The sequence below is a fragment of the Gadus morhua genome, chromosome 1, assembly GCF_902167405.1.
Source record: "Gadus morhua chromosome 1, gadMor3.0, whole genome shotgun sequence".
In the NCBI taxonomy this organism is placed as follows: Eukaryota; Metazoa; Chordata; class Actinopteri; order Gadiformes; family Gadidae; genus Gadus; species Gadus morhua.
The window spans coordinates 30,509,907-30,627,406 of NC_044048.1; the positions used below are offsets into that span (position 1 = coordinate 30,509,907).

Sequence of the window (117,500 nt, forward strand, 5' to 3'; positions counted from 1 at the left end):
GTAGAGGGTGTGTAGAGGGTGTGTGTAGAGGGTGTGTAGAGGGTGTGTAGAGGGTGTGTAGAGGGTGTGTAGAGGGTGTGTGTAGAGGGGGTGTAGAGGGTGTGTGTAGAGGGTGTGTAGAGGGTGTGTAGAGGGTGTGTGTAGAGGGTGTGTAGAGGGTGTGTGTAGAGGGTGTGTAGAGGGTGTGTAGAGGGTGTGTGTAGAGGGTGTGTAGAGGGTGTGTAGAGGGTGTGTGTAGAGGGTGTGTGTAGAGGGTGTGTAGAGGGTGTGTGTAGAGGGTGTGTAGAGGGTGTGTGTAGAGGGTGTGTAGAGGGTGTGTGTAGAGGGTGTGTAGAGGGTGTGTAGAGGGTGTGTGTAGAGGGTGTGTATAGGGTGTGTAGAGGTTGTGTGTGGAGGGTGTGTGTAGAGGGTGTGTAGAGGGTGTGTAGAGGGTGTGTAGAGGGTGTGTGTAGAGGGTGTGTAGAGGGTGTGTGTAGAGGGTGTGTGTAGAGGGTGTGTAGAGGGTATGTAGAGGGTGTGTGTAGAGGGTGTGTAGAGGGTGTGTAGAGGGTGTGTGTAGAGGGTGTGTGTGTAGGGTGTGTGAGCAGAACGGAGGAGGAGGGAGGAGGGGGGGCTACCTGTCCAGCCGGGCTTGCAGGTGGGCTTCACGTTGATCTTGACCAGCACGTCCTCAGAGGCCCGGTTCTTCCCGCAGTCGTAGGCGGTGACGGTCAGCTTGTACATGCGCTCTTTGCCGTAGTTCAGTTTCTCCGTGTTCTTGATGTAGCCTGGGGGGGAGGGGGGGGGCACACAGACAGGCGGTGTGAGCGACGGCAGGGGGGGGACGTCTAGGCAGCCGTCCGCCCCACGCAGGTACGGTATTTATAACGATGCCTGCAGAACACTCTCTGCTATTATGTGACGAGAATGATATGACGGACGCCTCGGATTCTGACTGACGTTTAGACGCTCTGTCCTCGGCTGACTAGAAGAGCTCCTCAACGCCAGAGGGGTTTCTCCTCCTCTCGCCTCCCTGTCCGTCAACGCCCTAAAAGGCCGACTCTGCAGAGCCTGCAGACTCTACCGGCTTTGCAGGCTCTATTGGCTCTATAGGCGCTATGGACTATAGACTCTAGTCTATATAGCCTATAGAGCTATAGGATTGGCTCTATAGACTATATAGACTCTATAGGCTCTATACGTCTAGATGCTCTATAGGCTCTATAGACTCTATTGGCTCTATTGACTCTATAGGCTCTATTGGCTCTATACTCTATAGAGCCAATAGAGTCTATAGAGCCTATAGAGCCTGTATAGAGCATCTAGACGTATAGAGCCTATAGAGCCTGTAGAGCCTATAAAGCCATAGGATTGGCTCTATAGGCTCTGCAGGCTCTATACTCCATAGACTCTACAGGCTCTATATAGTCTCTATAGGCTCTATACTCTATAGGCTCTATAGGCTCTATACTCTATAGGCTCTATAGACTCTATAGGCTCTATAGGCTCTATACTCTATAGACTCTACAGGCTCTATAGGCTCTATACTCTATAGGCTCTATAGGCTCTATACTCTATAGGCTCTATACTCTATAGGCTCTATACTCTATAGGCTCTATACTCTATAGGCTCTATAGGCTCTATACTATATAGGCTCTATAGACTCTATAGGCTCTATAGGCTCTATACTCTATAGACTCTATAGGCTCTATAGGCTCTATACTCTATAGACTCTACAGGCTCTATAGGCTCTATACTCTATAGGCTCTATAGGCTCTATACTCTATAGGCTCTATACTCTATAGGCTCTATAGGCTCTATACTATATAGGCTCTATACTCTATAGGCTCTATTCTCTATAGGCTCTATACTCTATAGGCTCTATACTCTATAGGCTCTATACTCTATAGGCTCTATACTCTATAGGCTCTATACTCTATAGGCTCTATAGGCTCTATAGGCTCTGCAGGCTCTTTGGTTCTTCCGACAGCCCTCTGGTTTAATATTTAACGGACGGGGGGGGGGGGGGGGGGGGGGTTCAGAGGATCTGCATGCAGCACGGCTCTCAAGGTGACCCCCCCCCCCCTCCTTCCCGCCTCAGACGCCTCTCTGAATCCTGATCAGGGCTCCTGCTGCCCCCCCTGATTACAGCGATCAATACCCGCCGAAACCCGAGACCAGCGCTAAATATACAACGAGGACCCGGGGGGGGGGGGGGGGGGGGGACCCACCGTCCTTGTCGACGGTGAAGGGCACCTCGGGGGTCACGATGTCGTAGCTGCAGATCTGACTGAACTGGAAGGAGCAGTCGGCGTCCACCGCCTCCACCCGCAGGATGCTGTCGTACTGCTTGCCCTCCATCACCGTGGCCTTGTAGGACTTCTCCTTGAACACGGGCGCGTACTCGTTGATGTCGTTCACCTGGATGTGGACAGTGGCCCTGAGGGGGGGGGGGGGGGGGGCAGATGTGTTATCGGGGTCATGTGACGTGGGTGCGTGGCTGTTAGCTTTGTAGCCACGACGGGAGGAGGTATTCTGGGAGGCTAAAAGGAATCTGCAGGATTATTATTATCATCAACTCCATAAATGTCTCAGTCACCGTACGTATATCATACGAGGTTGTATGCAAAAATAGATTTGAATTACACAAATGGAAATTTGAGGATTGACTTGATCCACTCCTTTTGCCTGCGCTGCAGATAAAACATCTCTCCCTCTTAACTCACTCCATCTAATTACCTAAACCGCAAATACCATTAATCCAACAACTTTGAGTTGGCAGGATTTTATCTCCAAACCCCTTGAAGGCTGCGCCGGCAGACTGTGTCTGATCAGTGTAATGGACCGCAGAGCCCAGCTATAACTAGAAGGTTCCCTAGACTGCTTTTGTCTGCCAAAATACAAAGCAAGTCAGGGTTTGGTACTTTATTACTGAATATAAAGTATAAATAAGGACTCCTTTTTATACTTTACTTTCTATCTTTGGGGGGCGATGACATTGTGGGGTAGAATACATAATGCCATTACATGAGTTCACCGGCCTAGAATTGGATCATTTAGAACTTAACTTTTAACTTTATAATTTAATTATTATTCTTTGAATAATCATTTGTGTATATTGCATCATTATTATAAGTTTATATTACTTGCATTGACACACAACTATCTTCACAGAAATATGTGAAGATAGTGTGTTTGTTTATGTGCTTGTATGTCTTAGGCTGTAGTGTTGTGTGTGATGCGCGCATGTTTGTGTGTACATGAGTGCATGCAGGTGTGCGTGTGCGTGCGTGTGTGCGTGCGTGTGCGTGTGATTTATCCTGTATCTCCACGGGGTTAGGGCGGGGACTCACTTGTGGGACTTCTTCATGTTGGCTCCGTCAGGGCCCTCTCCACAGTCGTAGGCCTGCAGGGTGAAGGTGTGCTCCTTCTGCAGCTCGCAGTCCAGCGGGCCCTTGGCGCGGATCACCCCCTCGCCCGTGGACTTGTCCAGCACCACCGCCTCGAAGGGCACGTTCTGCCCGTGGATCCTGAAGCCGCAGATCTCGCCTGAACAAGGTCAAGAGGTCAAAGGAGTATTGGCTGAGAAAAGTTTCGCAAAACCGACCGACCCCCTTACGGTTGAACCGCTATTACATCCAAAAGTAACAAGGAAACGGAAAAGAAAAAAGGATCTTATCAGCAAACGGCAACTTCACGCAGACAAAATAAAGATCAGCCAAAGAGCTTTGGCAGCCAGGGGTGGTGCACATTGGGGGGGCGGGTGGAGTCTGTGGAGGAAGCCAAAAGCACCGTACGGGGATCGGGGGGGGGGGGGACAATTAGTTACATAGATGGCTTAGTGTCTTTCCAGGCCACTTGGCATCCAGTCATGCAGGTAAAAAACACCCCAAAAGATAACATGGACAGGCATTAGACAGGAGAACTGGTAAGATAAACCCTGAAGCACACCCAGAAACTGGGCGTGATACTAACACTGCTAAATTAAAGGGTACAAAGACGTACTACTAATTGCAGATGCAAACTATCTCCAAAAAAAAAAAATATTTTAATAAAACATTACAAAAATAGTGGACTGGGTTTTATTACGGTGATCAGACTCCATTTCAGACAAAGTCTCTTAAGACTAATAAAAAGAAAAGTCTAGAAGATAAAAGATTAACAAAAGTTTCACTTCAACATCATGTTCAGGTAAGTTGCAAATTTAGCTTCTCACTTCCCAAGTGTCTAAGCAATGAGAAGAAATTCTAATTGTCAAAAGAATCAAATCAGTACAACAGCAGTGGTCAAAACAAGGAACATATACCCACTGGATGAGAACTGGGGTTAGAAATATCACCTGGCTTGACATCCACAGAAAGTGACGACTGCAGCCATGCTATGGTGTAGATTAGTGTTGGCGCATTAGCTAAAGACTTCCACTACGGCAAAGATGCATGAGGCAAAAATAAAAACACTTTGCAGCAGAGAGAGTTTGCATTAGTTAACAATCTCAGCAGCTATTAATTCAAGGTAAAGACCAGGAGGGGAGCTTATGACAGTTATCTCTTTTGCACAGCAGCATTAGCTTAGGGAAAGAGAAAAACACCCCCGAAAGAGCGATATGCTTCATCGTCTTTGATGCTATTTTTTTTATGCCAATTCAAGTTCCAATTGCTTCTGTTGTAGTTTGGTTTGGGCATCCATTTTAGATCCGGATCAGAAACTGCGGTCAATAAGCAGCTTTTGGGTTCACTGTTTGAACAGCTGAAAAACTGTTAGGGTCTGCAAACTGCAATGGATGTCTCATGCACAGATATTTCTCATCCCCCAACCCCCAAAACAACACACTTTTCATCCAGTGATGGAAACTTTTCAAATGGTGAGAAAACAAAAACTTAACGCAAAGAGATTTATAAAAAGTAACCAAATGGGAGAAGGGGAATCAAAAGAGCATGACAGGAGAAGTAGTAGTTGTTGAAGTCGTGTGAAGTGAGGGTGCTCTTTATTTAACGTTAGTGGGTTAATAATCAAGAAAAGGAAACTGAGCACAAGCCAGAAGAAAGAACCTATCATCACCTTCTTTGGTGAGGGTCACCTCAAAACTCTCTACAAGGACAGAGAGAAGATAGAGCGGGATCAGGCAGAGGGAAGGAAGAGGTTCAGAGGTTATACACAGAGGATCAGAGGACAGATACATACAGAGGTAATGCACAGGACATTGACACATCATCATCATCATCATCATCATCGGGAGAAGGGAGAAGGGTAGAGAAGAACATTATAAGCACATGAAGCCATACAAACTACCAGAAGAGGCTGAGGAAGGGTTCAAAACATCACACGAAATGCCAATCATGTTGCGGCTAGTTTGGATTTAAAGAACTTATACAAGATGGGCCCTCACTTCTGAATCCTACAAGGGCCGTCTGCTAATGCTTTACACCAAGGAATGGTTATCTTGGATTGGATAACAAAGATATATTATCAATGCGAGGCACCTTGAATAATGAATACGTTATCGGGGACAAAACAATACACAACCGGACTCCATTTTCCCGTGCGCCCGTTCTGCCCGGCTGATCGGCCTCGTGGGGCTGGAGCCCTGGGTTTGGTTTTCACCGAGACAATTACAAATGGATTCCCCCATTAGTGTCGGGACCAGTCATGCAGCGGAAACTTTGGGCCCCCTCTCCCATCACTCCCATCCCTCCCCCGCCCCTCCCCTCCCCTCTCCTCCCCCCTCTCCTCTTTCTCCCCCCTCTCTCCCCCTCTCTCCCCCTCTCTCCCCTGACCGTCCATGGCCCTCCCAGCGCTAATGACCAGCTCTCACAAGCGTTTGGGGAGTTCAGACGTGTTTTAATGGGTCTGTCGCCCGGTTCTCCCACACTAACCCCACTGCCCGTCCTCCATCTCCAGCCCCCCCCCCCACATCACACAGGACCACGGCTGTCGTCGGGCAGGGTTCAGCGGCACAATGTTTGGTGAACGATTACAGTGCATGGTGAAATAGCAGGTAGCAGTTTAAACATCGTGAGCAGTAGCCAATCCCCTGCTCAGGATTTTCAACAATCAAATAGCGCTGGGTCGGAACTGGCTTATACCAGCCACCAGAGTATTATGGGATTCGTGTGCCAGATCACGAGAAAGTGTGAATCTAATTTAAAACGGTCCAGTCGCCCCATCATGTTCAGTGGACCGGCTCCGTCAGACCGGCTCCGTCAGACAAACTAAAAGCGTCGCTGCACTAAAGCTAAACCGGCTCCTGGTCCAGCGGCCTGAGCCTGCTCAGAGCGCCAGTCAGCTCGCAGCCCGCTCAGCTCTGAGTGAGGACCGTGTTTGTTGGCACGGCGATAATGGCCGCCGGTCGGGGGTTGGCAGGAGGCAGCCTGCTCCGCTACGGCCGTCTGAAGCCAGATCGCCCGGTGCTCCTTTGAAGGGCCCGGGGTGGCAGGGGACACCATGTCCACTCGCAAAGCCCCCCGCCCATCAAAGGGAGCGAGCCCCCCCCCACCGCCACACGGCTGAAAGGAGAAGGGGCACTGAGCCGCTTTTAACTCTAATTTACTGTGAAAGGAAACCAAAATCATGCACTGAAAGGACACAGTGTTTGATGGAGCCTCTGTTTCTCCACTGCGTGTCGTCCGTGTAAGTGCTGCTCCTCATATTATCGTTGGCGTGTTTAGCTCGCCTCGCCATCGATCCAGACACGTTGTTGTTGTTTTTTATATATAACTTTTCATAACCTTTTTACAATAGTCCCATCAAAGCCGGTAAAATGAATTTGGGGCGTTCAATATATCTCTTGACATCTTGGCTTTAGCTTTATTTCTAAGATATTACCATTACCAGATATTACCACCCTGTATTTATGAAGACTGTCTGGGGTAATGTGTGGTCATCTCCTCACTGTAGGCCGTACCATGGGGGGTGGGCAGGAAAGGGCAGACTAGGGAAAGATCACAGAACCGGGAGATGGGGTGAAGGGGAAATAATCCCCTGTGGCCGCGGTTCTCTGAAACTTGGCCAAAGTCAATGCCCGTGTGATTAACAACTTCAGGGTCCAACTCGGCTCTGGCACAAAGACTCATCTAATGAGGCTCTGAGAAGGAGGAATAAGATTAAAGGGAGCTGGGATTGATCTGCATATCAAAAGGGGCGGCCTGCGCGCCAGCTGTACACAGCGCTGTGTTCAACATCCAGGCTGATGTACAAGAAGCCTTTTAATGGGAAACCCAGAAGTGGAGGAAATAAACGAGTGTTTGAATTTTCCTATAACTTATTGAAGTTAAGTTTAATATCAATGTTTAATATACTCAGATGACTCACCCTCTCCGATGAGTCTAACATCAATACGAAGTAAACAAATACAAAACTGGCCAAGCAAAGTATTTCTGTGTTCTTGACACAGAAAAAAACGCATACTAATAAGTGATAACTATAAATAATGTATTCCCAGCGAGGGGAACTGGGCCGTGCTGGTGAGTTGGGGCCTTTATGTTTCCCAACTGGCTGAGGATGAAGGGTGAGAGAGCTGGCTGAGGCTGTGGGCCGGAGGCCGGGATGAGGCCGAGATGAGGCCTGATGAGGCCTGAGGTCGTGATGAGGCCTGAGGCCCTGATGAGGCCTGAGGCCTTGATGAGGCCCTGATGAGGCCTGAGGCCCTGATGAGGCCTGAGGCCGTGATGAGGCCTGAGGCTGGGATGAGGCCTGAGGCCTTGATGAGGCCCTGATGAGGCCTGAGGCCCTGATGAGGCCTGAGGCCCTGATGAGGCCCGAGGCCGTGATGAGGCCAGAGGCTGGGATGAGGCCTGAGGCCTTGATGAGGCCCTGATGAGGCCTGAGGCCGTGATGAGGCCTGAGGCCGTGATGGGGCCCGAGGCCCTGATGAGGCCTGAGGCTGTGATAAGGCCTGAGGCTGTGATGAGGCCCTGATGAGGCCTGAGGCCCTGATGTGGCCTGAGGCCCTGATGAGGCCTGAGGACGTGATGAGGCCTGAGGACGTGGCGCCGGCGGCTCCCTCACCTGCGTAGCGCAGCGGTGCGTCCTTGTCCAGGGCGATGAGGGGCGGGTCTAGCAGCACTTTGTCGTCGTTCTCCGTCACGATGCCGTGGTACGTCGTCTCGATCCATGGCTTGTGCTTGTTCACTGCAGGGGGAGAGAAGGGCGCTCATTAGCGTTGAGTAGACGGTACCTCGTCGGGGAAGGCCTGTGACGGATGGACGGGTCCGACTGACCTCGGTTGTGAAAGACATTTTGGACATCACTCCCTGTAGTAACATTCAAAAGGAACAGTCTGTTGGGCGCAACATAACCGGCCATCGATCAGCGGCCGTTGCCCTGTCAATGCCGTACCACCTCCTGACAATAGCTGGTTAAAACCCAAGGGCGTTCAGATGTCAATGCCGTACCACCTCCTGATAATAGCTGGTTAAAACCCAAGGGCGTTCAGATGTCCCCTTTCCTGCGACAAACTGCTACACACAGGCTTCAGATGAGACAGCAGCCGGAGGAACGGTGTTCGCAGCTGGACAGAAACGACGACAGCATGCGGTCTGTGGTATTGGAGAACACGACCTGAACACTAAAAAGACACGGTTCCTATTCTGCATCACTGCACAGCTGTAAACGCTGCCATGCCTGTGTGTAGATTCATGCGAGACCCAAAGTCATACAGCCGTACACCCTGAAAGAACCTGCAAAGCTGCAACTCCTGCTTCCTCAACAGATACAGAAGCCCGCCTCCATCAGAGATGGATTATTACCATGGCGACGGTGCCAGCTGTGCCAGGTACTGTAATGTTCCCGGATACGAGAACAGCTGAGCCCACGCGTTACACAACCGGCTCTGACAGCGCCCTCGTCGGCATGACGACGAATTTGGCTCATCATGGCCGCTTTGACTTCGGACCCCTGAACGAGACGGAGCGGCACCCCATCACCCTGCGGCACCCCCCCCCCCCCCCCCCCCCCCCCCCCCCCCCGTCACCGCGGGAGCCTCCTCCATCGCCATGTCAACGGGCAGCCCGGCCCGTCGCCCTAACGATGATGCTGTGTGAGGCGGACAGGCTGCTGAGCGGGCTGCTGAGCAGGTTGCTGAGCGCAGGTGGCTGAGCCAATCAGGTGCATGTCCTCAGCTGTGGAGTGATGGACAGCGTGGAAGAACAACAACGCTCTGCGTTAATATCACAGGGGCTGCACCTTGGACTGACCTACCGACCTCCTGATACGTTATAAACGTATTATTAGAATTACAAAGTTAGCATAGTAAATGGACTCTCATCAGGCTACCAGCCTGATGAGAGTCCTTATTTGCTTAAGAGTCATTATTTGTATTCATAATAATATTATTAATCATGTGTATTATCTGTGTATTATCATAAAGAGTTTTAATATTAGCATATGAAACAGTCAGAACATCTACGCATCTGAGCAGGACAAAGCATTGTTGCCTTGGATTGCTTCATTGGGGAAGATCTGTAAAACATTGAATGAAATGTAATTATAAACCTTAAACTAGCATTTCTGAACATTGACATTAAGCACCAATGCAGTGCTATTACAGTTCTCTAATGCGATAGCAGTAAATACATAATGACAAGAGGTTCTCTTTATTAAAAGAGTAAAAATGCTGTCAGCCAAATCCAATTTCTGCAAAACATATTAGTGCTTTGATAGGCGCTGCATAATTCAGAGAATGATTGAGTTAAACAATTATTGAGCCCTTTGCAATGAACCACATTAACTGAATAAAACGATAATTTGTTCCGTCGCCAGCCAGAGTCCAGACCGTCAAAGCTGCTCTTGATTTTGAAACTACAACATGAGGCTTGAGGAATCGTTAATGATTTGCATAAGGATTTGTGCACAGATTTCAATCATCTCCAGTTGCAATTACACAGTCTGGCACCTCTGAAGAACCTGTCTACCGCCTATCTCACATGGCTATGAACACACGATGAGAACGTGATACCATCTCAACACCATTAAAGTGCTCTAGATTACAAGGCGCAGCAGCCGATGGCTACAGGTAAAACGACAGGCTACGGTGCCTTAGAACTTCAGAACGTCAATCTTCTTTCTATGAAAATCGAGTTAAACGGTTCCCGCAGTACCAATGGGAAGGATTCATTCGATTTGCCCGTGAAATCTGAGTGTTCCGGTTGTTTCTAGAGAGGTCCAGACGACTACACTAATCTGCCTCAGCCTCTATAGGTCAGCCGGGCCACACGCTCCGGACAGCCCCATTGGTTCTGGGTGTTGTGACAACCTATTGAACCCACACCACCGTGGGCGCTGCCTAGCATAGCCCCGTCTCGCTGGCAGGATGGCAGGTCCTGTTAGAACCATAGTGGAACATTTGTAAATGTCACCAGCGTGATTCGTAGTAAAGGTCAGATATGACTCATTTGCGGTATTGTTGAGGCAGATGTGCCAGTCAGGGCTTTGTTGGGGGTCACCATAGTGACAGGCATTGCGGGGGAATGGGGAACTAGACTAATGTACATCCACAGGAACACTCTGAGGTATGTTCCCATTACCGGACTGTCTCGCGGATAAATGGGACGCGGTTCAGCGGAGAGCTAAGAGCTACACACACCCAGACAGAACAGAACAGATGAACTGAGGAGTGGATGACTGCGGAGGATTCTCTTTAACAGACCCAGGCCAGTCTGCCTCACAGACTCCTACTGTGAAATGTCAAGCAAGCACAATGGAGTCCAATGCGTGAAAAACGCACATCAATTGTGTGAAATTACCAACAAGGGCCTTGACAGACGGCTTCATCCTCCCTCCACGGGGAGGGCAACTTCTGTTCTGGTGAAGTGATGCTGAGAAGCCATGGAAACAAAGATAGGCTACACAAAATGCTATTTTAGCTATAACATGATGGTATAACTTAAGAGAGAATCTGAATACGAGGATAGCAGAGGCTATTGCACAAATAACTCTGTTATAGCTCCATTATAGTCCAACTGGTTAGTCCTCAAAGGTGCAATAAGCTTGGGTGTGAAGGTGGGTTGGTGATTAGGCGAGGAGGGGAGCTTTGAAGTAGCTGATCAATTCCAGAAGAGCGCTGCCCTGCCCTGGTTATTAAACGGGTTGGCACAATGCCAGCTCCTTCCTTCTACTTTAGATGAAACATGTAATCACCCATGCAGCCAAAATACCAGCGTTATTAGAAGCAAGAGAGACCCGGCCTTCCACTCCTTTGAAGCCTCCAGCAGAGGGGGCCGGACAGAGAACAGACCAATCTACTGGGCGTCGTTCTCAGGTAAAGGAACACCTGGATGTCAACAGTATGCTGGATTAAAGACCACAGCATCAGCATTTACTGATTTGTCTCCCTACACACAGAATCTGTGAGACTGAAGTTGAAAACAACCGTTTTAATTTGATGTGTGGATGGGCAAGAAGCCTATTCCTTCAAACGCTTTCTCACTTATCTTGACAGACAGAAAACTTTGGATACAGAAACAACATTTCTACATGCATCCAGTGGTGTGTGTTCATGGACTGACTCTCTTCTAGGTCTGCCTAGTGTTCAGCCTCAGAAGTGTAAAGTACAGTGATTTTTGTTTATGAATTCAGTAATAACAGCCAACAGTGAGTGGGATTATCTCTGTTTGCCCCCAGGCGGCTACCAAACCAGTTTGACTCCAACACGTCGTTGTTTTGTACTGTGGGGCTTAATGAGGGTTACGGACACTATTTAACTGAAACCCTCTAAACAAAGAGCAGCTTTGGTGGACCCCCAGAAACACAGTCTGACAGCAGGATTTGGACCCCCAGAAACACAGTCTGACAGCAGGAGTTGGACCCCCAGAAACACAGTCTGACAGCAGGAGTTGGACCCCCAGAAACACAGTCTGACAGCAGGAGTTGGACCCCCAGAAACAAAGTCTGACAGCAGGAGTTGTGGCATACTGATGAGAAACAGGCCGTCAGTCCGCCTTACGTTAAGGCCTTCCAGATTACCCCCCAAAAAAAAGATACAAAGTCCAACTTTTTATCAGAGCTTTTCGTTTCAATATTGAAAATCCTCAAGACCGAACATGTGGCCTTCAGATAGAGGAAGGGAGGCAGCCAATCAGGATGGCGCGTGCGGCAGCAGATGGCAGGCCCTTGAGCTAGCAGCAGCACAGTATACAGGAACGCAGCGCAATCCTGTTACACAGTACGTTAAACTACTGACACCTAATCCCTTAACGGGATGCTCCCTTTTTACTGACTCGCCAGGTCGCAGGACACGAGAAATGGAAGCGGTGTGAACTAATCCTGGGAGTCGGGGCGCTGCTGTCTTTGATCGTGGTTCACGGGGTCCATTAGGGGTGCAAATAACAAGCACAGATTGGATCATCGTCCTCCTCAGCCCATCCAGTTAGGATTCATGAACTCTTGTAAATCCATGAAGATATCCCAGATTATACAAATAGGATACAGCCAACCCACAGCCCCCAGGGAGGCAGCGGCGGGCCCCAGCGACCCACAGTCTAGCAGTGGAACGATGCTCGGATCAGGAGATCAGCTCGTCCTGGCCTTAGGAGGAGCTCCAGCGCTCCGCTAGCTCAGCTAGCTCAGCTAGCCAGAGCGTCGCCCTGCCGGGGAGCTGGCCCTCTGCCGTCCTGCCCACGCCTGTTCTGGCTCGCCGCCTCGGAGACAGGGCGCTTTACGATCTGATGTGCACCTAAACAATTTCGGTCTCTGTGCAATAAAATGATTATGACAAGGCGAGGGTAATTCAGATTGTGTAATTGAGTGTAATTGATACGTAGAAATGATTAGAACACAAGATAGAACAAAAACAGCAGTCTTGTTTTTGTGAAAAGGTTAAGGCAGCATAGGTTTAAATAAATAAATCCAATATGAAACATGATTTTCAGACGTTATAGGAGGGATCGTTGTAAGATACTCATATCACGATGCATGGACATTTTCAGAAAGTATCGGATTGTCATTACTGCTATTGAGCAGTAATGACCGTTTACCGTTATGATTACACTAAAATATGCAATCAAACAGTGGATTGGATAAATGGCTAACTGAGAAGGCAAGGCAAGGCAAGGCAAGTCAAGGCAAGGCAACTTTATTTATATAGCACTTTTCATAGGGGCTCCCTGTCGCACCAAACCCTTAACCTGTGAAACTCAAAGGCAGTGAAGCTCTGGAAGGACCCACTATAAGGCCCTTTGGACCTTCTTGTCCTGCTGATAAAGTTCCTGGGAAAATAACAAGGCAATAAGTAGGCCCTGCAAGCCTGGAACATGATGTTCTGAGAGACAAGACTAAAGAATTTCATTGCCAGCGACTGCTCTGTAATTGTTGTGCATATGACAATAAAACCATCTTGAATCTTGAGGTTCCCTGCAACTATCACCATAACAGTCCTATATACTGATCAACTATCAGTATATAGGACTTCTACCTCGCAGTGCATCATGGGAGTTTTAGTGGCCGATACTCAGCATCAAAACGACTCCAGTGAGTTGTAATACTGTAAACCCTACTGTAGATCTACAAATTAATGTAAACATACCATAGCCTATGCGGTTGACACAACAATGTCTCCCCATAATGAACACTTCTCTTGATTAGTGTACAATTACCAAATCCAGTTACTACTTTCATTATTACTAGCATGCTTCCAGAAGGCAGGCCAGGCCTCAGTATCAACGAGGACGACGTGTAAACCTGCAGCCAGCAGCACGGTTTTAATCATTTATTTTTTTACATGGTGCCATTCATTACATATATGGACGCCTTCGTCCACAGCGAGTTACAATAATTGCACTCCGCCGCCAAGATGCAACAGAACATTCATCAAATAAGCAAACTGCTTATTTGAGCTACAATATTTGTAACAAGAAAAATAGAAGAAATGCATGGGCCAGAATGAGATCTGACGGGTTGAGACGTATGGGGGCTCTGCTCTCCTGACACCAGTGGGGTGCTGGTTCCCCCCCATGAGTCAGGACGCCAGGGGCCCCCTGGTGGGGAGGGAGCCGCCAGACGTTTGACCGGGAGGGGGGTTTGGTTTGACCACGCCCGCGAAATGGGACGGGCCGGAGCCGGTCCGACCCCGACCCCGACTGGGCTGGGACTGGGCTGGGACTAGAGCCGGTGCAGGGTGCTAGAGCCGGTGCAGGGTGCTAGAGAGGGTGCAGGGTGCTAGAGAGGGTGCTAGAGAGGGTGCAGGGTGCTAGAGAGGGTGCAGGGTGCTAGAGAGGGTGCAGGGTGCTAGAGAGGGTGCAGGGTGCTAGAGCCGGTGCAGGGTGCTAGAGAGGGTGCAGGGTGCTAGAGCCGGTGCAGGGTGCTAGAGAGGGTGCAGGGTGCTAGAGAGGGTGCTAGAGAGGGTGCAGGGTGCTAGAGAGGGTGCAGGGTGCTAGAGAGGGTGCAGGGTGCTAGAGCCGGTGCAGGGTGCTAGAGAGGGTGCAGGGTGCTAGAGCCGGTGCAGGGTGCTAGAGAGGGTGCAGGGTGCTAGAGAGGGTGCTAGAGAGGGTGCAGGGTGCTAGAGAGGGTGCAGGGTGCTAGAGAGGGTGCAGGGTGCGAGCGCTGGGCGGGTGGGGCAGCAGGGGGCTGCCCCACCCTGAAGCAGGAGGGCTTTGAGGTGCCATGAGGTCAAAGGAGATACCATGAGAAGATGCAGGAAAATCAGACCACTCCTTGTTTCTGAATTCTCTCGAGTAAAAGACCATCATAGGCCACACTATTGTCAACAACAGTTGGCTTCTATTAACTTGTCAATCGTGTCTAATGGAAATAGTTTAAATTATAGTTATCAAAGAAAATGTAATCATCCATTATCTAAAGCTATTAATGGATCAAGATTCTCCAAAGAACGACTCTATTACATCTTTGCTCTGATTGAAATCAGTCCCTCTCCCATCTCGGCCTTCGTGATCATTTGTCTAATGGGAGCATTAACTCAAACGGAGTGTGCGTGTAGTGTGACACCCAACCTCTATGTTAACACTAGGGGATTTAGGAGGTTTCATCGCCCGCTTGGGGGCTTAATGTTTGCCGTCTTAGACCATCTGGACGTGGGCATGTGGAGACCGAGACTGTGAATTTGATAGAGGAGTAGGAATAACTAATTACCTTTACTGTTATGATATGGGGTTGCGTGAGCGTGACTCTAGTCTAGGGCCCTATGAAATCCGCGATAACGAAAATGCGGACGGAATCACGGAATTGGACAATAAAAACGGAATCAACTGATATTTTTTTTTTATTTTTATTATTTTTATTTTATTTTATTAAGCAGGAAAGTATTAAAAGTAACAGAGTTACAATTTAAAACGGGCCTGTCTTAGTAAAATAACTGATTTCCAGCAGGTTCCTGTTCTTTAGCACATATAACATGCAACAGGGACAAGGCACATCAGACGTAACATTTACAATATGCAGCGGAATGCAGCGGAATTCGCCATTATTTTGGTGAAATTCAGTTTCGAGGGAAAAGGGAAACAACACAGGTGACATTAACGTCACTGAATGTTTAGCAGTCACTCGCACAACAATGTTAAAAAAAAATCCCCGGTCCACCCCGCAAACAATAGGTCCCGCTCCTAACAAGAAGCCGAAGAAGAAGTTGAAGCGCCCGTAATTCGGTCACATATTGTTTTGGATAACAATATCCAAAACACTTCTATCCCTCAGGTGTTTTGTAGAATATGTCAACATACTATCGATTTGGAAACGCAAAGATACGTGAGATGACCACTTGAAGTCCAAAATCCATATGAAAAACAATGAACGCCGTAGCCAGGGCACGCCCCTTCAAACAACAATTTGAGTTTATAAAAAAAGAGTTTATAAGCACTTTAATATTTATGTCATGTTTTTATTTAAAGCACTAAAAACAGTGCAATGTTGTGATGTTTTAATAAATGTAGTCTTCTATCTGATTAAATTGTATTCGTTCGCACTTATTTGACACTCGTTCTGATGATTTTAAGTGTAAAAACGGAATTAATGAAAATTAAAACGGAAAAAACGGAATTTGGAAAAAAATAAAACGGAATTTGGAAAAAAATAAAACAGATTTCATATGGCCCTACTAGTCTCACCGCGACCTATTTGGGACATGGAGAGGGCTGGAGCTTCACTATTTATGAAAGGACTGGCACAAAGAATCGCTGAAAAGAGTTTCCACTGAAAAGACGGTGAGGTTCTGCTGCACAGAGAAATACATAATGGCTGCCATCATCACATTCACCTACACTTGGCTGCCCTTCCAATGCAAAGACATAAATAAAAATAGGCCATTCTGTGGACGCATTTATCCCACGTGTCTCCGAGTGTCTCCGTACTATGACTGATAAGATTCTTAGCATGGGTGGCCCCGGCGGGAGTTGCACCCCTAACCATGGCGGGGTTAGAGTCCATGCTCTACCATCGAGCTGGCCTGAACCAAAGGACTACGCTGAATTTAACTCATCCTCAGTTTTCTGTAACTCGATTAAAATACATTTTGTTGAAAAGGAATTGCATTCTTATAACACATCACCATAACCACATCGTAATGAACCTTCCTAAACCCTACTGTGTTGTTCCTGCTACAGGGGTAAACAAAAGAGAACAGCATATGGTCTCTCTCTCTCTCTCTCTCTCTCTCTCTCTCTCTCTCTCTCTCTCTCTCTCTCTCTCTCTCTCTCTCTCTCTCTCTCTCTCTCTCTCTCTCTCTCTCTCTCTCTCTCTCTCTCTCTCTCTCTCTCTCTCTCTCTCTCTCTCTCTCTCTCTCTCTCTCTCCCTCTCTCTCTCTCTCTCTCTCCCTCTCTCTCTCTCTCTCTCATATTGTTATACTGTTGTTATCTGCTGTGTGTATCCTTTAATAGGTTTTTATTTAATGTCCACTGTCCTTTAAATAAATAAATGAAAGAAAATGAAACCTTCACTCCCGGCATGACTCAACCCCAAAAAGATATGGCCCTACATCCCCATGCTGCAGGTTCACCCAGAGCCCCGCCCAGAGCCGGCGCGGTCGGCCTCTGGGCGCCAGGTTATTTCATGCATCCGGATCATATGGGGTGCTGTTGTGCAATATGAAAGGCCGTGCCAGGAGACTACGCCCACGGCACAGCGTCTGGTCCCATTTGCATATCATAGAATGACGCCTGCGATGGATCAATGAGAGCACATTAAACACAGAGGCTGAGGTTATCCTGCCGATCGAACTCGCTTACGCAACAGCAGTCTGGTGCATGTTTAACATGAGCCCCTGAAGATAACCATTATCAACATTCACACTTACATGGGACTGCTGTCCAAAGCAACTAACAATCATTTATCAAAAATAAGATCTTCAAATTCAGTTAAAAACCCCTTCACATGCGTACAGTTAAAAATAAACCAGGCCAGACACAGGGCAAGTTATTTGATGTATACAAATATAGATTTGAGGAGTGGCAGCCATTGTGCAAATTAGTTTTTCTCCAGTTCCCTGCAGGAAGTCGCAGGGCTCGGTCCGGCGGTGGACGGCCCGGACACACTTCTGTGCTTGCGTGCTGACTGCTGACGTCCCTGACTGTTTGGGCAGGCCGTCTGCAACCAGCGTGTCAACTGGGAAGCAATCGAGACCCTTAAGGATACATCGGCCCCAGGGGCCCTTACACACACACACACACACACACACACACACACACACACAGTCTCCAAGTCACCCTGCCAGGCAACAACCGTTTGTTTGTACTTCTTGCAATCAGGACCAACCGCGACTCGGCCCTTCAGCTCACCCAGGTCCACCCCACACAGGGCTGGGCGTCTCCCCCTGGAGAGGGGGGGAGAGGGCCCTGAATGCGTGCGACTCAATCCCCTCTCTGTGTGAACGGCACAAAGGGCCAGTGAAGGTGAGGGAGAGAGCCAGGGCACCCATACGACCAGCGAGCCTGACCCGGGGGCTCACACTGCAGGTAGTGTATGGCTCGGCGTTCCCGTCTAAAGACCGACTTTATGTTTAACCTGTGGAACATAGAAGGTTTCTGTGGCCCTAGCGTTCCAACAGGTGATAAAAAGGGCGTTTATTTGGTAAAGGGCAACTAGTCAACAGAGGAAACACGGCTGGTCTGAACAGTGGGACTTTGAGTTCTTTGGGTATTTGTTGATTGTATAATGATGTGACTAATGAGGACAGATGTCAAGATTTAATGTCCCTAGACTTTCGTTATTAAAAGGCCAAGATTAAGAGGCCAACCTAAAGTGTAATTTATTAGGCTAGGATGTGTCTGTTCATTTGGTTACAAACGGAAGGTGTCCTGTGACCCACTCCATCCTCTCCACGGAGCCACTATTTCAAGGGATTCCTCACTTCATTCTACACTCAGGAACAGTTCAGGAACCCCAACAGTACCCTCAGATGTCTGGAAGGATCATGGGCTGAGAGTGAGCCATCCAAGGGAGAGAGGAGCACGCCTCGAGATTCCAACGAGGACCCATTCTGGACAGTTCAACGCCTCCATTCAGCTCCTCCAGGGACCAATGAGGAGGTAGTCACCCCAGCCACCACCCCCACAACCACCACCACCACCACCTCCACCACCACCACCTCCACCACCACCGCCCCAAACACAGACCCCTCGTCAGAGAGCCCATCCCTGACAGTTCTGCCATGTGAAACATCATGATGCCAAACATGCCCCCAGCAGCGACGGAGCCATATCTGGTGGGATTATCTCATGCACACATTCTTGAGGGCTTGGAGCCGTGACGTCTCCAACAGTGACCACATTGTGACCTGCTCCACGGCTGAGATGGGGGTGTGGGAGCCCCTTTGTTCCAGAGGGAGTTCTGTGAATAAATAAGAGTTAACTTTGAGAGCGTCTGCCCGTGGCGACTCAAACATCCCATTGATGGCCTTCAGAAAATAACTATTTACAAACCACACCGCGATACTCCAGTGACCCCTGACTCGTCATTAACAAGAACAATGTTTTGCTACCAAACGCCCTTTCTTCATTATTCATAAACCAAGGCTGTCCAGAGTGATTGATGACGTCTCTGCCATAAATCTCGAATTGTGACAAGAGGCATTTGAATGCCAGATTCGAATCGGGAAATGTCATCAGGACATGCCATGCTACACAACGACCTGGACAGGGACACTTATCTCGTTATCTAGTTCCCCGTCAGTCACTCCCCAGGAAGGGACAGGCTAGAAATAAATGGTCTGTACTGCATTACAATGAAATGAAGAGCATGCGGGTCCTTGCCAGGGTTATATTCTGACTGCATGGCTATCAGGCTTCTGGTATTTCCCATGTATGTTGTTAGAGAGGTGGGGAAAAAAGCCTGTAAGCCGACTCTGGCCTCTGAGCTGAATGAGCGAACGTAACCGTGTTCCGGTGGCAGAGACAATGCGGCCATTGTGAGCCTAAGAGTGTCTACAGAGGTCTGGTTTACCATAACAGTGCCGCACACAGGCCTCAGGGGGGTTGCGTATGGCCACGCCGCGAGGCTTCAAGGAGCCCCCCGTCCTCCTCAGGGGCTCCTTGTGAGGCGGCAGTGGTCTGTCGCCCGTCCCAGCAGACCGGGAGCGAGGTCCCAGTGAATCACTGCAGCCTTAAACCCAAGACGGCGCTGTATTCCAGCGCTGAGGTCTGGTAACTTACTGCTTTGACGTCAGCAAGCCGAGTCAAATTCCCTGTAGGTGCTTGAATGGCTCGTTAACTGATATAGATGATGGAAAAAACAGTTCCAATTCGACAAACGCTGAAACACGACATCTACCCAGAGGCTGTCTGCTCCGTCAACACTTGGAGTAGTTTTAAGACAGTGCCTATTTTAGCATTCATTATTATAGCATTCGTATTGATGGCATCAATACGCTGAATACTTCCTCTACCAATGACAGGACCAGGAGGGTGAACCCCGGTGCGGACGTGTTGCCCATGATGGATGGTAGGCCTGCATAGCTCGGCCCTTTGAGGGCAGCGGCGCATAAGTTAACTCTGTCAGCACAAAGACAGCAGCTTAATTTGTTCAACCAGAATGTGTGTTGATTCGATGATGAATGAAGCGAGCAAATTTCCAGGAGACCACACTTCTTTGTCTGGGTTTTAGGTGGACAAAGCAGAGGGAAGGCCGATGCATCAGGAGCACGAGAACGGACTAAACACAGGAAAATGGCCGCCTTCAGCAGCTGCTAGATAAACAGAGATGGGAAAGTGACAAAGTGAAGAAATGACAAACCCTTTATCACCTCTTCAATAGATGCTTGGAAATAAAGACACATTATATATATATATATATATATATATATATATATATATATATATATATATATATATATACACAACACACAGTAAGCTATTGGAATATCTAGTAAGTAAGCATTTATTAAGGATAATATAATGATGCTATGAAGGGATTGTGTGCTCAATGTTCAGTGCTGGACAGTACTACAATATTCTGATTCAGTACCATTCCAGTGGTACCATAGTAACGGCAGAGCCCCATAGCAGTGATCAACAGTTATCCATCAACCCTTGAATATGAGACAGCTCTACAGTAGATTGTGATTCATTTGTAAAATGTTATATGGACTTTAACCGTGAATCTTGGTCGTGGCCTGGTTCATTACCCCAAGTAAACCATGACAGACGGTACGTGCAGGCGGATAACCCTTGCAGCGATATGGTGTTTCAAGAATCGCAGTTTCCATGACAATGTGCTGAGATTCTTCAGAATGTGCTAAAACCCGACCAATGTCTGTTCCTCGGGGGATAACGTTCCACCACTGATAGAATCGCCACAGCCGTCCTTATCGCCTTGTCACTCACAACTATAGAAAAGTCTAGAAAGTGTTTGAAGGAAGAACAATCAAATGTGGTTGAGGAAAAAAGTGAAGGGAGGAGGGAGACAATCTGATTAAACTCAGAGTACAGCATCAGAGAGCCCACAGAGAGACCTTTAGCCACCGACGATAAGGGCACTGGCTGCCTTCCTGGGCTCCTGGGCTGATAAGAGCATAGGGGCGAGCAGAGCAGCAGGTGTGCTGAACAAACGACTGGCAGAACAAGGGTGCCACACACACACACACACACACACACACACACACACACACACACACACACACACACACACACACACACACACACACACACACACACACACACACACACACACACACACACACACACACCTGAACTTGACACAGCACTTTCAGCCTGACCCCCACAAGGCTCCATCGACACTTACGGACGAAGCAGCTTGTGCCAGCATTATGTTTCTGCGTTATTTCACCACTGAGTTCCTCGCACGAAATGGGTGTGCCATAAAAAGCAAAGTACACATCACAGCCCGGAGGGTCGGGGGGGCAATACACACCTAGTGACCGATTACTCAGACGTTACAAGTACACGCTAGTAAACACTGAGAGGGCGTAAAGGCAAAGTCGATAAGAGAGGGATAAGGACGCGGTGCAGCTGTGAATATTGAGCAGAGGGCGGGAGGTGTGTCGGCCTGCACCAAGATCCACGCACAGGCAGGTACCAGCTAGAGGCTGTGATTCATCCGAAGGCCCGTTAAAGTAGACACAGAAGAGCAGAGGACGTTTGCCCCCTCTAACATTAGTAGGTCTGCTAAGGGCTTTCGCTAAGCCTGTGATCAAAACACATTAATTTTTAAATCTACCGACAAATCGCTGCATGTGAGGAGGATCTGCAATGCGTAGCCAGCCTCGGTCGCGGTGGTTCACTCACCGCGCTGCCAGACGGGACGCGAGGCCTATGGGGGAATAAGCCACTGTGGTGCGGTGGGGAACAGATAGTCAAACGTTAACTTACACAATCACTCAAACCTAAACTAAGAAATTAAGTCGTAGGAGGCTATACAAATGACATGTGGATGTGGTTATAAAAGACTAGGATTACCGGTACCCTAAAATAGATTTTGAAGCGGATAAAGGCATCGTTTATAATATGATTTGCAACTCTAACACGACACATATGGGTAAGTGTATGAATATAGGGTGTTACAAGGTGATATAACAACCATAAACGGAGTGGGTTTTTTTTGCGCCGTCGCTTCTGGTGGTTACACTGCAGACATGACCGCGCAGCAGCGCACTTGCTGCCCGGGGAGACGAGCTCCATCCCCCCGCCGCGGCTCCAGCTGACCCCTCCCCGGAGCAGGTTCCTCTCCGGAGCAGGTTCCGCCCCGACCGACTCTCTCCCAAGGGTACCCAGTACATCACTGTAACGTTATATAACATGGGCAACATCTCCCGGGTCGAAGGTATTCGGCCGGTCCGTTTCCCCTCGTTATGCCAGAACGAGAATAACCGCGTGATAGAGAATAAGGACCGAGGCGAGAGAACAAGTGCATCAAAATCAACCCGACGGGGCTTTACCTTTGGCCGCCTCCACCGCGCATAATAGTCCGAGGACCAGTCCGACCGCGGATGCGAATCGTGTATTCCTTCCGAACTGCATCCCGAATGTAAGCGTTGAAACACGGGGGTGGCGAACACGACCTTACTTCTATGCTACGTGAGTCGGCTCGAATATTTCTTTGTCAGGAAAAAATGTTAATCCAGAAGAGACGCGTTCAGTCACCGCGGTAGCTCTAAGATGGCCGTCAACGCCGCCGCTCTTCGCTTCTCTTCGATCGCCGCTCGCTCTCCTGCAGTCTGCAGCTGTATCCACGAGACCGACGGCCAGTGACGTCAAGACTGTTATTGTGGGAGACTTGAGCGCATGCAGCTAGTTTAGCACGGGCGGCTAAACTAAGATTGGGCCGGTGGTGGAGGGGAGGGGGGTGTTCTTGGTTGGGTTGGGAGGGAGTTGCCAAGCAGTAGCCTATACCATTTACTCCCCTAGATTTACACAATTCAAATAGAAATAACAGGCTCTCTCTCTCGCTCTCTCTCTCTCTCTCTCTCTCTCTCTCTCTCTCTCTCTCTGTCTCTCTCTCTCTCTCTCTCTCTCTCTCTCTCTCTCTCTCTCTCTCTCTCTCTCTCTCTCTCTCTCTCTCTCTCTCTCTCTCTCTCTCTCTCTCTCTCTCTCTCTCTCTCTCTCTCTCTCTCTCTCTCTCTCTCTCTCTCTCTCTCTCCCCCCCCCCCCCCCACACACACACACCCACACACATTGAGCACAGTAACAGAAGGAGAGAAACAGAAGGTGGTACTTTGAGCAATATAAACTTAATAATTTAAAACAACACACAACAACACTTAGCCCCAATATCATCCTCCCCTTGCTGAACCGCCCGGCTCTTACAGCGTCGGATGTGTGAAAACAGAGCATCCTCATTGCAGCTATATGGGGGGTGCAGTCCAATCAACACCCTGGCTGCCGCTCACACATCCTGGGGGAGAGAAACGCGTGCACCACTCATGAAATCAGACGCAGAAAGATTGTTTCACACCGTATATCATTTTGGAAAATCAGGAGAAAAGCCATTACATGTGGGTCCATTATATATGATGTGGTTGAAGGCTGATGATTGGTTGCCGTTCCATTACCTCTGACTGGGCTGTAGGCTGTGGATGGAGGATCGTGGTATTTCCTTTATGGATACTGTTTCTCTAACACATTGCATAATACATCTTCAGGTTCAACTGTGAATATTGTTTCATGAGTTTTGTAATTGATGGAGCTATCCATTCATGAAAAAGTTCAAACTCAAAGAGATTAGGTCAGACAAGATACACTTTACTGGCTATAGGGCAGTGAAATATAAAATATATTCTAATGAAAAGGACAACAAAAAATAATTAACTACAAAACTACAACAAATGTACAAGAACTTCCAGTGTGCGCTCATGAGGCACATGCCATCGAGCTCATGTCTCCAGGACCCTGCTTCATTAAAGAGGATCCCTCTCTACGTGTGTTGTGTAAGAGGGGTCACACGGAAATAACACTAGACTCTAAAAGGACCTGGGCATTATCTTAGCATGAGCCCTGTGTGTGTGTGTGTGTGTGTGTGTGTGTGTGTGTGTGTGTGTGTGTGTGTGTGTGTGTGTGTGTGTGTGTGTGTGTGTGTGTGTGCGAGCGTGAGAATGAGAGAGAGAGGCCACACTATCTGACGGTCTATAAACAGGCCCGGTCTTCAGCCAATGAGTCGATGGCGGTGGATCCGCAGCACAATGGCTGTTTGTTCTCCTCATTGGATCGGCATGAACTGGCCGGGAGAGGATGGTTCTCAAGCCACAGATGTCCATCAATGGGGGGGGGTTGAAGAGGCATAAAATGACCATTGTTACGTCTTTAGAGAGCCACCCATCCAGGCCACGGCGGTGATCGGCGGATCAGTGTGAGACAGCGATGGGCTGCTACTGAGGTGTTACTTCCTCCTGACATCCTCCTGCTGCTGTGACTGACTACAAATTATTTCCATGGTCGTTGAAAACAGTCTCGTCTGTACGGCCGGGACCGTTTCTGGAAGCTCCTTGATTGATTAGCCACGGTTTCCTTTGTCATTGGTGTCGGCGTATTCTCCAGTGACGGAATAGTTTCCTTTTTTATAGCTACTTTTTAATAGCTCTGTTGTTAGAAAAGCTTTCAATGCACCTATTCAATGGCCTGACATTCAATTATAGATAATGAGTGGTTCGGTTATTCTACTTTGAAACCAGACATTTGCAAATCAGCTTAAATTAGATCAGTTTACAGGAAATCGTTGTTATTATATCCCCAGGAACCGTTTTCACATTTGTATTCTTGTTTATTGACATTCAAGAGTATACTTTATGTGTTTTAATGCTATGATATAGACAAAGCTTACTTATTAAAAAAATGACTATTTTTAAAAATGACTATACTAAATCTGTCACAAATTGTCACAATAACCCAGACTTTAAGCTGTAAAGATGAATATGAGGAACTGTGATCAGTTGCTATATAAGCTATCTAACCAAACACTTGAGATCAGAACTTCCTCGATGCACAGGTGACATGTTGATTACACGTCACCTGAGGTTATCATAGGTCGGCCAAGGCCTCAGGTCCTTTCTAATTACTGAGCAATATCTTCATTTACATTATTTATACTCCAACAATTAGCGAGTTTTATCACGGTCAGGGCATACGGAAGGCATTATGATTTCCCCAAGAAGTCTATATTATTAACTGATGATTACAGATAAAACAGCCATGCATAATAAGAGTAATTATGGAACACAATTTAGTGCGGCAGGGTTTTAATGTATTCTCCTTCCAGCCCGAACGGATCCTTATCAAACGGTCGTTACCACCGTTTTTTAAGTGTGCTTCGCGACAGACCTTCCGGTGTGCTACAGTGGTGGGCTTTTAGCGGACCAGAATCAAAGTAGAGAAGTGGCCTCCCACTGTGGTGGTTTCCTGTGTCTGGACCAGAGCTGTCCCCTCCTGACATGAACCACTGGAGCCGACACTGGCAACCCAAATCAGGGGGAGACCGTCCCCCTCTCCCCGGGGTCGACATGGCGGTAGCCGGTAGACATGGGAGATAATTGACTGTAAGGCTCTTATCTGGGTTATCCGGAGTGATTTCCTTCTACAACGGCCTCTGATGTGTGATTGAATATTAATGGTGTGCTGTGATGAGAGACGTGATTATCGTGGGATTGTGCTGAGGGGGTCACACCTCACAGAAAGGAAGAAATATCTCCCGGGACTATTGTTAAAAATATTCTTGGTCATCAATGACGTATATTTTATAAAATACTAATATATTTTGATTGTGTGCTTAAGGATTTTCATCATTTCATCAAGCCGACACTTAATCTAATTCAGCTTCACTTGAGATTTATCTTATCTTTACTCGTTAAAATTGCTATCAATCGAATGGACTTTATTCTGTGTCCTGGTACACCACTCTTAAGTCCAACACTACATCCAAAAAACACATTTCTTATTCTAGACAACCTTTCAAGAATGTTTCTTTTTTTCCCCAGGTGTATAATACCACATCAAAGGTATTTAAAACCCGATTCATTCACTCGCATTTGATCCTCGGCAGAATTGTGTCGATCTATTTTGGTTCACATAAAGAGAATAGCAGGTCTGTGCATATTGAAGCACCGATAGCATCAGTGTGATGAACCGAGACATACTTCATCATTCTGCGCTGTTAACCCTAATACACGTCAACTGACCCAATCCCCTGACCACAAAACAAGCACTTGCACTCGAACCAATGCAACTTTGACCCTGTCCGTCTGCTGTACATCAGAGCAACCTGTATAGTCTCCTTAGCCTTCAGAGCTTCCTCTGTCCTGTTTAACAGTCACCACGGTCAACGTGAGGTGACGGTTCAGCAGTTCCCATTGTGGAGTGAGGACCACCAGATCACCGGGCTGAGTGGGAATCTGACAGATGGGCTCCAGGGCTCAGGCCCCCCCCCCCCCCCCCCCCCCCCCTCCTCAAGTCTCCCATATGACTCCCTCTCTCTCCCCACACATGTTCAAGGACTCTGGGGAGCAGCCAATCTCGGAGCCCCGTCGGGCACACAAACAAAACGTGAGTCATGACTCGATTGAAAGCTGAGAGTAATGAGGAACCTGTCGAAGATGGACCTACCTCGTGGGTTCCTCCAGATGGACCGACCTCGTGGGTTCCTCCAGATGGACCTACCTCGTGGGTTCCTCCAGATGGACCTACCTCGTGGGTTCCTCCAGATGGACCGACCTCGTGGGTTCCTCCAGATGGACCTACCTCGTGGGTTCCTCCAGATGGACCTACCTCGTGGGTTCCTCCAGATGGACCGACCTCGTGGGTTCCTCCAGATGGACCTACCTCGTGGGTTCCTCCAGATGGACCTACCTCGTGGGTTCCTCCAGATGGACCTACCTCGTGGGTTCCTCCAGATGGACCTACCTCGTGGGTTCTGTGGGACGGCCTATTCCCCCAGATGGCGGCCATGTTGCTTTGCGGCGGTTGTCAGGCGGGCTGCAGTGGCGTGTCTTTGATGCTCTTGTTTATTGTTAAACCTTGACCTTTGACCCTCACAGAAGGTCACCTCTGACATGCATAGGGAGAGTTAATGAGTGGGAGGGGGGGTCATGGGGGGTTCAACCTGTGCCTTTATCGCCGTTGCGAGGTGGGAGATGGTTGTCAGTTCACGTCTCATCAGTCTGCTGGGATGGACGGCGTGGGTTCTTCTAAACGTCTGCGGCCAACATGGAGAGCAGCGGACCCCCCAGAGCCTTCAGCAGGGGACCCCCAGAGCCTTCAGCAGGGGACCCCCAGAGCCTTCAGCAGGGGACCCCCAGAGCCTTCAGCAGCGGACCCCCAGAGCCTTCAGCAGGGGACCCCCCCCAGAGCCTTCAGCAGACCCCCCAGAGCCTTCAGCAGGGGACCCCCAGAGCCTTCAGCAGGGGACCCCCCCCAGAGCCTTCAGCAGGGGACCCCCAGAGCCTTCAGCAGGGGACCCCCCCCAGAGCCTCAGCAGGGGACCCCCAGAGCCTTCAGCAGGGGACCCCCAGAGCCTCAGCAGCGGACCCCCAGAGCCTTCAGCAGCGGACCCCCAGGGCCTCAGCAGGGGACCCCCAGAGCCTCAGCAGGGGACCCCCAGAGCCTTCAGCAGGGGACCCCCAGAGCCTCAGCAGGGGACCCCCAGAGCCTTCAGCAGGGGACCCCCCCCAGAGCCTTCAGCAGCAGACCCCCAGAGCCTTCAGCAGCGGACGCCCGCGCGGCTCTGATCGACTGTCTGGGAAAACACTTTGAAACATCAACCTTTACCATATGGCGCTTTTCACTGTTTCACTCTGGAAGGGATGGCACGCACACACACACACACACATAAAGACACACTCACAAACACACACACACACACACACACTCACACATATAAGCGCACACACAAATACACCCACACAAAAACACACTTAAGTTAACACATAAACCCACCCACACTCTATTCTCACACTCACACACACACACACACACACACACACACACACACACACACACACACACACACACACACACACACACACACACAGTGTGCTGAAGCATTCATCCACCCCCGTACCGGATAGAGTTAATGAGAGCCCAGACTCTGCAGGCTGCGCGCTGCCCACCCGTAGCGGCGGGTCCCATGTTGACACGATGTGTGATTAAAACCTGAGCCCCCTGAGTTCGGTGACCAGACCCAGACAGCGGAAGGGAGCAATCGGCCCCCTCTCCCCCCGGTTCCCCTCCACGGAGAGCGGGTAATACGGGAGTAAGGAGGAGGTGGGGGGGCTTCATGACTGCCCTCCACATCTCTCTCTCTCTCTCTCTCTCTGGTGAGAGAGAGAGAGAGAGAGAGAGAGAGAGAGACAGAGACAGAGACAGAGACGGAGACGGAGACGGAGAGGGAGAGAGAGAGAGAGAGACAGAGACAGAGAGAGCGAGAGAGAGAGACAGAGAGAGAGAGAGAGAGAGAGAGACAGAGAGACAGAGAGAGAGACTGGTTCTGTCCCTGCTTGTGGAAACAGCATTAAATGTTGAATAAAGATGTAAAGTGAATATATTGATAAATATTGGAGGAATGTTTCTTGTGTATTTATACATACGAGACTACTATCCATCAGTTTGGGGCCGTGTGGATGAACCATGCCTTGTCAAAAGCATTTCAGTGATATGAATTACACAGCGTTTTATGGCGCAATTTGCTCATAAAACGCTTTGACTTTGCTCCTGACTTTCCTGCTGTACCGTGCACACGGCTAATAGAATTCAACGGCAGGGGCGCAGATAAAACCAGGGATAAAACGCTGGGGCAGAAGTGGGAGATGTTCCCCCCCACTACAGAGCGAGAGGCCCCAGACCAGCAGCACATCATTAGCGCTAATCGCCGCTGTTGAGTCCGTCCCCCCGTCCCCCCCCTGTAGTTTCCAGAGCGATGAACATCGTCCGCATTGAAGCACAAAACCTCATATTGTTGAATTCACATAAAACAAATGTTATTTGTCTACATGCAGAACATTTATACCTAAATCTTTTTTCTCGCAGTTGTAAATAAGGACTAAGCACACATTACACATCCAAAAATGTATTTTCAGCCCCATTAAAAAGGGAGACAGTGGTTCTGTTGCGACATTGCGTCGGTCCAATACGGGCGTCCTTCCTTTGAGTGTGGTGGTTATTATATTGTGGGGTAATGTTGCCGTTGTAAAACAGCAGCCCTGCTCTGGTTCCGTTTACCCTCGTGCCGTCGACAGACGTGAATGAGTCGGCACCTCCTGGTCCCGTCGGCGGGCGCTGTGGGGTCAAACCGCTGGAGCTGGCTCAGAGCACGACGCTATGGAACGCTAGCAGGTTAGCTCGACGGCGCCGCCACAGGGAGCTGCTGGAGGAAGCAGAGCTCCGAGTGGTTTAACGAGCAGATAGCAGCTGCCTGTCATCTCCCACCTCGTTCGCTTCCTCACATGAGCGGCGGTCTGTCACCTCCGGCAAGATGTGAAAAAAGAACCAGGAGATTCTATCTGGCTCCTGTTCATGGAAGATTAAGATACCAGTCAGTCTCTCTCTCTCTCTCTCTCTCTGCACTCTGCATGACCACCACCATCTCTGTTTGCCTTCATTTCTCTCACCATTTCTCTCTCTCTATCACCCTCATTCTCTCCATCACCCTCCCTCTCTCTCTCCACACGTGGCCCCGTTAATAATTGATTCAACCACATCTCATCTCAGCCCATCCTTCTCTCTCTCACGCTCTCTCTCTCTCTCTGCGTCATTTTCAATGTCTCATCAATGCCGCTCGACCCCGACGCTGCCGGCATATTAAATCTGTGCCCCTACCGCGCCAGCCGCAGCGTCAGCCGAGTAGCAGCGGGGGGAAGGCGCTTCATAAGCGGCTTGTCACACCGGGCGGAGGTGGGCGTCGCGTCCCGTTCCCTGGGAGACAGGTACCAACGAGCTGACGTCAATAATCCCGCGCCAAGCTCTTTTTCCCGCTTAGTCATTTCCCGCGCCCTCATTCAACACAATGACAAGCCGTCGAAATCGTCCCTTTTGCTCCGCCCTATTTGTACTCCGGCTGATATGCAGATAGAGATGAACGAGGACCTCTCGAGGTGCTCCAAGTGAATGAATAATTGTGTTTAGAAAAGCATCGAATCATTCAATTTACGGTCCAATTTTTTTTCCCCCTGCTCAATGAGAGAAATCGCAAAGCCCCCCTGACACTCTCCGAAAACTCTGGAGGTGCGGAGAGTAAATCGTGACGTGTTCTTCCATCAAGCTCTCGCACAGGCCCGGAGACAGCGGTGGAAACAGGGTGCTTGTTTAGGGTCTCCATAACTCTGGGCCTGTCAGGAAGCCCCGGAGTGAATGATATTCACACACACACACACACACACACACACACACACACACACACACACACACACACACACACACACACACACACACACACACACACACACACACACACACACACACACATAAATGCAAGCATGCATGCATGCACTTTACATAGAACTATTATATAAAAGGCGCGTCATTTATGCATGTCATCTGGGGTCCTGCATGGAGATATCTACCAAAACATGCCACACACACACACACAGACACACACACGACACCGGCCATTGCTTCACTCCTGCAGTTGAAAATAGCCATTTGCTTCCTCTACCCCCCCCCCCCCCCCCCCCCAACATCCCAGAATATGCTCCCTGCAGTCCCATTCCTCCTCTCTGAGTTGCCCCCTAAAGATAATTTCGGCCCGGGTATTTTAGGAATCTGTCTAAGGAAAAGATAATCCTGGAACAGCTGCTCTCTCATATAAGAGAAGTCTCAGAGGATTCGGGTGTCATTCGGGACAAACCCACAACATGTGTAGGGAAAGGGATCATCCCAGTCCTATCAGGGCCCTGCCTCAGGGGTCAGGGCAGGGGTCGGGAATAGATCCCGGGGAAGGGTCCGAACACACCGGTCGCTATGGCAACAAGGTCGGCAACCGCAGACGGACGGAAGGTGTGTGACTACTCTCAGTCGTAGCAATACACTGTGCGTGCCTGCGTGCGTGTGTGCGCACGCACACTCATGTGTGATGGCGTACTTGAATAATGCAATCAATCCTAGGAAGGTATAATCTATTGAGTTCAACGTATAAACAATGATCCAAATGGATGGGTTAAAGACAGTTTGATCTGGATGGGTAACCAGTAAACAGTCAGAGGCATCGCCTAGCAACAGGTGCAGCGGCGGCGACGACCTTTGAGTCCCCCTAACCGCTCACTAGGGCCGCTCACTATCAGTACTGATTAACCTATTAGGGAATTAACAAAAAATTAAAGTATGGTGAAATCTCGAGGTCGGGGCTGTGCTGTCACTCATCCTTCACGACAGGGTTGCTGGTCAAAAAAGCGTCTGGAGTCAGAGCCCCCACCGCGCTGCGGGGTACTTACTGTGTTTGTTGTGGTCGAAGCCCGTCCTCCACCAACGCAGTGTTTACGTCCCGTCCCCCCCACACACATACACACACGCACGCACTGTGCCAGAGGCATTGTTTTATAGCTAACTTCTCTGTTGTAGGTCTCTGTTGTAGAAGAGACGATCACCATGTTTTTCATAATTACAAACCCGCTCACGTGGCCAAATGAATGTGCTCGGTACCCACGTGATCTGAGCCCGTGTGCTGACGGTATGCTCAGAGCGCGGTGGTACCTTCAGGGGGTTAAGGTTGGCGCTGGCCGGTTGCAACACTAGATTGGGCTGTAATTCACTTTGCAGTCAGTTGCCTCAGCCACATTCACGAATTTCATTAGGGACACTTCCAATACGTTAATCACTTTTTTAGCCCCAGACGCTCCTGAGTGGGTTTTGATCTCCAGCCAACCTATCGGCCGGTGATATTTCTTCTTCGGTCAGCACCCCCACTCGCTGCCAGGACAGTAGACTGGACGCCCCCGGCAACGAGGGAAGGTCGCGCGCGCGCACGCGCGCGCGAGAGAGAGAGAGAGAGAGAGAGAGAGAGAGAGAGAGAGAGAAATGGTGATTGGGATGGTGATGATGTTGGTTGCAGAAGTAGTGGTGATGGTGGTATTTCGGGTGGTGGTGGTGGTGGTGGTGGTGTAATGGTAGTGGTGGTGGTGGTTCGGGTGGTGGTGGGGGGCGGAGGTCGTGATGGGATGGATGTCTCCTCTGCCAGCTCCTGCTGAGATAACTGCTGAGTCATTCTCTGCATTCCGGGCATTCCGTGGCTCCTGAGCTAGCATAGCCGCTACCGGGTTCGTCTCGGCCTCCGAGTACACATTTAGTGATGGGCTTTGTCTGCCTGACATGGATTACATTCTAGATATCTTTCTGTCTCTTCTATCTTTCTAAACGCTGTCTGTCTGTCTGTCTGTCCATCGCTCTCTCTCTCTCTCTCTCTCTCTCTCTCTCTCTCTCTCTCTCTCTCTCTCTCTCTCTCTCTCTCTCTCTCTCTCTCTCACCCTTCACCAAATCCCCACCACCACCACCACTGAAGTTTGCGCTGCACGAGATTAGAAGAAGAATTCAACTTTGGATAAAAGTCAAAGACGAATAAAGTGATTTTAAACAAATAAAGAGATTTTTTCAGGGGGAGAGGGGATGAAAGTTTATCAAAAGGAGAGATCTAGAATGACCTTGGTGAAGGCCATGCTAGCAATGGGGCTTAACAAGATGGCAGCAATATGCTGCAACACTTTTGTTATTGTTGTATTCTGATCCACTCCTTAATGACTCGCTTGTCACTCAAACACATTCCCCGGCCGCCAGATCCACAATGCCGGCCGGATCAAACTGTGAGGAATATATTTCTCTATTGACTGTGTGGTGCAAGACGTATGAGAAAGGCATCACAGAGTCTAAATCATTAAAAGAATAACGTTCATATCAGAGGGACTGTGCTCTCATTATGTCTGCGTCCCGACAGACTAGAACCAAGCATGAATCCCTCCATGATTAAACCCTCTGATGGAGAGTCAAGACGACATGCTACGGCCGCCTCCATTCTGAAGAAGAGGAGCATTAGAATGTTAATTATGTGAGTGCTGCTGGTTCTAGGTCATCGCGAGCCCTCATGAGATGATTTGTCATTACGGGAGGCGAGGTTGTGGTTGAGATTCTGTTTCTCATCTGAGCCCTGGAAAAACAACGTTTTCATTAGCCCAGGAAATGGTTTATTAACGTGATTGAGGACGTACAGTAGTACACACCGCCAACAGAAAAATCCCATGATGCATAATTATGCTACCTCCATTTAGTTTTTCTTATGCATCCATACAAGACGTTAACGGTAACGCAATGCAGTCTGTAAGAACAAACACCAAGTACCTTTCAAGATGCAGCAGTAAGAACCATGAGGAGGAAACCAAAGCAATAGAGTTACACATCATACACCCACAAACATTTGTCAGAACACTGGTCGTTTGTCAGATTCCCTCTCAGTGGTGTTCAGCCTTGTTGAAACAACAACCACGGAAACGGCGCATGAATGTGGATACCAGAGATCTCTTCCCCAGACGTCTCTCCCACCCACACCTGCTGCAGGCGGCGGAGGTGGACCCGTAAATCAGAGGGACGGAACTGTGTGGAAACCCCCCCACTCCGGGAAGGAGGGGGAGACCGGTCCGGAGAACCTGTCGAGGAACACTGTCGGATAGATAGGGGGGGGGGGGGGGGGGGAGAGAGACAGGGAGAGAGAGACAGGGAGACAGGGAGAGAGAGACAGGGAGAGAGAGACAGGGAGAGAGAGACAGGGAGAGAGAGACAGGGAGAACAGGGAGAAAGAGACAGGGAGACAGAGCCAATCGAGGGGGAGAAACAGAAAGCGAGAGACAAACTGAGAAGGAGATAAAAAGAGAGGAGAGAGTGGGAAAGAAAGAAGGAGAGATAGAGAGGAAAGGGGAGGTAGAAAGAAGTTGAGCAAGTTGTTGCGCAAACAGAGAGAAAAGCTAAACCTTGGATCAGGCAGAAGGCCTGTGCTGTAATACTCAGGTAGGAGGTGACTTTGACAAAGAGTCTTTTCTATTTGTTCTTGAGCAACGACTTGGTGACTAAGGGCTGGGGAGTGAACGGGATTAAGTCTGTGCAGCGGGAAATGTTGGTGGTTTTCTGTTCACTTTAACGCAGGAGGTCCATGAGACCTGAGAACCAACAGACACGAGCCCCCCGGGCAGGTGAAGCCCCCCGGGCAGGTGGAGCCCCCCCGGGCAGGTGAAGCCCCCCCGGGCAGGTGAAGCCCCCCCGGGGTAGGTGAAGCCCCCCCGGGGTAGGTGAAGCCCCCCCGGGCAGGTGAAGCCCCCCGGGGCAGGTGAAGCCCCCGGGGTAGGTGAGGCCCCCCGGGGCAGGTGAAGCCCCCCGGGGCAGGTGAAGCCCCCCCGGGCAGGTGAAGCCCCCCGGGGCAGGCACCAAGGGGGCAGGTGCTCCAGCAGGAGGACTCTGGAAGACACCATCTTGAGAAGGAGGAAATATCTGTCATACCTTTTTCTACGTTTTCGTACGGCCGTAGCAGCAGCTTCTGGAGATGCGAGGTTAAATACAACATGCTGCCCTAACTAGTAGAGGGTGGGGGTTTGAATGGCGGGCAGTATGGGGTTGAGGTTAGCTGTTACGCTGAACTACGGTCCACAGCGGGGAGCTCAGGGTACTCACACGAGGTCGCTCTCCGTGGAACTGCTTTTGTCTAGGGGCGGTTTCAGGGCTGGCAAGTCGTTTGAAGAACCGTGGGTCGAGATAGTCGCGGTAAGTGTTGCATTGTGCAAGCTTTCTGCAAGCTCGTCTGAGTCCTCTGTAGGGCCAAGTGATGACCGATCGAAGGACACCCCAATAAATATATATACAGGGAAAGAAAGCCCTTCTCAGGCCGTCTGAAACCCAACCGGAAAAATAATATTCAACCAAAAACTTAAACTTGACTTAAACTAAATTCAACCTCAAAATAAAAACAGGCATCACATGGGAGGGAGGAGTGATAAAAGTCACGTCTGAGAGATCTGCAGATGAGAGGAGCTGGGGTTGAGAGGAGAGACGGAGGTCTACCGCATGAAAGGAACTGAAATCCCTCAGCGGGAGGGGGGAGGGGGGGGGAGGGAGGGGGGGGAGGGAGGGGGGAGGGAGGGGGGGAGGGAGGGGGGAGTCAGCCAGCAGAGCTCCATCTCATTCATTAGTCATGAGCTCTAGGGTGGGCCAGGGTGTTGTACAGTGCATGTATCTGGGAAGACACGCACACACAGACACACTACACCGCTCTACCACACACACACAGACACACAGACACACACACACACACACACACACAGCACCACCACACACACACACACACACACACACACACACACACACACACACACACACACACACACACACACACACACACACAAACACACACACGTATACCGCACGTCCACCACATTATCACACACACACACACACACACACACACACACACACACACACACACACACACACAAACACACATACACACACACACACACACACACACACACACACACACACACACACACACACACACACACACACACGCACCCACACACACACACACACACACACACACACACACATACACACACACACACAGACAAACACACACACACACACATGCACAGTATGTGTGAGTGTGAGTTATTGTTCCTTGCTGCATCATTCCCACAGCAAGCGATCGCACCTCCCTCTCCTCTTCCGTCTGCCTCTTCCTCCCTCTGCCTCGTCCTCCCTCTGCCTCTTCCTCTCTCTCCTCCTCCCTCTGCCTCTTCCTCTCTCTCCTCCTCCCTCTGCCTCTTCCTCTCTCTCCTCCTCCCTCTCGCCCTCCCTCCTCCCTCCTCACTGGCATCGTCCTCCCAGCCCGGTTTGGTAAAGCTGACTCATTGGATAGGGGGGGGCGGGGGGGAGGCGAGGCTTATCTCTCTCACTGTCTCACCCTCGCTCTCTGTACCTCCTGCACTCTTACATCCTCTCACAGCCTTCTCCCTCTCTCTCCCTGTGTCACCCCCTCTCTCTCTCTCTCCCTGTGTGTGTCTCTCTCTCTCTCTCCCTCTCCCTCTCCCCCTCTCTCTCTCTCTCTCTCTCTCTCTCTCTCTCTCTCCCCCCCCCTCTCTCTCTCTCTCTGTCACTCTCTCTCTCTCTCTCTCTCTCTCTCTCTCTCTCTCTCTCTCTCTCTCTCTCTCTCTCTCTCCCCCCCCCCTCTCTCTCTCTCTCTCTGTCACTCTCTCTCTCTCTCTCTCTCTCTCTCCACCCTTAGTCACCCTTCACTCATACTCTGCCTCGAGTTCATGATTCTTCTTCCGTCAGAATCGACGGAGTGCACAGCTTGTCAGAGTGTGTCAGTGGAGAGTTCCGCCTCAATAGCGGCACCATGGGGGGTGTCTGCCCCCCGGGGGTGGAGGGACGGAGACGAGGGGGTTCAGGGGACGACCGAGACAGACCGGGAGCTTCTCCCGTCAGCGAAGAGGACACAAGTTCTCTGAAGACCTTAACGGTCTCAGGGCAGTAAATATGGACCAAGCATTCGCAGCCCGGCGCTGGGACTGATTCCAGATCGGACTGATTCCACCGGAGGCGCCGACGGGATTCTGGTTGCTTTTGGAACACGCAATCTTTTTCCCGGAAGCCATTTTGTCTTTCAAATGTAATGTCGTCCTTGCTGTCGATTCATGCACTATTTCCGCCAATTATTGTTTCTTACACGGAGGTCGAACAGAAATAAGAAAGGTCACAGGAGAGAGGGAGACTCACTGTTACATAAACAAGGGCTTTAGTAAATAACGTCATAGGAAGATGATGGACACCCACAGATGCTGTTACTGTTCACTTGATGTTGGGATGCATGACGCATGGAACCGGACGGAGTGAGGAGACATCTTGATAAGGGCTGCAAGTAGACGGCAGCGTGGGGCCTGAACCCAGACCCACCCAGTACGGACCAAGCCATGAGGAGACAACGTGACGCGCTAGCACTGCTCGTCTGTCCTGCGTCACAGCAGAGAAACACGACAGACTGATAGCGTACTGGGCTCCCTCACTGTTGCTACGGCCATTTGTATTGGGGATGGAAACAAGATGGCTTCCACCTCTGTCGTTGTAAACCACTGAGGTTGTTTTTGATTCAATGGAGCGTGTGGACAGAACACAAGACACACAAGCTGCATGAATACGACCTATATTCTATTATAATATACACCTTATATTAACCTGTGCCCCCCAACGTGCCTCACATTCCTGCAGAGAACTGAACTGGGATTTGAACAAAACCCAGTGGACAGCGTTCCGGGGATCCACAGGCGGTCCAGTGCCAGCAGTACAATCAGGAACATTTAAAACCCGCCAACAGCTGGTGTGTTATTCCCTGGGCCAGGTCCCCTCTACAGCGCCTGTACTAGAGGAGGAAGACTGCCTGGGAACCCAGAGCAGATGGTCGTCATTAGCAGCAAGAAAAACCCTGCACCCCGTTCCAGACGCGATGGCTCCATCATCGCAGCCAGAACATCTGTCTCAGCCCAGCGCCGATCGCCGGAGGACCTCGGGAACGGCGGCAGTTTAAAGTTCTCTGTTCATTTTTAGTGCCGCATGTGATGTAGGCCACGAAGGAGGACTCAGGGTCTGAGAGCTTGGCTCTCTGGACCGGTCTGTAGTGAGGGTCTAAGCTGGGTTCAAGGCCTTGTGTCTGTAGAGAGGGTCTAAGCTGGGTTCAAGGCCTTGTGTCTGTAGTGGGGGTCTAAGCTGGGTTCAAGGCCTTGTGTCTGTAGTGAGGGTCTAAGCCGGGTTCAAGGCCTTGTGTCTGTAGAGGGTCTAAGCTGGGTTCAAGGCCTTGTGTCTGTAGTGGGGGTCTAAGCTGGGTTCAAGGCCTTGTGTCTGTAGTGAGGGTCTAAGCTGGGTTCAAGGCCTTGTGTCTGTAGTGAGGGTCTAAGCCGGGTTCAAGGCCTTGTGTCTGTAGTGAGGGTCTAAGCCGGGTTCAAGGCCTTGTGTCTGTAGTGAGGGTCTAAGCCGGGTTCAAGGCTTTGCGTCTGTAGTGAGGGTCTAAGCCGGGTTCAAGGCCTTGTGTCTGTAGTGAGGGTCTAAGCCGGGTTCAAGGCCTTGTGTCTGTAGTGAGGGTCTAAGCCGGGTTCAAGGCCTTGTGTCTGTAGTGAGGGTCTAAGCCGGGTTCAAGGCCTTGTGTCTGTAGTGAGGGTCTAAGCCGGGTTCAAGGCCTTGTGTCTGTAGTGAGGGTCTAAGCCGGGTTCAAGGCCTTGTGTCTGTAGTGAGGGTCTAAGCCGGGTTCAAGGCCTTGTGTCTGTAGTGAGGGTCTAAGCCGGGTTCAAGGCCTTGTGTCTGTAGTGAGGGTCTAAGCCGGGTTCAAGGCCTTGTGTCTGTAGTGAGGGTCTAAGCTGGGTTCAAGGCCTTGGGTCTGTATTGATTATGTGAACCGTGTTTTTTTCTTACAGGATTTTTCCACCTACTTTTGGTTTGGTTTAGGTTCTGGCTCTAGTGATGGAGACGTGTGTGTGTGTGTGTCCCTGATTCTAACCAATTGTGAATTGAGAAGCACGATGAGGATTATGCTTCGTATGTCCCATGAATTTGTATGACGCCTTGCCATTGCTATGACAACAATGAAACTCAACCTGAACACACAATAAAAGTAGGGCAGGCACTAATTACTGATAGCAGCTTTACCTCTCCTCAGTGAGCCTTCTTTGTGGGGTTTGTTTCTCGCGGTATTCATGGGTTTCTACCTACTTGCTTTATGATGCGACAGAGCTGCTATTCTAAAAGTTTATACGGATAAACATACACATATATATATATATATATAGATCTTTTGTCAATATTTTGGCATTTCCACAGAAACTTCCAGAATCGGTGGTAAAGAGACAAACAACCCATCTCACTGTTTAAATGTTTTAATGGTTCAGGTGGTATAGGATTTGGAAGCATTAACTCAAGACAACATCAGCAGCCTTACAGAACCAACAAATGAATGGCAACAGAGAATAAAGAAAGCCCAGAGGCAATATTGAAGAATGCATGGAAACATCTAGGCATTTCAAGCCATCACAGTAAAAAGATACACGATTCTAGTAAAACCAGCATGCTGAAAACCTAGGATATAAGCACGCACACAGCCACCCACACCCACACACACCCACACACACACCCACACACACACACACACACACACACAATCGCACTCGCACACATACGAAGAGAGACTGGGGACAGCCCTGATAGAACAGTAAGACACATTTAACTTGAAAAATAACAAAAAAAAGTAATATGCATAGGCAAATAAAAAAAATACTAAAACAGAGGTAAACATAAAAAGACAAATTTCTTTGTCGCGAGCGGGCAGCCTGACCGGAGGATTGGTCACGCGGGACATCGCAATGATTTAGAGGACATTCAAATATTAAAAGTTGGAGTTGAAGTTATTGCCAAGGGTTAAAAATGGATACCGCATATCCATACAAAATGATCGTTTGTTACGTAAAAGTTTTAGAAAGAGCTAACAGCGACCGCTAACGTTGAGAAGGTACAAGCGATGGTCGTTGTGGCGCGTGTTTACGATCCGCTTCGTAAAAGACTTCGGTCGTAAAACCAGACGGCGGACATGCTTGGCTTCAAAACATTAAGTTACAATTATTTAAGTTATACATGTTAACAAAGTATACTTAAAAAACACATTTAAATATCGAGCATGACAGTAGGAGAAACAAATCATTCATAAATCCAAAGCAAACCACTGAAACCAGACGATCGATTATTACAAAGCAAACATGTTTTTGATTTGAGCGAGGACATTAGCATGGAGCACGTCATAAAAATACTGTATCTTTCCCTTACAAAGTTGTTGCAGTGAAACAAAACGCCAGAACAGCTCTGCGTCACCTCGAATACACTGGTCAGATATACTGGTCATTATACTGGTTCCACAGCGGACGCAGACCACAGCCAGAGACGCTAGAGGCTCCTCTTAGGTTAGCTAGCGGCTCTAGTCAGCTAAGCCAACTGTTTCCCGATTCATGTTGGTGTAACTCCAGGAGCCACCCACGAGTAGAGAGACACACACTAGAACCACACCACTTTGGGGACAGCACCACACCGGGTATTAAAGAACCTGCTGCCGATGTAGGACGATGTCCCTGGTAGGTCATGTGAAGGACGTCGATGTGAGCATATACCAGGAAGCACTAACCGTTTTAAACCGAAGTGATGCTGACCTCAGGGTGGAGGTTTTAGTGTGGGGGTACTGTTGTAAAGGGGACTAAATTCAACTCTAAACTCAGACTAGTCTGCTTGTGTTTCGTCCGTGCTGCTGTCCAGGAATGGGGGAGTGATTACATAAGTAATAAATTAGAAATACAGCCAGACACTCAGGCTGCTGTAACCTTATCTTACAGAGTACTAACAGAACACCATAAAGTACACTTGGCACAATCAATGCTTACTGTATTTTCCCTAAAGTCTGTACAATAAAAACAAAAAACAAAAACTTTTCACAAGAACTCCAACAATGTGTTTGCTCAGGTGGATGTGTACACCTGTGTGTAAACCTTTAGGTGGAGTAAGGAGGATAGTGTTATCTTTTTAAATCAATACTTATGATGTAGATGCTTTCCTTTGAGATAAAGCCCGGGAGGCACCAACGGGCGGATGGAAACCAAAAGTAAAACTGAAACAGCAGAAGGAGCGCCGGTCTGATGGGTACAGAGAGAGCAGTCATACGACCAGTCCACACTCAAAGGGGACAGAACCTCAATAAACAACGTCCTGTACGGTCGTCAATGGTGACAGAGGTAAACGATGAATGGCCGACTCCTCCGATGACCAGAGCACAGGTCACAGAATTAAAAATATGATCAGCACGACCAAAAAATGCAATATATATATTAATGAAATAAAAAGGCAAAAAAAGCAACAACTTCTAAAACGTTTTCATATTCATTCGCTCCAATGACATGTTTGGATCCACCACCACGCCCCCTATAAACCCAGCTAGCGGAGCGGGCTAGCACGCTAACGCAGGCTAGCACGCTAACAAGCTAACGCACCCCGCGGGCTAGCACGCTAACAGGCTAACGCAGACTAGCACGCTAACAGGCTAACGCACCCCGCTGGCTAGCACGCTAACAGGCTAACGAACACCGCGGGCTAGCATGCTAACGCACCCCGCGAGCTAGCATGCTAACAGGCTAACACACTCCGCGGGCTAGCATGCTAACAGGCTAACGCACTCCGCGGGCTAGCACGCTAACAGGCTAACACACCCCGCGGCCCATGTAAAGAGGAGGAGCAGGGTGAAGGAAGAGGCTTTGGGGAAGAGGAGCAACCACCTAATGGGGGAGGGGGAGGGGGAGTCGTCGTCTCCCACCATGCCTCTTCCCTCTCCTGAGTCTGAGCAGGGTGGTGGTGGTGGAGGAGGTGGTGGTGGAGGAGGTGGTGGAGTCGAGGGGTTGGAGCCCAGGGTCACTGCCGCCGGTCTTCCGCCTCCGAGCGGGAGAACGCCATCACCACGTCCTCTGCACCTGGGGGAGGTGGGGCAGGGAGAGGTTAGACACAGGCCACCCATGGGTGCTGTCTCCCCCACAACGCATCAACGCCGGAGGCGGCCACTCAGTTAAAGCAGGACCAGAGGTACGAGCGCGGAGACGCAGAGCTCCTCTCCACCGGGGCTCCGGGGACCAGAGGAGGGGGAGCCGGTTCAGAAAGAGGAGGGAAAAGTTATTATTGAGTTAGTGTCCTCGCCGAGGAGTGGGCGATGGTGTGAGGGGGGGGTACACGTATGAGTCACCGCCCCCATCAGCGCGGCCGAGCGGTGGTGTGGGGTCCCAGTGGGGATGGAGCACCACCCGGGGTGTGTGGGCGGAGGTCTGGTGCTGGCAGCCAGCTGGTCTACTCTCAGAGGGGTGGTGCGGTCGGTCTCTCCTGGCAGACCAGACAACTCTTGAATCCTGCGCTGTTGAAAGTTTGCCCAGAGCCTGCTCCGTTATTAACGCTAATTAAGAACCCCTTAATGGATCCAAACTACTTTGCTCTATGAAGAACAGGAGATGTTTCATCGGTGACCACTGCTCTGGGGCGGGGTCCCCCACATCCGTGTGTTCTCTGTCTGGACGGGGACACACACACACACACACACACACACACACACACACACACACACACACACACACACACACACACACACACACACACACACTTTCCGGAGGGTACACCTCAGTGACACCTTAAGCCCACATTACTCAGACATTACTCATGAATGGCGGGTGAGGTGGCTGAGAGGTTCCAGAGGTTCTACCCTGGAATGACGACGCTGAGTCATGGCAGCAGAGGTCAGAGGTCAGCTACCTGGGCTACCTGCCCTGTTCCGATAATGCGTCAGAGCGCAGCCTCGTAGCGTTTGATCAGCAGCCGGCCAAGAGGACCTCATTCAAAACTGGATTATATATCGGACAATCTCATTTAGGGTTTGGGGGAGGGGAGGTTGCCGATGATAAGGTGAATTATTGGCTCCACAGAGTACCGTTGCTTCGGCTCCCGTAGCTCCGATACATCTAAAGCGTGGCCGCTCTCTGCATCTAGAATGTTAATGAGGTCAAAGCGGTGATTCTTGATCCCTCAGCGCTGGAGTCAAACGGACCGGAGGCGATGCGCTCTGATCGCCGGCTCCGCTTCTACGTGGATCTTGCTCGGTTTGGTCGCTGACAACTTTGATTCATCCCACAGCAGGGAGAAGCACTCTGCGCTCTCCCAATTAGGAAGCAGTAAAACAGAGCTCTGTTGCCCCCCCCCCCCCCTCTCCCACTGACCCCCTCAACCCTTCTAGGAGTCTCCTGCTCTTGGCTGGACAGAAACGCAATCCAAGCACATTGTGTTCTGTAACTGTCTACACTGTAACCGGCTCGATGGAGACGGCTTGGTATCATCAGGCCAGGCAGTCCGAGAACTCCCTAGTGCCCTCATCCGATGCGGGGTTGGGACAATTATGGAAGGACAACACTTGAAAGCTGCCAGGAAATGTATTCCCGTGTCCCTTTGTAACGTGGGTCACGGTGGTGGAGCAGCAGGATAACAAAGGCCCGTGTTCAGAGCGGGCAGAGCGTGTGAAGATGCCTTCCTTGTTCCTGGGCTATAAAAAGCCTCTGCTCTCCAGTCAGCCCCAGACTGCTTGTTAGATGGAATTATTGCGGCAAAAAAGATGAAAGTGGGCCCGAGACCGCTCTCCGCCGGCGCTCGTCAGTAGCTGGAGCCGTCCTCGTCAGAGAGTAGCGCCCTCCGGTCCGGCCTGGGTCCGTTCGGTGCGTCTAACAAGGGGAGTCTAACGAGGGGAGTCTAACGAGGAGTCTTGTGGTCTCTTAAGGCCCCAATGTAGTTCATAGAATAACTATGACACCTATGACAACTATAACTCCTCCTGACGGCCACACAGCTTCTGCACAGGGGCTAGTGGCGTCTTCTCTGTACACAGCCGAGAGAAAACATCAGCCTGGTCCACCGGGTCTAGACTGGGGGCGTGAGGGCCGTGAGGAGGAGGGGGGGTCACCGAAGGGCCAACACGCACCGAGGGGTCAACACCAGGGGGTCAACCCCGTGGCTCTGGAGGAAGGAGAGACGTGACGGCACTGAGCCCATAGTCACTTCAGAGGTGGATCGGTGAGCACCACGGTAGACAGCGGTCCTGTGACCAGTGGATGAGCTTCACCCCGTGGTCGCTGAACAACCGTAACCCATCGTAGTCATACCCGTTTATAGCCCATAATATCTATCATTTAGGCCTCGCCGAGCCTTGTGTCTGTGTTGCAGCGTACGACCCCGATATATGTGGAGACGGACACACACGCAGACACACACAAGCACACAGACCCACACGCAGACAGATACACACACAAAACAAGCAAAACATTTCTTCCATTTAAAAAAATTGAAGAAATGTCAGCCGTGTTGCCTAGCAACGGGAGACGACTGCATCATTGGCACGTTGAGCACCGCGTTCCGCGGGGCAGAAGGACTCCAGGTCCAACCCCCCCCCCCCCCCTTCAGCGATGCTCCCCACAGGCTGAGCTCAGGGGGGGGGTCACCACGACACAGTCCCAGCTGACTGACCCGGTTGAGGTGCGACCACACGACAAGGACCGGAGGACGGAGTGGATACACAACGCCGTCGGTACGGCGGTCTGCACCCCCAGGGGAACCCTGACCCCTACACCGTGACCTCTGACCTCCGGCTGTACTCTGGGGATCGGGTTCACCCCGTCATCTGTGGGGACTCCCGGGTCGGTGTATCTCTCTCTCACACAGGAAGGTAAGAGGCCGGGGTTGTGACCTGGTGTAAATGGTGTTAATCAGAGCTGAAGCATCTGAGGTCAGCCCAGCAGATCAACACATGGATTTAAATACCAAACACAGCCCCCCCCCCCCCCCCCCCCCCCCCCACTTAGTGACAGCTGTCCTGTCGTAGCCCGGCTGTAGCGTCAGAAGGTTCTGATGAGGCGGCGGTTGGATGGCGCTCGGTGAACAGACAAAGGAAACACCATCGCTGCAGTGATCTGGCCCAGCAGGAGAGGAGGGCCAGGTTCCTGAGGGGGGGGGGGGAGGACCAGACCCGGGGGGGGCTGCCCCAGGGGCTCATGGGTAATGAGGTCCTACCTCTTCTACAGGCACGGCGCATCGCCACGCAACCGAGTCCCCACAGGGAGCCCCCCCGCCCCCACCGCCGCAACGTAGGTGGTTACTACGGCAACGGCTCTCCTCCATGGTCCCATCCCTCCATCCCTCCACCTCCTCCTCCTCCTCCTCCACACCCAGCCCTGATGAGAGGGTGAACCACGTCCAGAAACACCCAGCCGGTGTGGGGGTGGGGAGGCTACAGTAACATCTGATACGTAGACACTGTACTGTACTACCATACTGATGGCCCCCCATGTCCAGGGTCCATTAAGGCCCAATCCCATCCCTACCCCTTACCCCTCCCCTTACCCCTCCCCCTTTTTTTGAAGGGGTAAGGGGGAGGGGTAAGGGCTAGAGATGGGATTGGGCCTCAGTCTAACCCTAATAAGAGTGTTAGCCTTGACAGACGAGCCCCTCTCCCCCACAGCTCCCAGCCCCCCCCCCCCCCCCCCCCTCTCCGCCAGTGGGACCCCGTTTCCTCAGGACGCTCCCAGACGACACAACCAGAGTGCAAACAACCCACTTATCCTCCGCCGCCTCGTTGGCCTGATTAAAGCAGCATCGCGTGAAATCAGCATTTGCATGTATGCTAATCAGTCAATTAAACCCGCGCTAAATGCTAATCACGACCTTGTAGACTTTAGAGAGAAATATGAACGGCAGTTCATAGTTTGACTCCTTTACGGTACCCCGACAGGACACTGAGCGGTGTGCACGTGGTGGACCAGCACCCTGTTGGGTACTGAGCGGTGTGCACGTGGTGGACCAGCACCCTGTTGGGTACTGAGCGGTGTGCACGTGGTGGACCAGCACCCTGTTGGGTACTGAGCGGTGTGCACGTGGTGGACCAGCACCCTGTTGGGTACTGAGCGGTGTGCACGTGGTGGACCAGCACCCTGTTGGGTACTGAGCGGTGTGCACGTGGTGGACCAGCACCCTGTTGGGTACTGAGCGGTGTGCACGTGGTGGCCGCAACACGAAGAGCTCAGCCTCCTGCTCACGACTACAGGGGGAGCTAAGTAACTAATACCTAAAATGGCCGCCGTATAAATGCCGTCACCCGCGCCCTGATCCCACGACGAGGCCCTCCTTCCTGCCACGCTGAGCCCGCTCCGACCTGAAAGAGGCTCTCCGCGGTGAGGCCCTTCGCGGTGAGGCCCTCCGCGGTGAGGCCCTCCGCGGTGAGGCCCTGGTTCACCTCCAAGTGAGTGACCGACATCGAACACCCCCCCCCCCCCCCCCCCACAAGCACTCTGCGATCGATGAGCCTGATGAGTCACACTGTCAATGCTGGGGGAGGACCTTCACACAGCAAACGGGGGGGGGGGGAAGAGAGAGAGAGAGAGCGAGAGACAGAGAGCGAGAGCGAGAGCGATCTCCTGAATCAGCATGTCCTCAAACCTTTGGATGTTTTTTTACACAGTGCTGCACCTTTTGAGTGACCAAAGAACTGGTGACCAGATGAGAGAGCAGAAGAGGGAGCGAGGGCACGGAAGAGAGAGAGAGCACGAGAACGAGAGAGTGAGAAGAAAGCAAGTGGGTGAGAGGAGAACCCGAAGAGAGAGAAAATGGCATCTTCAAATAACACTTATCCACTGCCTACATAAACAGTGCTTACCTTCGGGGGTTTAAACCGATCTGGGAGAATATTGACCTGTCCTGTCGAGAGTGTGATGTGGAAAAGGCCTCAGGCAGCTTTAGCCCAGGGGGGGCGTGCTCAGGGGGGACTGGGAGGCTGCTCTCGCCCTCAGTGATCCATCAGACCCCACCCTGCCCACTAAAACAGGGGGGGGGGCAGAGACTCAAACAGGGGGGGAGGGCAGAGGCTCAGAGGGGGGGGGGGGGGGGGGGGGGCAGAGACTCAAACAGGGGCGGGGGGCAGAGACTCATACAGGGGGGGGGCAGAGACTCATACAGGGGGGGAGGGGGGAGACTCAGAGGGGGGGGGGCAGAGACTCAAACAGGGGGGGGGGAGAATCAAAGGGGGTGGGGGCAGTGAGTCAGCCAGGGGGGGGGGGGGGGCAGAGACTCAAACAGGGGGGGGGGGGGGGGGGGCAGTGAGTCAGCCAGGGGGGGGGGCAGAGACTCAAACAGGGGGGGGGGCAGAGACTCAAACAGGAGGGGGGGGGGAATCAAAGGGGGTGGGGGCAGTGACTCAGCCGGGGGGGGGGGGGGGGGGGGCAGAGACTCAAACAGGAGGGGGGGCAGCGGATTGTATGATTTTCCCTCATCTGAAGGCACCGACGGGGGGGGCGAGGAGAGAGGACAGAGTACACATCATGTGCATCCATCTCTAAATACTATTACCCGAGTGGAGCCAGTCCTTATTCTCCTCCTGTGTATTTATAAACAGAACTAACCCCACTTAATTCATCCCGGGGTATTCTGAGCTCCTGGTGCGGCCAGACGCCGTCTATCTCTGCCAGTTTGCAGTCGGCTGCTGGTCAGAAAGGACTCATTCAATTTGGGCGACAAATGGAATAATTATTTATGGTACACCCCCACACATGTACACACACATACACACACACACACATACAGACGCACATGACCACAAACACACACAAGGCCTCAGTCACTCACACTCTTTAATCCTACGAATGCGGTTCGGTCCTTTTGCCCCCCCCCTCCACAGAGCCCGTCTGGGTATTCCAGCCGCTGTGACGGCCTTCCTGGCAACATTCCCCGGGGAGGGAACCCATCCTCCCCCAGCAGGTCCACTACCTCATGATACACCAACACCTCCGCCCCCCTCCTTCAGGCTGGGGGGGGGGGGGCGAGGCCAAACGCCACTTAGCGCGTCCTGTGATCTCTAAAGGGTCCTCCTCTACACCTTCTGAGCCCCCTCCATTATTAATGCCGCTTTTTCCCCAGCGGGCGCGGCATCGACCCCGGGGGGCGGTTCTATAACTGCTCCTCCTTTAGGGAGGGGGGGGGGGAACTGGAGAGGGGTGGGAGAGGAGACGAGCCTCGATGGGTCTTCTACATAAGACTGCTGTAAGACGGGCCGCGGTCAACGGGGAGGGACAGACGAGGGGTTCAGGCCACAGCGAGGCTAGGCCACGGCCCCTCCCCGTGCCGGGCTGGCCGTGCCCCCTCCCCGTGCCGGGCTGGCCGTGCCCCCTCCCCGTGCCCTGCTGGCCGTGCACCCTCCCCGTGCCCTGCTGGCCGTGCACCCTCCCCGTGCCCTGCTGGCCGTGCACCCTCCCCGTGCCCTGCTGGCCACGCCCCCTCCCCGTGCCGGGCTGGCCGTGCCCCCTCCCCGTGCCCTGCTGGCCGTGCCCCCTCCCCGTGCCCTGCTGGCCGTGCATCCTCCCCGTGCCGTGCACCCTCCCCGTGCCGTGCACCCTGCGGGGCTTCAGAGGTACGCCTCAGCCCGCCCTACTCACGCAGCTCAACCTGCCGGGGACGTGTCTGGAGCAGAAGATGCCCTTTCTGTGGATTTAAAACAGCGGACAGAGATTGCACGCCATTTCCTTTGCCACCTACCGCCTGGTGTTACCATCCAGCTCGTCCCCTTCCCTCCGTCGGGGCCAGTTAAGCTAACAGAGACGGGGGACGTTGAGGTTACACAGAAGCCTCTTTCTGCTGGAGTGGGACACGCGATCCACCTCCAGAATCAAAGGCACCTGGTGGACCAGCTGTTTACCCGCTGGGGATGGTACTAATAAAAGATGGCTTCTACCTGAGTCCATGGTGGGTGGCAGAGACCGCAGAGGCTTCAAAATAAGAGCGTGCTTCGGATTAGGGCTGGAAGGCAGCTGATAAGAGGAGAGGAAGTAGCACACGTCCTTTGAATCATTTTCGGCTGCTCCCTCGGTACTTGCTGAGGATCACGTTCTTTTTAATCTAGCGCCCTCTTGTGGTGGAAGTCTGACCCGGCTACACATTAATAAATGTACAAAGAGAACAGCGCACTCTAGCGTCTGATGACTGCACTGCATTTCACAAACAAGACCCATCCATGTGAATATATTGCGTGACTGCGTCCCTAGTTTGCCTTCGCAAAACCTATTCACAGTCACACCTGGTCATTCCTGTTCCCAATCACACCTCTTTATACACGACCAGTCACACGGTGCGATACATGACCACAGTCACACCTGGTAACAGTAAGGCAAAGCCTTGTCACTTTGTTCAAGTCACACTAGAAAAAGGTTTGCTATATATTTTTCTGTGTTGTACCTGTGTTCTCATCTGCACTGCCAAACATCAAACCCAGGACTTCTGAGTTGTGTTTGAATGCAAGTCATGAAAATAGTATGGATGCAGTGTTAAATACAAAAGACTAACACAGCAAAGTAAGGAATAGCCGCCAAACAGTCTATTGTGGTTTTAAAGCAGCCAAACAGAGCGTCGCGATAAGGCCTTGTGGATCCCGGTATTGGCAGGCATAGACGGGGGTCTTGTGGGGTCTCTTACCCTGATCGATGTTGTGCTGAGGTAGTTGGCTCATCTGGCTGTGGACCACGCCTGCATAGTTCCGGAGGAACGCCTCTTCACTGGGCGTGAGCTGGGAGGAAAACAGAAGGTGTGTTAGAGATGAGGACCTCCACCACCATGACCCCACAACCACGCATCCTATTGATGGGGGGCTACAGACGCTCATACTAGTTACTGTACATTTACCCTCATTAGAATGACCTTCTAGTAGGATTTAAGTTCTGCTTTTGGATTGTTTTTTTATCAAGACCTCAGATTTGCAGTGCTACTTGTGAACCACTTTATGAAAGTGCCTTCATTCCAGTTTAACAAGTTTAGACAGTTTTATTTTGAGGACGCCTTTTCCTATCACCAGTTAGGGTGAGTCTGATCATTTTATTTTGACCAAAGTGATCTTAAATCTTGGGCATTCAGCAGACGCTTTCCTCCAAAACGACTTATAATAAGTACATTTGCCAGAAGAAAGATAACACCACCATATCGCTGGTGGAGCAGTAAGGTGGTTCACAGAACCAAGTGGGAAGCACCACCAATGGGCCTGTAGGATGAGTCTCAGATGAGTGGTTCAACAGCCTGCTCCAGGGTCCTCCTCATTTCACCGTCCCGTACGGGCACAGGTTTACCAGGGTCAATGAGCAATGGCTACAAGGCGTGTTCTCTGCTTGCTCGGCCGTTGGTGGTGTTTACTCTGTCTCATAGTGACCCAGGCGTCTGGACCGAGTCAGGTTGGATCTTGACCCAGGTGCCTGTATGACTCATCCCCTGCTGGGCCTGACAGGAACGTCCTGAACCAGTGTTCCCCCTCCTGCAGCTGCACAGCGCCCCCTCTGGATGACCAGCGCCACTGCACGCAGCCATGCTGTTCTTTTATTATATCTGTTCTGTCTATTATTAGAATGTATGTTTGCGGCCCCCAATGCAATAGTTTTTTTGGCAAAACATAGACACATTGTTAAATTGTGATTATTTATAATTGGTGAAATACTGTGGGGAAATACTGTATTAGTTTACAGTACACCGTCGTTTTGTGCCACATAAAAGTGACTGTATTATGTAGGGTGCAGTAGCTCATGAATGGCTTGGCCATCATTAAGGAAGCATTCAGAGAAAAAGCATCTGTATTACGAAACGCATACGATGGGACGACAAACCCTCTGACAACATCCAACCTAGTCATGTTGATAGGCAAGTTTGCATGAGTCAGTTTCTGGGGTTGGGACATCGACTAACAGCCAGAAACCAACAGTCACGTCCGCAGAGGATTCAACGCAAACTGATCTCTAGTCGAGTCAGTCGGGTCGGCCAACTGGAGCCACTGCCCTCTAGAGGCTGTGGGAGAGCCCCACCTGAACAATGACCACACAGTAGAACACTCAACGCATTGCCAGCTCAACCTAATCATGGGGTCTAATGATGAATGAATCTGTGACAAGAAAAAATATCACAGGAAACTATCCCTCTGCTAGGGGGCACTCAACAACTATCCACGACTACTGGGTAATATGGTGAAGGCACATCTTAAGGACCATGTGAGACCATGGTCGGTAGACGCCACGCGGTGAGCGAGCCTCAGAAGAGGCTCCGTGTACGTACATTGGATCCCATCTTCTTGAGCATGAGCAGAACCCGCACTTTCTGTTGGATGTACATCTCTTCAGGAGACTTCCCCGGGATCTCCTCCCGGTTCATGACCCCTGCTCCTGTAGCTCTGCGGACACAAACACGAGAACACGTTAGCCTTTACATTACATTCACATTACGGGCACTTAGCGGACGCTTTTATCCACAGCGACGCAAAGAGAAACAACAATATCTCTGTCGCTACAGAAAGGATGTTCATAGAACCAAGTGCCAGGCAACAATCGCTAGGTTATCCCATTCCTGTATACTACAAAGATAGCTAGGATAAGACGCTACAGATTGCTATGTTCCAAGTGCCAGGATGTACAACACACACAATAAGTGTGTTAGTTAGCACACGCTGTTAGTTCAGCATCCATAAGATGAGGCAGTGAGGGTACGAGGAGCTTACGGCAGGACTAGAGCAGTGAAGACGGGCCTCATGCCGTCATTGCGTCATGGAGGCTCCAGGGAGCTGTGACGACGCACACCGCCGCTGGCGCTTCGTTAGGACTGAGCGGCTGCCGGCGGTGAGTCACCTGGGCTTCATCTGGCGCCGTCACGCAGCGAGCAGCGCCTCCGTTAACGCTGCATGCCTCTCCTCACAGAGCCCCGCCCACAGCCCCCTCCCAGCCACTAAGGACCTGGCTTCAGGAGGGGCCATATATGGGCGTGGCCGCGCAGGAGGAAGACGACGAGAGGCGAGCGAAGGCGACAGCGCTGCGGCCGTTTCTGACACGCGAGCCACGGACAGGCGGACCGATGTCACGCGGTCGTCCGGATTTCACACGGTTTCGAGGTGTGAACCACCTCGAGATCGAGAGCACAATTCAACTGAAAGCCAAAAAAACTAGATTTTCCCTAAGATGATACTATATGCATGTCCTATACGATATGCTGGAGGGAACAATATTAGTATGCACGTCTAGGTTCCACCACCTCCTGGTTAGAACGATCGTGATGCCCACGGGGCCTCGGGGCGGCTAGCTGGGGTAATCCCTCCTGCCCCCTATCCAAACAAAAGGACCAGTAATGCATGTTGAGGCTGTTTGATGTGCGGCTGTACTTATAAATGAGGAGCTAGCTGCTACGGCTAGCTGCAGCTCTTGGCCAGTCATTGCAAACACCAGCAGCGTGGGTTGGCGAGTCAGTGCACCAGTCGACTCTTAAGACCCACCAGACTCCATCGATGGGGGGTTTAGAAGAGTATGAATGACCCTCGTGGAGGACCATACTCAGACCGGAGGAGCAGGAGAGGAGGGCGGCCGGTCCGTTGAATCACCGCTCAACCCCGACAGAGAGAGACACAGAGAGGGACGTGATGGAGGCAGGGGCTGCCGTGGGACGGCTCGGTGCCTCTGAGCCCCGTCAGAGGAGGAGGAGGTGGAGGTGGAGGTGGAGAGGGGAGGGGTTAGCAGGGGCGGCGTCTCGGAGCCCCGTCAGAGGAGGAGGAGGTGGAGGTGGAGGTGGAGAGGGGAGAGGTTAGCAGGGGCAGCGTCTCTGAGCCCCGTCAGAGGAGGTGGAGGTGGAGAGGGGAGGGGTTATCAGAAGCAGCGTCTCTGAGCCCCGTCAGAGGAGGTGGAGGTGGAGGTGGAGAGGGGAGGGGAGGGGTTATCAGAAGCAGCGTCTCTGAGCCCCGTCAGAGGAGGTGGAGGTGGAGGTGGAGGTGGAGAGGGGAGGGGTTAGCAGGGGCGGTGTCTCGGAGCCCCGTAAGAGGAGGTGGAGTAGGAGGTGGAGGTGGAGGTGGAGGTGGGGAAGGGAGGGGTCTCTGAGCCCCGTCAGAGGAGGTGGAGGTGGAGGTGGAGAGGGGAGGGGTTAGCAGGGGCGGTGTCTCGGACACCCGTCAGAGGAGGAGGAGGAGGAGGAGGAGGAGGTGGAGGTGGAGAGGGGAGGGGTTAGCAGGGGCGGTGTCTCGGAGCCCCGGCGGTGAGGTGTTTGATCACATCCCTCTCCACTCCCGTCCTCAGAGGGCTGGAGCCCAGAGACTCCCCCAAGGAAGGGGAGCCCAGAGGGCAGCCATCCAGCGGGCTCAGGGGCCAAAGACCCCCCCCCCCCCCCCCCCACTCAAATACAGGATCAATGATTGAATCTATAAAATGCTCCACCGGCACCGGGACATTGTGCTACGATACGATGACGCCTGCAGGCAGGTACAGCCTTCCCGTCTCCTCGGAGCAGTGGGAGGTTAACCATGTTGGACGGAGCGAGCTGACGGAGAAGAGGACCACGAGCTGGCAGTAGAACGCCGTACCTGAGCGCCTCCAGAAATACACTTTCTAAAAGTAGCTCTGGATCACCTGAGCTTTTGTAGTGGAGAAAGGGCTCCATATTTAGCCTGCGCTGCTGTCAAACTGTTAGGGATGGGCTGTAATATCTTCGCTATTTGGATAAATCACGCTATCGCACCGAAGCCTTGTGGATTAATTGGGACATTCAACGCAGCGCTACACTGGCACACGGTCGTCATTGCTGGCGAACGTTTGTTTATATACACGCTCAGGATCCATATCCTGGGGTATCTCTTGGGCTCATGGTGCGGTTTAGACAGCGGCAGAGAGACTGAGTATTTTACTGGTTGCCATGCCAACCTTTCCCTCCAACCAGGAGCAAGCCAGATCCTTTATTTATGTCACCTGCTGCTAGGACTCACACACATACTGTACATCTAATTGATCCAACAGCACATCCACAATGTCTCCATCTCATCGTGTGAGGGAAGGGTTCGGCTTGCTATCGACTTACTATTTAAAAGATACAGGAACAATGGGGATTTTTGATGTAGGAAAGTAATGAATGGAAAATGATATAGCAACTATTTATTTATTAACTATTAGTCGTTCTCAATTAACAATTAATTGGTCAAAAGGAATAGCAGAAATTAGTGTTGGCCTGTTCTACCACTAATTGTAAGTACATCTTATCGTCTTCTGAATCTGAATATTCAAATAATGTTTCAGAAAGTTACGTCTTCAAGAGCATTTGAGGAGATAATGTGGTAGGCCAGGCCAGGCCCCACACACAAACAAACACCAACGCAAAGAACACGCCACAGTCCTGGAGCCTCCACACTGACCCCTACCAGCTGGGACATTATGAGTCTTTGGGCCCATCTTGCATCCAGCACAATTTACTTTCTACACCGTTGTTCAGATGCTATTTTAAGGGCGCATGCATAATGTAGCTTGTGCACCTCGCGCATACACTTTGCTTCTCTCATCTACCTAGCCACACATTCTTGGTAAATTATTTGGGAAAGAACAGCTGATACAGCGGTAATAAGTTGTACTTTAAAACCAATGCATCTGCAAACACCGTACAGCAAACACATATTTTCTTAACACATACATCGTGTATAAGCGCATAACTTTTAGGATTGATGAGTATTTGATCGTGAGAAAAGATGGTTTTACCGCGAGTGAATGCTAAATAGAATGAATGAATGCGGACGCGCGTGTGTGTATGTGTAAAATAATTAATGAATGCGGGCGCGCTTGTGTGCATCCATCTGTTTAAACACACGCAAACTAAACACGTAACGCATAGTACAGTCCATGGCAATGTATATTAACGGGGGACGCATGCATATTAGGGACACAAGTCGATAACAATAATGCATACAATATTGGTAAGAAACGATGTTTGTTAATGTATTGCGTATATCATTAAATAGAAACACAGTTACCGCATAAATATGTGTGCTAAGTTTTCTTTGCCGACATTTATTTGAGGACTCAGTATTTCTGAAGTTGTGGAAGAAAATGCTATTCCATGTGTGAATTGGGCCATAGTATTTGGCCAAAAACTGAGCCATTTGAAGTTTAAAATTCATGTGGTCATGCATCTGTCTCTTCGGAGACTGCAGACGCGCTGTCAAAATATCAACTCGTCAGATTTAAATGCGCTCATGGCTCTTAAAGGGGATGGGAGATGGCCCTCTCATTGGTTTATTGCACGTTATGCCCAAACCACACCAAAGGGTAATTAGGCTACTTCAGGGCAACGCTTTTTAGATTTTCGTCGGGCGCAAGTCATTTATCCGCCGGTATAATAGCAACATCGCCATAGAACCGCCCAAAAAGCTACTTGCGTTTGGCGCTTCTCACTTGCGTTTCAGACTGTTGAAAAGGGACCTTTGAGTCACTTGAGCAAAACCGGGTTATGCCTAAAACATTGAGTAGAACCTCACTTATGTTGTTAAAAGAGTGTTCCACCAAGACTGCCTTCTGTGTTCAGAAGGTAACACATCAGTGATGGAGAATACAAGATCAGCCTCTGATTCATGCCGGTGGGTGGGTAGATATTTGGCAGTGCCCATTCTCTCCCTTCCAAGAAGCGATTCTTTGAATAATAAACGGGTGAATGTTAAGGTAATTATTCTTGAGCAGCGTGCCGCGTACTTCTGGCCGTCATTAATTCAGATATGCGTGCCGTTGGCCGTGAGCCTGTTCCCGGGGGACACAACACAGCGGCTGCCTGGGGGCGTGGTCCTGGGCGGGGTCTAGCTGCTGGAGGTGGGCTCGCGTTAGCCCCCCCCCCCTCCGGGGGGCGCTCCCCCCGCCAGCCAGGCCAACGCAGCGAATACCCAGACCTAATCAAAAGGATCGCCTCGGTGCTGAACTAGGGCTTATACACACACACACACACACACACACACACACACACACACACACACACACACACACACACACACACACACACACACACACACACACACACACACACACACACACACACACACACACACACACGTACCCCCGGATCCACCTCACTCCCTGGCGGGTGTCAGCGTTGTGCTGGGTTGGGTCGGATCCCGTGGAGTTCTGTGAAGCCTCAGAAGCCAGGTCCGCTAACTAGGCCTGCTGGAGTCAACACCACGGCCGCGGACACAGCGCCGTTCAGTAGTCCAAGCTCAACGCCCGCTGCTTCGGCTGACAATGGCAGTGTATGGGGAGGATGCAATGTAGGATTCAGACATTTGGGCCATTTTTACGTCAGCTACCGATATTACACATTTCGTGGCAATATGTTGGTGAATCATTGCTGTTTTTTTTCTACTTCCTGTTCTGTGTGTTTTTATGTGATATAATTAGCACCATACATTAGGCTGTCCTAAGTAACTCTAGTTCAGCCTAACCACCCCCTCAGCCCTTCCACGACCCACCCTGGAGTCGGCCCCAGTGGCCGCCAGGGATCCCACGATGCACCGCGACCGCCACTCTCTGACCGGGGTCGGCCAGACCGCGGGGGGGGGGGGTTGCCCAGGGCACCATGCGGTGCCCTGGTGGCGCACCGCACGGGGTTAGCCCCGCTGGGACAAACCATTCTTACCCTTTCTAAAGCGCCCTAGACCACAATGTCTGATTGTTTTGCAGCGGTGTCTCCCCTAGGGGGCTATGGGTGCCCCTCTAGGCCCTGAGTGACCCTCTAGGCCTAGGGTGGGTGCCCCTCTAGGCCGTGGGTGGGTGCCCCTCTAGGCCGGGGGTGCCCCTCTAGGCCGGGGGTGCACGGGCGTCGGGCGCGGAGGCCAGAAGACAAAGTGCAGGGAGGGAGAAGCGGGGGAGAAGCGGCCTCCATTCAGTGAACCCACGCGGACGTGTGAGAAACTGAAGAGGGCTGGATGCCTGGTGTCTGGGCCAACTGGGTTTGCCAAAGGCGGAAGGCCCGGTGCTGGGGGGTAGCAGCTGTGTAGGGTGCTGGTTTCGGTACCGCACACAGCTGCCATGCCTGTGAATGTGAACCCAGCCAACGACGAGAGGGGGGGGAGAGAGAGGAGGAGGGGGACACATCTGACTATGGGATCCTAGAATCTAGTGGAACTCGAGTTCCAAGTTCTTTGAATTTCAATTCTATTAGTTTAGGATATATAAAGGATACATACATATATTTATCCAATGTAATGGGCAGATTTCCCTTGTGAATGACCCTGCCTCTCTCTATAGGTCAGGGCTGAATGTGAGTGTGTCTATAGGCCCTGCTGGCCGCTAAGGTCCGTGCTGGAGGCTGCAGCCTGCCTTTGTGCCGTCCTCCCCATATCTACACTGTACACAACAATGGCCGCAGTATTTGGGGGACAATGCCCCTGAAGTGGATTGTAAAAATAAAGACTGGTAAGTAGGTCATGTGTTGTTAACACGTGAGGCATGAATGCAGACGAGGCCGCTGCCCATCGCCAAGGACCCCCACACGCTTAACTGCGGCTGAATTGCAGGTATGCTTTTACATTACGCTTACATTCAGGGTGCTTGGCGAATGTTTCCAAAGCGACTACAATAAGTACATTTGTCAGAAGAAAGAGAAACAAAAATATATCGCTGTCGGTAGGATGCTCATAGAAACAAGTGCCAAGCACTAAAGTTCGCTAGGTTGACCCATTCCCCGTGTACAAAAGACATAGCTCAGATAAGACGCTACACAATGCTAAATACTATTTTCAATTGCCAGGGCGTACAAAGGACGTATGTATGTATGCCTATTAAATGAACCCCTAGCCTAGGGTAAGGTGTGTTTCTGCATGCAGTTGGGGGTATTTGGATCAATGTGTTCCTGTACCCTATGGACTAATCAATGCATCACACCCTACAGAAACGCAGGGAGATGCCGAGTGTCTGGTGCGGAGTTACTACAGCGTGCATTCCTTCTGCGGGTTCCTCTGGTGCGTCTTCACAGAGCCCCTTAAGAGTTTGAAGTGTAGGACTAATTCATGTCATAAAACGTAATCACGGCGTCTGCGGTACAACTTATGATGCATTATCTCTCATGGATTAACACATTCAGACGGGCAGCCCGAGCCTGCCCGGGATGGAGCAGGGTCTGTGATCTCAGCGAGCGTCTGCCCGCGCCACAGCACCTCTCAGGGGAGGGGATACAGACGCTGCTCCCTTAAGCTGGTCCCTGGGGGGCCACAAGAGACTGAAACATTTCAAAAGCACCAACATCAAGGCGGAGTACCAAGGCGTCTGTATGGGGGGGGGGGTGTATTAAGACATTGCTAGGGATGAGGCGATGATTTGATCTAGACCTTTCTCTTAGATCATATTTTTATGCTATTTTTTATTATGGGTGCCATAAGGGACAAAGACCGAGGCTTCTGCATTATAGATAAAAACATAGCAGAATCAATTGCATTACGCGCACATAAAGCATTTCTCTCTTCCTTCCTCAGAAAGCAAATGCATCGTTGTATTATTCCAGTCTCTTGCAGCTCTGGACACAGTGTCCGAGTCAGGAATGAAAAATAAATAAAGACATGTGCGAGGAAGCATCTCAACTTCGTCTGGTCATCATAGGAACCGCTGTAAGTACGGAGCACTGGTACGAACTCCCCTTAGCCCTCTCCTCAGCTGCTTTAGAGACAGCGGACATTGTTGTCCTCTGACACTCAGAGGAAGGGGGTTGATGAGATGGGAGGGGGTACTGCACACTGAAGCGCACCTGGCCTGGCTGTGGGGTGGAGCCATGTACTACTGATCCAAGACCCGCCAGACATGGTCATGGTGCCACCAAGACTTTAATAGCATGAGGTGGTGCAGCATGGGGAGGCCATGATAGAAGCGGGGGGAGGGTTATAAGCCGTTACCCATGGCCAATCACTCAAGCCAACCTCATTTATGCCCCCTGGCACAGGCAGCATGCCAACTTCACAGCTGAACATGTTGTCAGCTATCTGACAGTTGGGCGAAAGCAGACATTGTATGGCATTCAGTGGCAAAAAAAGGGTGGGGTTGGATATAAAAATAGATAGTGGTAGGCGGCACAGCACACATAGTTTTAATTAAAAACACACTTCACTTCTATACTGGGAAAATGCCTGGCATATTTTTGCGGAGAAACATGTGAAGACCCAATTCACAGTGTTAAAAGAGAAAGGGCATTGGAGGAGGCTGGCTTCAGTTTCACAAAATGACCATTTGGTCAGACGTCCCCCCCGCGTAGGAGGACCAAGAGTCCCTAATCCAAACGAGATGAGGATCAGGATCAAGACCCTGCTGGGTTCTTGATGCCCTGCTTTTATTCATCAACACACATACGGAGGAGGATCAATATAAAAAGTTAAGCTGGAGTGATGTGATTCGGTTAGAGACTAACGGTAACATCTTATAACGTTTTCAGTGTAGTTGTTGATACATGGAAGTACTAGTTATTTTAAGCGAATAACACTACCGTGGCATCGGGAACAAATAACCCTAACGATAAATTCACCAAGTGTATTCAGTATGTGAAGCAGGACATTTCCGCCGTAGCAGACCGACCGACCCCCTTTAGAGGACCGAACCGACCCCCTGTAGCGAACCGACCCGACCACTGTAGAGGACCGACCCGAACACCGTAGACGACCGACCCGAACACTGTAGAGGACCGACCTGGCTGCCTGTAGCAGACCGAACCGACCCCCGTAGAGGACCGACCCGACCCCCCGTAGCAGACCGAACCAAGCCCATGTAGAGGACCGACCCGACCCCCTGTAGAGGACCGAACCGACTCAACCCCCTGAACTAGACCAACCCGACCGACCCCCTTTAGCAGACCGACCCGACCCTTCTCCAGCTAGCCTAAAATCGATCATTCATCGCCTTCTCGCTCCCCGACCCGCTAACAACCTCCATTGTGCGAAAACGACAATGGTGCTAACGCAAAAGTTACATTTAGATCCGCGTCAGCCTCTCCAAAACGCCAAGACTCGGTGTTAAACGACCCTCCGCTTCCCCAGTACAACCAGGGTACGGAGCTAGGCTAACAGGCTAGCAGCCCGAGACAAAAGCCTGAATGAAGCGGGGCTCCAGGTACCGCTGCCCGGTCGACCAGCAACACACAACCCACCCCACCCCACGGGGCTCCAACCCCCTGCTACTGCCTGACCCGTGTTTTATTAAAAAACAACTCCGTTGTCGCTTACCCCTCCTGGTCCAGCTTTTCTTTCTTCGGTATCCTATTTGAATGGTGTGTTGTTTTAGGAGGGCGTCCTGTTCCGGGGTCACATCCCTCCAGTCGGCAGAGGCTGAACGACGGGAATCACGCAGCGAGCTCCCGCTGTTAGTTCGTTCCTCACCACCAGGGGCGCCGTTGCACACTCAGAGAAATATAAGACCCCCGGGTTTGCCAAGGACCCCCATTCAGCTATCGAAGACATTGCTAGTATAAACGAATAATTATAAACGATACTAGGTGTCAACATTACCGATGTTGAATAGATAATTATATGGTTATTTTTACCTCATAATACTGGGGACATTGTAACATACACGTGTAAAATAATATATAAATAATGCAGTTTCTCTGGATGAATAGTTTAACCAGATGTTTATCAAGGGATATTGCACTCAGCAGCACTAAACATTGAATTGGCAGTGGTGGCAGTGGTATCTTACCACCACCATATCTTAGACACACATCTCCCCCCCCCTCCCTCTATTTAATAAAAACATATATTTCTTTAAATACTTTCTGAAAGCACATTGGGTGCATAAGAGGGCTTAGACAACAGAGCAGTCATTGCATTAACATAAACTATGCAAAAGCACAGAGGCAGCTGACATTCTACGCATTGAAATAAATGAATTGGTAACATCTCTCGCTCGCGCACACACACACACACACACACACACACACACACACACACACACACACACACACACACACACACACACACACACACACACACACACACACACACACACACACACACACACACACACACACACACACACACACACACACTAACTCTATATTATCATGTCCCAGCTCCAGTCTGAGAGGGGCTCTTGGTTCGACTGGCACCAGGTTGCTGTGTGGGTCCGGGTCGTGAGAATCATCTGATTTTAATTCACAAAATACATCCACAATTTAGAGGATGGGTATGATTGCTTTCGATACGATGGCTTAATCATTAGGAAATACTTTAGTTTAATATTCAGTTCTTCTTAATATTATTATTATTATTATTACTTCTCTAAAGGTCATACTGTGAGGCAATTTTCAAAGTTTTGAAGGCAAAAGTGAAAAAACATGTATCGAAGCATGAAAAATAATAAAACCTACACAAGTTCCTCAGAAAACCCTGATGATATCTTATATAAATCATAATCTAACTTGATATGTTGAGGGGAAATCCACTTGAAATGGCAGAACATGATGTAAACCTTAAGGGGAATGGGGTCTTCCAAAACCATAGAATACTCTTGCAGTCTTCTCCGTCGAGGGATGCATTAGAGTCAGTTTGCTGGGCTTTTGTACATACAAGTTTTCGTCCATAAGTAACACGTAAGCAATGCATTGAAACACCTCAAACGGCCGAGGAAAATCTGCCTTCTGTTAGACGAAAGAATAGAAGGCGCTAATGAATACCCGTCCTCCGAGACCTTATTGACGTCATCCCGTTCGTCCGTCTCGTTAATATATATCGTTATCCCTCGAGATGGCAGAAGCTAGTTCAGCTTAGCTTTAAGGGAACCTGGCAACTCAGGCGTAAACATTCATTGAAGTTCTCTAAATGGCATCCGTGAAGTTGAATCTTTTCAGTGCATTTTCCCCATATTTGGTCCCATAGAATACACCCCAGGGGGGCAGGTGTCTACGGGGGTCTCCTCCCCTCCGGCCTGGGGGCTCACGGCCTCTTGTCTTTGGCCAGGGAGTGCATCATCCAGTTGACCTTGGTCTTCCAGCTCTCCCTCAGAGCCTCGTTGAACTTCACCTTAAAGCTTTTCAGAGCCTCCTCCTCCGTCTTCCCCAACGCCAAAGAGTCCTAGGGATCCAAACAGGGTTGGTTAAACACGTCAGTCATTCAGGACGCATTGCTCATGGAGTCAACGGTGGCGTCGTCATGCAGTGTACATGGTACTGCAAGTCCCAGGAGCTTGTGTATTCTTCTGACTAAATAAATAGGCACAGCATTGATCTTGATTTACTGCAACTATTTCATTCGTTAAGCACCCAGCTTAGCCATTTGGGATCGAACCTCCTCAAATAATAATGTGCTAAACAACAATAACAAAGATAATTCCTACATCCTCTAATTTTGAACTAATCTCGGATCCAGGAGTCCTACTATGTAATAGCAGAACTTCTTGGGGGAGCCAGAAACCAGCCTGAGTTATGCCTGGTTCCTGTTTCAATACAGGGTTAGGGCTAATAATGAGAATCGTATTGTCATGAAAGAGGAAGCTTTCAGAAGGAACTGTGAATGCTTAAGGTACTACTACAGAAACTTGTCTACGGTTTCGCTCTGAAACCTTAATGGACACTGTCTTCGTAGTTTACAACTGTTGGCCGGTTGTGGTTGCCCATTACGTGCTGACAGATCGTCCCCTCAAGCCATATGATTGGTCCAAACCAACATTAAGTGAAAAAGAGAAACCCCCCATTTGCCATCAGATTTTAGAATATGAATCTAAAATCAGATTACACTGCAGATTATTGAGATGCCTCTTGATCAAATAATTACATGTCAGTATTTCTTTAAGTTATTGACTGGGAGATTTAATAAAATCTACTTAATCCTCCTCCTCACCTTAAGGTACTGTATGTCCTTGAACGAGGAGAGCTCTGGCAGTCCTGCTGCCTTCATCATGGCGAAGAGGTTGACGAACAGAGTCCCGTTCCGACACAGGATCTTGTAGGCGCGCTCGCAGTAGTCCCTGAACCTGAGCGCACGCGGAGACAGGACCTCCGCGTCAGACACACCGTATCGTATCGAGAGGAGAGTTTGACAGACCAGAAGTGGTTGTGTACCTCTCAAACTTCTCGCTGTTGTTGGTCCTTCCCTGCTGGATGACGTGGACGAAGTCGTAGGTCAGGATGAAGGGCACGCGCTCCCGGTTAATGCCAAGCTTCCTTTTGAAGTTTCCCAGGAAGTGTCCAAAGTCTATATGAAATAGCTGAGCATAATAATAGAAGAAGATACAAAACAGATCAAACATAGATAACAAGGAAGCATGAGATTTGTATAATGCAAATGTGAGCCATACTTTTTTCTTAAAGGAGAAATCTGGTGTAAAATGGATCTGGGATATGTTTGGTATGATAACGAGTTGGAATGTTTGTTTCGGAGCAAAAAAGCGCGTACAGACGCATTCTTAAATTGGCTTATGGGGGCATGTGTTATGGTAAAAACTAAATCGCTATTTTATACCACTTAAAAGGCTAGAAGCAGCCCGACACTTTGGTAGTATAATAAGGGTCTTAACATATAAAACAAAGCATTAATAACTTTGTAAGTGTACAGATTGTTTATTAAAAAGGACATTTTATACACACAATACCATCAGTAGTTTCCCCGTCTACGCCATTTTGTTTTTAATACTCGATAAGTAGATTGACGAACACAGAGATTGCGTGCTGTTGACGGATGTCACAATCTCTGTTCGTCAATCTACTTATCGAGTCTTAAAAACAAGATGTGGGGGGGAGTGTAGGGCTACTTCTAGCCTTGCAAGTGGTTTAAAATAGCGATTTAGTTTTGACCATAAAACATATCGTTCCAAGTTTATAGCGTTTTGATAGAATTTGCCAAAAACAGCCAACTGAAGAATGCGTCTATATGCACTTTTTTGCTCCCAACCGAACATTCCAACTCGTTATCATAGCAAACGTATCACAAATCCATTTTACACCGGATTTCTCCTTTAACATATCATCCTTGTAAGGATTAATTGCCCCCTTGTGGTTGAAGCGGGATTATAGGATATTGAGTAGGAGTCCAAATCATGTTTGAAAGAAATGTGTACAATTAAAAAATGGCCATGATTCACCACCAGGGGGGACCAGATGTGCTGAGGCGATGCAAGCCGTTTCGAAACCAGCCCTGCCCTGTTTCACAGTGACATCACAGGTGGGCGTGTCCAGCACCATGTATGGTGATATCAAATCCTACAAGGCGGTACACTTTCAGTGGGTGGGCTAGTCGACTTTGGAAATAGGGGCCCTTTCAGTAAAGAAACTAGAAAGTTGCCGATGAAGGCCGAGACAGAAGCCTGGATGAAGTTGATAACAGAAGCCAGGTACCGTTCAGGATAAAGCTTTACAACGGTGTTGAAGACACCAAGTCTGCTGGCCCCGTGAGAGCCCTACCTGTCCTGTCTCCCTGATCATGATGTTGTCGTTGTGACGGTCTCCGATGCCCAGGACGTACGTGGCCACGCAGTAGCCAGCGCAGGACAGCGTGAACTCCTCGATCGCCTGTTCCAGCTTATGCCTGTGGACCAATCATCAGACAGACGGGGAATCAGACCATGTTTTATATGGTTTTAATGCTCTTTCATCGTTTTCCCTGAAGAATACATTCTGGCTGACCTAGACTGAAGATAAACTTGCTTTATACTGATCAGCAAGATGCAAAAGCTTGGAGATGCAGGGATTGATGGGAATTTCTTTGTGAATTTCTTGACAGAATGAATTATGCTGACCTCTTTACTTTAATTTCATACCAGCCCCTAATAATACTTTCATACCCTTTGCACAAAAATTCCTGGTTTTATTACAATTGGCACATTGTGTGAAAGTGTGGTGAAAATCCACAAATGCCTTCCGTTTTGTCACTTTCGGAAGGGCAAGGCACTTTAGATTTTTGTATCATTGAATGAGCACACACACACACACACACACACACAGACACACACACACACAGCAGGATTTCCTCAAAGTTCCATCATGGAATATTCACTATTGGTTTCCTGAGCTTGTGAATTATTAACTGGCTCTGGATGACTGAGGGATCGGTTATACGTGTTAATAAGCGATCACCCACACCCTCCCTTTCTGGTTGGAAAGTAAAAGTAAATCAGCAAACTTTTCTGTCTGGCCAAGGAGTTTGCTCATACCTGTCAGTTCCCAGTTTATAGGAATCTGTCTAACATTAACTACCTCAGACCAGAGAAGGCCTGTGCTTGAGTTGATTCATAAACACCGGTATGCATTTCTACACGGTGCTTCCTGGAAAGTCTCACCTTCCACAGCGCAAACACTGGTGAGTAAAGTGCGACACAGCTCAAACGATCACCAAACTCAGTACTAAACACAGCTTCTATGGAACACCGTGAACGTTTCCCCACCCCCTGTCTCCTAGCAGCGGTCTGGGGGGGGGCGCACTCACTCGGGGTTCTTGGACTTGAGCCAGTTGAGGAGGGCGTCCTTGTTGAAGGCCGCCGTGGCCGCGCTGTTGCTGTTGTCCCGCTGGATGTTGGCGATGGTGTCCGAGTTCTTCACCACCTCGATCAGACCCATCTTGTTCCCCGTGGACAGACAGCCGTACGGGATCATCCTATGGAGGAGGAGGAGGAGGAGGAGGAGGAGGAGGAGGAGGGGGAGGAAGAAGAGGAGGAGGAGGAGGAGGAGGAGGAGGAGGAGGAGGAGGAGGAGATGTTTTGATTATTTTTCCGTCATTCCCTCCAGGCCGGGGAAACCCTGGCCCCACCCGGGCATGAGGAGCTCTGCGTGGGGCTGGTACCTAAGATCCAGACCCTCTTTCTTCCATAGGTTCTCCATGAGCTGGATCATCTGCAGGGTCAGCATGTCCTGACGGAGATCTGTGTGTGTTGAGGGAGAGTGGACGGAAAGAGAACGACAAAGCTGTAATTGACTGTTTTCAGCCCGCATGTGTTCGTGCATGCGTGTGTTCGTGCGTTCGTTCGTGCGTGCGTGCGTGCGTGCGTGCGTGCGTGCGTGCGTGCGTGCGTGCGTGCGTGCGTGCGTGCGTGCGTGCGTGCGTGCGCGCGTGCGTCTCACCGTCTCCGTTCTTGAAGATGATGCCCATCAGGTCTCCGGGTACCCACTGGTTTTTGTACATCAACCAGAGAGGCTTCATCTTGGAGTCCATGTACTTGCACTTCTCCACACTGCACACGGAAACAAACGCTCACTTTCCTCCAACGTGTTTAAACCATCTGATTGCCAGGACGCATGTGTGAACTCATTGGATCATGTGTATTCATTATTGAGTATGAGGCCTGATGATGATGATACTATTTCTTATATTGTATTGCATGGATTCTTGTTTGCCTTTAGTTGTGGGTTTGAGAACACCTCATGATCATTATTAGCCTAAAGTGGGGGACCCCCACAGGGTGCAGAGGGGGGCTCCACCCACCAGATCTCTGAGAGGATGATGCTTGGGTTGAGGGGGGACAGCAGGTCGGACAGCGCCTCCATGTAGGAGTCCTGCTTGATGCACAGCTTCAGGTCGTCGGCGCTCATCTTCTGGGAGCCCGACTTCACGATGTCGCTCAGGGCCTTCAGCTTCCCCAGGGCCTCGTTCTGGGGGGGGGCACATCAGACCAGAGGGTTGCTCACACACGCCCCCGGAGCTGGGTTCAGGGTCTGGGTGTGGCGGCGGGGGGGGGTACCTGCTTGGTGAGGCTCCTGATGTGGTGGATGTTGCCCCTGCAGTAGGCCTCCAGGATCAGACCGAACCGCAGGCTCACCGAGGACACGTGCATCTCGGACCTACCGCCACACACACACAAACAAACACACACACAAACACACACACAACCACAGAGCCCGTCAGACGTGGAACCAGGAGCGCTTTCAGAATGACTTGTTTCCATCTGTAGACGTTTGGTTTCATCAGCGATGGTTCCTCACATCCCCTTATGGTAAACAACTAGACCCTGTGAGACCTGAGATGCCAGAAGAGGAAGTGGCCGATGCGTTTGTTGGACAGAGCCCGCTCCAGCAGAAAGGAGGTGAGGTCGCAGTCCAGGTACGACTCGTACTTCAGCACCTGCACCAGCTGGATGAGGTACTGCATCAGCTCTCTGTCCCTGGGGGGGAACGGAGCACATTCAGGACTCCCTGGAGAACAAGGGGACCCTGCTGCCACCTGCACTATTCATACATTCATGCGTCATTAGTTAGTAGAATTGGTCGTTTTGAGTTCATCCATGAGCAGGTGGAGTCTACCTGTAACAGGTGGGCTGGGGAACTGGGCTTTGAACCCAGAATCTTTTGAGCTGAGAGTCATCCCCCCCCCCCCCCGCCATGTTCAAATTAGATAATGCTACAGTTGCTAGCATGTTCGTACCCGAGTTTCTTGAGGCACTTGACGGTGAAGGCCCGGACGGAGGGGTCGGGGAAGCTGTAGTCCAGCAGCTCCAGAGCGTGGAGCCCCGAGAGCTCGGGCCACGCCCGCAACAGACCCACCATCTGGGGACACAGGGAGGGGGGCAGGGAGGGAGTGGGGGAGGGAGCGGGGGAGTCAGTGAGTGAGTGAGTGAGTGAGTGAGTGAGTGAGTGAGTGAGCGAGCGAGTGAGTGAGCGAGCGAGTGAGTGAGTGAGTGAGCGAGTGAGGGGGTGAGTGAGCGAGTGAGCGAGTGAGCGAGTGAGTGAGCGAGTGAGCGAGTGAGTGAGCGAGTGAGCTAGTGAGCGAGCGAGCGAGTGAGCGAGTGAGTGAGCCAGTGAGCCAGTGAGTGAGCTCCCCACCTGCGCCACGTCCTCCCGTTTGTTCCACTTGGTGATGACCAGCAGCTTGGAGAGGCTCTCTGGGTACAGGCTCTGCACCGCCCCCCGCAGCTTCCAAAGCAGCTCCTTCTCGTCCTCAAAGAACTCTGTGTGGTTCTTATTGTCCATGATCTCCTTCAGCCTCACGTGCTACGCACACACACGCACACGCACACGTACAACCACACACACACACACACACACACACACACACTTCTATAAGATACTTTTGGTTTGGTTCATCCTTAATGTGCATTTTTGTACTATCAATTTCAGCGTACAGAGATTGACCATATTATACGATGTTATACGATGCTAAACTATGTTATGTAAGGGATAATGTATAGAACGCCGGTCATTATCGAGAAAATAAGCCCCGACAGGGCGAACAGGACACCGAGGCGCAGCGGAGGTCTCTTGCTTCGCCATGAAGGGGCTTATTTTTCGATAATAACCGGCAAAGTTCTATACATTATCCCGCTTATTACACGGCTACTTGCCAAAACTAAACAATTTATTTACAATGTATTTGTTACCAGCATTCATAGTGTTGATCAGCAGAGAAATAGTCCGCCCAAGACGTTGACGTCGTCGCTTAGCAACCGACAGCGCTTGGGTTGATGCACATCCCGCTTATTACATTGACAAGTTACCGGACTACGTGCGGAGCGTTACCAAAGGCAAAAAGTCCTTTTGTTTACCTTGACAGCGGTCATTATTCATCCGTTGCCAATGAATTATCCAAAAATAATTGACCGCCGGAAGTTGTGAAGTGCCCATGCAAGTGAGCGGAACGTTGAAAAGACCCGTGTAATAAACGATGTTAAACGATGTTAAACGATGTTAAACTATGTCATGTAATGTTATACGACGTTAGACGGCCCATCTGATAAAACACAACGTTCTGATTCTTACCTCTTCCTTCGTGGGTGAAGGCCTCTCCCCGTTAGCCTCCATGCAACTTATCTGAAACAAAAACCCCACATGAGCACCATCACACCACCACACCACCTTTACACCACCTAAAGGCCCCCCACCATTACACCACCTAAAGGCCCCACACCATTACACCACCTAAAGGCCCCCAGACCATTACACCACCTAAAGGCCCCCCACCATTACACCACCTAAAGGCCCCCCACCATTACACCACCTAAAGGCCCCACACCATTACACCACCTAAAGGCCCCACACCATTACACAACCTAAAGGCCCAAGACCATTACACCACCTACAGGCCCCACACCATTACACCACCTAAAGGCCCCCCACCATTACACCACCTAAAGGCCCCCCACCATTACACCACCTAAAGGCCCCAGACCATTACACCACCTAAAGGCCCCACACCATTACACCACCTAAAGGCCCCCCACCATTACACCACCTAAAGGCCCCACACCATTACACCACCTAAAGGCCCCCCACCATTACACCACCTAAAGGCCCCACACCATTACACCACCTAAAGGCCCCCCACCATTACACCACCTAAAGGCCCCAGACCATTACACCACCTAAAGGCCCCCAGACCATTACACCACCTAAAGGCCCCACACCATTACACCACCTAAAGGCCCCCCACCATTACACCACCTAAAGGCCCCACACCATTACACCACTTAAAGGCCCCAGACCATTACACCACCTAAAGGCCCCACGCCATTACACCACCTTAAGGCCCCCAGACCATTACACCACCTAAAGGCCCCCCACCATTACACCACCTAAAGGCCCCACACCATTACACCACCTAAAGGCCCCCAGACCATTACACCACCTAAAGGCCCCACACCATTACACCACCTAAAGGCCCCACACCATTACACCACCTAAAGGCCCCCCACCATTACACCACCTAAAGGCCCCACACCATTACACCAGCTAAAGGCCCCAGACCATTACACCACCTAAAGGCCCCACACCATTACACCACCTAAAGGCCCCCAGACCATTACACCACCTAAAGGCCCCACACCATTACACCACCTACAGGCCCCACACCATTACACCACATAAAGGCCCCACACCATTACACCACCTAAAGCAGACCAGAGACCAGACCAGAGACCAGACCAGAGACCAGACCAGAGACCAGACCAGAGACCAGAGACCAGACCAGAGACCAGACCAGAGACCAGACCAGAGACCATACCAGAGACCAGACCAGAGACCAGACAAGAGACCAGAGACCAGACCAGGGACCAGAGACCAGACCAGGGACCAGAGACCAGACCAGAGACCAGACCAGAGACCAGAGACCAGACCAGAGACCAGATCAGAGACCAGACCAGAGACCAGAGACCAGGAGACCAGAGACCAGGAGACCGGACCAGAGACCAGACCAGAGACCAGAGACCAGGAGACCAGAGACCAGAGACCAGGAGACCAGAGACCAGAGAGCAGGAGACCAGAGACCAGACCAGAGACCATAGACCAGACCAGAGACCAGGAGACCAGAGACCAGACCAGAGACCATAGACCAGACCAGAGACCAGGAGACCAGAGACCAGACCAGAGACCAGACCAGATACCAGAGACCAGAGACCAGGAGACCGGACCAGAGACCAGACCAGAGACCAGAGACCAGGAGACCAGAGACCAGGAGACCAGAGACCAGACCAGAGACCAGAGAGCAGGAGACCAGAGACCAGACCAGAGACCATAGACCAGACCAGAGACCAGGAGACCAGAGACCAGACCAGAGACCATAGACCAGACCAGAGACCAGGAGACCAGAGACCAGGCCAGAGACCAGACCAGAGACCAGAGACCAGGAGACCAGGAGACCAGAGACCAGACCAGACCAGAGACCAGAGACCAGGAGACCAGAGACCAGAGATCAGGGACCAGACCAGAGACCAGAGACCAGACCAGAGACCAGGAGACCAGAGACCAGAGACCAGGAGACCAGAGACCAGACCAGAGACCAGAGAGCAGGAGACCAGAGACCAGAGACCATAGACCAGACCAGAGACCAGAGACCAGAGACCAGACCAGAGACCAGGAGACCAGAGACCAGACCAGAGACCAGAGACCAGACCAGAGACCACCACCTAAAGGCCCCCCACCATTACACCACCTAAAGGCCCCACACCATTACACCACTTAAAGGCCCCAGACCATTACACCACCTAAAGGCCCCACGCCATTACACCACCTTAAGGCCCCCAGACCATTACACCACCTAAAGGCCCCCCACCATTACACCACCTAAAGGCCCCACACCATTACACCACCTAAAGGCCCCCAGACCATTACACCACCTAAAGGCCCCACACCATTACACCACCTAAAGGCCCCACACCATTACACCACCTAAAGGCCCCCCACCATTACACCACCTAAAGGCCCCACACCATTACACCAGCTAAAGGCCCCAGACCATTACACCACCTAAAGGCCCCACACCATTACACCACCTAAAGGCCCCCAGACCATTACACCACCTAAAGGCCCCACACCATTACACCACCTACAGGCCCCACACCATTACACCACATAAAGGCCCCACACCATTACACCACCTAAAGCAGACCAGAGACCAGACCAGAGACCAGACCAGAGACCAGACCAGAGACCAGACCAGAGACCAGAGACCAGACCAGAGACCAGACCAGAGACCAGACCAGAGACCATACCAGAGACCAGACCAGAGACCAGACAAGAGACCAGAGACCAGACCAGGGACCAGAGACCAGACCAGGGACCAGAGACCAGACCAGAGACCAGACCAGAGACCAGAGACCAGACCAGAGACCAGATCAGAGACCAGACCAGAGACCAGAGACCAGGAGACCAGAGACCAGGAGACCGGACCAGAGACCAGACCAGAGACCAGAGACCAGGAGACCAGAGACCAGAGACCAGGAGACCAGACCAGAGACCAGAGAGCAGGAGACCAGAGACCAGACCAGAGACCATAGACCAGACCAGAGACCAGGAGACCAGAGACCAGACCAGAGACCATAGACCAGACCAGAGACCAGGAGACCAGAGACCAGACCAGAGACCAGACCAGATACCAGAGACCAGAGACCAGGAGACCGGACCAGAGACCAGACCAGAGACCAGAGACCAGGAGACCAGAGACCAGGAGACCAGAGACCAGACCAGAGACCAGAGAGCAGGAGACCAGAGACCAGACCAGAGACCATAGACCAGACCAGAGACCAGGAGACCAGAGACCAGACCAGAGACCATAGACCAGACCAGAGACCAGGAGACCAGAGACCAGGCCAGAGACCAGACCAGAGACCAGAGACCAGGAGACCAGGAGACCAGAGACCAGACCAGACCAGAGACCAGAGACCAGGAGACCAGAGACCAGAGATCAGGGACCAGACCAGAGACCAGAGACCAGACCAGAGACCAGGAGACCAGAGACCAGAGACCAGGAGACCAGAGACCAGACCAGAGACCAGAGAGCAGGAGACCAGAGACCAGAGACCATAGACCAGACCAGAGACCAGAGACCAGAGACCAGACCAGAGACCAGGAGACCAGGAGACCAGAGACCAGAGACCAGAGACCAGACCAGAGACCAGAGACCAGGAGACCAGAGACCAGAGATCAGGGACAGATCAACAGATCAACAGATGAGCGGTGAGGCGCTCTACTACCCCCCCCCCCGGTCACCTTGTCGTGGGGGGGGTAGTAGAGGGGTTGGGGCCGGACGCTGGGGAAGTGGATGAGCAGCGCGGCGGCACTGTCCACGTTGGTGTTCTTCTCCACGGTGCCCATGGGGTTCAGCAGCTCGCTCTTATCATCTGTAGGGAGACGTTATGACGTCATCCATCATCGCCACGTTGACATCAATGTGCTGCACCTGTTCTCAGGACTTCTGCCACATCTTTAAAATCAGAGACTTCCAGCAGATTGCTTTGCATGTCTCTTATTGTAACCCTAACCCTACACGCTACAAAAAACTAACAAAAAGATTCAATGTGCTGAGTCCATGAGCTGCAATTGTATGTGTGAGGCTTAGCAAAGTGTAGCATGTAGCTGTATGTTAGCATGGTATTGGTTGGTATGTTAGCTTGGTGTTGGTATGTTAGCATGGTGTTGGTTGGTATGTTAGCATGGTGTTGGTATGTTAGCATGGTGTTGGTATGTTAGCATGGTGTTGGTTGGTATGTTAGCATGGTGTTGGTATGTTAGCATGGTGTTGGTTGGTATGTTAGCATGGTGTTGGTATGTTAGCATGGTGTTGGTTGGTATGCTAGCATGGGGTTGGTTGGTTAGGGTTAGCATGGTGTCGGTTGGTATGTTAGCATGGTGTCGGTTGGTATGTTAGCATGGTGTTGGTTGGTATGTTAGCATGGTGTTGGTTGGTTAGGGTTAGCATGGTGTTGGTTGGTATGTTAGCATGGTGTTGGTTGGTTAGGGGTTAGCATGGTGTTGGTAGGTATGTTAGCATGGTGTTGGTTGGTATGTTAGCATGGTGTTGGTTGGTTAGCATGGTGTTGGTTGGTATGTTAGCATGGTGTTGGTTGGTATGTTAGCATGGTGTTGGTTGGTTATGGTTAGCATGGTGTTGGTTGGTATGTTAGCATGGTGTTGGTTGGTATGTTAGCATGGTGTTGGTTGGTATGTTAGCATGGTGTTGGTTGGTATGTTAGCATGGTGTTGGTTGGTTAGGGTTAGCATGGTGTTGGTTGGTTAGGGTTAGCATGGTGTTGGTTGGTTAGGGTTAGCATGGTGTTGGTTGGTTAGGGTTAGCATGGTGTTGGTTAGTTAGGGTTAGCATGGTGGTGGTTGGTTATGGTTAGCATGGTGGTGGTTGTTTAGGGTTAGCATGGTGTTGGTTGGTTAGGGTTAGCATGGTGGTGGTTGGTTATGGTTAGCATGGTGGTGGTTGGTTAGGGTTAGCATGGTGTTGGTTGGTTAGGGTTAGCATGGTGGTGGTTGGTTAGGGTTAGCATGGCGTTGGTTGGTTAGCGTTAGCATGGCGTTAACCCTACACGCTACAAAAAACTAACAAAAAGATTCAATGTGCTGAGTCCATGAGCTGCAATTGTATATGTGAGGCTTAGCAAAGTGTAGCATGTAGCTGTATGTTAGCATGGTGTTGGTTGGTATGTTAGCTTGGTGTTGGTATGTTAGCATGGTGTTGGTTGGTATGTTAGCATGGTGTTGGTATGTTAGCATCATTGCTGCTGTAGCTCAGCCAGGGGGGGTACCTGGGATAGAGGGCCACATGGACAGAAGGAACTCCCCGGTCTTCAGCTGGTCTTTGTAGTCAAACACCATGGTGTTCACCCAGGCTATGGGGCAGTCCTGGGGGCGGGGATGGTGGGGGGGGGGGAAAGAGAGGGGGGTGGGGGGGGAAGAGAGGGGGGTGGGGGAGGGGGAGAGGGAGAGAGCACCATGATGGATGAGGTTCAACACATCAGCCATGTTGTCAAGAGAATGTGCAGCAGCCTTATTATTAGTGTTATCACTTCGAAGAACACAGTTCTTCGGTATTGTAAATATATTAATTATAATTGTTATTAAACAAGCAATGGACCATACATATACTGTCACTAAGCTTGTTTGAGGAATGTAGCTTATATATGAGTGGTCGATAGTGTTTGAATATGGTCGATAGTGTTTAAATGTGGTCGATAGGGTTTAAATGCGGTCGATAGGGTTTACATGTGGTCCATAGTAGTGTTAAATGTTCTTTTCCCTCTCTCTCCACCTCATCCCTCACTCTCCACCTCAAGCTGGTGTGTGGTGAGCGTTCTGGCGCCGATTGGCTGCCGTGCATCACCCAAATGGGTGCTACATACTGGTGGTGGTTAGTGAGGTCCCCACCCCCCCCCCCCCTTCACTGTAGGCGGAGTGTCTAGAAAAGCGCTAAATAAATTCAATGAATTATTATTAAATAAATTCAATGAATTATATATCAACTCTTTCTTTAAATAACTGTTATATAAAAACATTAAGTCTTGATTAGTTTCTAATTAAATTAAATCTGCACTATGTAAGTTCCGCCATTAGCAGCTTCTAGTGGCTCGAGTTATAAATTATCTTTATCATTTTAGATGGCAAAAGTCAAGAATATACGTGGATTTATTCTTCTTGGATGGGTACGTTTATCCCAGAGGACTGTTGTAGCTTTTTTTTATTGGGACAGCATGTGCGGCAGAAAAGTTACATGGTGCAGCTTTAAACATTACCACACTCCATGATAACATCTATATCCACATATATATATATATATCAAAAGGGGAAAAGCAAAAAGCCACAGGATAATCCAGTATTTATTCACAGGATTAACCTGTGAATAAATACTGATAAAAGTGTGGCATAACATCTGAGTTAAACAAAAGGAGATGATTATGTATTCTCATTCAGATTCAAAGTGTAATAAACAGAGCAACTCTCTGATTTCTGACTGAGGACCAACAGTTTGACCTCGGGCCCTGAACCGCAACCGCAGTCCACAGCTTCCCACAGGCGCCCTGACCGGGAGAGAGGCTTAAAGGAGGACCAGCGGAGGAGAAGCTACGCTAGGAGGCGCCCTGACCGAGAGAGAGGCTAAGAGGAGGACCAGCGGAGGAGAAGCTACGCTAGGAGGCGCCCTGACCGGGAGAGGCTAACAGGAGGACCAGCGGAGGAGAAGCTACGCTAGGAGGCGCCCTGACCGAGAGAGAGGCTAAGAGGAGGACCAGCGGAGGAGAAGCTACGCTAGGAGGCGCCCTGACCGAGAGAGAGGCTAAGAGGAGGACCAGCGGAGGAGAAGCTACGCTAGGAGGCGCCCTGACCGGGAGAGGCTAACAGGAGGACCAGCGGAGGAGAAGCTACGCTAGGAGGCGCTGGGTGGGGTGCAGGCCGCAGAGGGGCCTCCTGGCTCTCACCCTACACCCTACACCCTGCACCCTACACCCTACACCCTACACCCTCGACTCTACACCCTACACCCTGCACCCAACACCCTACACCCTACACCTTACACCCTGGACCCTGCACCCTACACCCTACACCCTGCCCCCTACACCCTGCACCCTACACCCTACACCCTGCACCCTACACCCTGCACCCTACACCCTACACCCTGCACCCTGGACCCTACACCCTACACCCTACACCCTACACCCTACACCCTGCACCCTACACCCTGCACCCTACACCCTGCACCCTGCACCCTACACCCTACACCCTACACCCTACACCCTACACCCTGCACCCTGCACCCTACACCCTACACCCTACACCCTACACCCTACACCCCGTCTCGCTCTCGCTCTGACGCGCAGCGAGCTGTTCTGGGTGTTAGACAACATTGCCAAAGCCGCTCAACTTCCTCCTCTCTTCCCGGCAGGCAGTGAGCTCTGGGGTCGGGGGGGAGGGAGAAGTTGATCGGAAAGCAGAAGCAGAGGTTGGTGGGGGGGTGGGGGGGGGGGGTCGTAAAGCCTCGTTACGACCACACCTGGGGAGCTTCCCTTCCCGGGCTGGCCCACGGCAGCTGCAGAAACCAAACTGACAAACGGGGGGGGGGGGGGGGGGGGGGGGGGGGGGGAGGGAGAGAGGAAGGGAGGGAGAGAGGTGGAGGGAGGGAGGGAAGAAGAGAGTGGTGGAGAGAGAGAGAGAGAGAGAGAGAGAGAGAGAGAGAGAGAGAGAGAGAGAGAGAGAGAGAGAGAGAGAGAGAGAGAGAGAGAGAGAGAGAGAGAGAGAGAGAGTGAGAGAGAGTGAGAGTGAGAGAGCGCGATGGACAGACAGACAGACAGACAGACAGCGTTTAGAAAGATAGAAGAGACAGAAAGATATCTAGAATGTAATCCATGTCAGGCAGACAAAGCCCGTCACTAAATGTGTACTCGGAGGCCGAGACGAACCCGGTGGTGTGTGGAGTGGTGCCAGCATGGTGGACTGTACTTTTCCACTTCAAATACATTTCTCTTTTTAAATAAAGAAAATACACTTTTATTATGTAGAAGCGGGTGTGCTTATCCTCTCATGATATGAAATACATAAATTATTCTTATTTTTTATATGTTTGGGGAGAGTTTCAGTCTTTGGATGATTTGTATATTCAAATGTATTCATTTGGATAACAATATATATATATATGTTTATACTATGTATATACTATAAGTATTATTACACATACAGTATGCATAGTATAAGTAATCTTATCTTAGCTTTTTCTTTTTGCGAATCCGTTTTAAGAACAGGTCTCCAGGAAAGTGGGCTACTTTTTGCTTTGTATGATTTCCACGAAAAGAAAACAGCGCGTCTTAATTTAGAGGCGGATGTCAAGAAGTCCTTCCATGAAGAGCACGGCGCTTTCCTTCCGTCCTTTGGAGCGACGCTGAGATAAACTGAGCGACGCAAGTGGGACCACAGACACTCAACAAACTCACACAACCAGACTCTGACAACACACACACACACACACACACACACACACACACACACACACACACACACACACACACACACACACACACACACACACACACACACACACACACACACACACACACACACACACACAATAGAGGAAGCAGGGCTGTTTATGCTTCTTAACAAATTCACAACCGCAAACGTACAACAAAAAGCCACAATCTTACACCGTTGCACACACACACACACGCACACACACACACACACACACACACACACACACACACACACACACACACACACACACACACACACACACACACACACACACACACACGCACACAGACTTACGGCTCTCTTGCTCTTCTTCTTGGTGCCCCGGGGTTTCTTGGCCTTCTCCACGACGGCGTACAGCGCGATGCAGAGCCGGCTCATGCGCGGCAGGTCGGCCACGTTGATGTCGAACTCCAGCCTCTGGTTCCACACGGGGTCCGATCCCACCGCCACCTCAGAGCTGGTCACCAGCTTACACAGCAGCTCGCTGCCGTGGAACAGGCCCGCCTGTACCACCAGCTGGGGACAGGGGGGGGCACAGGGTCAGACAGGGTGGGGGGGCACAGGGTCAGACAGGGTGGGGGGGGGGGGGTCAGACAGGGGGGGGGGGGGGGGTCAGACAGGGTGGGGGGGGGGTCAGACAGGGTGGGGGGGCACAAGGTCAGACAGGGTGGGGGGGGGGGTCAGACAGGGTGGGGGGGCACAGGGTCAGACAGGGTGGGGGGGGGGTCAGACAGGGTGGGGGGGGCACAGGGTCAGACAGGGTGGGGGGGGGGGGGTCAGACAGGGTGGGGGGGCACAGGATCAGACAGGGTGGGGGGGGGGGGGTCAGACAGGGTGGGGGGGGCAGACTACAGGGAGACAGGGTGGGGGGGGCAGACTACAGGGAGACAGGGTGGGGGGGTCAGACAGGGTGGGGGGGTCAGACAGGGTGGGGGGGGCAGACTACAGGGAGACAAGGTGGGGGGGGGCAGACTACAGGGAGACAGGGTGGGGGGGTCAGACAGGGTGGGGGGGTCAGACAGGGTGGGGGGGGCAGACTACAGGGAGACAGGGTGGGGGGGGGGGCAGACAGGGGGGGGGGGTCAGACAGGGTGGGGGGGGGGTCAGACAGGGTGGGGGGGGCAGACTACAGGGAGACAGGGTGGGGGGGGCAGACTACAGGGAGACAGGGTGGGGGTGGGGGGGGCAGACAGGGTGGGGGGGCAGACTACAGGGAGACAGGGTGGGGGTGGGGGGGGCAGACAGGGTGGGGGGGGCAGACTACAGGCAGACAGGGTGGGGGGGCAGGGTCAGACAGGGTGGGGGGCCACAGGGTCAGACAGGGTGGGGGGGCACAGGGTCAGACAGGGTGGGGGGGCAGGGTCAGACAGGGTGGGGGGGGGGTCAGACAAGGTGGGGGGGGCAGACTACAGGGAGACTCCCACTCAGCCTCAGGGTGGAACTCTAATCTGCTGAGCCAACCTGGTTAGGTTAACCAACCTGAGTGGTTACACTGCAGTAGACCAATCCCTTTATTGGAAATAAACACTGCCGTTTATTGCCTGAACCAGGTAAAAAATAAATATATATATCTGTATATACACATACACACATTTAATTACATAAGAGTGCATGTGCACTCGGACACCCGGCTGATTCAGAGTGATATGCGTCTGTCTTTTCTCCGGCCTCCTGATGTCAGCTGGGTTCATGTTCTGTTCATTCATAATGTGAGCAGCTCATAAAGGCTTCAAACTGGAGCGTAATGGCTGTCCACAAAGGGGGGGGGGGGGGGGGTGACCAATGGGGGAGTGGGTCCAAATGTAATTGTGTACGCACATTAAGGTTCCGAACGCTGCCATTGGCCGTAGCCAGACGGGGGTTTGGAGTCCAGACCAGAGATCTACTAAATATACCGGGCCGTACACGAGGGGCTGTTCTTCCCAAGGGTACATCTCCTAACCTGGGCCTAAACCACAGACAGGACTGATAACGCTGCGGCAGGACTCATGTACCATGAGTCATGATCTGCTGGGAGGCACCGGAAGCGCACTTACACTTAATAAGCCATCGAAGGGGCTAACGAGGTTAGTCATTAAACCCAATCAGAAGGGCCCACAGGCACACATTAACCTGCTCTCCTACTGAGGGCCCCCAGAACGTCCGCCCTGACACGGCTGCACGGCTTATGAAGGCTTCTTTATGTTTCACAAAGTCAATAAAAGTCAGAGACTTATCGGGCGACAATCCTCTGAAACTGTGATCCGCTCTCTGCAATAACGGCTTCCAACTCTCCGTAGAGGAAGCCCTTTTCTAAGAATCTAGAACCCAAAATGAGATGCAAACACCAGATAGGCCCCCCCCACTTCCTGTTGTTAAGTTTCAACCAACCGCCTAGAAGAATTATGGGAAACGTGCGGTCGGGTCACATGACCCTCCGAGGCGTTTGTAAACAACAGACGGCGGCGTCTCATTGAGCGGCGCAGTGCGAAGGCGCCAGAGGCCCCGCCCACCTTCATGCCTTCGTCGGCGTTGACCCGGCTGCCCTGCAGCAGGTGGATGCACAGCGGCTCGCTGATGGTCCACAGCAGCGTGGTGTTCTGCTGTGGGCCGGAGACACGCACGTTAAGGCTGATGGGAATTATGAATACAGGTTAAGAACACATCTTATTGACCAATGAGGCGCTTTCAAACTCCCAACAAAATAACATATTTTAGCTTCATAATCATCCCCCCCCCCTACATCAAAAACCTTTGCATAGGTTTGTCTTATTCTTTACTAAAAAGGTTAATTATCAGCCTTAACGGCATGTTATGTCAAAGTCCAACGACACATGAGCCTCCGGTCTGGAACACGGTATGAGAGAGGGAGAGGGAGAGGGAGAGACAGAGACAGAGAGAGAGGGAGAGACAGAGACAGAGACAGAGACAGAGACAGAGACAGAGACAGAGACAGAGACAGAGAGAGAGAGAGAGAGAGAGACACAGAGACAGAGTGAGAGACAGACAGACAGACAGACAGACAGACAGACAGACAGACAGACAGACAGACAGACAGACAGACAGACAGACAGACAGACAGACAGACAGACAGACAGACAGACAGACAGACAGACAGACAGACAGACAGACAGACAGACAGACAGACAGACAGACAGACAGACAGAGAGAGAGAGAGAGAGAGAGAGAGAGAGAGAGAGAGAGAGAGAGAGAGAGAGAGAGAGAGAGAGAGAGAGAGAGAGACATAGAGAGAGAGACAGACAGACAGACAGACAGACAGACAGACAGACAGACAGAGACGGAGACAGAGAGAGACAGAGACCCCCTCTCCGCCCTACCTTCTTCAGGGGCAGCGGGGGGGGTTTCGAGGCTGAGGTGGAGCTCTTGGAGCCCTGCCTCCAGGCGCTGCCCTGGTCCTCCTGGTAGGCCCTGATGGTGCTGTGGTACACCATGGTCAGCTGGGGGTTCTGGCCGTCCCGCAGGCACGAGAAGATGTACTGGGGGGGGGAGGGGGTGGAGCAGGTGGAGGTAGACTGATTCAGCATCAACTCTGTTCAACTGAGATGGACTTTAGACATTCCTGATCCGTCTGTCTGTCTGTCTGTCTGTCTGTCTGTCTGTCTGTCTGTCTGCCTGCCTGCCTGCCTGCCTGCCTGCCTGCCTGTCTGTCTGTCAGCCTGCCTGTCTGTCAGCCTGCCTGTCTGTCTGTCTGCCTGCCTGTCTGTCTCTCTCCCTCTCTGTCTGTCTGTCTGTCTGCCTGCCTGCCTGCCTGTCTGTCTGTCAGCCTGCCTGTCTGTCTCTCTCCCTCTCTGTCTGTGTGTCTGTGTGTCTGTGTGTCTGTGTGTCTGTGTGTTTGCCTTTCGTGATAGGTTAATGAGGTTAATGGGGGCATAATCTGGTTATGTGTGGATGGGGTATGAGTGTACTCGCATGAGTCAGACACACATTTAGGTGTAGTTTCACAATCAACAACCAGGCTGAACCCTTGGTGTCCTCACCACACTCACTCATCCAGAGCCCGACACTAAAGCCCGCCGCTCGCAGGAGCGCGGCGGGCCGCGAGGTCGGAACACAATGTTCAGCGGTTGGCTGTAGATGTACCTCTCCCGCTGGACATCAATGCATCAGTTGTCACGGTGGAACTACGTTGTCATCATGCGTATGCCTTCATAAGGGATGTACATAAGTGACGCAGGGGTGGGGTGGGGGGGGGGTAGAGGTCGGGGGTCACCTTGAACTGGCACATGGGGTGGTCCCCGTAGAGGAAGTCCCAGCGCCCGTTGACCCTCAGGGTGTAGTCCTCGGCCTCCTGCCGCACCCAGCGGAACACCGTGGCCTTCTTCTTCAGCGCGCTGCGGATCAGGGCGAGGGGGGGCTCCTGGGGGTCCTGCTGGAGCATGAAGCTCTCCTGGACACACACACACACACACACACACACACACACACACACACACACACACACACACACACACACACACACACACACACACACACACACACACACACACACACACACACACACAGTTCAATTACCCCCTTCTTGAGCGAACTGGGGCCAGGAGAGTGTAGTGGCGAGGGGGTTTGACCCCCATAAAGAGGTACTGGGTTCAGAGCCCACACTCCGCAGCCTCTACCTGAGGCCTCTTTGACCCCTGACCCTAACCCACTCCACAAGGCCATAATGTCCTTCCTCTGAACCCCCTTGAGAGGGGCTAGGGTGCAGGGGAGCAGAAACATAGTTCCTGAATCACGCTCAGTCGGTGTGTGTTTCACGGCGGCTTGTGGCTCGGCCGGGGAAACACCAGAAGAGCTCATCTGCATGTCGCTCAGGGTCGGGGGTGGAACCCCACATGTTCCACCGAGGTTGTATTTCGCATACATGACTCATCGGACGACTGAGAGGGGGTCATCGAAACGGCGACTCAGGGACGGGGGCGGACTCACGTCGCTGCCCTCGAACTGGATGTTGATGAAGATCTTCTTGGGGGCCTTGGCCCCGCCCCCGCGGGAGGGCAGCGCGCGACAGGGCTCCAGGTCGCAGGGGAAGTTACACTCCATCCACTGGAACCAGGGCAGCGCCTGCTGCTGCAGAGCCTTCTCCTCGCAGAACGCCCGCAGCCGCGCGCGGAACTCGCTCACCTCGTGGTTCTTCTGCGCCTCGAACTCGTTGATGCCTGGGGGGCGACAGGGAGCCAGCAGCATTACCCACGTAGAACCAACGCTCCCTTTTATTAACATGGATTTAGCGGCTGATGATTGTCGCCTAGGGACCGTTCCAGGTTTTACGAGAAGATAAAAGACTGGAGATTCTTGATGTTAAGTTAACGATAACTTCTCATGTGAGAGGCGGCATTTCCTGGTTAGACCGGCACAAAACCAAATCATTTGAAGCTTTCACGTCTAGATTCACAAGTAAGTGAAATCTGTCTGACCCTTGATCTTCCTCTGTACTGGGTGTGGCAGTGAGCAAATCAGCTCCTTGGGTTTCCACACCCCAGCCCAACGTAGAGCGCTACCCCCAGAGCCGCTGTACCCCCAGAGCCTCTACCCCCAGAGCCGCTGTACCCCCAGAGCCTCTACCCCCAGAGCCGCTGTACCCCCAGAGCCGCTGTACCCCCAGAGCCGCTGTACCCCCAGAGCCGCTGTACCCCCAGAGCGGAGGCTAGCTCCGTGCTCACCTTTCCCGATGAGCAGGCTGATCTGGGCGTTGGCCAGCTTCTCGGCGCGGTCCCCCTCGCGGGCCACCAGCTGCAGGAAGCAGGCGAAGGGCCGCACGTCGGCCAGGCGCCGGTGCTCCGCCTCCAGCTCCAGGCGCTCCGCCGCTGAGCTGATGCACACGAAGACGTAGGAGGCGGGGTCGCCCAGCGCGTTGAACAGGGGCTCGCTGCTGGCTCTCCTCCACACCAACTAACCAACAACAGCATCAACAACAACATCAACAACCCCAGCATCAACAACAACAACAACAACAACAACATCAACAACAACATCAACAACCCCAGCATCAACAGCATCAACAACAACAACAACATAAACAACAACAACAACAGCATCAACTACAACAGCATCAACAACAACATCAACAACCCCAGCATCAACAACAACAACAACAACAACAGCATCAACTACAACAGCATAAACCGCAGCATCAACAACAACAACAACAGCATCAACCCGATATAACCCTGGACGTTCTTTAGATCCACACATATGTGGCTGAGGAGATTGTTTAAGAGGAGTGTTTGTTTCTACACACAGTGCTTCCTTCTGCTTTTCGGTCGCACACTGTACATGATCTGGGTTGTTATTGAGGTTAGGCGTCTAGCTGACGGAGGTCTATAAGTCACCAAGACTCAAACATCCTCACCACCAATTTATCCTGCCGCATCCGAGGATCCACTAACTGTAAACACTGTCGACAAGTCTCTCAACGTCGTTCAGAAAAACCCTGTGGAAAGATCCCCGTGTGGCCACCGTAACCCCCTCGTTTATCAAACCATCAAACCCACAAACGGGAAATAATAAAAGCTCAAAGTTGTGTTGAGGTGGTTCAGTCTGGCTCAGTTGAACAGTCAAACGTATCAGTGCTTGCTTTAACAGTCTCCATCAGACCGTCTGGAGTGGCAGGCCTGTTGGCATAGAAACGGGTGCACACAATGGCTTCGACAGCAGAATCTGCCTCCTCTAGACAACACACTATCCCTTATCCTTGCATATTAGAGAGCGAGAGCGAGAGAGAGGCTGTAGGCTACAATTCACTTCCATGAGACTGTCAAACACAAGCCAGTGCTTTCAGGAGTGTCGTTGATGTTTTAATTAAACTAATGCTGGAGGGACATATTTATTCAGCCAATTGGTTTAAAAGCATATTATACGTACCATTTGAATTAAAACAATACTGCGTCAATGAGTGTGTGGGAATCCAATTCTGGGTACTATATTGTATTGCCTGACATTCTTACAAAACAGAAACAATTAGTTTATTGATATACGTTTGTTGATTTACTATTTATATAAATATATGTGAATAAATTCATTGGTTATCTAGAATGTGCAGTCTAGTGAGTCAGATGTATAATGTGTATTGATGGACCATGTCCCTCTATATAAAGGTGTATAGATGGACCTATATAAAGATGTATAGATGGACCTATATAAAGATGTTTAGATGGACCGTCATAAAGGCGTATATATTTAAGCAATAGATCACGCCAGGCTGTGGTATGTGCTCATTATACCACTGTTAAGGGGCGTTGTCCGGCCCCGACGCGCAGCGGAGGGCCGGCGACCCCCTTCACAGTGGTATAATGAGCACATGCCACTGACTGAAGTGATCTATTGCTTTTATACAACGGTTACTGTTATGGCGAAACGAAAGTCATAGACACACTACATTTAAAAAGAAACCAAGAAAGTCAAAATAGCCGTTTTTATTAAAGAATACAAAAAAGTAGTCCCTCCTGGCTGCCGCTATGCATCGACGGTCGCTATGCAACACACTTTAGCGTCCCTCCGTGAGAAGGCTCCGATAGAGCGGTTCGCCGGCAATTCATTTATTTACGCCGATTTTAGGCTTCAGTGAACTGTGAACTGTGCTATTGCTTTTATACAACCTCCATGGTCAAGTTAAATCTCCGTGTGATAGTTTCTTACGATACTTTGTAACAGTTTCCTCTTCAAGGCGCGGAGTGATACTTTCACAAAATGATCGGGCGTCATAGCAGTTGTGTATACGCTAATTATACAACAGTTGGGAACCAATCAGATCGCTGGATTTAGGTCCCCCATTGTATAAGGACCTATATAAACAGTGTGTGTTGATGGACCATGTCCCTCTATATAAAGGTGTACAGTGTGTGTGTTGATGGACCATGTCCCTCTATATAAAGGTGTACAGTGTGTGTGTTGATGGACCATGTCCCTCTATATAAAGGCGTACAGTGTGTGTGTTGATGGACCATGTCCCTCTATATAAAGGTGTACAGTGTGTGTGTTGATGGACCATGTCCCTCTATATAAAGGTGTACAGTGTGTTGATGGACCATGTCCCTCTATATAAAGGCGTACAGTGTGTGTGTTGATGGACCATGTCCCTCTATATAAAGGTGTACAGTGTGTTGATGGACCATGTCCCTCTATATAAAGGTGTACAGTGTGTTGATGGACCATGTCCCTCTATATAAAGGTGTACAGTGTGTGTTGATGGACCATGTCCCTCTATATAAAGGCGTACAGTGTGTGTGTTGATGGACCATGTCCCTCTATATAAAGGTGTACAGTGTGTTGATGGACCATGTCCCTCTATATAAAGGTGTACAGTGTGTTGATGGACCATGTCCCTCTATATAAAGGCGTACAGTGTGTTGATGGACCATGTCCCTCTATATAAAGGTGTACAGTGTGTGTGTTGATGGACCATGTCCCTCTATATAAAGGTGTACAGTGTGTTGATGGACCATGTCCCTCTATATAAAGGCGTACAGTGTGTTGATGGACCATGTCCCTCTATATAAAGGTGTACAGTGTGTGTGTTGATGGACCATGTCCCTCTATATAAAGGTGTACAGTGTGTTGATGGACCATGTCCCTCTATATAAAGGCGTACAGTGTGTTGATGGACCATGTCCCTCTATATAAAGGTGTACAGTGTGTTGATGGACCATGTCCCTCTATATAAAGGTGTACAGTGTGTGTGTTGATGGACCATGTCCCTCTATATAAAGGTGTACAGTGTGTTGATGGACCATGTCCCTCTATATAAAGGTGTACAGTGTGTTGATGGACCATGTCCCTCTATATAAAGGTGTACAGTGTGTTGATGGACCATGTCCCTCTATATAAAGGCGTACAGTGTGTTGATGGACCATGTCCCTCTATATAAAGGTGTACAGTGTGTGTGTTGATGGACCATGTCCCTCTATATAAAGGTGTACAGTGTGTTGATGGACCATGTCCCTCTATATAAAGGTGTACAGTGTGTTGATGGACCATGTCCCTCTATATAAAGGTGTACAGTGTGTTGATGGACCATGTCCCTCTATATAAAGGTGTACAGTGTGTTGATGGACCATGTCCCTCTATATAAAGGCGTACAGTGTGTGTGTTGATGGCCCATGTCCCTCTATATAAAGGTGTACAGTGTGTTGATGGACCATGTCCCTCTATATAAAGGTGTACAGTGTGTGTGTTGATGGACCATGTCCCTCTATATAAAGGCGTACAGTGTGTGTTGATGGACCATGTCCCTCTATATAAAGGTGTACAGTGTGTGTGTTGATGGACCATGTCCCTCTATATAAAGGCGTACAGTGTGTGTTGATGGACCATGTCCCTCTATATAAAGGCGTACAGTGTGTGTGTTGATGGACCATGTCCCTCTATATAAAGGCGTACAGTGTGTGTGTTGATGGACCATGTCCCTCTATATAAAGGCGTACAGTGTGTTGATGGACCATGTCCCTCTATATAAAGGCGTACAGTGTGTGTTGATGGACCATGTCCCTCTATATAAAGGCGTACAGTGTGTGTGTTGATGGACCATGTCCCTCTATATAAAGGTGTACAGTGTGTTGATGGACCATGTCCCTCTATATAAAGGCGTACAGTGTGTGTGTTGATGGACCATGTCCCTCTATATAAAGGCGTACAGTGTGTGTTGATGGCCCACCTTCTTGATGTCGGCGATGGTGTCGTTGCGAGACACCGGGAACTCCAGGAAGATGCCGGTCGGGAGCAGGAAGTCCACCATGATGTCGGCGTTCCCCTCCGCCTCCCACTCCTCCTCCATCCCATAGTTCCCTGGGGGCATGACGACGGCCTCATCTACCGCCAGCCCACAGCTGCCCCCCCCCCACACACACACACACACGCACACACACACACGCACGCACACGCACACGCACACACACACGCACGGAAACGCACACACACACGGAAACGCAATGTATATATAGCATCATACATACAAACACAAATATAGACACACATTTTATATATATAAATTTAAAATATAATATATATATATATATATACATTATATATATATATATATATAGACACACATATTTAATGTGTGTGTATATATATATATATACACATGTACACCCAAATATATTTAATGTGTGTGTGTATATATATATATATACACACACACACACACACACACACAAACACATTAAATATATATATATATATATCTATATATATATATATATATATATATATATATATATATATATATACATACACACACATAAGAATATTTAATGTACAGTATGTATGTATTTATTTATATAAATAAATACATACATTGAAACATAACATTAGTTGCATATTTGATTTTGCGATGTGCAATGTATAGATATTGTGCTCACACATTGCATAAATATTTGATATGCAACTCAGTCATGCTACTATTCAGTTTTAATCAATATATTAGGGAGGGAACAGCTCTGGTAACTGATCAACCAACAGTACAAACGAGGTTCTCATCTGACCCTGTCCCGGCTGGTAAACGGACACCTGGTTTGCTGATATTCTAGATGTGTGCTATTAGGGTCTGTCTGGGGTCGAACGTGCCTAACGTTCAGGGTCTTACTCAACGTCCAGAAGGGTCAAATACAGGCAACCGCCGAGATACAGCAACTGTTTCAAAAACACTTCCGAGTACCCACACATACGTCTCAACACGTTTTTTGACTGGTCATTTGCATTCTATTTAAACATAACAGTGCTAAGTAACAGGGTAAATACGGTGTCCATTTAGCGAGATCAAACTGCTACCGCATCATTGAATAAAAGTAGAGCAATTTCGGCAGACTAAAAAAGAATCGTGTCAAGACAGCCGGCAGCGCTGCGATGACCATGTCAATGTTGTCATTTCATAGTGAGGAGCGGACCATGTTGTCAACCTGTTCCAGACACTTGCCTCAGCAGTACAAGCGGTCACCACGGACGGTCATCTCTTCATTATTCTGGCATTGCTCCGATTCAGAGACAGCAACTCCACAAAAAACCGCTACTTCGGTAATCCCAGGATGACTTGTTTTACAGAACCAACCGCCGATGTACAATTCATAAGAAATTTCCGCTGTGCGCCTGGCTTGTGCGTTGTCATTCAAGCGATGGTGTTGCACTGACTGCGCGTCGCCACCGCTCTTGGTGGCGGCCAAGGGAGCGTCAACAAAACGTTCACAAATATCACAGTGTTAAATTCACCCGCCAAGACTCTCCCCTCTTCCTCTTTTCCGAGCGAACGAATGCATACTACTTTTTTATTTGTGTTCACGCTTGCGACAAAAATAATGAACTACTTGAAATACATCCCTAATGCACCGGGTGGGGAATTTTTTTCAGCTACTTAGTCATTTTCTGTGAGTGCAAAATAGCTTTGCACCTGTCACTGTAGAAGAAAAAAAACACACACACACACACGCACACGCGCGCAGACACACACACACTTACTGCATTTTACCTTATAAAGGCCGGACTTTCTCATGGAAAGTGGAAGGTAAACCGCAGTAGTAGGCTGATCAGAAAAGGGGAAATGAGGGCACAAAAGTCCACCGAATGACAAAAAGTGTTTTCTTACACCAGAAATAAAAGGGGAACTCTATAGGTGAACCTATAGAAAAGTAAAACACACAACGTGGATGAACACATAATCCATCTTATATGGAGCAGTTATAGGTAGCATAAGGTCTGCTTTTGGGATATTCACCATTCTCCTTTAGAAATCGTAGGCTGACAGGACTGACATTTGATGGCCATAATAAATGCCATCTGGGGCCTCATGAATCGTGGCATTTAGGAAAGTCCTCGATGGGCAACACACAATGTTTGCTTTTAGACCAGATGGTTAAAACAGGAAGTATTGAAGCAGAGAAACCATTTGTTCTGAATAACAGTCTCTCCATGCGTCCTGAGTGGGTGAGCACCAGTAGCCACTACTAGATGATACAGGTTTATCCAACACAGAGGGCATGACAGATAGATGCACAGCCATAAATCCTTCGGTTTGATTTTCAGAGATGCCGTAGGACAAGAAAGTTGAGTTTTGAGTTGGATAAATTCATATAACTGCACACGAAACCATGAGTAGGCCTACGAGGGGTACAGTAGGCCTATTAGATTTGCTTGAGTTGTTTTTGTAGATGTTGCTCTGTAATAGAAAAAGAAAGAGTCCCATACACTCAAAATCCAGATCGATTTCGTGATGAATTTAATGTTGACAAAATGCCTTGGCACCCGATGCGAGTCTGGCATTACCTTACAAACGAATATGCCTTTAGTTAGTTCTTTCACGTTTTCCTGCTCAGCCTTGAGACTTGGCAGATAAACCAAACACTTTACCTTGTCTACAAATCAACTGTCAAACCAAGTCTTTCATTTCCATGGCAACACTTGACAACCTTGTTATTTGCCCACAAGCTCAGAACTCTCTGCCCCTGGCTTAAGCTAACTCCAGGTTGTGTAATATACACGAGAACCATTTAGACGAACTGCTCTTCACTCAGTTATCATAACGTATCCGTTTAATTCAATGGCCTTTATTGCCACAAGAGGGGGTACTTAAGTTGTGTCTTGGTCAAAGAATTGGAAGGGAGTGATTGAAAACCCTCTCAAAAATTATTTTAATTTTCTAAAGAACGTCCACCACTGAAACAATCATCCAATAGTTACAACACAGTCCAGAAAACGAAATGAATTTTTAAACTCATCGAACATTTCCTCTGACAATAAATTAATTGCCCATGCATCGTTTCAATTTAATAAAACAAAAATAAGTCACAATTAATTAAATCAAAGTAATAACAATTTGAGTTAGACGATTTGCAATTGGTTGTCGTGTGGTTTTCATAGAATATTTTTTTACTACACGCATTGTGTTTGGATTAAAACATAATATTCCAGATCTGGACCGTTTTAAAACCGGTTGTATGTCAGTAGGCATCGGTTACATGTGAACAGGTAGTTTAGGGTAACATAAGTCATTCAAACAGCTCCGTGCGGTCAGGGTGCTTTCATTCTGAGTTTCAGTAGTAGTTGGTAGTTTCTCTTAGAGTCGTTATGAATAGAGGAAAAGAGAAAAGAGGGGTACATCAATATACAATTTATAAATAAAAACAGTGCTTTAATAATCAATCACAATTATCTGGAGTTCATACTTGCAGCCCCCAAAATGTCTCAGCATTGGCAATGCTATCACCGCAAAAAAGTGTACCGGCATTCGACAAATCATTTCTCTTTGAGAAAAAAACCCCCCGCCTTCAAAGGACTGACAAACTGTGGACACAATACAGTAGTCTCTTGTAAATGATACATTCAACACACAAGTCATCGATTCACCTTTTTCCTTCAATACAAACAAAAGGAGCCAAACTATAATGCATGATCCCACATCCGAAAGCAGACAGATATAAAATGTTCTATTCGAACGTAAACCTCCAAGATAAACATACAAAACAACACTCAATAGACAAGTCATTTAGCTAAAGATGCAGGCATAACAGCACCACACAACCTGTGACACAGGCAATACACTTTCTCTAAAGCAAAATTAATATAAATACTAATGCCTGATAGCTTAGATTCCAGATACACGACTTCTCTGAAAAACATGCACATCTGTGAAAGGTGAAAACCTCGAGTCAAACGGTCCGGTGCCTTACTCAACACACACACACACACACACACACACACACACACGAACACACGCACACACAAGCATTTGTTTCTTTTGTAACTTTTGAGATTATGGAAAGTTGTGTTAAAATGCAAAATAAATACTGATTCCAGATCTCAATAGAACGCAGGTGTTCTGAAAAGGTAGGTTTAAGTTCTGTAGTGTGTGCTCCATGTACAACTGGAACAAAGAATAAGTGGGCGTTCATGTTGCGCTGTTTGCTTAACAAGTGGCCGACCATACGTCAACTCCTATGGGGGGGGGGGGGGGGGTGTCAGTGTTAAGTATGATTCCATGTGCAGCACTCGTTTTATTGCACATTTTTACAACCTCGACCGACCTCCCCTCGCCACGAGTTTGAGTTCTGGAACATTGTCATGTTTCATTTGGACGTGGGACTCCTCCGTTCAGCGCGTTTGGACTAACCACAGATTTAAGACTTGTCACATTTTTCTTTTAAAGGGGACAGAGTGGGGAGTTTCAAGGCTGTGATGAACAAGCATAGACCCTCCCCGTCACCTCAGACTCAGACGGGCAAACAGAACCACAGCTCACTGGTCCTTGGACCGAGCCTCAGGGAGCGGGAACCCAACCACGTCCTGCAGCGTCTCTGGAGGAAGGCTCGCTAAGGATGACACTGACTGGATGAAAGGGCCGAGCGAGGCCGACTCAGTGGACCAGGAGAGTGGGGGGGGGGGTCCCCTGGTTCACGCCCAGCTGCGGTACACGTAGAGGGCTGAGAAGATGAGATTGACACTCAAGCTGGCCAATAGGAGCCCCGGCCACGCGAACCGCTTGACCAAACCTGAGGAGAAACGTCAGCAATTTATCCATTAGATACGAGGACAGGGAGGGTGACTAACCATTGAATGATCCGTTAGATACTAGGACAGGGAGGGTGACTAACCATTGATCCATTAGATACTAGGACAGGGAGGGTGACTAACCATTGAATGATCCGTTAGATACTAGGACAGGGAGGGTGACTAACCATTGATCCGTTAGATACGAGGACAGGGAGGGTGACTAACCATTGAATGATCCGTTAGATACTAGGACAGGGAGGGTGACTAACCATTGATCCGTTAGATACGAGGACAGGTAGGGTGACTAACCATTGATCCATTAGATACTAGGACAGGGAGGGTGACTAACCATTGATCCATTAGATACTAGGACAGGGAGGGTGACTAACCATTGATCCGTTAGATACTAGGACAGGGAGGGTGACTAACCATTGATCCGTTAGATACTAGGACAGGGAGGGTGACTAACCATTGATCCATTAGATACTAGGACAGGGAGGGTGACTAACCATTGATCCATTAGATACTAGGACAGGGAGGGTGACTAACCATTGATCCATTAGATACTAGGACATGGAGGGTGACTAACCATTGATCCATTAGATACTAGGACAGGGAGGGTGACTAACCATTGATCCATTAGATACTAGGACAGGGAGGGTGACTAACCATTGATCCATTAGATACTAGGACAGGGAGGGTGACTAACCATTGATCCATTAGATACTAGGACATGGAGGGTGACTAACCATTGATCCGTTAGATACTAGGACAGGGAGGGTGACTAACCATTGATCCATTAGATACTAGGACAGGGAGGGTGACTAACCATTGATCCATTAGATACTAGGACAGGGAGGGTGACTAACCATTGATCCATTAGATACGAGGACAGGGAGGGTGACTAACCATTGATCCATTAGATACTAGGACAGGGAGGGTGACCAACCATTGATCCATTAGATACTAGGACAGGGAGGGTGACTAACCATTGATCCATTAGATACTAGGACAGGGAGGGTGACTAACCATTGATCCATTAGATACTAGGACAGGGAGGGTGACTAACCATTGATCCATTAGATACTAGGACAGGGAGGGTGACTAACCATTGATCCGTTAGATACTAGGACAGGGAGGGTGACTAACCATTGATCCATTAGATACTAGGACATGGAGGGTGACTAACCATTGATCCATTAGATACTAGGACAGGGAGGGTGACTAACCATTGATCCGTTAGATACTAGGACAGGGAGGATGACTAACCATTGATCCATTAGATACTAGGACAGGGAGGGTGACTAACCATTGATCCGTTAGATACTAGGACAGGGAGGGTGACTAACCATTGATCCATTAGATACTAGGACAGGGAGGGTGACTAACCATTGATCCATTAGATACTAGGACAGGGAGGGTGACTAACCATTGATCCGTTAGATACTAGGACAGGGAGGGTGACTAACCATTGAATGATCCGTTAGATACTAGGACAGGGAGGGTGACTAACCATTGAATGATCCGTTAGATACTAGGACAGGGAGGGTGACTAACCATTGAATGATCCGTTAGATACTAGGACAGGGAGGGTGACTAACCATTGAATGATCCGTTAGATACTAGGACAGGGAGGGGGACTCTGGCATTATATTACACTTAACCATATTCTTATTCTTCAGGGGTCATTTTTAACCGCTATAAGAATAATTCAAACTTGAACTATTCAGATATTTACATTCGGTTCAACACAACATTAAACCCAAAGCACGAAACTGTCCCAATGGCCATTTTAAATAAAGGCTGACATAAAATAACACGGTCCAAATTTAAAAAGGATCAGAACCAGCCCTGTTCCAGCTGCCCTCCTGAACTGTGCTCCAAATCGTTCCCCATCACGGATATAGTGCACGATATAGGGTGCTTGGTAGTGGTGTTTGATATAGTGCACTATATAGGGTGCTTGGTAGTGTTTGATATAGTGCACGATATAGGGTGCTTGGTAGTGGTGTTTGATATAGTGCACGATATAGGGTGCTTGGTAGTGGTGTTTGATATAGTGCACTATATAGGGTGCTTGGTAGTGGTGTTTGATATAGTGCACGATATAGGGTGCTTGGTAGTGGTGTTTGATATAGTGCACGATATAGGGTGCTTGGTAGTGGTGTTTGATATAGTGCACTATATAGGGTGCTTGGTAGTGTTTGATATAGTGCACTATATAGGGTGCTTGGTACTGGTGTTTGATATAGTGCACTATATAGGGTGCTTGGTAGTGTTTGATATAGTGCACGATATAGGGTGCTTGGTAGTGGTGTTTGATATAGTGCACTATATAGGGTGCTTGGTAGTGTTTGATATAGTGCACGATATAGGGTGCTTGGTAGTGGTGTTTGATATAGTGCACGATATAGAGTGCTTGGTAGTGGTGTTTGATATAGTGCACGATATAGGGTGCTTGGTACTGGTGTTTGATATAGTGCACGATATAGGGTGCTTGGTAGTGGTGTTTGATATAGTGCACGATATAGGGTGCTTGGTAGTGTTTGATATAGTGCACTATATAGGGTGCTTGGTAGTGGTGTTTGATATAGTGCACTATATAGGGTGCTTGGTAGTGTTTGATATAGTGCACGATATAGGGTGCTTGGTAGTGGTGTTTGATATAGTGCACGATATAGGGTGCTTGGTATTGGTGTTTGAATTCGCAGTGGTTAATTTCATTCACTATTTAGTGGTCAATAAAATACCCAAAACTTCATTTACTGACGCAAATTACGTTTAGAAATGTTTAACGTAGCGTTGTGTTTGTTCGTTCCCTGTATAGTTCACTATATCATAAACACTATAGAGGGAAGAGTGAGGGAGTGAATAGGAACGATCTCAAAACCAGCTACTGAAAGACCATAGGCCTCATCTCTCTAGTGTGATGTTAACCTAAAGCCCTGGGTGTTGTGTCTCCTCCCTATTGTTCTGGTGTCTCCTCCCTATTGTGCTGGTGTCTCCTCCCTAGCGTGCTGGTGTCTCCTCCCTATTGTGCTGGTGTCTCCTCCCTAGCGTGCTGGTGTCTCCTCCCTAGCGTGCTGGTGTCTCCTCCCTAGCGTGCTGGTGTCTCCTCTCTAGCTTGCTGGTGTCTCCTCTCTAGCGTGCTGGTGTCTCCTCTCTAGCGTGCTGGTGTCTCCTCTCTAGCGTGCTGGCGTCTCCTCTCTAGCGTGCTGGTGTCTCCTCTCTAGCGTGCTGTGGTGTTAACCTAAAGCTCAGTGTGCTGGTGTCTCCTCTCTAGCGTGCTGGTGTCTCCTCTCTAGCGTGCTGGTGTCTCCTCTCTAGCGTGCTGTGGTGTTAACCTACAGCTCAGTGTGCTGGTGAGCGCTCCACCCACCAGGTGACGTAGCGGCGGGCTCCAGCCCCTGCGTGGTGGTGTCCACCATGCAGGCAGAGGACCCGGAGGAGCTGCCCTTCTGCTGCCCGACCACGCTGCCGTCGCCCTGGAAGGACCTCAGCTCTGAGGGGGAACAGAGGACACCTCACTCACCATGTGGACGCCAATACCCCCCAGGGCTACCGGCAGGCCAAACCAGTAGCAACAGGATCATGTACCTGTCAATAGACTGCATCTACACAGCGCTTTTCTAACCAGTGGCCATTCAAAGCCCTTTACAATATGGCCTCACACCCACGCACCCACGCACCCACGCACCCATCCACCCATCCACCCCCCTCCCTGGCGGGCTCGTCAGGAGCCGTCAGCGGGAGGAGCCGGGGATCGAACCAGCAACCTTCAGGTTACCAGCCAACCCGCTCGACCCGCTGGGCTACTGCCGCCCCTGGTACAACCATAACCATAGTTACCGGGGTCCGACCTTACCGCTGTGGCCCGGGTAGGGGGTGAGGTCGGGGGCGCAGCGTCCGCTGCAGACCGAGGGGGCGGGCTCAGCGTAGCAGTGGTTGGGGGAAAGGGGCGGGGAGAGGGGCGGGGACATGGGCAGGGGCTCGGCCTCGTTGGAGAAGAGGCGGAGCTTGCGGCCGCTGATGTTGAGGCGGGCGGGGCTTATGAGGGGCCGTCTCTGGCGGGCGGAGCTGGAGGTGGAGGTCACGGAGCCCGCCAGGGAGGGGGCCGGGGACGAGGGCCGGCTCCCGGACTTCAGGGAGAAGTAATCTGGGGGCCGGACACACAAGCGTTAAGAACCAACGACCACCGCCACACGGACATTAAGAACCAACGACCACCGCCACACGGACATTAAGAACCAACGACCACCGCCACACGGACATTAAGAACCAACGACCACCGCCACACGGACATTAAGAACCAACGACCACCGCCACATGGACATTAAGAACCATCGACCACCGCCACACGGACATTAAGAACCAACGACCACCACCACACAGACATTAAGAACCATCGACCACCGCCACACGGACATTAAGAACAAACGACGTGCTGTAAGTGTGACAGAGTACAGGCGCTGGTAGCGCTGCGAGAGGCGTGTTCTGAAGAGGCTTCGTTTGTTAGCGATGGTGAGTAAGACGGTCTCTAAGACCCGCTCTCTAAGTGTACAGAGGGGCCACAGATAGTCGCTACACTGTGGTCGGTCTGCACACAGAGCTTCGGGTCCTCCTGCGCGGTTCATGCGGGCTCAGGCGCCGGCAGAAGGCGACTGAAGGCGGTCGGAGCGGTACCTGAGGACGGAGAGTCCTGGCACTGGGAGGCCGGGCGGCTGCCGCTGAAGAGGAAGCCCGAGTCTGGAAGTAAAGCGTCGCGAATCAGTTAGAGTGGAAGACCGTCGGACACCGTCATAGGCTCAGGCATCATACCGAGACCCACCACAGCGAATCATTATCAGAACAAAAGACTAAACTCAAGCACCCTCCAAATACTGCGGATATTATGGAGCCGATAACGGCTCAAAGATGGAGGATGGGCTGCGAAACACGAGCCAGGGCGTCCTCAAAGCTCCAGCAGGCCCTGCAGATCCTCCACTGCTGGGTCTGACGTTTCCCAGCAAAGGATGGGGGACAAGAAGACCGACGAAACAAGACCACCAACAGGGCTGGGCGATGAAAAGGACACATGTGACATCATATCTAATCAGTAGAATAATACCAGAACCCCTAATTACAGATAAAAATACATCAACTCAAAGATGACTCATCTAGCGAGGCACCAGTATCACACAGTAAGCCCCAGTACCAGAGACCAGCGTGGGGTCCAACCCCCTGGCCCCCAGTACCAGAGACCAGCGTGGGGTCCAACCCCCTAGCCCCCAGTACCAGAGACCAGCGTGGGGTCCAACCCCCTGGCCCCCAGTACCAGAGACCAGCGTGGGGTCCAACCCCCTGGCCCCCAGTACCAGAGACCAGCGTGGGGTCAAACCCCCTGGCTCCCAGTACCAGAGACCAGCGTGGGGTCCAACCCCCTAGCCCCCAGTACCAGAGACCAGCGTGGGGTCGAACCCCCTGGCTCCCAGTACCAGAGACCAGCGTGGGGTCGAACCCCCTAGCCCCCAGTACCAGAGACCAGCGTGGGGTCCAACCCCCTGGCCCCCAGTACCAGAGACCAGCGTGGGGTCGAACCCCCTAGCCCCCAGTACCAGAGACCAGCGTGGGGTCCAACCCCCTGGCCCCCAGTACCAGAGACCAGCGTGGGGTCCAACCCCCTGGCCCCCAGTACCAGAGACCAGCGTGGGGTCGAACCCCCTGGCCCCCAGTACCAGAGACCAGCGTGGGGTCGAACCCCCACTATGTGCTAACGGCGTGCTAACAATGTGCTAACGGCGTGCTAACAGTGTGCCAATAGCGTGCTTACGCTGTGTTAACGGCGTGCTATGTGCCAACAGCGCGCTTACTGTGTGCTAACGTCGTGCTAACGTCATGCTAACGCCGTGCTAACGCTGTGCTAACATCATGCTCACGCCGCGCTCACTACGCCCTACGGCGCTACCCTTACCCGTCCTGGTGAGGGAGGGGATGGTGCCCAGGCACAGGGCCCTGTTGAGCCGCCCGGGGAGGGAGGACGGGGAGGCCCTGCGCTCGGGGGGGGCCCGGCGGCCGGGGGCCAGCTTGGAGAGGCTGGGGGGCGGGGTGGGGATGAAGGGGTCCGTCAGGCCGGGGTAGAGCGGCGGCGGCGGCTGGCCCGCCAGGTACCTGCAACACCAGAACACACCGGTTGGCAAACACGTCCCCACGCTGGTGCTCAGAGACCGGTACAGCTCTGGGAAACTCCCCGGGGTTCAACTCAGACTACGGGCGTTCTGGTCCCCGCCTGCAGACCTACGGCCAGGCCCTGAGCTACGACCCTTGTTCCCCAACACAGGAGCTACAGAAAGGGGAACTCTATAAAGTGAAGAGGAAGCTGGTCAGTGTGAGGCCAACTCACTGCAGAACAACAGCGTCCCCCAGATCAGCCAATCACGAGGCTGCTCGATGCCTACCGTCGGATTACAGTTTCACTTTGTTTTTCTTTTGTGACTCAATTGTAGTTTAAGAAGGACAAAATAAAAACATTAGTAACTATTATGAAATGGTTAATTTTAATTGCACTTGCTGTCAGAGGACTGAAGGTAAAACATGGGAGAAGACCAACGCACCATTTTACACGTTACTTTATTACAGTTCAAAACACAGCAATGTGGCAGGAGTTGAACTCATCATTTTCACAGCCTCTCAAAATTCACAACCAAATAACCCTCAAAGCAGTTTCCCAACGATCAAAAATCGATTGAGAATGTTCCGTAACTAATCTTCTCCAGGCATCGTCTAGAGTAGACTATGGACACAGAACTACAATAAGTTGATAATAACATCGGTTCAAATTCTAAAGGCAAGTAACAGATTAAGGAAATCCTACACCGGAGATGAGTTTATGTCTGGTCTGGCTGCTGAGAATAAAAAGCCATTCCCATAAACTCACATGTTCAACATCGGGCTTCAAAACAATTTACAATGGCAGGATCTATTTTGATAATAATTATTCTGTTAACACATCACAGCCTTCGGGAAGGGTTTGAATAATTCAGCATGTGGTTGACAGGTCGGACTGGATATGAATAAGCAGTATGTCACCACTGATGTCGTTGACGTTGATAGATGGCGTAACGTGCGTTTCAGAAAGAGACTGCCAAGACATGCATTCACACATGTTCTGTGAGTTTGTTAAAGGAAACGACAAATGTGTCGTGTTTTAAATATACGTTCTGTATAATGTACTTCAATTAATGCTCCTTTCCAAAAATTAAACACTGGTCTACACGTTATTTTGTTTTTGCAAGTTAAGTAAGTTATTGTGTCATTCACATCCTAAATCATACATACATAAATAAGGGCAGTATAAAAAAAAATGGCAGGCTTTCTACATTTACAGGATAGTTGGACCAACACTAAATAAATACAGTTGGCAGGAATTTACCTTATAAAAGCTAACATTACATTTGTTTCGGTATCGTACAATATGAAGGAATTAAGAGTTCCTGCAACACACACACACACACACTTGAAATTAAATCTTTCATAATATGCTTCCGACTGTTTACAAATGTAGATACATTCACAATCACATTTGTCACAATAATGAAATCAAATCAAAGACCCACACAAAAAGAAAAATCAAAACTCCATAGACCTAATTAATTTAGGTAGTCCTTCATAATAAATCCTTTAATCGCTGTAGAAATTAATCTGTAGTGACTCACTTTTCTCCCTTCATATTACATAACCGCCTCATACCTTCATATTGGCCTCTACAGCTAGACTAGACTTCTAAAGTAACTCCTCCTGAGGACATCAGGAAGCTCCTGGACCAATAATCTGGGCACAGGACACAGGGCCTAGATAGAAAGATAGCTGAACATAACTCTGGGTTTGGGGTTTGGCAAAGCAATACAGACTCCCCCCAGAATAAATAATACTGTCATCGGCGAAGAAAAACATGGCTATAAAAAACGTTAAAAAATAAAAATAAAAGTACATTCTGTATCCCAGGCTAAAAAGGTGTAATTTGGAAATTATTCATGGTATGAACCTTTCAATATAGCGATCACTCCTTTGCTATCACGGACGGAACAGACAATGACCCATCTCTGACTTGCAAGTCAGAAGCAGGTTTTACAGGATGAGAGAAAGTATTCAGTAGGTCTTAGCCTTTCAAAATCAGCCGTAAGGCCGGTTCAACTCTGCATTATCTGCTGGCAAATTTAAAGTATGCATAACTTCATGATTCGGTGTGGCAGTAAAAAAATATGATTATTTGAATGATAAATAAAAAATGGCATAGATTACACAATTACAATCTAAAAAAGGATTTGCCGTACAGGAATCAATACAATAAGGTCGATTCACATTGTTGAACATGAAGTTCAACAGCCAGGATTAAAATACTAGGTCGATTATTGAGGTTTTTGTCAGTAAGTGAGACATATTCATGCTGTTTTACTACCAGTGTTAGGTAGTAAAGTGTAGTTAACGTAATGTAGTGATAACTTAGACGGAGAAGGTTTCAGACCAGTAGGAGCAGTTGTCGGTGCTATGTGTTGGCAATTCATTCTTAAATGACTGGTCGTACGAGACTGTGTGTACAATATACATATATGGAGATGAAATGTTGCACAACTCATTTACAATAAGCAACACATTTCTCCGTTATTTCCAAACCTCCCACACCTTAGTAAGTTAGTAGAAGTGTCTTCTATTTGTACCGGGGTCAGGAACATCCCTGGACTACCCAGATTAGGATTTCATAGGTGTGCATTGCAACATTTATATAGACCTAAATAAATAAAATCACGGGGAAATGAATGGCTACACCCTCAAGTCATGGTCTATTTGCTTAAGAATGAATACCCCCCACCCCCCCGAAAAAAATCCACCTCACACAGAACACGAGAAACAAATATTTCCCATACAAAATCGAAATTAACAAAAACTCAAAAAGAAATTAAAAGTATTACTACACAGTATTCCCCACAGCCTTTTTTCTACAAAAGGGTTATTCAAATTATTGACGAGCCATCAATTCTTATAAACGGATCAATGTGGTTTGTTTTAGAAACGTGAAGTGAATTACATACAATTTGGTTAAGTAAATCATAGCGACGTGTTTTTCATAATTTCTTGAATTTCTGTTCCGAAATTGCATTTTGAAGGTACTTTTTCACTCCATAATTCTGGAAACCATCTTGGGTATTTAAAGTAAAGTACAGTGAAATGCTTGGTATTCAACTACAGGCAGAAAGTTACCAGCAGAAACAAGTTCTATCTAAAACAGCAAAGAGAAATAGGGAAGAACAAACTCAAAGAGATAGTATAACAATACAAAAACGGTACCTTCCCATTGAAACAGCTGTGGCCAAACTTAAAAAAGGTGTTTGCATTAAAAGTATATTAGTATACAAATGACCACACACACACACACCCCCACACACACACGATTGTGCTACAGGAGAGCGTGAAATCCTCTATGTACCAAACTCGTTATTGAAACATGTTTTTTTAACTTTTAACTCCTTTAAAAGTCTATTTAAATATTTAAAACCGCCCCTGCATGAATGCCCAGTCGCCATGTTGATCTAAAAGACAGAAAGAAGGTGTCATCACAAAGCCTCCTTAGTAGGAGGGACTGTTTGGGTTAGTTAATGGTGCATTACTGGAGCAGTCCCAAAAAACGAATACAGAAATGTTCAGCTTTTGTCTTTGAAGACCCGGAGGCCTAGTATAGAACAGGCTGCAGAACCAGGAGAACTCTTATAGAGCAGGCTGCAGAACCAGGAGAACTCTTATAGAACAGGCTGCAGAACCAGGAGAACTCTTATAGAGCAGGCTGCAGAACCAGGAGAACTCTTATAGAGCAGGCTGCAGAACCAGGAGAACTCTTATAGAGCAGGCTGCAGAACCAGGAGAACTCTTATAGAACAGGCTGCAGAACCAGGAGAACTCTTATAGAACAGGCTGCAGAACCAGGAGAACTCTTATAGAACAGGCTGCAGAACTCTTATAGAACAGGCTGCAGAACCAGGAGAACTCTTATAGAACAGGCTGCAGAACCAGGAGAGGTCTTAAAGAACAGGCTGCAGAACCAGGAGAACTCTTATAGAACAGGCTGCAGAACCAGGAGAACTCTTATAGAGCAGACTGCAGAACCAGGAGAACTCTTATAGAGCAGGCTGCAGAACCAGGAGAACTCTTATAGAGCAGGCTGCCTGCTGCAGGCCCCAAGTCGTAGCGAGTGGGTGTCTACAGGTGTTTACTGTTGGGGTTCTGACCTTCGACCCCGGGCTCTTCTGGGACCGACCGACTTGCGCGTTGCCACGGCGGCTCCGAAGCAGACCAGGCAGCAGAGGGCGGCGGTCCCCAGCTTGGCGGCATCCAGCCAGCCGGGGGCGCCGGCCAGGTAGCCCTCGGCCAGGTAGCCCTCGGCCAGGTAGAGCACCAGGAGCAGCAGCCACAGCACGGCTGCCACGGCGTCGATCCTCCTCAACCTGGGGGCCCCGGAGCAGAGGTCAGGGGTCACCTCTGGATTAAAGGGCTCTGATGCATGAGAACCTCAACGGCTGGGGTCACTGTGGGCTGGACTGTTATAGTCAACCCTCCGGCGGCTCTGGGTTTGATCCACTTGACAATAATTGAATATAGATATGGGTTGTGGGAGTTACCTCGTTGTCACCCATTAGGGTTTGAAACCCCTTTGTTAGGGCTTGGAGATCATTAGTAGGGGTTTACCCATATGGATTTTTTAGGGCCGATAAAAGATTTCTTTTCATCAGCCTTAGGCTATGACCGAAACGCCGATACTGATATTCTTGAGCCGATATTTGGACACTGCTTTTGCTCCCTCAATTTACATCACAAAAATTACACAATGATGATAACAAATGTTACAAGTCTCAATTAAAAAGAAAAAGGAACATTTATTGTACTGCCTGTAAATAATGCCGGGAATCGGCTAAATTAAAAATAAAATAAAAAATGGGCGATAACGATGCACGTACGAAATGCAAAAATCAGCCGATAATATCGGTCAATCACTAATTATTAAACACAAACGCCCCAATCAAAGGATCCCCACTTAACAGACATTCACTGACATTCCCGGTCGAGTGTCAGAATAAGGACCAAGCTCTTAAAGGGCTCATGTCCTGCCACCAGGTGTGGGTGTGATTTGGTATGAGCCGTTTGGCACGGGGAGGGAATGGTTTTCATAGTGATCACAAGTGGGCGTGTCCACCCAGATGGATAGATCAGTCTACCAGCCGACCCAGTGGACTGTAGCAAACGTTGCTCCTCTATCAGCACAGATCTGGGTGGACACGCCCACTTGTGATGTCACATTGAAAACCACGGCTGGTCCCAGTTAATCCCACCCACACCTGGTGGCATGGCGGGGCCCTTAGAGCCCGCTCCACCTGGTGGCATGGCGGGGCCCTTAGAGCCCGCTCCACCTGGTGGCATGGCGGGTCCCTTAGAGCCCGCTCCACCCTCCACCTGGTGGCATGGTGGGGCCCTTAGAGCCCGCTCCACCCTCCACCTGGTGGCATGGCGGGGCCCTTAGAGCCCGCTCCACCCTCCACCTGGTGGCATGGTGGGGCCCTTAGAGCCCGCTCCACCCTCCACCTGGTGGCATGGTGGGGCCCTTAGAGCCCGCTCCACCCTCCACCTGGTGGCATGGTGGGGCCCTTAGAGCCCGCTCCACCCTCCACCTGGTGGCATGGCAGGGCCCTTAGAGCCCGCTCCACCCTCCACCTGAGCCGTGCTGATGGAGGCCCCGCCGGGGGGACGCCGTACCTGAGGGGTCCGGCGAGGAGGACGGCGGTCACACAGCCCAGCAGCCCCCCGGAGGCCACCGCCATCTGGTTGTCCCGGCCGTAGCGCCAGCCCCGCCGGGCCGTCTCCACGGCGACGGCCGGGAGGTGCTCCAGCAGGCCGCGCCACGCGGGCCCCCCCCCGGCGCCGCTCTGGTTCTTCTGCCCCGCGCCGGGCAGGGTGGGGGGGGCAGGGTCACCGGGGGGGGCGCCGGGCCAGCAGGAGAACAGCACAGCCAGCAGGAAGGCGGCGGTGAGGAAGGCCAGGACGCGCAGCAGGATGACGCCGGCGGGCGTGGCCACGGAGGCGGGGCTCTGGGGGGGAGGAGTTACAGAGACGGACGCGTTACAAAGGACCGGTACACAATGACTCGGGGTTCAGTAACGCAGACCTCCCATAGGCCAGCCGCTGCCTCTGTTGATCTATTTTAACTCCTTCAGTCCTCCTCTGTAGCGACCGTCTCAATAACGGAACCTAACCCTTCAACCCACCGACGGGAAGAAGCAGCGTACTTTGGGCTATGAGTGAACGGTGGGATTTATAGTAGGGCTGGGAAGCTCCTGGCACCTCACCATTCGATTCCGATTATGAGGTCAATGATTCGATTATAAAGCGATTATCGATGCAACAATTTTTTTTTATGGACATTTCCACGCGTGATTTTCAAAAATATATACAACCGAGTTTGCTACTGAAGAGTTTGCTAATCACTTCCTACTTTTATAATGATCATTCAAGACATCAACAAATGAATTAACTTGCATAATATTTTATCAGAGAAAAAGCTTTTGTCACAATATGACTTTCTATGAACAATGCAATAATCACTGCAGCTTGCATTAAAACACACTATGGAAGTATGCAAAAAATAGGTTTCAGTTTTCTTTTCTTTCTGATCTTTCTTTTCAATGATATTAAAGAAAAAGCTGCTCTTGAATTAAGACGAGTTCTCATGTCTGGCTGTGAGTTTGCGTGCATGGTATGCGTAGGCTGAATCGCAATCGTGTCAAGACTAATCAGAATGGCCAATACACACTGAAGAATTACTAAGAATTAAGAAAAATTACAAAAATTATCCCTCTCTGGTGAACAGAACTTTGCAGCAGGCGAACCAATAAAAATAATAATAATTTGCATCGAGACGGAATCGTTCTAGAGAGAATCGCGATGCATCGAAGAATAGCTTATTTTTCCCACCCCTAGTTTATAGTCTGATCTGAGGGTTGAGAAGATGAACCCTCTGTCAGACGCAGCCGTCCACAGCCGCCCGGAATGAGACCCCCCCCAACGCCGTGGAGACCCCCCCCCCCCCGCGGAGCTAGAACATCCTCATCACGGAATACCGTCCTTGAGGTCAGACTAGACTTTGAGATTTTAAACCCATTTTCTCTCAGCCAAGGTGTTATTGAAGTAACATTGACACAATGCTAAATGCGTATTAGCATTCTGAAGGTCACGAGGCGCTACCTTGACGAAGCCGTTGTCTGCGTCCCTGCCGCGGCGGAGCTGGTGGGTCAGCAGCCCCGTGCGGAGCTGCCGGTTCTGGTACTTGATGTAGTACTCCACCGCCGCCTGGCACGGCCGGCACAGCCTGTAGGTCTGCTCCAGGTGGTGCTTGTAGGCCTCGACCTCCTCGTCGTAGTTCTCCTGTGAACAGACAGCCGCCGTCGTCTTTAGACGCCCTTTGTACATGGTGACGGTGGTCATGGTGACGGTGGTCAACGACCCGCAGGAGCAGGCCACAGTGCCTCATCACGGCAGAGAGACGACCGCGTCGCTGGGACGTCGAAATCACAGAGCAGCAGAAGCTGTGTGACGAGGTAAGAGGCTGGAGTCACTAAGAGGCTGGAGTCACTAAGAGGCTGAGTCACTAAGAGGCTGGAGTCACTAAGAGGCTGAGTCACTAAGAGGCTGAGTCACTAAGAGGCTGAGTCACTAAGAGGCTGAGTCACTAAGAGGCTGAGACACTAATAGGCTGGAGTCACTGAGAGGCTGGAGTCACTAAGAGGCTGGAGTCACTGAGAGGCTGGAGTCACTAAGAGGCTGAGTCACTAAGAGGCTGGAGTCACTAAGAGGCTGGAGTCACTAAGAGGCTGAGTCACTAAGAGGCTGGAGTCACTAAGAGGCTGAGTCACTAAGAGGCTGAGTCACTAAGAGGCTGAGTCACTAAGAGGCTGAGTCACTAAGAGGCTGAGTCACTAAGAGGCTGGAGTCACTGAGAGGCTGGAGTCACTAAGAGGCTGGAGTCACTGAGAGGCTGGAGTCACTAAGAGGCTGAGTCACTAAGAGGCTGGAGTCACTAAGAGGCTGAGTCACTAAGAGGCTGGAGTCACTAAGAGGCTGAGTCAATAAGAGGATGAGTCACTAAGAGGCTGGAGTCACTAAGAGGCTGGAGTCACTAAGAGGCTGGAGTCACTAAGAGGCTGGAGTCACTAAGAGGCTGGAGTCACTAAGAGGCTGGAGTCACTAAGAGGCTGGAGTCACTAAGAGGCTGAGTCAATAAGAGGCTGAGTCACTCAGAGGCTGAGTCACTCAGAGGCTGAGTCACTAAGAGGCTGAGTCACTAAGAGGCTGGAGTCACTAAGAGGCTGAGTCACTAAGAGGCTGGAGTCACTAAGAGGCTGAGTCACTAAGAGGCTGGAGTCACTAAGAGGCTGGAGTCACTAAGAGGCTGAGTCACTAAGAGGCTGGAGTCAATAAGAGGCTGGAGTCACTAAGAGGCTGGAGTCACTAAGAGGCTGGAGTCACTAAGAGGCTGGAGTCAATAAGAGGCTGGAGTCAATAAGAGGCTGAGTCACTAAGAGGCTGAGTCACTAAGAGGCTGAGTCACTAAGAGGCTGAGTCACTAAGAGGCTGAGTCAATAAGAGGCTGAGTCAATAAGAGGCTGATTCACTGAGAGGCTGAGTCACCGAGAGGCTGAGTCACCGAGAGGCTGGAGTCACCGAGAGGCTGGAGTCACCGAGAGGCTGGAGTCACTCAGAGGCTGAGTCACCGAGAGGTCGAGTCACCGAGAGGCTGGAGTCACCGAGAGGCTGAGTCACCGAGAGGCTGAGTCACCGAGAGGTCGAGTCACCGAGAGGTCGAGTCACCGAGAGGTCGAGTCACCGAGAGGTCGAGTCACCGAGAGGTCGAGTCACCGAGAGGTCGAGTCACCGAGAGGTCGAGTCACCGAGAGGTCGAGTCACCGAGAGGTCGAGTCACCGAGAGGCCGAGTCACCGAGAGGCCGAGTCACCGAGAGGTCGAGTCACCGAGAGGTCGAGTCACCGAGAGGTCGAGTCACCGAGAGGTCGAGTCACCGAGAGGTCGAGTCACCGAGAGGTCGAGTCACCGAGAGGTCGAGTCACTGAGAGGCTGGTCCCTGACTGGGGAGCGGTGTCGGGCTGAACCGTGCGGGAGCAGCAGTGACTGTGGGAGCACGTCCTCTCCGACGGCCATACGTACGTCGTCCCGGGGGGTGAAGGACGCCAGCTGCTTGATCTTGGACGTCTGGTTGTTGTTGCACTTCCGGCAGAGCAGCATCTGCGTGTTGACCCACTGCAGGGTCCGGGGGAGGTCGGACGGGGGCAGGCTGGCCGACACCCCGTGGTTCAGGTTCTCCAGGTACTGGGCCGGGATGGGCTTGTTGTAGTCCCCGTTCTGAGGGTCACAGACGGTGAGAACATACCAGAGGGAGCTTCAAGAGGATCGACATGTTCGGCAGGATGTCTATCATTTAGCCAACATTTATGGTTAAGTAATAACATATTGGTCATTATTTCTCCATCAATACTTCTTATACTTTGGTGATATTCTGGAATTTTGGGGGATATATTTCTTGCATATTATTACCATTTTAACTATTGATTGTCTGATTCCATCCTCATTACTGTTCTGTAGTTGCTATGTGATAACCACATGCACCATACCTCTTGAAAGCCATTGTACTGCTCACAGGTGGGACAGTCCCAGCAATTGCGGTTTCCATAGGGCACCACGGTGCTCTGGCTGCAGAACCAGCAGTTGACGTTGGCATGGGTGGGCTTCTTTCTGTAAAGCGGAGAGCGTTTGCACATATTATAATATTGCACATATTATGACCCATCGTGTGATTGCCAGCTTCAAATGGCCGCGTGCGTAAAGATAGATAAGTGCTAACAGTGGTATTATATTAGAGCATTCAATCGAGTAATAAGTGATGTGTAGCTGATGTTACATAATGTTACATAACATATTCATAACAAAGTTGTAATACATTCACAAAACATAAGGAGACCGGTGCCATCAAGCGAAAAATTATAGCGCCAGTGCCGTGTTGACGTTCACAACATGGCAGCAAGCATTCACGACTCGTAACCCAATATTAAACAGTCGTCAGGCTAATAGTTGTCTAGGTTTTCATGAATTGCAAACGCAAAACCATAACAAATATAACGGGGTAAATTAGGTGCATACAGCACCACAACAACACACCACAACAACACACCCCTGACCGCCTGGTTCGGCCGCAGCGCTAACATGCTAAGGTAAGAAGCCTCTTACCTTGTGGCGACTTTATAGATGAGCGCTCCGCCGGAGACGAGCGCCGCGGCCCCGACGCCCCCGTACAGGACCTCCGGGTGCTCGTCGAGGAACCGGCGTATGGTCTCCATCTCCCGGGGGTACATAGAGCGAGGCTAGCAGAACATGAGCGATGTGGTGAAGGTAGCAGCCGTGGCAGAATAGGCGCGCACGCTTTCCGCCTATCACCCCCATGCGGCGGAACCGGAAAATACGTCACTGTTGTGGGCGGGTTTATGACCTACGTCACTGGAACTCGTTTCACACCTGAGATCTTGTGATTATTTACATGAGGGCTGTTTGGCTTTTCTTTTTTTTTTTTTTACTATTTAATTAATAAACAAAATAAATACAAACTATGTTGTAAATTCAAGTGGCCGTATAGTCGTATGTTTCCTATGTTTGAGTGCGCAAAGAAAAAACAAAATTTAAGCAATCCAAACCAAATGATATTCATTCAATCAACATTTTAGTCTAACTAAAATGTTGTGGTGTAGTGATGGGTCTAAATAAACAATGAGGGTTTTAATGCAAAAATATAACTTTATTGAAATATAACTTTCATGGAAAAAAAAGAACAGTAAAAAACTTGAGCCTACCTCACATAGTAAAAGTAGTCAAAGTGCCTGATAAGTGGTAAACTAGCACACCGAGGATAGGATGTGCGTTGTAATACATTCAATGAATCAGATAACACCAAAGAAACGAAATAAATAACAGTGGTGGCCAACAGCCACAGGCAACACGCTAGTCTCTGCACAATACCATGCGAAAAACACTTAACGAAGGAACTTAGAGAATAGGCTAAAATAAGATATTGGATGTAATGTCGATGTATATTTGGTCCCTTTGACATTTGACCACTGTATTTAGTATAATGGTTGTTGTGGTTTTTTTTAACTGAAAAGACAATTAGACCATTAGATGCAGACGCACTTATCTGTGTAGCTGAACAAACGTGAACGTATATTTGATTCCAAAAACTCAAAAAACTCAGCACTATTCAAAAGAAGACAGTTGCATTACTGACGGTCACACGTAGTAGCTCGCCAAGGACACGCTGCCTCCGTCCGGGGTCAGGGGCTGGGCCAGGCCCCCGTAGGGGCACCCTCCGTGGGGTACCAGCACGGGCGGGTGGCGATGGGCCCCGAGAGGAGGGTGGAAGTGACCCGGGGTGTAGTAGCCGCCCATCGTGCCGGCTGTGAATCCATTCGGCGAGATACAGCGAGCGTGTCCGTTGATGAGCGACGTTGACCCGTAACCGCCGGTGGTCTGCGGCGCAGAGCCAGGGTGACACAGCGCCCACGACCCGCTGACATACTGGGCCGACTGCATGTAGACGTGTTTCTCCGGCAGTGCGTGCACGTACAGGGGCTCGTTGTAGTCCACAGGGGACCCGGGCAGGTAGGGTAGGCCCGGCGCCCTGAAGGGTCTCCGGACCCGCTTCCTCCGTCGGAAGTTGCCGCACTCGAACATGTCTTCAAACGCGGGATCCACGATCCAGAAGCTGCCTTTCCCGTCCCCTCGGTTTTCTCTGGGGATCTTCACGAAGCACTCGTTCAGACTCAGGTTGTGTCGGATGCTGTTCTGCCAGCCTTTTTTATTCTTCTCGTAGAAAGGGAACTTGTCGATGATGTATTCGTATATCCCACTCAGAGTTTGCCTCTTCTCGCTGCTCTCCTTGATTGCCATCGCGATGAGAGCGACGTAGGAGTACGGGGGTTTGTCGAGGAGATGGTCCTGGGCCACGTCTGCCCCCGTCTCTAAAGGAACCAAGGAGCAGCCCTCCTGCTCGGCCTTCGTCCACATGGTGCCAACATCCAGAAGTCCTGCTCCTTGATCACCGGTAGTTTTGCCCTCGTCCATGACCGTCTATTCTCGGTTCCCGGTAAGAAAATATGCTGCCAAACGGGAGAGCGCCGGTGCCTAGGTGCTGCGCGTGCTGAACCCTCCCACAGGTTGGAAAGTTGGCGGTTCGTCGTTTCATGTGCCGATTTTCCCACGGTTTGAAAATGGGGTGAAATTGGGGTCACACGTCTGTAATGTCTGCGCAGGGACGGAAGTACAATATTGACATCCCATCAAAGACTGGCACTTGTGATGTGTGTGCTTGATGTCGAGGATCAAATAAAGAGAGCTCAACATTTGCCACACGATTGTGAAATCTTTCACAAAGCTTTTATTAATAAGACAACATGAATAAATACCATGTATGCTTAATTTATTACATACAAATAACAACAGTAAAACACACACACACACACACACACACACACACAGGTGCACGCACATACACTCACAAACAAACACAAACCGGAACACACACACACACAGGTGCACGCACATACACACACAAACCGGAACACACACACAGAGGTGCACGCACATACACACACAAACACACACACAGGTACACACACAAACAAACAAAAACCGGAACACACACACAGGTGCACGCACACACACACACACAAACTCACACACACATGTACACACACACACACACACACACACAAACACACACACACACACACACACACACACACACTACAGACGGACACACAGTCAGACAGCACACACCAGCCTATCCATGCCAATGACTCGCAGTGACGTATTACGATCAGGAGACAGTCGATAAGGATCAACTGTCTGTCTGAGCAGACAGGCTGGCTCCCCATCACACACATAGGGGACCTTGCACGCACTCACACACACTCACACACACACACACACACACACACACACACACACACACACACACACGCACACGCACATGCACACGCACACACACACACACACACACACACACAAACCAAAGAGGAACTGCTGTAGCACTTGGGTTCATGTTACATGGGACGCACCCATCCAACAACAGGGTTTGAGTCCGTTCTGCAGAACATTCTTGAGGTTGTGAGGTTGAATCCCGTTTCAGGGACTGTGTTCACTGGCGAGTGGACCATGAGAGACAGTGGACTGGTTGCTCTGGTTTTATGTCTTTGGGAGGAAGTAGAGATGAGCGTGTTGATTAGACTGCTACCGTGGTTTCCGGGGTCGAATACGGTTTGCTCTGATCAAATATATTTATTATTGTACGATGTGTGATGCTTGGGTCAAGGGGTTTCCCTACGTTAGACTTGGACATCTCATCAATTATCTTAAAATATAAAAGCCAGGTGTGAGAGCAGCAATCCATAGCAAACAATATTAATTAGCACCAGCTTTTGAGTTTCCACCTGAATTGCAATGACATTATGTTAATAATCGTCCCTCCACATTGTCTGCTTTCATTTTCATTGTAAGCATGATTATGATGCACAGCAGGTTCATGACCTGCTGTTGCTGGTCGTTCCTCTCGACCCTGCGATTGGTTACTCGCTGTGTTTTCCTCTAGTAGAGCAGGTAGCAACGATGGAGACATCTTGCAACGTCCAGAGCTTTACCACGTTGGGACTGAGGGAGGAAGTCTCTCTTTGGTCCTCCATATGATAATATGGATATAATAAAGGAGGGAAGGAAGGGACGCAGATTGGTTCAATGAGATATGGTCAAGTTACAATATAAAAATAACTTGTCATTTTAATTGAACCCCTCCCCCTCTCTAGAACCACTCCCCCTCTAGAACCCCTCCCCCTCTCTAGAACCCCTCCCCCTCTCTAGAACCCCTCCCCCTCTAGAACCCCTCCCCCTCTCTAGAACCCTTCCCCCTCTAGAACCCCTCCCCCTCTCTAGAACCCCTCCCCCTCTCTAGAACCCCTCCCCCTCTAGAACCTCTCCCCCTCTAGAACCCCTCCCCCTCTCTAGAACCCCTCCCCCTCTAGAACCCCTCCCCCTCTCTAGAACCCCTCCCCCTCTAGAACCCCTCCCCCTCTCTAGAACCCCTCCCCCTCTCCAGAACCCCTCCCCCTCTCTAGAACCCCTCCCCCTCTAGAACCCCTCCCCCTCTCTAGAACCCCTCCCCCTCTAGAACCCCTCCCCCTCTAGAACCTCTCCCCCTCTCTAGAACCCCTCCCCCTCTAGAACCCCTCCCCCTCTCCAGAACCCCTCCCCCTCTAGAACCCCTCCCCCTCTCTAGAACCCCTCCCCTTTCTCCAGAACCCCTCCCCCTCTCTAGAACCCCTCCCCCTCTCTAGAACCCCACCCCCTCTCTAGAACCCCTCCCCCTCTCTAGAACCCCTCCCCCTTTCTCTCCCTCCCCCCCTCTCTATAGGTCAGGTGACTCCATGCTTTGTGGCTGCAGGTGTAGGGGGCAGGGCACAGGTGAAGACATGGGTGGGCGGGGCCTTGGTGCGGTAAAGGGCTTCCTTCTCACAGGGCGTCCCCTGTGGTCACATGATGCCTCCGTGTTTGGGCACAGAGATGTTCCCGGACGCAGCTATGGTTGGGGGCTGGTCGGTGTTCCCTCCCCCTCCCCCCCCCGGCCTCTAGAGGACGTCACTTCCCTTACAGCACCGATGGACCACTCATACAACGGCCAAGCAAGCATTCCCTTTGTGTTAAGTTTTACCCCTGAGACTGTGGACAGGAGGGTTGTCTATGAAGCTCTGTCTGGTGGAACAAGAAGACGTTTCCCGCTGGTCTTCCCCGGACCACCGGCTCACTGAAGAGTGTGAAAGAAGACCTACTGTATACACCCCGTCTGTCGTATACAGATACATGGCACTGTCCTGTTCTGGGGGCATTGGGGTTCTTTCCGTACTACGTCTCAGACAAACTGAAATCAAGGATGATGAGACAGCACCCTCCCCCCCCGTCTCTCTCTCTACTCCTTACCTCGCCCACGCCATAGTGACGTGACTTTAGATGTGACGTTGTCAGAGCAGACAGATCAGAGGAAGTCTATCAATTCCTGTTCATGTGCAGTTCCTACTTGAATAGAAATCGACCTCACTGTCGCTGAACGGATATATTTCTAAAGAAAAAAGTACTAGGGCCCGACCGATTCATCGGCCTGCCGATTTAATCGGCCGATTATAGCCTTTTTGAAAATAATCAACAGCTGCCAAAAAGACGCCAATTACAACCGATTTTTTTTTTTTTTAGAAATGTTATTGCGCTTATCCTGCAGATTGCGCTCCTACTCGCCTTGCTAACTAACAACTTTAGCTGGAGTAAAAAAGAGGAGATTGAATTTTACCGTACAACATGAAAGCACGCTCGCTCAGGCAGCTGCGCGCTCACCTCACCAATGTACACAGGACGCGTTGTTTGAGCATGTTGTGCCTGTTTTTCTTTAGGTCCCAGGCCATGTTAATTTGTTATACTGTAGACTCTAACGGTGAGACCATACTGCTCAGCACGCACGTGTTAGTCACTGCTCACGAGCGCAGCACATTGGGAGTTAGTTATTTATTTTACATTTTACATTGCACTAATTTTTGACTGTAAATGTATTCTAAAACACTCAAAGGTTCTGCATTCAAATCACATATTCGTCAAAAGTGTTTAAAGTATATTTAAGGTGTCGAAAACTACGTTTTATATGCTTCTTTTTGTTTTGTTTTTAATCGGCCGATTAAATCGTAATTTTTCTCTGAAAATAATCGGCAATCAATATCGGTCGGGCCCTACAATTTAATGATTAATTGATTGTGAAATGTTATTGAAAATAGCAAAATAATTCTACCAAAGAAAAGCTTCTTAAGCATTCGTTATGATAATGAGTTCGGTAATATATCGTTTGGAGATTATTTTGTCCCCCTGGGTCGTTGAGGTTTATGATGTGCTTATGGTAAACACAGCGAAGTGTCTGGTCTTGTCTTAGAGGTGATACACAGGGCGAGGCTGCAGGTTAGAACCGACGTGATCATTATCATCTCCTATTCTTTTCTTTTCCAGAGAATAAAAATGTATCTGTACGTCTGATGTGTCGCAATATCCGCTCCCTGGCCGGCGTGCGATTCCTTGGAAGAGGTCCTGCTGTAGGCGTGGCGCCTGCAGGTGATGAGAGACGGGTTTGTTGTTAGCTTTACAGAGCAGGTGACCCGCGCCCAGCCCCGCGTCCGGGTTCCACATGACAGCCGTGAGGGCGGAGCCCAACGCCGCCGCCTCCACACTCTTCCAAGGAGTAGACCTCTGAGGAATAAGTCCCCAACACCTTTTCCATCTAGTTTCGACTGGGTTTTTGGATTGTCGGTGCCGTTAAAGTAGCTTTTATAATCGTTTACTACTTGAACGGCACCGACAATCCAAAAACCCAGTCGAAACTAGATGGAAAAGGTGTGTAGTTGAAAACGTGAGCAGCTTTTACTTTTTTGCCACCTACAGAGTTTGTTATGTACGATCCCTCACCGTGTTAGGCTATATCCCATCTGACCGATGGAACCGGAGCCTCGGAGGCGGGACTTATTCTTCAGAGGCCTATCACCCGGCTTCTAGCTCACGGCCTCTCGGCCACTACAGCGCTTCAGTTACAGGTGGGACCTCTTCTGCCAGAGGATGGTGGCCTTATTCATGTGGAGCGGCCATCTTGGTTTCAACCATAATGGAACCAAGATGGCCGCCTCGTGTGTAAGGCCATAGAAAATCTGCACTCTGTCTAGTAGTTTAAGAGTGTGTGTGTGTGTGTGTGTGTGTGTGTGTGTGTGTGTGTGTGTGTGTGTGTGTGTTGATTACACTTTAAATGTTCTCCACCTGACCTGTGAGTCACTTTGGATGCAAGTGTGTGCTTGATAACTAAGTGTAGATGTCGGTAGGCTATGAGTTATCAATGCAGCGATATCGGAAAGTTGTTTCACAAGGCGTGGACTCATAGAGATGGCCGTGGTTGATACTCACTGCAACCTTCACTCATCAACATGACCAACTGTGGGCCGATATTTCTGTAATGGAGCTGAGACCGTGCACCGAGGTGTCACATTCCCCAACAGCTCTGCTAGGGCAGGCAGAAAGGTGTATTTTGGCAGCTGGTTCGTTAGTGTCTGGAACGTCTGGCATCTTGATAGAGAAAAACAAACATCCTTGTTTGACAGCTCTTAACGCTGAGTGAGACAGATTAGGAATTGCATTAGCAGGTTTCATCATTTGATAGACCGTAGCCTGTTGAGTGACAGATCGTTGGTGTGTAACTGAGTAGCCTAATAGTATATTTGCACATGCTCCCGCTGCTTGAAGTCATAGTTTCAGGTTAGGATAAAGGGTCTCGCTCTCGTCGCGTTTAACTTGTTGCCATCACTGTCACATCCCCGTACCTTCCTCTTTTACATAGCTTGGCAATTTGCCTCCTTTTGTTTTGCAGGCGCAACATCGTTTAACTGACAAGGTTATTTGGGCTAGTTCATGTTTTTACAGTTAGATCCCTTCAAGATAAGATCTAGTGTCCACTGTTCATGTCGACACACGATGCCATTAAGTCTAATCAAAGCTGGTAACTCAGGTTATTTGGCACATGTCACCTGCTGCACGCTCAGTCCACGTTGAGTTCCTCGATGCGGGTCAATAGTTGACAGCGTTATGGAGGGCGGTGTGTGTTTGGATCACCGAGCGCCCCCCTGCGGTTAGATGTCAAAATAACCTTCAACAACGTGGGGACTAAACGGCCTCCTGCACAGACCCGATTTTTCTTGGTCTGTCACATTCATACTTCATGAAGACGCTTTTTCAGTTGATTGAGTATGTGTGTGTAATAATCATCAATCGTTTTTTCTGACACATAGAGTGCCACAATAAATGTTTCCAAATCCTAATTGTTAAATTGGCTATAGGCTGTAATAACAATAGAATAATGAAATAAAGCTATCTACACAGGTAGAATAGTAGGCAAGTACAATACACAGTGAAAGATTACAAGAGATGCGATCTGCCAATTATCACATCGTAGTTGTTGGATGAATGAAACGATGCAGCAATTGAATAAAAATAGTGTAGTTCCATCTTCAGCCAGTAGAGAGCAGCATAGTGACGCTCAGACTCCAGCAATCCCTGTCTGGGCGCACTAGGTTTATAACATTTCCATTGTACCATTTAACTGAGGCAATTATATAAAAGAAACTGCTATGAAAGACTATTTTAAAAGCATAAAAATAATTATGTAAATAAATAAATGATAAAAGACGCTGACATTATTTTGTTGTACAATGCACATTACTATTGAAATAACGACAGTAACAGACGTGACCGGCAAGGAATGTAATTCAAGTATTTGTGAACTGAACTGTATTAGTTGAGGTTAGGATGGCTTTTTTCAAGTTATATTTACATATCTGAAAATCCAAAATCTTCTTTAATCAGAGGACCCCAGCTTTAAAAATAATCACATAGCCCTATCTATAATAAAATGTAATGTATGTACAATATATTTATATTAATCAAAATCGAATGGAATTTTGTCTATATTGCTGCTTTTCTCACTTTTCAGAAAGAATCAAAACCTGTTATTTTATGGTATAGCGCTTCTTCATAATGTTATAGTCAATACTTTTTGTTGGGCACGGTCTAATTTATGTGGAAATTATAGCAGTGGAAAATATACCATTCCTGACCCCATGCTAAGCAGCTCTGGCATGAAAATAACAAACAAAAGCTGCGCTATTACCATGAATATTCACACAATGGAATAAAAGGTGGCACAGATTTGCATAACATCCAATATGACCCTGAGTGGTGATACATTATGGGCCATGGGCATGAATTAAAGGATCATGAAAACATGGGGGCCTCCTTTTAAAGGGCCCCAGAATGGGAACAATGTTTGGCCCCTTACATGACTTCAGACCGGGGGGACCCCGAGTCCTTAAACACATTCTGGGGTGCACCCCTGTCGCGACGCCATAGTTTTAACCTCCATGATTGGCTCTGGAGCGTTGGTAAACAGCTCCCAATGGTGGACCTGATGACCCCCCCCCCCCCTCAGCATATCACCAACCCACAACCTCCACCCGAACCACCACCAACCCAACCTCCACCCGAACCACCACCAACCCAACCTCCACCCGAACCACCACCAACCCAACCTCCACCCTAACCACCACCAACCTAACCTCCACCCTAACCACCACCAACCCAACCTCCACCCGAACCACCACCAACCCAACCTCCACCCGAACCACCACCAACCCAACCTCCACCCTAACCACCACCAACCCAACCTCCACCCTAACCACCACCAACCCAACCTCCACCCTAACCACCACCAACCCAACCTCCACCCGAACCACCACCAACCCAACCTCCACCCTAAAGCACCACCAACCCAACCTCCACCCTAACCACCACCAACCCAACCTCCACCCTAACCACCACCAACCCAACCTCCACCCTAACCACCACCAACCCAACCTCCACCCGAACCACCACCAACCCAACCTCCACCCTAAAGCACCACCAACCCAACCTCCACCCTAACCACCACCAACCCAACCTCCACCCTAAAGCACCACCAACCCAACCTCCACCCTAACCACCACCAACCCAACCTCCACCCTAAAGCACCACCACCCTGACCCCCAACCTTACAGCTCATCTTCCATCCCCATCTCCACCATCTTCTCCACCATCTTCTCCACCCCCACCTCCAACACCGCTGTTCTCCACCGAGTCCACCACCTTCCATGCCCCCCTCTCCACCCCCACCCCCCTCTCCACCCCCACCCCCCTCTCCACCCTCACCCCCTCTCCACCCCCACCCCCCTCTCCACCCTCACCCCCTCTCCACCCCCACCCCCCTCTCCACCCCCACCCCCCTCTCCACCCTCACCCCCCTCTCCACCCTCACCCCCTCTCCACCCTCACCCCCCTCTCCACCCCCACCCCCACTCCACCCCCACCCCCCTCTCATGATCATTCCGACACGTCCAAGTCCAGATATAACTTTGAAGTCAAAGACAAAAAGAGTCAAATGCATCGCCGGGCCCCCCCACCCGCCACCCCGCCACCCCCCACCCCCCCCCCCCCCACCCCCCACCCCCCCCCCCCCTACCCCCAGCACCCCACCCCCCCACCCCCCACCCCCCACCCCCGACCACTCACCCCCCCACCCCCCACCCAGCCAGCACCCCACCCCCCCACCCCCCACCCCCCACCCAGCCAGCACCCCACCCTAGAACTCACTCTGACAAAGGCAGCACTTCATCAGGGATCAGGGCCACCATCCAGGACGGGTGATTGGCTACACGGGGATTCAGATGAGTGTCATTGTGCGGGGGGGGGGGGGGATTGGTCCCGCCCCCCCCCTTTCTCCGGCGCTCTGATTGACTTTGATGCGGACGAGATGACACGCAGGAGACAAAGCGCGAGCTGCAGCGCTAACACCGTCAGCAGGAGTAGAGGCCCATTCGTTTGTTTACGTCGGTAGAGATATAGATAGGGATATACGCTGGTGTAT

General features: G+C 50.2%; 5 protein-coding genes across 12 annotated transcripts in view; all 5 read right to left on the reverse strand.

Moving 5' to 3' along the window:
- clstn1 (calsyntenin 1) overlaps window positions 1-22,801 on the reverse strand; it is a 42,333-nt gene extending 19,532 nt beyond the window's left edge. For 2 of the 4 annotated variants that reach the window (XM_030362417.1, XM_030362401.1), the window contains exons 1-6: window positions 22,307-22,801; window positions 7,984-8,106; window positions 5,038-5,067; window positions 3,333-3,528; window positions 2,211-2,419; window positions 618-767 (exon numbers count right to left, since the gene is read on the reverse strand). In XM_030362417.1, coding sequence (XP_030218277.1) covers window positions 618-767; window positions 2,211-2,419; window positions 3,333-3,528; window positions 5,038-5,067; window positions 7,984-8,106; window positions 22,307-22,388 — 790 coding nt within the window. In that variant the 5' untranslated portion in view covers window positions 22,389-22,801. The remainder of the gene's footprint in view (window positions 1-617; window positions 768-2,210; window positions 2,420-3,332; window positions 3,529-5,037; window positions 5,068-7,983; window positions 8,107-22,306) is intronic. The other 2 variants (XM_030362424.1, XM_030362409.1) reach the window with 1 other exon arrangement.
- A 15,917-nt stretch (window positions 22,802-38,718) lies between these two features.
- ctnnbip1 (catenin, beta interacting protein 1) lies at window positions 38,719-59,612 on the reverse strand. Its single transcript, XM_030370827.1, has 4 exons — window positions 59,455-59,612; window positions 50,535-50,649; window positions 48,921-49,011; window positions 38,719-41,356 (listed from the first exon to the last, which is right to left on the reverse strand). The coding sequence occupies exons 2-4, from the start codon at window positions 50,628-50,630 to the stop codon at window positions 41,298-41,300; spliced, it is 246 nt and encodes an 81-aa protein (XP_030226687.1). The 5' UTR covers window positions 50,631-50,649; window positions 59,455-59,612; the 3' UTR covers window positions 38,719-41,297.
- A 229-nt stretch (window positions 59,613-59,841) lies between these two features.
- On the reverse strand, window positions 59,842-87,682 carry pik3cd (phosphatidylinositol-4,5-bisphosphate 3-kinase, catalytic subunit delta). 2 transcript variants are annotated; one of them, XM_030370723.1, is made up of 23 exons: window positions 87,289-87,682; window positions 86,029-86,200; window positions 82,040-82,268; window positions 81,306-81,535; window positions 80,593-80,769; window positions 79,700-79,858; window positions 78,875-78,961; window positions 76,677-76,898; window positions 73,172-73,268; window positions 71,628-71,758; window positions 67,905-67,955; window positions 66,972-67,139; window positions 66,574-66,695; window positions 66,170-66,313; window positions 65,894-65,993; window positions 65,638-65,804; window positions 65,277-65,386; window positions 64,999-65,077; window positions 64,645-64,812; window positions 63,624-63,747; window positions 62,286-62,431; window positions 62,065-62,197; window positions 59,842-61,299 (listed from the first exon to the last, which is right to left on the reverse strand). In XM_030370723.1, exons 2-23 carry the CDS (start codon window positions 86,167-86,169, stop codon window positions 61,162-61,164), a joined length of 3,123 nt encoding a protein of 1,040 aa, XP_030226583.1. In that variant the 5' UTR covers window positions 86,170-86,200; window positions 87,289-87,682; the 3' UTR covers window positions 59,842-61,161. The 2 variants fall into 2 exon arrangements, with proteins under 2 accessions (XP_030226583.1, XP_030226512.1); XM_030370652.1 differs by having other exon boundaries at window positions 78,875-78,964; window positions 87,289-87,681.
- Window positions 87,683-88,974: 1,292 nt separating this feature from the next.
- tmem201 (transmembrane protein 201) lies at window positions 88,975-107,388 on the reverse strand. 4 transcript variants are annotated; one of them, XM_030355541.1, is made up of 11 exons: window positions 107,165-107,388; window positions 106,552-106,672; window positions 106,088-106,282; window positions 104,112-104,291; window positions 102,627-102,958; window positions 101,108-101,323; window positions 96,802-96,998; window positions 95,535-95,597; window positions 94,717-95,007; window positions 94,231-94,353; window positions 88,975-90,850 (listed from the first exon to the last, which is right to left on the reverse strand). In XM_030355541.1, exons 1-11 carry the CDS (start codon window positions 107,287-107,289, stop codon window positions 90,753-90,755), a joined length of 1,941 nt encoding a protein of 646 aa, XP_030211401.1. In that variant the 5' UTR covers window positions 107,290-107,388; the 3' UTR covers window positions 88,975-90,752. The 4 variants fall into 4 exon arrangements, 3 of the variants coding, with proteins under 3 accessions (XP_030211401.1, XP_030211404.1, XP_030211410.1); XM_030355544.1 differs by lacking the exon at window positions 95,535-95,597; XR_003976648.1 differs by lacking the exons at window positions 88,975-90,850; window positions 94,231-94,353 and having other exon boundaries at window positions 94,850-95,007; window positions 95,535-95,905.
- Window positions 107,389-107,705: 317 nt separating this feature from the next.
- foxl2l (forkhead box L2-like) lies at window positions 107,706-109,172 on the reverse strand. The gene has a single exon (XM_030358894.1). It carries the CDS (start codon window positions 109,046-109,048, stop codon window positions 108,215-108,217), a length of 834 nt encoding a protein of 277 aa, XP_030214754.1. The 5' UTR covers window positions 109,049-109,172; the 3' UTR covers window positions 107,706-108,214.
- Between the last annotated feature and the right edge of the window lie 8,328 nt (window positions 109,173-117,500).

Coding starts and splice junctions, on each gene's coding strand:
- pik3cd (XM_030370652.1), bottom strand. CDS start 86,169: ATGCCCCCAGGGAACTATGGGATGGAGGAGGAGTGGGAGGCGGAGGGG. Junction 79,859..80,592: donor ACCCCATGTGCCAGTTCAAG/GTGACCCCCGAC, acceptor TCCCCCCCCCAG/TACATCTTCTCGTGCCTGCG. Junction 66,696..66,971: donor AACGGGAGGACGTGGCGCAG/GTGGGGAGCTCA, acceptor CTGTGTCCCCAG/ATGGTGGGTCTGTTGCGGGC.
- tmem201 (XM_030355541.1), bottom strand. CDS start 107,289: ATGTACCCCCGGGAGATGGAGACCATACGCCGGTTCCTCGACGAGCAC. Junction 104,292..106,087: donor CCTTCACCCCCCGGGACGAC/GTACGTATGGCC, acceptor GTCTGTTCACAG/GAGAACTACGACGAGGAGGT. Junction 95,598..96,801: donor CCCCTCCCTCACCAGGACGG/GTAAGGGTAGCG, acceptor CTTTACTTCCAG/ACTCGGGCTTCCTCTTCAGC.
- ctnnbip1 (XM_030370827.1), bottom strand. CDS start 50,630: ATGAACCGGGAGGAGATCCCGGGGAAGTCTCCTGAAGAGATGTACATC. Junction 49,012..50,534: donor TCAAGAAGATGGGATCCAAT/GTACGTACACGG, acceptor TTTTCCTCCCAG/CTCACGCCCAGTGAAGAGGC. Junction 41,357..48,920: donor TCAGCACAACATCGATCAGG/GTAAGAGACCCC, acceptor CACCTCCCCCAG/GTGCAGAGGACGTGGTGATG.
- foxl2l (XM_030358894.1), bottom strand. CDS start 109,048: ATGGACGAGGGCAAAACTACCGGTGATCAAGGAGCAGGACTTCTGGAT.